Consider the following 144,179-nt stretch of genomic DNA (forward strand, 5'->3'; position numbering starts at 1 on the left):
ATTTAGGTTCTTAGCCAACCATTCACGACTAGTTGGTATGCTCCAAGTAACACACATACATAGCTAGTTATAATGCTAAAGTTTCTTTTCAAATTACAGTTTTCACACATGACATATTGTTATTCAAACTTACATACTATAACTAATAGGGTTCGAGTGATAGGTGGCTTGATTTATAACACCAGCATTAACTGAGTAGTGGCAACCAATTGTCAAAAATGGAGAACGCGAGTGAGTAGTGTATCTTTAACACTCCCTCTCAACGACTATTCTCTCAAACTTAGTTTAGTGATCATATCATATTCTTTCTAGAGCTTTTCAACTCTGTTCCACGACCTTTTTTAAAATATATTAGCAACTTGGTCTTTCGTCTTCACTTCTTCTAACTCAATTTCACGCCATAAAATCTATGTCAAACAAAATGATTATTTACATCTAAATGTTTTGTCTTCACATGAAAATTTTGATTTTCTAGCTAAACATATTGTAGATAGATTAGCGCATGACAAATTAATCTGTACTAAATTTGTACTTGAAAGTGACACAATTAGTTGTCTCTTTCTATACCAAGAAACTGCTCCAGATCTCATATTTAACACATACCTAGTAATTGATTGATTGTGTCAAGATCACCGGCATTGTCCATCAGTATCACAATACCCAACAACTTCGACTTCTTTATCATTGTGGTAGAATATACCACATAATCAATATGATCCATATCACATACCTTAGTATCCTTTGTATTGCCTCCAAGTGAGGTTTGTTTGGTAATGGATCGACTAATCACATCCATCGCCTCCAGCTGAGATAGGCTTACAGTTAAGCATTATGTATTTCTCTAGATTATCAAAGGCATATTTATGTTAATGCAGAAATATCCGATCTTTACTTCAATCTGCTTCAAGATCAAGATCTAAAATATTATTTAAGTCTCCGAGCTCCTTTATTTGAAATCGTCGTGAGAGATTAGCTTCTGTATCTTAGATCTCCTCTTTATAATCTCTTGTAGTGATAAGATAATTCATATATACAAGACCTATTTCTAACTTTCCATATCAAGCTTACACAAATAAGCTTGAATTAGCTGATGCGATAAAATAACCACTCCGTAACAAGAACTTTGTTACCTAACCATACATGATGTGTGATGCTTTCTTCACCGTAAATCATCTTCTCGACTTGCATAGAATATATATAACTCTATCCAACTCACCATGTATAAACCATTTTTGACGTCCATATAGCAGAGTTTTCAAGACTACTAATGCTTGTGCTAGTTAAAGATTACTAGTTGTGCTTTGTACCTTTGCATGGAAGCATTAAGTCTAGTCTTGAATTTGTACATCCATTTGTAGAAAATATATGTTGAACTTTGTTAGGCTTTTCGCACTAACTCCAGAGTCTCATTCTGGTGCAGAGCTTGAATTTATTTTTCCTTGTTGTTTCTCCAATTTTTTTAAGCTACCTCATTACAACTGTTTGACTCGTTTACATCCTCAACCATTTGGTTTTGGATTTCTCTTTCTCTACCTATATGACTCGCGTAATTCTGGATGAGGTTTTTATTCAAAATCTTCAATTTGACTTAGGCTTCCATCTTTAGGATAATTATGGTATTATCTTATCTAACATGGGATTTTTTTTATGGAAGTTGTGATATCTCAATCTCTAGACCACCATATTGACTAGGCTGATGTAATATCTCGCACCAAAATACTTTCTTAAATAAGTACATCTATAATAGCGGAAACTCTAAACTTGGGTGAACTACTACTTGGATCCTCCTTAAGCCTAAGCTTAAGAAAATGAGCATCTTACCACATAAATTATTAAAATTTACTTACAAAAGAACCATCTCAAACTTCATAATTGCAAATATTACAAACCCAAAATACACCATGGTTTTTCAAATATTGTCTACCATGTTGACAACAACAAACAATATAAGTCTTCAAAAGAGCATCTGACATCCGTGCATAAATATTAACAGTCACTTGCAAAACGATAATCAACTACCCCCACTGAGACAAGTTCAAAGAACAAAGCACAAGTCAGCAAAACTGAGTACACAAGTAGAATTTTAGTAAAATATAATACGCAATACATCAAGTACTCGCATCCTCGCTGCTACCTTACTACGTACCGTTATAGTTCTCTCTATTTGTTCAATATTGATATCAATTATTATCATTTTATCCTTATAGAGAAAGTGAGCATGACTAGAGAGGGGTCACCACAACTGACTATCTCTAAACCATCACTACTACAAAAAAAGGCCTAGGAAACCGGTTGAAAATGACCTAGGAAACCGGACTATAACACATCTCCATCTGACAGGTGTCCTAGGCTAAGAGACCGGTTATAATGCCTGGTTTCCTTGTTTATTTAGGAGACCAGTTGACAGGTAAAAACAGTCTCTTAGATAAGTATATATATAATATATAAAGAGGTTAGGAGACCATTTAACATTAAAAACCGGTCTCCTTGCCTTACCCTTTGAAACCATTTATTGACCACAACCGGTTTCTTAGGTTTAGTAAAATATTACAATACATACATTATCCTGTATTTGCGGCTCTTCGTATATACGCTTTTTTTCTTCTAATAAAACAATTTATTTTTTATTTTTTTTTTTTGTCAGGTTTGTATAACAATTTATCAATAGCCACAACAATATTATTAAATATAAATTCTTGCTCGCTTTATTCATCATATCAAAAAAATATTTGCTACATTTAATTTATATACAAAATCAATTTTATTCAAAATATCAATTTCTTCTAATAATGTCTTAAAATAAAATTTCTATAATCTAATGCTAGCTACTAAAACTAAAATTCTAAAATAATTAAATAATATATACAATTCAAACTTGACTGTCGTCTTCAATCTCCATCGTCTTGTGTTTGATTGTTTAAATAATTTAGCATAGCCAGCTAGGATCATCCTCTGACCACAATACACTCTCCATGTTCTCCTGATTTCAGTGCTTTTGGTTCTCCTAATCGTTGATCATGCATCAATGGAGTTCGCAGCTCATCTCCAACATCATCAGTAGCTTCTGCATCCCTTGATCTCACTGAGACACTATCAATATCCAGTTCATCATTCAAGTCAGCCTCAAGAGCAAAATATCTTCGAGGTGTGAATTATCTTCAGCCTCGAGAAACATGACAGGGCCATGGCTTGCTTCGTGACTGAAAAGGTAGCAGATATGATGCCTGACTGGCAATAACAGCAGCGAGTGTAACAATCACAAAGACTGGCCAGAAAAGTCCTTCTACATGGCAAGAAACAATGGAATTGTCAGCAAAAAGCCCATATGATCCAAGAAGATAGTGTAGTAACTTCATCAATTTCAAGGGTTACCTGGTACGTTGCTTGGCCCATGTAAGCTAACACAAGGCAGGGGAACACAACACAAGTGAATTCCATCTGCAAATCATCATATATCAAAGATAAGCAGTAGTAGTAATAGAAATTTGGAAGAGTTTCACTCCATGCAACTGAGGAAGACCTGCCTGAATGAATCATACAGAGAAGTGACCTAGATCAGCAAATATTGCTTCAGCTCCTGCGATCACACAGCTCGAACAAATTACAATGTTAACATAGGTAGTTAACATAACGTCATAAACTTTTTGAAAAGTAATTCAGCATTCTGAAAAAGAAACGGCATTTCTTTAGGCTTTCAAACACAACTTGTTAGAAATTTTTCTCTGAATTAAAACAACTTAATCTGGTTAACAAAGAACCAAGGGGATTACTTGCAGCAGGCAAAACAATAGGAAATGTATCATACTAATTATGCAGCAGTGATCGATTGAAGGAATGATGGTACAAAGAACGACAACAATTTGACTTATTAAAGAAGTCAAGTAGAAATGATATCTGTTGCTAACTTCATGGCAATCACAACCAAAAATACTATTTAAATTACCTGTGATGCACAAAACACAGCCACCAAGACCTGACCATGCTTGGATACCATTCTTCCTAAAGAAAAGGTAGATATAAGATGGATTGAGGGCCCTTAATACTGTAACATCATATCTGTTTTTGACTATACCGCCAGTTCTCAAGGCACCTCGAGTCAAGAACACCAACATTCAGTCCTTTCTCCTGAAATTTCTTTCCTTTCTCTAAATAACTTGGTAAGTGTGACATGTACCTGATAGCCAATCCCTATTTCTACAGGCTTTCAAATCCGTAAGAAGCTCAAGTCTCAGCTTCCAACTGCCCTCTGCAAAAGCAAAATCAATAAACTTAGGAGTAGAAGTAACAATCTATGTTTGATTAAATGGTAATTTTAAGACTGTAATTTAGAATTACACAAAAAAATAGTATAATATAGAAGAGTATAGCCAACACTAAACAATCATTAGTCCTTGGAATCAGCTATACTAAGCGAATTAAGTGGTAAGCACCTTTTCAAGAGTCACAGCATAAAGATGCTTTCAGCACATGTAAACCTTTAAGCCAAACCACAATTACAATTCATCTATCAGCTAAGCCTCTACAGACATCCAGCTAAAAAACTGAAGCAGCTTATGGCAGCGCTTAATTTTATAAAACAACTTGTCAACATTACCTCAACAACATACTCACCAGCCTTCTTTCATTACTCAACTGAAACCAAAATATATCCTCTCTCCTTTCCTAACACTCGAAGCCATAAAATCATCCGTGATTAGTGTAACAACAAGAGTTGGAAATGTACAATTCTAAATTCCAAATCAGGAGCCAATACTCGATAGTACAATTACTCGAAACTTTCCTTGTTACTCATCTCAATCCCTTCATACATCTACAACAGTACAACACCACAGAACCAAAATCTCGCCATGATATAACATTATAAATGCCAAAAATATTACATCTTTAAGATCATTGACCAAATCATAATTATATTACTAAAGACTAACAAAACGTTAAGTGGATTTGGTAATACCATACCTGAAAGTAAACATATCCCCCACCAATACAAATGCAAAGACAAAAACAAAGATGGCCTTAAAGCATAGAAAATGTGTGGTCCATTTTAAACGATAGTAAATAATAGAAAGCAACTTTTATATTTTGAAAAATTAACAGTACTGTTGTTGATTACAACTAGTACAAAATGACAAAGATCTCTCCGCCCCTAACCTCCCCCTACTTCCTAAAATCCACAACAATTTGTAAAGTGCTAGGGATTAATAAATATAAAATTAATAAATAAAGGTGAACGGCTAAAAGAAAAAGATAATCTGAAAAGTGTAGCTAAAAACTACTTACTCGCATATATCCTGCCATTTTTTCAGGAACAAAAAATAACGCCTAAATTTTCCAGTATAATATCATTGTTAGGATATCCTAACAGTAATTCAGCATCAACACTTTGACAATAAACATCGAGAAAAGTGAAAACAGATTCATAGCTAGAGATCTGTTGGTCAGCTTGTTCGCGATTTGGAATCATATTGACATTGGCATACCTGCTTATAAGTGAATATAGTGCCAATGTCCCTCCTGCAGCCAATAATTGCCAATCATTTGTAGACATGAAATAACTATTGACAAAACAAACAAGTCAGAAAGAAAGTTGGAAAATCTCGTACCTTCACCATTGTCATTAGCTTTAAGCACTACAAATACATATTTCGCTAAGGGTACAAGAGTTATTGTATACAGTATAACAGACAATGCCACCAGAACATCGATTTCTGATGTTATAGGCACCTTGCTAAACACGTCAGTGAAGACATATAGAGGGCTCGTACCCACATCACCATACACCACACCAGGAGTTTGGAATGCCAAGGCGAGAGTGTGCCATGTAGAGAACTCCTGTACAATGGATTAAAATGTATTCAATAACACAACCAATAGATTAAAATAGTTGCCAAAAGTTTGCTCACTGGTAAACAAATCCCATATTAGGATTCATCAATCCATGTTTATAACTTCAAAAAAGAAGTGATACTGAATCAAAATTTATAGATCCTCCATTGCAAAATAACAGTTCCCAATTTAAGCTACTAATGGTCAAACATACTGACATATGGCTAGTGTTACCTAATGCGCTAAATCTACAAACTCCAATCAAAGAAATACAAATTAGCACATAAAAGTGGTATAGTTTGGTCTGTAGAACAAAACTCAGTAGCGAATTGTATCCCTCTATCCATTCTTGTACAATGAACTAGGTAAGTCTTGAAATGAAACAAGGATCCAGTTCTAGATTAACTCATTAAAACATGATTTAGGTCCAACTTAACCAAACTAACAAGGGTAATTAAACTTGTGCTTAAACAAACTAACAAGGGAAACAAAGAGGTGCGGGTGTACCTCTGCTCACAAGAGCAGCGAAGAACAGAGCAACGAACACAGACGGCTAAGAAGGGTTTCGAAGCTTCGACGGCGACTGAGCACAGACGTGGATGAAAACAACGCGGGGAGGTGGCGCCGAGCACCGCACCACATCAGCGCGAGTGAAGAGAGAGCAAAGCAGGGACGACGATACTGCAACCATCCACAAAAACCAACAACAGCAGTAGCATCAGGTGGCTACTCAATGACAGAAGAGAAGTAGCTCCGGCGAAAGAAGCGGCGAAAAGCATCAATAACAGCAGCGACGAAACAACAACAGCATCACGAAGGAGAGAGAGACGACGCTGCGCAGTACAACACCGGCGAGGAGAGGCGAGCCTCCGGTGACAAAAACAAAACTCCGGTGAGGGAGGCACAACAAGCGAAGGAGGGAGAATTGGTGGGGTTCCACAGTTTGAGTGTCGGTTTTGGGGTTGTGGTTTTCACGGGGAGAGAGAAAGGTTTAAGGGGGGGTGTTTTTGGTTTATAAAGGGTGGGTTGATTTGGGTTATACAAATATGAAATCTAACTTAAAGAATTAGTTCCCACTTTAGGTAAATTTTGTTCAATTTTTTAAAATTAGAACCCAAAATATATTTTATAATAAAATCATATTAATAAATAATATGAAAAATGATACATAATACTAGTAGTGGTGGTTTTTTTTATTGTATTTGTTATTTCAAAAAGAAAAAAAAATTAAAAGTAAATAAAATTAATATATAAATATACTACACAACTATACTAGTATTAGGTTGAAATATATTAAATTTAAAAATTAAAATATTTTAAAGAAACCGGTTCAAGTTAGAAGTAGTGTATCTTACAACAACAACAATATATACATATCATAGTGTATTATGTTGAAAAAAAATTAAATTAAAAAAATAAAATATTTCAAGGAAACCGGTTTTACTTGAAAGCGGTCTCTTATTTCACAACAACTTTTTTAGTTAGTCAAATAGTTAAACTTAAGAGACTGGTTTTAGATAATCAATGGTTTCCTATATTTAAGAAATGGGTTAGTAACCTCAACCGGTCTCCTATAGGTAGTCTCTTTGGCCATTTTTGTAGTAGTGCATGGGGTGTCGTCACCCTCTTATTTATCATATGCTTGCAAGACTTTCTAGACATATACCTATCAGCTACAAGACACCACCTAGCTATGAGACACCACGCTTGCCTGCAATTGTTGTTCATCGTCGTTCGTGTAACACCCAAACAATTCTCTATATTCCAAAATACCTTTTTCATATAAAACTTATGGAATTATCAAAGTATTATCGCCCGTGTGATAACGTATCGGCTTATTCATAATTTTGCAGCGGAAATAATAAGTAATTTTGAAAACATAAATAACTTAACCAAGTGCTTTAGTGTTCGACACAAACGAGACCAACGACCTTTTCCTCCATAACGGTAAATATATTAGTCACATTCTGGCCTTTATCTTTCTCACTTTTACTATCTTTACGATCCCACTTCAGGTGGGAATATGAGTTCTTGAAATGACCTCCACGACCTCTACCATATCCACTAAATCCACGTCCACGTCCACGACCACGGCCATGCCATGGGCCATGACCACTATTGTTGGCATGGTCTTTATCATTATGAGATGTCAAATTTGCTTCATGGAATGGAGTAGAGCCAGTTGGACGTGATTCATGATTTTTCATTAATAACTCGTTATTTTGTTCAGCCATCAGAAGACAAGATATAAGTTTAGAATATTTCTCAAAACATTTTTCTCGATATTGTGCCTTCAGGACGACATTAGTTGTCTTGTAATCTTAAATGCAACCAATCATAACGAGCTTTTGGTAATATCACAGTTTTCTAATGGGCATACAATTCCTATAAATTGATCCAAAGGATTTGTGGGTCTTTAACAGTCAAATATTCAGTTTTAAGACCTTCACGGAGGTGATGGCGAAGAAATATCATTGCCTTGGTCTTATTGATTAGCTGATTATATTGCATATTTTTACCCCTATATTTTAGTTATTTGAATATATTTTATATCTATATATGGGTTTTTCGGATGACTTTCATCATTGCGTACTTATTCTATTTAGTTATTATTTTAAGTGAAAGTATTGGGTCAGACCGTCTGACGTATTGTTGTCAGACGGGCTGAGCCCAATACATCTTTTCTCTGCTTCACTTTTTAGGTCACCAGTTTAAAGGCACCAAAGGGACACTTTGTGGTGTATGTAGGAAACAAAATGACAAGGTATATTTTGCCTACATACTTCTTACGAAGCGCGATTTTTCAACAGTTGTGTAGAGAATGCTGCAGATGAGTATGGGTTTGATTGCCAAGAGATACTTGTTCTTCCCTGTGATGAGTATATTCGGCTCATCATCTTCATGAAATTCTTAATGAAGATAAGACTTGGAAGATTTTCATGAAATTCTTAAGTTCTTTCATAAATCCTATTTTTCATGAAATTCTTAATCTCAGTCTCCATTCTTTATTGATCTAACAAAGAAGAAAAAAATCAGCTAAGAGGAATGAAGAAGAAGGAGAAAGTGAGAGAAAGCAGAGGTTAGTGTTTTGTTTTTCAGTTGGACTTAGTTTTGTTTCAGTTGGACTTTGTTTTGTTTCAGTTGGACTTTGTTTTCTTTCAGTTGGACTTTGTTTTCTTTCAGTTGGACTTTGTTTTCTTTCAGTTAGACTTTGTTTCGTAATATGTATACCAACTGAAACAAATAATGGACCAACTGAAACAAAAAATGGACCAACTGAAAGAAAATTAAGAGTACCTGAAAAAAAATTAAGACTACCTGAAAAAAATTAAGACTACCTGAAAAAAATTAAGACTAACTGAAAAAAATTGGAACCACCTGAAAATAATGGACTTTGTTTTCTTTCAATTGGACTTTGTTTTCTTTTAGTTGGACTTTGTTTTGTTTCAGTTGGACTTTGTTTCGTAATATGTATACCAACTGAAATAAATAATGGACCAACTGAAACAAAAAATGGACCAACTGAAAGAAATAATGGGCCAACTGAAAGAAATAATGGACTAACTGAAAAAAAATGAAGACTACCTGAAAAAAAATGAAGACTACCTGAAAAAAAATTAAGACTAACTGAAAAAAATTCGAACCACCTGAAAGTCGTCCGACCAAAGATTATGGTCGGATGAGTCCGACAAAATACGTTATGTTATTTTTATCACCTATTGAGCTTAATTAGTCTTTTATCTTATGATAGGTATTCAGTTTGCGAGATAAGAGAGTGCGAACCCAAATAACAAGCAACCTAAGTAAAAGATTATACAAGAAAAGAAGAGAAGCCCATCAAAATGAAAAGAAAAATAAAAGGAAGCCCAATGCTTCCACAATAACGCAACAAACAAAAGAAAGAGAAAAAATGGGAGTAAACTCACCCCAGCTTCCCAGTTTCACGAGCAAAACCAAAGAAAGTGGAATACTTTCTTTTCCAAGTCAACACAATTCAGAGCAAGAATCTCCAATATACGAAGGCAAACAGAGATCATATCTTTTCACTACAAGTAATTTCCAAAAATTTGATAAATGGGGTTTTGTTCAATTGGGTATAAAAATCTCTTAATTTCTACAAGTTGGGGGGGGGATAAGAAATAGTTTAGGTTTAGTTTTTAATTCAGTCTTTGTAGTGAATCAATCCGTCGATGACAGCGACGACTATCGACTACACTTGGTCTGATTTTCTTTTTGTTCTTTGTTACCAATTCAATTTCAAGATATCTGGTAATTTCATTCCGTTCTTCAATTAACCGCAATTTTCTTTACAGTATTAAAAGTCAATCTGTTCAATTTTGTTAGTTCTTTGTTTGCCGACAATTTTATTATTTGATTTAGATATTTTGCCGTCGAATGAATTTTGTCTTTCGTTGATTTAATTAGGCGTTGATGCTCAATCCACCATTCACTTTGTCCATATCAACTCTTCATCATCCACTATGTGTTTGGTCCAGGAAGTTGCTTTCTCATATCTTAATCTAGTATTAGTTAAGGTTGTCTTATTTTGTCACTAGTTGCATATGCACGCGATGCGTGCGTCGATAATGGTATATACAAATGGACATGTTTTTTTTTTTATCTAAAATTCTTTTGGTAGTGATGTAAATTATTGTGGTTTCTTTGTAAATGCTATTTCTTTGTAAATTAAAGGTGAATGATTTTTAACTGTTCAATAATGTCATCCAAAAATTTGGTTGATGATTTAATAATTTCTTTTCAGCGACTTTAGTATAGTTCTTTAACAATTATAAATGTTAGTAAACCATATTGTTTGAACTTTGTAAATATGAAATATTATGTTATCACGATATAATACTAACTTGTTTGGTTGAAGTTTCTAATGATTTCGTGAATTTATTGTGTCAATCTAGTTTGTCAAGCTATTAATGGCATTACATATTCTATTTTTGACCTACTCATATGACAAGTTTCATTGATTTATCATTTTTTCAATTTTTTATAAAAAGAAAAACATTGTTTTAAATTATTAGAGGGTGTCTAGTCACTTCAAAAGAGGACACCACACCTCCTCACTTGGCTTATATAATAGAGATATTTTCATGGGTTCTGTTTTTTTTGTGATGATGTTAGTTATTTTTTTCCATATTATTGCCGCTGCTTCTCATTACAGTGGATTCAAATAATTGTATTGTTAGTTTCCTTAGTCTTTCTTGTAGTTTATTTTTAGTTTTAATCTTAGTTTAATTAATTTGCCTTATTGAACTTTCTTGCTTTATTTTCGATTTCTTGCTGGTAGTAATAATAGTTGAATCTAATTGACTAAGTTCATATAATCCAGTGGGTAATTTAACATAGTATTGACATCCGTGTGGGTTTGACCCGTATTTGTTAGTTGTGCTATATCGTACACCGTGCACTTGCGGTACTAGTTTTTATTCATACACTTATCTTGACTTTTTTTTTTTTTTTGACAATGGGTAAAACAACTAAATAACCGAGAGAACTCAATTAGCTTTTCCTAGCTTTAATAGCTAGGTTATGTGCTAAGTTGACTTCTTCTCTTTTTACTTTCTTACAGCAAACGAAGTTGAAACTATTAGCTAGTCGCCTAATGTCTTTGATGATGTTGTCTATATCCTTATTTGTTTCTCTTGGGTTCTTGAGAGCTTGAATTATCTCTCGATTGTCTGTTTTGATGATTAGTTCTGAGCAACGCCACTGCATGTCCGAAAGAGCTTTCATAACTGCGTAGGCTTCCGTTTGGACTGGAGAGGTAGCAAAAATTTTCCCTACAAATTCTTCTCTTGGGTCATTGTTTAAGTTTTTCCAGGCTATAGCTGCTTGCCACTGATTAGACTTTGCGTTCTTCTTCCAAGCTCCATCAACCACCAGTGATTGAACGTTTATCGATCTTTTTTGGCCCACTTCCCAATCAGGCTCTTTGTTGTTTGCTTCAACGTTTTCCTCTAAACGAGAATCTCTTTGTGACCTTCTGTTCTTCGCTCTCATGATGTTTTCTTTGGTAATCTCCATGATCCTTTTAGGATTTGTGGAGCTATCTTTGAAGATGACTTCATTTCTGTGAAGCCAGATTCCCCAGAGGGTAGAAATGAATTCAATTTCCATAATATCTCTGTTCTCCTTTTTCCTTTTTCTGAAGAGGTTGAGGAAGTTTTTGATCCATTCTGGTATCAAAAGATGAGTACCCTGGTTTGCTGTAATACCCATAGAGGATCTCCAGATTCTTTGGGTTATTTCGCAATCCCTAAAGAGATGGGTCATAGTTTCGTCTTGCATGTTGCACAAGCAGTAGATAGGGTTAACTTCTCTGATCTTCCTTTTGATTAAATTATCTGTTGTTGGCAAAGCATGATTGAGTATCTTCCATAAGAAGAGTTTCCATTTCGGAAAAATATCCATTTTCCAAAATTGCTTCCAGAAGATTGTTTTTTCGCTCGAACTCTAAGCTTTGCTTTGTAAGAACCAATATCCTGTCTTTACTGAAAAGTGGCCTGATTTTATTAGGCTCCAACCTATCCTATCTTCCTCTTCTTCCCTTGGGATATAAGTAGCCAGGATTTCTTTAGCTTCCTTTGCTCGATACAAGGACCAAACTGTTGAAGCCTTCCATGTTCTATCTGTGTTGATCAAGTCAGCAATCATTGTGAAGTTTTCTCTTAGCGGGTGATTGGCTGGAATCTTAGGCTTGATGTTAATACTCGGGTGCCATCTTTCATTATCAATTCTGATTTTTTCCCCATTTCCCGGCCTTTGGAATAGGCCTTCTTTGAAAGAGATGCTAGCTTTGAAAAGGCTACCAAAGGCGTAAGAGCAGCTTTTCGGTTTCATTCCTTCCATTGCCATTTCTACCGGGTCTTTTTTGTATTTCGCGACGTAGATTTGTCTGATGAGGGAATCCTTATTATTGTGTATTCTCCATGCTTGATTGAACAGAAGGGATTTATTTACATACTCTATATTCCTGAAGCTCAACCCTCCGTTGTGTTTGTGATTTTCCAAGAGTTCTCTCTTCCTCCAGTAAATTGGTGTTTTATCGAGAGAAGAGGCCCACCAGTATTTTAAAAGAATGAAAGAGATACTTTTTGAGGTTTTCTTTGGTAGGAGGTAAATTCAGATTATATTTGCAGCAAGAGAGGCTAAGATGGTGTTAATGAGGATTAGTTTACCTGTTTGAGAGAGAGTGGAGAATTTCCAAGTCAGAATCTTGTTTACGATTTTGGTGGTGATACTATTGAACTGAGACGTAGTTCTTCCATCCACTTCCATTGGACATCCCAGATACTCCCCTATCCTCTCTTTGTTCTTAACTCCTAGAGGTTTTCTCATGATCTTTAAAAACTTTCTAGGGGTATTAGGGCTGAAAATAACATGAGATTTGTCGAAGTTTATGGTTTCTCCAGATTTTTCACAGAAAGTAGCCAGAACTCTTTTGATGGCCCAGCAATTCTTAGGGTTGGCTTTGAAGAAGAAAAGGGCATCATCCGCAAAGAAAAGGTGCGAGATTATAGGAGCATTTCTGGCTATCTTAAGACCCTCTAACTCTTTTAAACATTGCATTTGTATGAGATTTCTAGACAAGACTTCCATACAAAGGATGAAGATGTATGAGGAGAGAGGGTCGCCTTGCCTAAGACCTGCATTGGGAGTAAAGAAAGGGGAGGGTTCTCCATTTACTAATACTGAGTATGACACTGTTGTTATCATGTTGCTTTATTTCTAAGGATGAAAATGGGTGATGGATGATCCATCACCCGCTTAACCCGGTATTTTAAATGGATGAAAACCCGAATTTAAATGGATGGAAAGTGGGTGGTGGGTGAGAATTTTTTCATCCGTCACCCGATCCATCACCCGTTTAACATCCAACTCATTACCCAATTATTAAATTTTACGTGTAAATTACTTGTATTGTATGTGTTTGATATAATTTTTTATATTATGTCACTAATTTCTTTTAAAAATATACTAAATATCATCACCGGTTTAGCACCCGACCCACCCGTTTTACCCGATGGATGACGGATGGATGGATGCGGGTGGAGTAAACAATTGTGGGTGTTGGATGCGGGTGATGTTCCACCCGCCCCGAATCCGATCCATTTCCATCCCTATTTATTTCCCTCTTTAATTGTTTCACCAAGTCCTTTGGCATCTAGTTGTAATTCAGCATATAACACTCATAATAAATAGTTCTTTCCAGTAATATCAAGGGCAACAAATTCAATTTTTGCAAGGTTTGACATAATTTACTGTATAATAAAACTCATACATAATAATGCACGGGAGTATTTATTGCTATATAACTTATTTAAAGGAAGTCACATAACAACATTGACTTAACTTCCCGTATAACATAAAATCATAAAGTACGAGTGGTTAAGAACAAAAAGTACAAATGAAGTTTCCAAATCAATTTATATGTTTGCAAACAATTTCTTGTAAACTACATTTGTTGTACTTGTACGCAAATCGTGTTCTTTATCAAACGAAAGGATCTTGAGACCTTTTTTGCTCGTAACTCTGGAAACAACAACATAAAATTGTCCATCGTTGAAAACAGGTCTCTGGAGATACATGCCTACATGAGACAGAGATTGTCCTTGACTTTTATTTCTAGTCATACAACCCAAACCATTAAAGGAAATCGTCGTCTCTGAAATCTAATAGGAAATTTAATGGAATCACAGGGTTAGTGAATTCTTCAGATAAATACTTTTTCTCCAACCTTGCTTCCGGAAATAACAGTAGCTTCAATAACACGATTGCCTAATTGATTGAAAACTAATCTTGTGACATTACATTATCTAGATGTTTGATCAATATTCCTTAGAATCATAACTGGCACACCAAAATTTAATCGTATGCTATGATTCGGGACCTCTCAGCATCTTATTATATTAAGGAATTAAGTGAAGTATCTTTCATGTACTCCGAAATTGCCTTCTTCTTTTCTTATAGCATCCGAACTCAAATATAATTTCTCTTCACCAGGAATGGTAGATATAACATGATCATTGACTATCTGCACTATCTCATTTGTTGGCGCCAAACTAGCTCTTTCTTGGAAGTATTTAGATTCTCAAATATGTGCTTGTGGTTTGGGTATGTGCTATCAATAATTGCTGAAATTGGATCTGCCCCAGGATCCATAAGGATATATTTTGCAACCTCAATTACGGCTTCACCATCATTAGGACCCCCAACTTTTCCATCTCTTATGCTTAGTGTCCAATCTGAGAATTTGCGTAATTCAACAATAGCAAATTTCGAAGAACCTGCTTGTAGTCTCATATTGCGAGTTAGTCTTAAGACCTTACATGAACCCCACAAGTAAGAAGAAATAATGGTCATGAACACGATATCTTGCCTCGTTCCCTTTGTTACAACTGGTAATATCTGCCTGAGATCACCAACAAATACCAGGGCTTTATCACCAAAAGGTCGATGCAAGTTAGCCCTATCAACCGACTCATAATGTCCTTCAAACTACTATCAAGTGCTTCAAAACAATTTTTATGCATCATGGGTGCTTCATCCGAAATGATAAGTTTTGTCTTAAGAAGAAGAGCATCCAAATCAAACCGTGGGCGAATACTAGCGCAAGTTGAATTCTCAGTTACATTCAAAGGGATACCAAATCTCGAATGAGTTGTTCTCCCTCATGGAGAGAGGAAAGAAGCAATTCCACTCGAAACTATCAGCAATACAATTTCTCCCATCTTCCTTATCGTAGCACAAGATGTCTTCCATACATATGTTTTACCCGTCCCTCCATAGCCGTAAATAAAAAGACGCCTCCTTCTTGACTCGACACAGCATCCATTACTTCTCGATAAATCCTCAACTACTCATCAGTTAAACCTTTATACAATTTGTCGTGTTCCAAGGTCATTTCTCTATGTCATACAAAAGCTCATTTGCTATGAGCTGTTTTGTCCTTCAAACATGATTTGTTCATCTGGAAAAAAGCATTTTACTGAATCTACGTAAGCTGCTACCATTACTTTGGAACATGGTTTCAATGTCCGCGAATGTAAAAGCTTCAATTTGATCATCGGTAAGATGATCACTAGTAGAATAAATGCTTATTGTTGCGGTCATTAAGTGGCTTATTGCGGCAGTTCTGGCCGCGCAACAATTAAAGGGGCGGCAATAGGTAATTAATATATTGCTGCGATTTTAAACCGCAATAATATTTGAACATATTGCTGCGATTTCTAGGTAAAACCGCAGCAATATAATTATTCTTTATTAAAAACGTATAACATATTGCTGCGGTTTTTGCTAAAAACCGCAGCAATAGCTTGGCCTATTGCTGCCGTTGTTGCCCAAAACCGCAGCAATAGGTCCAGGTACAGGTAAAAAAAATTTTTTTTTTGCATTTCGCAATTAAATTTGAAAGATTAAAACCATGCAACTAACCTAACAATACAAAAGATCAATTTAATCCAGGAGAATGGGTGGCTGGGTGGAAGGTTCGTGATGCAACAAAGGAAGATTTTCAAAGATTTGCAGATGCACAATTTCAAGTGCATGGTCGCGCATCGTTTGGTTGGGCTTACTGGACTTTCAAGAATGTTAAAAATCACTGAAGTCTCTAGTGGATGATTCAAAATGGTTACATCACACTAAACAAGTAGACCATAAACTATTGACCAGAAATCAGACTGCAGTTTATCAAATTCAATGAAAAATAATTACAAAAAAAATCCTAATACAAAATCTACATACAGATTAAAAAACGAAAAAAAAGACAAAAAAGGAAACGAAAAATAAAAAGGAAAAAAAGATATGTTCTCGTTTCTCGTGAAAACCCGTTGCGAGGATGGAGAACGACAAACGGTGAAGATGGAGCGTCAGTCGAAACCCGTTGATCGAAACATACTGGTCTATTCTCGAAGTGAACGACGAACGGTGGAGAGTGAGCAACTGTCGTCGAGGCGAGTGCCGAGTCGGTGCGAAGATGGAGATTAGCCTTAGGGCACCAGCGAGGTTGAAAATCTAGAATCGAGGATGCCGAATCCGGAACCCTCACAAATCAGAAACGACGACTTAAATTCCACCCCTAAATTCGTGGATTTCATCGGAATACAGAGAGTGGGAGGAGAGAGAAACGACGTCGTGAAGCACGGTTAAGAGTGGGAGAGTGAGAGGAGAGAGAAACGGCGCCGGTGGAGGTTGGGGAGGAGAGGAAAGTTGAGAGAGAGGAAGGGAGATGAGAGAGAAGAGAAGTGGAGAGGAAGGGAGATGAGAGGTTGGGAGTTGGGACTCAACGAAAGTGAAGAGGGAGGAAGGGAGATGTAAAGAGGAAGGAGAGATAGACAACAGCGCCCATTAAGTATTAAGAAAATGCTAATGACCCTAATGATGCGGTTTTGAGAAGGAACCGCAGCAATATGTTCGGTCTAATAGTCAAAAGATTTTCAAAAAAATTCGTTAAAACCATATTGCTGCGGTTTTCGGCCGAAATCGCAGCAATATGGTTATTTTATATATATATATATATATTTTTTTTACGTGATATATTTGCGTATGGGTAAAACCGCATCAATAAGCCATTATTCTACTAGTGATGGAGACTGTGAATACATAAATTAGATGGAGGTAGTAATACATATTTAGTGTACACATTGTTTAAAAATATCTTATTATTTATATAACAATGTTATCAAAGTGGTTTACTGTTATTTTTTGGAAAAATTGTTTTTAATAAGTCAACCTTTGCTTGATCTTCTTAAAATAAGTCAATCTCTTAATCACCATAGAATAAGTTAACCTTGTAGTTACTTATGCTATAAATGAGTTAATGATGTTGAAATCATGATACGTGTCACATTTAATAGGATGACATTGTGATTTAACTCGTTTATAGTAAAAGTAGATACAAGGTTAATTTATTCGTAGTTAATCGAAAAGTTGACTTATTTTAAGAAAAACGTGCAAATTAAAGGTTAACTTATTAAAAATAAATTTTCCTTATTTTTTTGAAAAGCACGCTGCTTGTATAGAATGTCATCAGATAGTAACCGCCAAGTTTTCCACCAAATATCCTTTGGCTTCGACAAACTCCCAGATAACATAAATGGAGAACAAATGTATTAGGTAGCGCCTTGATTCGCTAAAACTTGCTTATGTGATTGCGTAAACGTATTCCTTATCATCTTTAAGTAACCCACTTGTGTAGCAAGCTTCGTTGAATAGATACACTACACCATCAACTGTTCTAATATCTTCGTAGCATGTTACGCCTTTTACAAAATTGAGCAAAGTTCTAAGATTGAAATTTTCTCCAAATCCTGGTGTGATGTGGTATATTTTAGACCCGGTATTTTTTTAGGTGGACCCATGCAAAATGCCCGGGAATTTTTTTGTCCAATAAGAACTTTATATTCCAACATTAATGAATACACAAAATATTTCATATTGCGTCAAAAGTTGATAAACTATAAGATAATAAATTGAATAATTAACCTCCATGCTATTTACCGCCTGTATCTACCATATATTGCCAGAATTTAAATGGTATTTTTTTTATTCTTTCTCCCTCCTCTAGTACTTTTTCCTCCATTATCCCCACCACCATCCCCAGCACCACCACCCCTCCCTTGCAACCCCGCCGCACCCCCACCCCAGCCCTCACCAACAACCCTCACCTTTCAACCCATTCGTCTGCCCCTTTCCCTCTACCTCGCTCCCCACCTCATTTGCCCCTCCTCCCTTTCCTCTCCTTCGTCCTTGTCCCCCCCCCCCACCACACAGCCCCAAGCCCTACTTCGCATCCCCCACACAACTTGCAACCTAGCCCCCTAACCCCCTCCCCGCTTGCGCTTCCCCCGGCAGCCCCTCCCCTCGCCTCCTTCCCTCACGTTTCCCCTTGTAGACACCTCCCCCACACAATCCCCCACCCTTTAATATGTTATGATACTTAATTGCATTAGAACATGATGTGATGATATATATATAACTACTGAAATAAATTAAACAAATACTTCCTCTGCTTCAAAATAGTTGCACCGTTTGCTTTTTTACGTTTGCTAAGACGCTTTTTTGAACGTTAATATCTATAATTGCGTATAAGTCAAAATTATAAAAATTTGATATTTAAAATCCTCGTATTGAGACGAATTTAACAAGATCCCACTTGACTATGTTTTTTTATTATATAATGATAAGAGAAGGCTTGTTGAAGTTGGTTCATGAATAGTGACCAAATGCCAAATGGTGCAACTATTTTGAAACGGAGGAAGTATGAATGAAAGTTAAAAGATTATATGCGTTTATGAATTAGTTGATGTCTTAATGATTTGCTTTAGTGGTTTTAAAGTTTGTTACTGACTTGCGAGGTAATTTCATTTTGGAAATTTACACTCGTACAGGTTGCACGCAAAATTCATTTTTCTTATTTTTTTTAAAAACTATCGAAGATGTACTTAATTATATTGGTTGTTTTAAGTTCTTGATGCTATTAAGTCTAAACTCTAAAATTATAGATATAATTAATGCAGAATAAGGAAACTCATAGACTGCTATATGAAAACGTTGAGGTTTTTCGACACCAGACGACCAAATGAATAGATTTTGGACATCATATGTGAATTTGTACTCTGACAATAGTTTAATTCAAAATTGCCCTTTGGCATAGTAATATTATTGCTTATTTCTAACCATCAATATATTCCATTATTAATTTCAAATGACCATTTTTGAAATTAAAAATGTTAGTTTTTATTTGTACAGACAGTTGTAGCAAAAAAAAAACAAATTAAAGTTAATGAACCATTTTTTCAAGATAAAATAAAACAAACTACCTATTTTTCAGTTAACTAAACCAAATTATCATTCATGTAAAACCTAATTTCAAGATTAAACTAAATACATATTGTAGGCATGTTTTTCTTTCGCCTACGCGGGATGACCGCGTATTAGATTTGACTACCCCATTGTAAATGTTTATTGTATTCAAAACGTTTTCAAATAACCAACAATAGGATGAATTATAAAACTAATTGGATATTGGGAAATTTCAAGGACAAAATAGGGACTTATCCAAGTATATTTTCCTGTATAGACTCTGTAGATGGTCAAAACGAATCATAGATTGATTTTGGGGTGAGGGTACAACACAGTCAGGAACCATGTTGCACATTGCTAGCCTCTACTAAATATCGATTCATGTCAATGTTTATGCAAAAGAATAACCAAATAATGTTTTAAGCACCCTAAAAATAATTAATCTAGTTTGGTTCTAGAAACGCATAAAAGACTATTAGGTTATTATGCAGTCAAATTACAGGGAGCCTAGTAGGTTGTCCAAATTAATCTAATTAATGTTAGAATTATTTTTTAGGTCTTTGATTAGCAAAAATAACATGCGTGTGATGAAAGCCATAAAGCAGGACAATCATATAATATGCATAGAATGACCAGGCAGACATATAATAATAACTAAAAATAAGAAAAAAGTTTAGAATATATGTAGAACGATTTTTATATTAAAGATCTACATCAGGAAAGAAAACAGCTAGTAACTTCAATTTAAAAATAAACAATTTATTTAAAGACCCTCAGGATTATATCGTGGCTTGGTTCTGCGAGATTGACAACCTTCGGGACGAGCAATCCTGAAAAAGATTGACAACCCAGTTAAAAGCTTACATGTGGCACGAGTTTTGAAAAAGATAAAGAAGAAACTCCGCGTCTCATGCAGAATCCTGCGCTTGACGCAAGACTCTAAATGAGTTAGAAATCCACGTGTTAGGTGCAGATTAGTGCACCTTGCACAGGTGGGCAGAGCTGCGCCTCATGCACAGACATGCGCCAGGTAGAAGGCCCTGCTCCCGGCGTAGGTTGGTGCGCTAGACGCACCAGCCTGGCTCCTGACGTGCCTTTGCCAAAAACCCGTTGTCAAACATTTCTTTTATCCTTTAATCTGAAGACCTAATTTTACGGGATAAAACCTTATTTTAACTATAAAAAGTATCTTTTAAAAATATTCATTTATTAAAATAAATCAATTAATTATTGTTAAACAAAAGATTGGAATTTCAAAGTATTGGGCTCAAAATACAATTAATTATCATGAATTAGGGCTTTAAAAAAGGAATTTCTTTTCGAAATGGTTTTGAATGGCTTTTCAGACTGCTCTACCCTTGTGTCAGACCAATTAAGACCATGATATGTTTCATCATCGGATCCTTAAATGGGGAGACACGATTATGTGTCTACACTTACTGCCTTTTTTATAGCTTAAATAAGTTTACATTGTAATTGACAATGTCAAATACAATTTTTTTTAATGTTACTTCGGTCATATAATTAACTTTTAAAAAATATAATAAAGAAATCTATATAAAATAATATGTTCATGTGGAGAATTTTGTATGTAGCATTTATATAATGTTTGCAAATATATTGATTTATATGCAAATATATGGCATAAAATATAATTACAAATACCTTGATTTATATGCTTATAGTTTAAAAAAATTAGCATTCAAGAGTATTTGTGAAGCATATCTAGATTATATTAACCCTAAATTTGAATAACAACACCGTGAATAATTCGGTATAAGTCTAATATTATTCTCCATATGAATAATAATGTTGTTATTAGAAAACGATGTCTAGAGAGAGAATCTCCTCCTTCTCTATGGAATCCTAAAATTTTACTGTTCCATTGATTGTGTCCTCAAAGAAATCTGGAGCTATGGCAAAAGGGCATAAGAAGGGGAATGGTAGACATAAGGCTAAAATTCCGATTCAGGTGGTGAAAAAACATCAAACAATTGATGCAAACAAACAAAAAAATGTGAATGAAATTAAAGATGTTGCTGCGTTGAGTTGGACTTCAGAGGAGGAGAAATTGTATGAAGCTTCTGCTGCATCAGCCGATATTAATGCTTCGACTATGGATCGTGCTGAATTTGAAGCGGTGAAAAGTCAAATTGCGAATTGGATTGAATCAATTAGAACTCCATTGAGAAAATCCATGGTAATATGAATAAGACGAATCCATCCCCCCACCCAATGGAACAATTGGCGAGGAATGCTGGTAATCCCCAAACCTGGAGACAAAATTTATTTGAAAGAATTCTTGAGGAAGGTCTTGATATTTCTAGTGCTGTTAATGGTGAAAATAGTAGTGATAAGGACAATGTTTTGACTATTGCCTCTGATGACATTAAGGAAAAGGTGGAATACTAGGAATCGGCTATGGTGTGTTATGTTCTAGGTATTAAACCTCCTTACAAGATTATTAATGGATTTATTAGGTGTATGTAGGAGAAATATGACATATATAGAATTACAATGGGTGTTAGGGGCATTTTTGTGGTTAGATTTCGAAGTAAGGAGGGAAAACAAAAGGCCATGGATGTTGGACCTTTAATGTTTGATCGGAAACTTGTGATTATGAAAAGTTGGGTAGCTGATATTGATTTACATGTTGAAGAGGTTAAAATTGTTCCTACTTGGGTGAAGCTACCTTGCTTGCCTTTGAAGTATTGGGGCAAGGGCACACTGAATAAGATTGTGAGTTTGATCGGAAAGCCAATAAGAACTGAGAGAGAAACTGCTCAAAAGGATATCATTGAATATGCTCGTGTCTTAGTTGAGGTTTCTATTGAGAAGAAATTTCCTAAGGAAATCTCATTTATGAATGAAAATGGTGTTCTTATAAAGCAACAGGTGATCTTTGAGTGTAAGCCTATTATTTGTGGAGATTGTGGCGGGATAGGGCATACACAAGAAGAATGCAGACGTAACAAGTATGAGGTGGCTATTAGGAAGATCAAACCGAAACAGGTGTGGGTTGCTAAGGAAGTAGCGAAACATGTTGCTTCAGTTCAAATTCCTGCTGTTATAGAGGGTAATATGACTGATTAGGAGACAGAGGTGGTTGTTATTCAAATATCTCATCAGCAGTGTAAGAGTGTGGTATCAGGGTTGGAAAAGGACCCTTTTCAGGGTACCATGGAAGCTGCACCTCCAATATTCAATGTACCTGGAGGTAGAGAGGAGGTCATTCCTCCTAATGGATAAGCTTGGTTTCTGGAATGTTAGGGGTCTAAATAGTCCTTTAAAACATGGAGATATTAAATGGTGTTTTAATCATTATAATATTGCACTATTTAGACTCCCAGAAAGAAGGGTGAAACCTTTGAATTTTCAAAAGGTTTTCCCTAAGATATGCAATGGGTGGTACGTTGTTACTAATTAGTCTCATCATCAAGGGGCTAGGATATGGATTGTCTGGCTGGTTAATGTTTTTTCTATGAAAATATGGGGATCTTCTATGCAACATATACACTGTATTGTGGAGCATAGGCCTACTAGGAAGAGTTTTGCTCTTACAGTGGTCTATGGTTCAAATGAAGTAGATGAAAGAAAGAATCTATGGAAGGATCTATATGATATTAGTGGTAGTATCACAGGTGCTTGGGTGGTGTTAGGAGATTTTAACGATGTACTTAACATTGGTGAATGAATAGGCTCATCTATTACTTTGGAAGAGGTGACAGATTTTAGGCAATGCTTGAGGAATAGTTGCCTGCAAGAGATGGAGACTTATGGTCCAAGATTTACTTGGTCAAACAAACAGGAGGGCAAAAACAGGGTTTTCTCTAAAATGGATAGGGTATTTTGTAATTAGAAATGGTTGGACATGGTTCCAGATTGTTGTGCTTCTTTCCTGCCAGAAGGAATTTATGATCATTGTTCGTGCTTAATCAAGATTGAACAAGATGTGGTGAGACACAACATACCATTCAAGTTCTGCAATATGTGGACTCTCTCTGAAGATTTTATATGATTGTGCAGCAGGCTTGGCAGTGTAATGTAGTGGGTGTGCCTATGTTTAGAGTTATTAAGAGACTGAAAGCTTTGAAAAAGGGGAGTTAAGGAAGTAGAATAAAAACCAATTTTCAGATATTGAAAATGAAGCTAGCTTAGCTTTGACTAGGCCTGTGGCTATTCAGCAGCAGATTTATTTGAATCCTATGGATGTAGATTTGCATATTCAAGAATCTAAAGCTAAAGAAGAGTATTCTAAGCTAAATAAGGCTAGAATGTGTTTTCTGCACCAAAAAGTTAAACAAGGTTGGATAAAAGGAGGGGATGAAATTTCATCATATTTCTATGCCTGGTTAAAGAAGAGGAGGTCCCATAATCATGTCTACAAAATTAAAAATCTTGCTGGTGTTTGGCAAGATACTGCTCATGGAATTGAGACTGCATTCATGGAATTTTATACAGATCTTCTTGGGACTAATTATAATACACATGCTCATGTTAGCAAGAGGGTGGTTGTTGAAGGCCCTTTGGTGTCTGAAAGTCAACAAAGGGAGTTGTGTATTATGTTCACAGGGGAAGATGTAAAAGCTGCTATGTTTGATATAGATGAAAATAAGTCAGGTGGGCCAGATGGATACTCTAGTGCGTTTTTAAAAAAAACATGGGTTTATATTAGAGGTGATATCATTGATGCAGTGTTGAATTTTTTTCAGACAAGGAAGTTGTTAAAACAGATCAATGCTACTACCCTGTGTCTGGTGCCTAAAGTAGATCAGCCTGAAAGTGTCACACGATTCAGGCCCATTGCCTGCTGCAATGTGTTATATAAAATAATTTCTAAGATGCCATGCTCCGGACTTAAGATGGTTTTTACAAGCATCATCAATCCAGTACAAATTGCCTTTGTTTCTAACAGACAGATCATGCACAACATTCTCGTCTGTCAAGATCTTTTAAAGCATTATAAAAGGAAGAACTCCCTCCTAGATGTATAATGAAAATTGACTTAAGGAAAGCGTATGATTCCTTAAGTTGAAAATTTATTAAGGAACTTATGGTGGCTATGTAGTTTCCTGAACAATTCATTAATTGGGTCATGGTGTGCATCTTTTTCCCCTCTTATTCTTTAAGCTTCAATGGAGGTATGTCTGGTTTTTTTCAGGGGAAAAAAGGCCTCAAGCAAGGGGATCCCATTTCCTTTCAGCTGCTTGTGATAGCTATGGATTACTTCTCAAGGATTCCGGCAATTATGAGAAAGAGAGAAGACTTCAACTATCACTATAGATGCAATCACCTAAAGCTAAATCATCTAATTTTTGCAGATGATCTAATGCTTTTCTGTAAAGGTGAAGTGAATTTTGTTGTTCTCATGGTCAAAGCATTGAAAGCTTATTCAGAAGTTTCTAGTTTATTTGCAAACAAAAAGCCAATGGACCTTTATATTATGGCAAAAGATTAAAGGAGTTCGGGCTATTACATCATTTATGTATTTTTGAGTCGTTTCATCATTTATGTATTTTTGGGTCTTTTATATTTATCAATGTTAAAAATATTGTACATGTTTCTTTCCTTTCAAGGTGGATCGAAGGTGTAGATTTGGCGGGTGGTGGGGCGAGAAAATGGGGATTAGGCAGGTATGGATACCCACACAAGTGATGGGACGAGGATGGTTTTATGTCCATACCCGTCGGGGCGGGGATGGGGATAGCCTTTGTACCCGCCATGAGGGTGGGATGGGGATGGAGATGGGGATTATATTAATAGGTGGGGATGGGAAGAAAAAATCCCGCCCCACCCCAGTTGCATCCCTAATCGCGAGATACTCCGGTAGTGGTGTTGGGTTTGGCGGGCATGACGGTTTCAAAGGAGTGCTACTCCTCATATCGGAGGGAGTATTAGTGAAGCTAAAGACGCGTTTTGGTAGAGGATGAGTGTAGGAATCAACTACATTCAATCATGGTTTCGGTATGGGTGTATGTGATTGTGCAACAATGTGGTGATGCTTGTGGTGGTGTATGTTGGTTGGAGGTGCCGGTGGTGGAGTAAATTAGACTATTAGAGGAGAGAGAAGGAGGTTCTTGAGGTTGAGATTAAGGGGGAGAGAGGAGGGGGAAAGAAGCAAATATATTAAAATGAAAATAAATAAGTATTTTAATTTGTTTAATAGGTTTCAGGTCAAAGGACTCATTTTGAGAAGATTGGTGTTAAGGGGGATTATTTTGAAATTATTAAAAGTTGGATCATTTTTAAGCAGATCACCGAAAGGTGAAATTATAAAAATCAAATTTTCCAATTTTCACTTGCATTATAATTTGAAAAAAAAGATTAAGTCTCCTATTATCATATCAATATAAAGATTTCAAAATACTTGCTACGACCCATATGCTCAGGTTCAAATACTAGCATACACATCCATATAAATAGAGACATCCCCTCATTTTGTACATCCTTATTTGTGAGCTCATATGTAAGCAGGCATACAAAACATTATTTCTAAAGTATCTTTCTATTCTATGTTGGGCACTTCCCTAACATGATTTCTAATGTACACATCTATATCAAGCTACAAAAAATATCAAGCTAAAAAAATTAATTAGTCTTGTAAAAAACTAGCTACTTTTAATTTGAAATTAAGCAATCGTCCAAGCCTAATATGATGAAGTGGACGAACCACCTTTCTGAATATAGGAACTATTTTAATCTATTTGGTGGTCAGTTTAATTTATTTAGTATCAGTTTAATTCATTCAGTAATCAAATTGTTTAATCTACTTAGTGACTAACTTAATACATCCTGTAAAAATGCTGGGTTATTTTTTGACATTGTCTACTGTAATTCGAGATTTAAAGGTAAACAAAGAAAGAAGAAGAAAAGGACGATTAGCTTGGTATGAGATGTCTAGAAATAATATTGGATTAGAGTGAGAAGAGATGTACTTGTTAGGAGAATGTAGGCTTAAATTTGTCTAATTTTAACATAAAGTTAGATCGCCTATTTTGATAATTGTTGAAACTGAATTTGCTTTGTCAATATCCATTTGAATTTTTGTATAAGCTGATTATAATATAATAGTGTCCATCAACTAAGACAAAGTAGAGGTTATCATGGGACGGAACGGGCTTTGGCCAAATTCTGTGACCAAAACCCGTCCATTTTCGGGCCGTCCCCATGTAGATCACCTCTAAAACAAAGCAATAATGCTATTGTACAGTGCTCCAACTTATAATTGCTAGTTATGCAATGATCGAGATAACATCATCTTACTCCTCATAAACGATCAAATTTTTAAAATCTGGATATAACATTTACTAAGAACCAAAAACAGCAAAAACTTCAAAAGTTAAAACTTGTTTGAGCTAGTAATTTTCATTTCCAAATTGCTTCTGAAGGTCTCCAAATGATACCGTGGCAGATCCTCTCCTTTTAGCCTTCTGTTGAGATGAGTGTTCTTTCCACCCTGTCATAAAGATCACCTGCAATATTCATCACCCAAAAAAAAGTTTTTACACATCAGGTTTATTATATCTAAATCTAATTCATTGCAGCTTCCTTTGGAATATGATTTGTAGGGAGGGGGTTGATCACATATGAAATTAGCATTGATAAAGTATCTTTAAATCATCTCACTCTCGATCAAATGAATGGCCATGAAATATGTAACATCTAAATCAACTCAAAGTTATATCCAATCTAACAAAATCTTCAAGAGAAAGAAAGCGAAGCACACCGCATCCATATTCCTGAACTGAAAACTCTCGTACTGAAGACGTTCTCATATTAGCATACAGTATTTACAATGAAATCGAAAGATAATATGAAAATCCATATTAAGTTGACATTCATATTAGAGGGTAACTACATGATGGGACATAATTATCTTTTTCCCTTGTTTATTGACATGGAGCCATCAACGATGGTACAGATGACCTCATTCAATATAAGCATCACTTCCTCCACCCAAGGTTCTCGGAAGAAAAGCATTACCTCATGACCAAGATGTCAGCTTCACATGTTTTCCTTAAGGCACATATGCAATGTGCTCCACCAGAAAATTCAAAGCAGAACACGGGAAAGAGATTCAACAGTTCCCCATTCCAGCAGGCTTCATATGATATAAGGTATAATGGGAAAAATGTTGAGCAGGAAAATTATTGTAATCCACCAGATAATTCACAGCAGCAAAGAGGCTAAGAGATTATAAAGTGGTTCACTCCAGGAAGGGGGGATTCATATGCGATATGGTACTTATATGAAAAATATTTCAGCAACAAGAATAACAAGTTAATACAAGCAAGACCTGATCCTAAAAGGTTACACTACCTGCAGAGTGTAGATGAAGGCAACTAGTACACAGAAAATGAAACATGGATTCAGTGTTACCTAATTCCCTAATCCCCCCGTGAATCGCGAATTGAAAAAAGCGAATTATGGTCGGTTTTGGTTCATTTTTGGGTCATTTTGGGCGAATTGGCGAATTAGGTAACACTGCATGCATTCATTGGCAGGAAGCATCCTGGAAGAATATGAAAAGGAGACAGCCACTTGAACAAAGAATCCAATATCACCTGAAATGTCGCAGGTACAGTACCGTCTTCAGCCCCAAACATTGATTGATAGACAGCAGCTGTTGCCAGTGCAGTCTCTTTATTCAAAATCTGCAGTCGTTACATATCATCAGTGCCTCTACAGACATGGAGAAGCATATTTAAAGAAAATACAGTAGAAGAATATCTCACATTGTTCCTCTGCACAAGAGCATTAGTTTCACCCATTGCACGAAGATGTTCAATTAACTGCAAAGCTACATCAGCAGACAATTACCACCACATGTATCATTAAAATAAAAAAACCACATGTAACAGAGACTACACAGAAAAACAACTCATATACACAATTCGATTCATCTAACCCAAAATTACATTCCTTTGAAGCTGACAAACAAATGGAAAATAATTAAACTGGACATGTCAGATCGGGAAGATAAACAAAAAAGCATCTACTAACTAACTTCCATAATTAACTTCCCAACTCTAAGTGGCACGAGAGATTAAGTGAATAGAGAGAGAGAGAGGGTGTAAGAGAGAGTATTGGAATTGTGACAGAAAAAGGTTGCTGTGGTGGAGAGAAGTGACCTCAACCCTAAAAAAGAAAATGGGAAGTTTCTTGGAGCACCCAAAAAGGAAAGTGGGAAATTATTTCAAGACAGGAATACCGTGTTAATTTTACCTTTTTTCAAAAAGTTATTCAGTCTAGTGTCTACGTACTTGTGACTGTTGACAAGAACCAAGAAGTTCCATTAAAATGGCACTTCAGTTTATATATTTCCTTTCCTTTATTTTTTAAAGTCTTTCTATAACAGTCCTATCATATTTGAAGGTAAAAATTGGAGTGAACCACGGAAAAAGTGACAAGGTTCTTTCCAGCTCCCAATATCAGACAAACAAAGTGCAAATTTGTATTTCCAAAATATGAAAATATGCAAGACCTCCACCTATGAGCAGATTTTTCACGCAATGCTATGGTTTCTGGATATGAATGAAAGTAAATGTCACTAACTCATTCTGCTTGTCAGCAGGTCGGCTCTGTCCCCCACCCCTCCTCTACCACACCAAAAGACTACTACTATTTCTATGCTTAACCCATATTGCATTGGGAGACCCCAGATGTACTTAATGCTGTTCAGTTCACCTTCAACAATTTGATTCTTATCAAGAACAATAAAGCTTTCTTTATCACATATAAGCAAGTCTTTTGACTAGCAAAAATTAATTCCGGGTTTTTAACACGAAATTCAGAATTAAAAGAACGCTATTTACATGTAAAGTTTTTACCAACAGAAAAGCAATTGCTCATCACCAACGCAGAGAGACACACAAGTCCTCTGAATGGTACTCGTCAACCTTCCTAAAGGCATTTGGGAATCCTAGGGAACATTGTCTTGCAAAGAAAAGTTTGAAGATTTCCATCTTTAATTCTCCAACCCTCCAACAAATTTCTCTCAAGGGAGGAGCAAATGCATACCTTCACTTCATCACTTTTCTCATTTCCTTTCCATAACAGTAGAGAACTTCCAATTTTCCAAATGCCCTTTAATATTGCTTCGTATTTACTGGTCACAGAATATAATAAGGAAAAACTAGCAAGCACTAAAAAGATCCAAGGCATGCCAGCACAACCTGCTAATCTACTGTAGAGCTTTCACAACACCCTCGGTTCCTCGTGTTATTGATACTAACGATAGTATCACTAATAGATCAGTTTAGGACACCACAAGAAAGGTGGATTTCCCATGATTATATTGTTGTGCATTTATTACTCAAATAAGTCGGTTTTCATAGGATAAGACGCCGAAGATTCTCAGCTGGAATATAAAAGAAAATCCAAAATGCGAACTGCACTTTGCCAATGGCTACAGACATCGCACCCAATCAAAATCTAAACTAAAAGCATATAACTAGAACTGATCGCTTTTTTTAAGGAAAGAGTAAAGGGAATTAGTCCAGATAGATAAGATTTCAAAACTTTTCAGATCATATTATGCAATTTTGATCCTATTCATACAGAATGTAGCACATTTTTTAAGATTTAGCGTACTTAATTTGGGGACCATAAAAGTGGCCATGTGGAACTCACCACTTTCATACTTGACAGTATATTCATCTACATCAACACCTGGAAGAGTGAAGCCTGCCCTTGTCAAAAGATTTCCTGCATCTCGTACCTGAGAGACCAAAGAAGTGGAAATACTAAAAAATCTAGGGAATAATGAAGATTTGGGATTGTAAACACTACTTGGTGATATGCTTGACTACCAATGTTCCTCCAAATTCTCTTCTTCTTCCTCATCTCGATATTCCTAAATTTTTTATATATATTACAGCTGGTATCAGAAATTTAAATCACATTGACATTATAAGCAATGACCATTTTTTCTTCAGCATATATTATTTATCACGGAAACAAGATAGAGAGAAGGATCGGGGGGGCCGGGGGGGGGGGGATATCTAGTATTCGAAAAAAAGGATTTTCCTTCCAACCTAACACAGTTTTTTTCTGGCTGTTGTACAGCCGGCAGCTAAAGTAGAGGCCATAAAAGAGCCAAGAACCAAGTTATTCATCTTCTTTTGACCAAATCATGCAGTAGCTGTAGCTCATACATGAAGTCATAAATTGACTAAACAACTTTACATCGATCAGGCGAAAAAGAAACCAAGAAAATCTGAATATGCATAGTTTACGCAGAAAGAGTTAGTGGTATCAAATTTCTGAGGGGAGCGCTTTGACAACCTTTCTTTCCTCTCCCAGAAATATTTATCAAAAGTATATTTCAAATAAATGATAAAAGAAGTGCATATTTGATGTAACACTTGTTTTTACGAGAACTTGATTTACATTCTTTGTCTCTCTCCCACCACGTGTAGGCTCTCTTATCACCTAAATCCTCTTTCTCAGTTTTGATAGGATAAATTCAGTAAAAAAACACTCTCAAGTTCAACAGGATTTAGATAAGTTCAATTGCAACAAGAATATTGCCGGTGAGAAGAACATTCCCCACTATATGACAAATAGATGACCTTGATATGCTCTACGTCATTTTATATGATAGAACTATAGAAGTGTTCTAAATGTCCAATCTATGCAACTATTATATTGTGTTTTTTTTTAGTATTTAATTATTGATTCAGGAGCTTGATATACAATTGATTCATATCGGTGTATTCGATGAAAAACATGTAATAGTGTGGCCAATTCGATATTGAGCCTGGGATTTTAGGAGGACGATGACCAACTCCAATCCTGTTTTCACTCCAGCATATATTCCACTAAAAGAGTGTTTTGCATTCCAATGACCTAATATGCATGTCTAACTTGAGTGATTAAGGTTTTTTTTAGCATCTTATAGTCTCTATTCTCTAAAGCAGCCGGTGCACCTGTCCTCCATCTTCGTTCGAAAATTCTGACCCCTCGACTATTAGAAGAAACTCCCTTGAAGAGTGTCCCATTAACAATGGATAAGGACTTTCACTCACAACTCACAAGTGGCTATTGACATAATCCTGTACCTTCTCCAATTCCAGCTAATTAGATCATTAAGGAAGTGACGAGTCATGCACTGGATTTCGCAGTTTGCTCATAACCTGCTAATTTTCTTTATTATTTATTGGGATCCCCCATGCCCCACCAGTCACCCTCTTCTTTTCCCTCTTTTAGAAGTTGTTGCAGGATCTGTTAAGTGCAAAGTGAATCATATAGCTAATACTTCAAAAAAGTTTCAGAAGAATGCATCCTAGCTTCTTGGTCACACATCCCAGATGGGCAAAAAACAAATAATTAAATGATAATAGTTCCAGTCAAAAACCATATACTTTGACATTGATCCTGACTTTTGCCAGGAACCAACAACAGCTGATGATTAAAAAGTGCACAAGGCGAGACTGAAGACAGAATACCTGTGCCAGAGGAGATAAACGGGGACTAATGCCACCTTCACGTTCCATTTGTGCAACGGTACATGCTATCCTCAATTCTCTAACCATTCCCAAATATAAAATAATCAGAACTCTCTCAACACCCAAAAGGGTAGATTATCCATAAATAAGAGAGTTGGATAAACAACTTTAATGTTTCTCCACCAAGAATGGCAGCTAAGAAGAGACCATCAGGCTTCAACGCCAATCTGCTCTGCAGTAAACAATAGTTTAAGAAAAATTACACTTAGCAAAAGACAAAGCAAAAGATGTATCAACCCATACTTCTTTGTCCAAAGCGGGAAAATACATACATGAATCTGTTGGCATAGAAGCATATACCTGTATCATGGCACCAGGAAGATCATTTGTCCAGTGCAGTCCTAAACAGCTGATGACCAGATCCAATGAACTAAAAAAAAAGTAGCTATGAGGTCTATGATTATTCAGCATTCATTTATTGAAAACAATTGAGCAGAATCCCAAAGTTGAGTTCATACAAATTACAAGGACCTCGGAATGTTAATGGCATTATTTAAATTCCTCAAACAGATATATAGTCCTTTATAACTCATGTTATTGAGGACATAACTAATCACACCTTTCTTTCACTGGTAGAAACTCTTCATCACCTACGACAAAAGATATTTCAACATTTTGGTCAGGCATATCCTTCTCAGCATCCTTACATAATTTGACCATATCAATTGAAGTATCCATCATAATGAGCTTTTCAACACCGCCTGACATTCACCAAAAATAGAAAAGGGAACACCGTCTGACTTAGGATGGTTTAATCTTATAGTTAATCTGATAAGATCATCTAGAATTTACAAAGTACTGAGAACTTCTCAAGTACTCTTAGTATAATCAGCATAGCAATTAGCTCCTTTATCCAACTCAAATCATGAATCTGGAATTAATTGCATGTAACTAAATGTCAACAGCGTTAGGCACATTAAGTCTTCCCATACAGCTTCAACAGAGTCTTCGGAGACTTGGAACCAGTTCCAACTCAGTTTATTAAAGCAATTTAACTAGCCTACTTAAGTAATCCAGCATATCTACTTCCAAGTGAAGGTCAAATTTCACCTTGAAACCTTCAATTGAACTCCCAAAAGTTGCAAATAAACAGTGTTATGATAGCAGCTATCAGGACGTCCACCAAATTAACCTTAATAAGCTCAAATTCAGTATCTAGAAAAAGTGACCATCAAAAATCAATTTTAACAAGTTGGTTCCTGATAAATACCCCAAAAAGAGCTGATCTAGTTCCAAGTTATACCTGAAAGCAGTAATTCTCTCTTTGATATCCAGTTTCTCAAAACAAACATTGAAACTTAATGAGATGTGTCAGGCTGCTTTGTTGACTTGCACTATATATATCCCGAATTCTTCAGTCAAATTAAAATTCATCTCTTTGTGTTGGAGTCATGTCAGTTCAACCTAATTAGTGAGTAAACAGCTTCTCTCCCATGTTATCGCCACTAAAGTGCATTCTACTCAATTTTCAGCTTCTCACTCGCTGAAAATGACAGCAAGGACTGTTTCTCTTGACCCTTATAGCCTTCCTTGAATCTCTTTGCAAGGAAGGCATAAGAAAGCATGACTTGGGAAACGATACAAACATGACTTTGCACCTATATCTAACAATATAAAACTTGCTAAAGTTTTTACTGATTTCAAGAGAAAAGTTTATGCTATCGCTTACTAGCTCTAGGAGATTTAGGCAATGTCAATCCACCAAGTTACGTCAGAAAACCTTCCAGCATCAATTTCTCAAAATCCAGGATCATGTCTGATGTCTCCCTTTTAGTAAAAGGATATCTCTATTCTCTAAACATGCATATTATTTTATTTTCACTAATTCCTTCCTCTAACAATAAGAGGCCAGTAATTCTATCTAACAATATGATGCCAAAGCAGAAAGATGAAGTTTAAACTCTTACCACGCCCACGCAGCAAATGCCTTATCGCCTTTAGAGAGCCTCCGAGACATAACGCTGTGGGAAATGATTTTTTGCAATCCTACAGGTAAATTGAGAAACTATAAGATACTAGTGGTAATAATCTCAGAGGATAAATTCACTAATAGAGTACTGTATCCTCCTCCTCATAGAAAAATTGTGAAGGATAGTAGAGGAGAAGCATAGGTACTAGGTTAATGGTAGCTACAATGAGATTCTTAAACCAGTTACCACCTCCCTACTGCAGTCGCTAGTAAAAACACAGAAGATGGTTCTCAAACAACTAATCTCCAACAAACATGTTGCCAACAATAGTAATTAACCTTTAAAAATTACAAAAGAACCTGTCTCACATAAATGATAAGGTTGGTTCAGGTACTACCATACTAGCATTAAAATTTCTTAAGGTTTCTAAAAGAAAAATAGATAAAAAGAAAATGAATCATTCAGGAATTGGTGGCGTCCGTCGCATGAAAATCAGATATAACAACCTTTTACAAACGAGTTGGAAAGCTACTACAGATGAACTGGTACACTGGCAGGATATTATTGTGGTCAATCGGTGCCATAAGATATCAAACATAGTTGCTTAATTAATAAAGACCATCTAGCCAAAAGCTTTTACCAATTTGTACAAGGGACAATTACATAATCATAATAAATTACAAACAGTAGATCATACTTATACAAAACTAGAAACGGAAGAATGATTACCCTATGTCACTTAAGGAGCTGATTATAGCATTAACCAAAGACGGTAAACCTTTGCAACACAAGTTAGACTAATATGAAGGCATGACGTTCACAAGTTACATTAATATGAAGGCATGTCATTACAAGCCATAAGATTCCGAACATAAAAACTAAGAAATTATTCTTCCTTTTTTCTTTCTTTGAGGTGATACAATATCCAAGAATCTTACCTCTAGGCGATCTAAAAGATTCTCAGCCACAGAATTCACAAATGAATCATCTGAGCGTGTTAACCACGCTGCTCGATCACGCTGCAAATCCAGAAATCAATTTTCAAAAGCAAATTAATACTAGTACTAACACAAAAACTAATATATAGATAATCTGTCCACATGAAGGCATTAGCTTCGTAAGTTACACTAATATGATAAGAAAAAGGTAGACACCACCGTAGCTATAACAAGATACATAGAAATACACAGTTTCACCAATCACTACTCAGGCCCGGCTATTTTGGACTGAAATTAACTGAAGTGAACTAAACTGAACTCAATTCAACTGAACCGCATTCAATTGAACTGAATGTGTGAGAAGAAACTAACTGAACCGAAAACAAGTACAAGAGAACAGGGCCTCAATGTCTCAATACACAAGCACCATATACAAAAATGACACAAATTTTGCGGAACTAATCAGAATAATAGCAAAGCAACAGTTTGATTTTTGCACTATTCACGTGTTTCACTTTTACCGTACTTTTGAACTCATATGTAGTATATAAACACAATTGTTCATCTATTAGGTACTTCCTCATGGCTCATGGTAGTAGTATAGTAGCCCAGACCTATAAGAATCGCAATTAAAATGTCAGTACAAGAAAGAGTAAAAATAAACCTGTTTACGTTTGAGATCACGATCGAAAATCTTGACTCTTGAAGTAGTGGATCCATCAACACTGTCAGTACAAAATGAGCTTCTCCTCACTTTTAAATTTGCTCTAATCCAGGTTGACAAAGAATTTCTACGGAAAACGGAATTGATTGATGACATTGCTCTCACTTTGTTAATGGAAAACAAAAGCGAGAGAAAAAAGAAGCAGCGTCTCCAATAAAAAAAACAAAAAGTTAAGCGACCTGCGGAAACATGATGGCATGAAATTGAGCAATAAGAGGATATGGAGATGGATTGGTTTGTAGCTGATCCCCGATAACAAACCAAGGATCGAAGCCTGTGTCCTACAAGTCAAGCAGCGAGGGGATTTGGAGAAAGATTAAAAGCGGAAGTTGGCCCATATATGGTCAAATACTTTTTCCGCAACCCTTGTCCCTTGGAAAATGCCTCATAATAAACTTGTTTGATAAAATAAAATAAAAAAAATTTATGTGACCCGTGCATCCAATAAAGTTATGTAGATTATAATAATTACAACTTTTACTATTTTATCTTTCTTATTCATATTTTCTTACCTTTCCAGTTTCTCTCTTATAACTGCTTCGTTTTCTCTTTATCTCTCTTCAAGTTTTTACTCTGTTTTTCGGTTTTCGTGATATAGTTAATTGTAAAATTGGACTTCTAGAAGATTAGGATTATATTGACAGTTTGGTGTGTTTGTGTGTGGTATAGTGTGCTTTTATGTGATATAGTGTGTTCTTTGTACTATATTATGTTTATTTGCGCTATAGTGTGTTTGTGATCTAGTGTATTTCTTTCTTATATAGTGTATTTGTTTGTGATATAGTGTGTTTCTATGAATTATAGTTGAGTATAATTGAAACTGTTATAGAAGATTATGGTAATATTGTCATTTTTAATATAGTGTATTTGTATATGGTATAGTGTGTTTTTGTGTGCTATAGTGTTTTTTGCAAGGGCTATAGTGTTTCTTTGTATTATAATGTATTTATTTGTGATATAGTGTATTTCTATCTTATATAATGTATTTGATTGTGATATAGTGGGTTTTTGTGTATTATAGAAGTGTGTGTCGCAATCCACGTGCGTGAGCCTGGTGCACACTAATTTTACCGTGAACCAGGTCAACACAAGTCGAATTGCTTATTTGACACTCCTACTTTGATAGGAATAGGAGGCTTAGGGCCTCTTCGACAGAAGTACTAAAGCAGTGGTCGCGGACTTTAGCTGTAAAACAAGTTAGGAAAAATGGATCAAAATACCCCCAACTTTGAGTTGATTTTAAATACCCCAAATTATTGGGGAGGTCTGCCAAAAATGCACCATGGCCCAAAAAGAACCGGTTTAGTAGGTTTAAAATATCAGGTGTCGTGCTCTTATTTATCTTACTTAATTTTTTTGTTTTGCTTTTTTTATCATCCCACCTTACCCAGGGCCGGTCCTGACATTTTAGGGGCCCTAGGCGAAATCATATATGAGGCCCCTCCGACTATATGATAAATTAATACTGACATGTACTTCATTTGTTGAGTGTACCGTGGAGACTTTCGCTAGTTCTCAAAGCATGATATATATGACTATCAGAATAGACTAAACTAATTTTGTAGTTTGCGCTATTAAAAATATTTCTTATAAATTTTGTTAGATTGCAACATTCACATTACATCTGATTTTGTATATCCTAATAAATAAATAGTTTAGTTTTCAAAGTATTTAACTAAAAAAAGTGGAGGAAAAATCAAGATTACTGACCTGGTAAAGAAGAGGAATTTTTTGAAAAATATAATAATATGGACTAATGGGAAAAAATAACCCTCTTTATTTTAGTAATGAATATAATTGATACATAGCTTCTTGAAACTCCTATGAAACCTAAGAGAACTCCATCTCTTATACAGAGTAATCATTACTACATATGTTCCTAAATAATAGTTACACTTTGACTTTCAACACTATTCAAAAATATCAATTTGACTATCATTTTTCATTTATAGGTAAGGAAAAATTATATTCATGTGATATCTTGTTTATTCATGTCGATATGTACTTTTACAATATCAACTTTTTATAATTTTTATAAATACGAAATTAGAGATATTAGTATTCAAAGTTACGTATCAACATACGTAGAAAGTGTAAGTGTAACTATTATTTAGAAAAGGAGGTAGTATTTACTAAGAAAAACCGAGGGCTTGATCTCTTCTTTGCATTGTACTTCAATAATTGCCTTGATTTTAAAGGAAAACTATACTACTATGTAGACACATCAAATATAAAAAACAAAGAAAAAGAGATTGACAGGTGAAAATCAAAATTGCACTTTTACCTAATTTTCCAATGCCAAGGACTACAAAATAAGAGAAGAATCAACAGATTAATTGCACCAATAACATTTCAAGTTTTATGTAAGAGTGGAACTTTGTGCTGCATTTACTGCATTTAACACAGCCTTGGACAGTACACTAAAGTGCAGTGGAAATTTTTTTGGGCCCCCTACGCCATGGGCCCTAGGCAACGACACCTCATGCCTACCCTCAGGGCCGGCACTGACCTTACCATTTCCCACTCCCACCCCGCTACCACCCTCCCCTCCCCCCCCCTCCTCAACCACTAGTCCCCCTCCCCTTCCTCTTTCTCCCTCCTCCCCACCCCCTCCCACCGAGAAACCCCTTCCCCTCCCCTTCACATACCAGCCATAAGAGACAAAACTACATATACAAGATCGACCTAAAATCATGTGACTATTATTATGAAGGCTCATCTTGTGATATGCATAACACTAAAAGTTGTATACACTGCATATTTGCATAAGTGTAACAATAATAAATCACCATTAGTCATAGTTACTAAATAGTTATCAATCACGATTAATCATACCAACTAATCACTATTCTCCACACAAAGCACATGTCACATATATTCCTAATCAAACTCCATCAATGATTATTATCCATGGTCATTTTTGAAACATGACCATCTGATATATTTAACACTAGTATTTTGGCCCGGGTGATGCCCCAAGCTAATTGCAATTATCAGATATCTCTTTATTCATAAATTTCATAAATTGATTTTATTAGCTTTTCATAATATTCTATCTCGTGCGGAATTGGAAGATGAACATTATGACATGATAAGTTATTTAAAATTGGGGATAAAAGTAACAATTTCAATGGGATTGGGGTAAGATAATATTATTACTTAATAAAAGTGTTAGAAATCAAAAAGCTTGCCTACATCTTTATAATTATATATATTTATAAGACATTATTATGTTTTACTTTGAAACATTAAGTATTAAAATTGTTGTGGATGAGTGGCTAAACTCTCATATTTCATTTCTAAAGTCATGTGTGCGAATCGTTTATTAGAAGTTTAAGAAAAATGTCATGTGGCACCGTTTGTTTGATATGAACGGCTTTTAATATATTTGTATAGATAGATGTTTAGACCGATTTCTTTTTAGATTATATCCAAGGCACGGCCCATTTTGGCACAAACCACGTACGTGGGCTGCTACGCCTGGCCCAACTCGCCGTCTTCCTATACAATCATCTGAGATCCCTAATTGCAGCTGTTTTTACATTACACACATCATACTTGACCATTTTCGCACTGATCTGAAAAACAAAAGTTACAGGTGCGCATCTTCATCTCTCTCCTTCATCCTTATACTTAAATTTTAATTAATTTAAGCTCCAAATTTAAGCCATCAAATCTATCACCAATTTTATCTTCTATCGTCAATTTTATTTTCCTGTAATTATGTTGGTTTATGTTCTTGTGGAATTAAGGAATTTAGGATTCGCATTTTATGCACTCTTAGATCTTATTATGTAGAAATGGGTCCAAGTTTATATTTATTAATCACATATATGATATTATATGTCTCAGTTTGTTGAATCGAATTTGGTAAATTAGATCGATATAATATTATTTGTGTTCTTAAATTTCTGCTATTGGGTATAAAACGGATTTTTTTTTTCTGCGTTGATCGTTTTGATTATATACTTTTAGTTCTTTTTAACTGAGTCAAATATGTAGTAGATGCTTGATTGTCCTTCATATGGTTCTTTAGCTGTAAATTTTTTATCTAACTATTTAATTAATAGTAGCATCTGAAATTTATAAGATTATGTCCAGCCTTACTAGTGAAATATGTAAATTAGTTGAATTTTTCTGCGTTACGAGTGAGTGTTATTATCTAGTCTGTCTTTGGTCCAAATTATGGTAGCGACAGGTATTGGTGAAATTGAGGTGAAAAATGGTGAGAATAATTGTTAGTCAAATATAGATAAGTATGGGAATGTAAACGATCTGATGTGTTACCATAGGATTGAGGAGGATAATATTTCGTGCCGAAGTAGTGTTCAATTCATATGTCGTATTACGATGCTTTAAATACTTTTCATATTAATCCATTTACGTTCTGGTGCAGAGGAGGATAATCTTTGCGTTACTCACTATTTAAACTTCTTACTGATGTAAGTGTAAACTATCCCTTTACTTACAAACTAATTTGAGTACTATGTGTTACCTTCATGCATGGACCCTCTTATTTCCCTGCTCTTGCAAATTTTTTTGCTTCTTGATTGTTGTTCTGAATTTGCTTTGTTGCTTCTATCTGCCTTTTCTGATTTCTTGCCCTTATTTTTTTTCATGGTAACTAAATTTTTATCTCTATTGATGACAAACCACCCTGTATACATTCCAACTGGGGACAGAGTTTAGGGATATCCAGATGTAGGCTGCCTTACCCCGTATAGTAACCTTAATTATGACACAGGTCTTACTGCAAGAGGACGGGCTAAGTTCAACATCCAAAGCTAGCTTTAGTTAGGAGTTTTCAGTGCCAGATTTCTTACTGTGAATGTACATTGCACAGGATTGTTATTTTCAACTTGGCTTATGTAGAAGAGCTTGTTCACTGGTTTTTGACCCTTTTCCTTGCAAGTTATATAGCATGAAATGCACTAGGAAAATATTTTGTGACAAGAAGCTTCTTGAGTGACAGGTGACACACTTGTTATATCATGCAGATACCAGCTTATAGCAATATGTCAGGGCTGACCAGTAACATTTATATTACGCATGCTGTAAATAGTTTGCCACAACTTTCTTGCCTAACGGCTTCTGAAATTTGATGGTCATAATTAAGCATAAAGCACAGGTCAAAAGTACTAACTGGGAAGCTTTTTGTAAACTAATAGCTGCGTGCTAAACTGCGTCCCGTGCATGTATAGAGGAGGCCAGAAGAGATGATGCTGAGATGCTCTTGGGAAATTCTGATACCTGCTATCATAGACTTATGTGGTTCTGTTTGTCATTTATACTTTGTGGACTAGGTAAGTTATCTTGGAGGTTGTTCCACATTTGATGATAACCAATGGAACTTGCATAAAAGCATGAATCTGTTAGAAACACCTTAATGAGTAGCCATGAACCCATTCAACCCGTAGTTTCTCCTGTTGTATACTTACCACTTGACTGCTTCTACCCGTATAAAATTGTAGCTGTATTTCATGTCTTTGTAACAAACATGTTTAATTGTTGTGCTATAGTTGTTAATTAGTGTTTTTATCCTTTAGCTAAGCATCAGGGTTTATGAGCTCCATATATTTGGTGCTGGCTGATATAATTCAGAAAGGGTTTTTCTTAGTTGCTTTCCCTTCTACCCTCCCCCCTCCGATATTTGCCGGACATATGAAGAAGAGGCTTTATGGAGGTCATATTAGTGGCTTTATGTGTTATAATTCGTTACTTTATAATGTGAGTGATGAAATATTTCCTATCGCTTTTATGCTCTCTACTTTCTAGAGAAGAAATTGATGGCAGGAATGTTTTTGCTCTTTTCTAGCCTCTTAGCCTAGGTGATAGCACTGTTAGGTGACGTCGAAATGGGCAGACTAGTTTGCTGGAAGTTCTAGGTATTTGGGTCAGAGTCAAGGTAGTTTGGACTCTGGACGATGGTCCAATACAACCTCAAACTTGGATTGTTTTTTCCTGTTTTGAATTGAATCTCTTATTTCTGGCGTGGATCTGATAACCTTTGTTTAAATTGGGCTGGACTTTGATCAGATTTATACTGAATTGTCAGCCTGATTCTTGAACTAGTTTTTCTTTGCTTTCTACTGCACAACAATCATGCCCTTGGCAACTCATTGTTTGTCCCACTTCAATGGTTGCTGTTTTGACCTTTTAGAGGCTGTACTGCCGATTAAGATTGTATATTTGAAAACTAGTCGCTCCGGAATTGACCTTTATTATTCACCACTCTCCTGCAGAATGTAGTGAAATGAAGATATAGAAGGGTGAAGGTGCTTTCTTTGTCATTTGAGAGGGATGCTGATGTCTTGATAGCTATGAAAAGCATTTCTTTGAACTAGGTAGCTGTGACTGGGAGTAGGATTTGTTAAAACTTGGGTAATATTTGAAACTAGCCAGATTATGCCATTAGACTGTCCCTAGCCTGTATGTTGGAGCTTCCAGTGCCTAGATGTAGGTCTGCTTCCAATTTTTCATAGGTTAATATGTTGCATTGAGGCATTGAGGTCAAGGGCTTGTTGCTGATAGGGTTTGAGAGTACTTCTGCTTCATCTTTTATTAGATTTATGTTTTGCTTTTGCAAGGTTTGATGGTTATGGTGCCTTTTTTATTATCTTTTACCATTTTATTCGGAAACAAGGGAATATGGAATGACAATTGATGTGGGGATAGCCTTTGCGACGATCCTAACATGCACACAAGGAAGTCACTTAAAAATAACCATGGGGAATACTCCTTTGCTTCTTTATTTTCATTTTGATTCCAAAATGTTTAAAGAATCGACCCATATTTTTGTACTCATCGCGACTTTTCTTGCTCTGATGAATTTGATCATTTCTTGCTGTGCAGAATTAACTCTAAGATTTTATGGTTCTTATGCCTTGTGTCCATGGTTTCTTAAGTACTTGTCTATATATGATGCTTTTCCTTTATGGGTTTGGATATACAACAATGTTTCTGGGGATACTTTTTCTGTTTATGTTGTTGGAATGAAAAGCTAAATTATGCTCAAATCATCCAAAAGAGAATATTGTGGTGAAGGTGTCTAAAATTTCCAGGACAGAATAGAATCTGATGTTAAAATGTATAGATGCTTGCTAATGCAGAGAGAGCTATGTTGAAAATGTCTTCAAGGTAAGTAAATGGAGAGGAAAGGTGGTTTGCCTGGAAGTCAATGTTGGCTGCTTAGGATCTAGGATAAAGAATGTGCATTCTGGCTTGATTTCTGGTGCAGGACCAACTTTTAAGGCTTTCTCTTCCAGACTAATAGGTGGTATCTTTATAAGAAGCTCTTGTGCAAGCAGTGTTGCCAGAATGAAGAAGCAAATTTCATCCAACTTTACTTAGGTTTTCTAATAAGTGATGAGCGGTATCAGTGGTTTGCTGTTTTAGAGTATTGCTTAAGGTTGGTGGATGTTTTGGCGAAATGATGGGTCTGGTATTTATGTTACTTCATGGGTGGTTAGCAATTATTTTGATATCTATCTTGAAGCTATTTGGAAGCATTGAGGATATGTTTAATCTCTTTTTTCCTCCTGTCTAGGGAAGATGCCTAGTGACTTTTTTAAAAGTAAGGTTTAGTTTTTGGCTTTCTGCGGAAGGGTGAAAGATCAGTTTATTGAGTTTAAGTCCTTTGTTCTGAACATTAAAGACTTTTCAATGGTCTTATTGTGGTTTGTTTTGTTCAGCCTTGCATGGCCTTGGAAATTTTTTGGTTCAGTGGAAAAGGCAGAAGATAAAGTGGAATGTAGAAGCTAATTTCTTTTCCAGTTTAGTTGTTCATGTGAATGGGATAACATGTGGATTTAATGGTTCAAGTTTTCCATAAGAGGAGTTGAACTCAATTTGCATAACCTATTGTATAGTCGGGGAGCAATGTAATTCACATCAGATATTGGATGTATGTTTTTAATTTGGGATTCATATTATGTACGATTCGTTTGGCCAAGGGCATGATGGTTTTGGTTCCTAGACCTTCGTCATATATGGGAACACCTGCTATCCCTCTAATAGTAATCTTTTTGATCCAAAAGTACAGTGGCAATGGTTAGTTATACAACTGTCAGGTTTGCAGTTTTGATCCCAATATAGTCCAACCTAAAATTTGGTGGTTAGATTTTCGAGGGATGAACTTTTTAAGAGGAGGCCTATGAAGTATTATTTCTAAGTATCATCAGCGGATGGTGTACCAGACAAGCATGTCGGGACCCTGATTTCTGGAGTGTGCTGCTGGTAAAGTGTCAATAATTGAATAGCATATAAGTAGCATAAGTATGCTCTTTGGTGATTGTATAGTACTCCTATATCCATTGTCTTTCCCTATCTCAACCTTTGTTACATAATTTTGTGTACTATCTTTATATCTCAACCTTTGGGATCTCTCCTTATGTGTACTGTCTTTCCCTATCTTAACCTTTGGGATCTCTCCTCTTTATGGTAGTTCAGTGTCTTTGCTTGATAACTGATGTTGGCAGCAACACCCACTCATGTTCTCATTCTTAAGTTGTGATCACTCGTCAGAAGACATAGAATAACATGTTTGGACCATCAGTTATATAGACATCAAAGGTCCTATTTCAAGTTTCCTTATCTCACTTCGTTTTCGTTCTTCTGTATGTGCTATCCTTTAATAACCATAAAAATACATAAGAGAGATCCCAATAAGTTGTCTGTCATGTACAACTATTTGAAGGAAAGAATTAATATTTTCTAATATATTTTCCACCTTGCTGTTTATTTGTAGGGCGGACGAGGAGCCTGTTGATCCTAAGAGGGAGATTGAAGAAAGCATATGCAAGCCCAAATGCGTGAAACCCTTACTTGACTACCAGGTTAATCATGCTAGATACTGAAATTCTGCATGGCTTTTTTTCTTTTTCATTCCATGAAAGATTTGATCATTTCATGCAACATCTCAAGTTTGTTTAAACGGTTTTTTCACCAAAATTCCCCTGACAAAAAAATTCATTCACGAAATACCCCCGACTTTTAAAAAAATTCACAAAATACCCTTAATGACTAACAACGGTTAACTCTGTTAGTCATTAACGTTAATTACCCCTAGAAAATCTAATTAATCCCTAAAAAACCCTAATTAACCCCAAAACTTCTAAAACCCCTAACTAACCCTAACCCATTCCCAGCCCACCCCTTGCCCCACCAGCCACCTACCCCAGCCCCACCAACCACCCCCTTCCCCTCGATCTCCCTCGCTGCCGCACCTCCCCCTCCCCACCACCCCCGCAGCCCCTCCGATCTGATGAGGGGGAGCAACTGAGTTCGGAAGGGAGGGGGAGGGGGAGGGGACTGGTAGGCGCAGCGGGGGAGGTGGGGATGGGGAGGTGCGGCAGCGAGGGCGATCGAGGGGGAGGGGGTGGCTGGTGGGGTTGGGGGTGGGTGTGGGCTTGGTGGGATGGGAATGGGTTAGGGTTAGTTAGGATTTTAGGATTTTTTAGGAATTTTTAGGGTTAATTAGGATTAATTAACGCTAATGACTAATGGAGTTGACCGCCGTTAGTCATTAAGGGCATTTTGTGTCATTTTTTTAACATTTGGGGTATCTGGTGAATTTTTTTAAAAGTCGGGGGTATTTGGTGAATTTTGAAAAAAGTGGGGGTATTTGGTATATAATTTTTTTTGTCAGGGGTATTTGGTGAAAAAACCGTTGTTTAAAAGTGGAAATAAAAAGTTAGAAGTTGGGCAAGAAAGTACCCAAATTGGTTAGAGTTTCACATGGTTTCATGCTGCTTGATGGTGCTTGGTTCACTTATAATAAACATGTGGTCTTGCTGGTAGTGGGATATTGTGAAGATAATCTCACGATTTATTGGGATTTCAATTGCTTAAAACATTCGTTTATGTAGATTTGATCATTTGTCCGTTTTCTTTTTTCTACTAAGCACATACTAGAAAAATATACTTTTTTTTTTTCATTTTTCCTTATGATGATTGAGTTTGAGCTAATTTGAAAGTAACATTTTAAAACTGTACTCTCAATTACAATGCAGGCTTGTATTAAAAGAATCAAGGATGATGAAAGTGGACATAAGCATTGCACAGGACAGTATTTCGACTACTGGTCTTGTATTGATAAATGTGTAAGTTGTCTTAACTTTTTCCATTGGTTAAGACATAGCTTTCACCTTGTTAATCTTATCCCGTGAAAATGCAATGCAGGTTGCCCCAAGATTATTTGCTAAGCTGAAATAATGATGGCATCCTGGTGGTGTTGCTGCTGTGGTGCAAGCTCTACCTTTTTTCTACTCACCTTGTGGTTCTGTGCTGCACAATGTCGCCTTTGAATTGTATTTTTTTGTTCTCTTTAAAAAGGAAAAAAGAGACTAATTTTTGAGCATACTGAAGACTGTTTCTAGAATAAAAAAAAGTTGTGCTTGTTTTGACAGATTCACTGATCTCACCATATTTTGGAGGCTGGTAGACCGGGATCTCTGCATCCTGTGTTTTTCTTTTGTTGGTTTCTTGAGCATAGTTGGTGTGTAAGAGCAGACAAAGCTTACATTTCATAATATGAAGAGATCCCTGGACTATATCATGAAAATATGATTTATGAAACTAGGAAATGCTGAGGTAGTGCGAATTGCTCGCTGTTCTAAAAAATTGTTTGCAGGACTTATGTTGCCTCTTCATCCATCCCAATCTGGCATAGGTTGTGTTATGGATGTAGGCATGTAGCTATTCATTCCCACGCTTCTCTGGTTGCTACTTCATCTTCTTTCGCATTCGAGCGTTACCCAATTGCAAAGTGTTTTGGGACACAATAACTAGGGCAGAAAGGGTTTTGATAGGAATAATTTCACCTATGTGGTCTTTTCATAATAGTGAATAATTTCACTTATGACCCATGTTTTTCCAAATTAGGGAATTACTTGTTGGTAACTTGTAAATGCTGGTTTAATATCCTAATTTTGCAATTAAGAAGTCATTTAATATATTTTAACTCAATTAAATGTCTAAATCTAGTTATTTGACTATAAATTACTCAAAAGAAAATCTAAATCGCCATGTGCACCATCCCTATCCCAATCACTTTGACGCTCTTCGATTGTTAGTGCTACAAATTCTCTCACCATCACTGATTGTTTTGATATCATCTTGTTCGCACTACGAAGAAACCTTGTTGAGCCATGGGATTGAAACAAATGTTCTCCGGTAGCTGTTGAGAGAAGGACGAACAAAGGAGTTGTGTTGGCGTGCTACCGACATTGATGGTAGATATGGAAGTGTTTGAAAGATAGAAAAACTTTGACTGAAATTGAATTCATCGACGGAAAAAATTGGTTTTTTTGGCGAAAATTCCGAGGAGAGATATAAAGAAATCACAGATGGTGTGGATTGAAGAGAGAGAAATGAAATTATAGGGATTGTGGAGGTGATTGATGATGAAGGAGAAGAAAAATTTGTATTTTCATTGGATGAGGTGAACATGTACAAAGGTGGACTTGACGAGGCAAGACATAGGGGATGGTAATGGGTTCAACGAGATTGAGAGGTGGGGGGCGCAATGCTGGCAGAGGCGAGGGATCATTTTTGAGGGGTGATTTTAGGGGTGAGGGATTGGTAGAAGGGGGGGGGGGGGTTGGTTTTGGGGGTAGGGTCGAGGGTTAGGGTGTTTTTATTTATATTATTTAATTGATAATTGCTTTTGGAAAGGAAACAAGAGTCAACAAGTAATTTTTTAATCGGTCAATCTAGTAACTGGTTAAAATGACCCAATTTAGAAATACATGGGTCATAGATGGGATTGCTCCCATATTATCAAAAGGTAGGACTATTATAGGAAAACCAGCCAAAGGTGGGATTATTCGTATCAATTTTTCCAAAGGGTTATTGTGGGATAATAGAGTTTAAAAGCAAGATCAAACATGAAACAATTTCATGAATGATTAAACATTAACTAACATAACTATATACATAAAAAAAAATTCCCTTGAGAGATAGGGTTTGGCCCCTTGAGAGAGAGACTGCGACTGCACTCCCGGGGAGCCTGATCTCCGGCACTATGGCCAACGATCTGCTTGAAAAATACTCTGATTTATCTATCCTCGATGATGAAAACACTATTGTGGACATAGGCGAATGTGATGATCAAGAAGTCGAGGAGAAAGTTTCGCTTATGCTCATAGGGAAACTATACACTAATCGAACTTTTAATACGGAGGCTTTTAAGCGTACAATCACGCAATCATGGGCGCCCACGAAACATGATGTAATTAAAGCAATTGAAACCAATCTGTTTGCTTTCCAATTCTTTCACTGGAGGGATAAGGAGAAGGTTTTGATGGGTCAGCCGTGGGGTTTTGATCAAAACCTATTGTTATTAAACGAGATCTCAGGCGAGGAACAACAAAATCAGGTAAAACTGACTCATTCACCCTTTTGGGTTCGAATCTATAGTTTACCATTTATTTGTCGTAATGATGTGGCGGTAAAAGCTACAACATCCTCGTTAGGGGACGTAATTGAATTGGAGAATGATGACCTAGGGCTAGAAAAGTACAGGAGAATTAAAGTCATGTTGGACGTTTCTAAACCCCTGCGCAGGTTTCAAAAAGTCAGAACAAAGTCGGGTAATCTGGTTGGGATCGAATTTAAATACGAAGGTTTGCCCTTATTTTGTTTCTTGTGTGGTCGTATGGGTCATAGTGAAAAAGACTGTCCTCATGCGAGTGGAGATGAAGGTGAAAATATGATGGGGTGGGGGCTATGTTTAAAAGCCTCACCTCGCAAGGGTAGGCAAAAGTATTTGGAGAAGGCATCGGCTGCAAGGGTCGGACGAAAGCTTAAGTTTTTTGGTAAGCCAAAGGAGGAGAAGTATCAAAAATCAAAGCTAGGGTTAGGATGTGTACCTGGTAATATACCTAACCTCAACCGTGGATCCTCAGGCGAGGGGGGGGGGGGGGGGGGGGGCTGGAAGACACTATGAATCATGTCAGTGTGGTAGTAACCAATGGAGAGGGGGTGACATGTGCAGATTTCGTCGACGGTTCAGTGGGGGAAAAGGAAGGAGTGCAGGGGTCACAAGAGCAAGTGAGGGAGTATAGGGAGGGGGAGCCACAAAAGGGAGCGAGGGAGATAGTGGGTGAACAAAGTGTTGGGGAGCTGGCCCTTCATTTTGTTATCGGGTATAACAGCCCGTTGGCTCGAAAACTTGTGAAGGCACCTCGCAAAGGGGTTCATGGCCGAACAACCTCGAATCATAAAAAAGGGAATGACATGCGCCAAGGGAAAAGGAAATTTGCAGTAGAAGTTGAAGATGGAATGGATGTGGTGATGGATGACATTGTTACGGTGAAACGGGGTAAACCTGATTCAGATAACTCTAGTGAATCTCTAGTTATAGTAGCGGAGTTTGGTGGTGACCAACCTCACGAAGAGCCATGAAAATCTACTACTGGAAAAATAAGGAACGGCTGCGCTAAAAAAGGCCTGTAGGGCTGCACTTTTTGACATCAGCCCTTTCCATAGCGGCCCTTCACTTTTTAAGTAGGGTTGCGCTTTTCAAGCGCAGCCCTTCACAACGAAGGGCTGCGCTTTTAACAAAAAGCGCAGCCCTTCATGCTTAAAAGGGATGCGCTTTTAACAAAAAGCGCAGCCCTTCTACAAGTGAAGGGCTGCGCTTTTAGAAAAAAACGCAGCCCTTTTGACCCAAAAAAAAAAATATATATTTTTTTTTGCATTTTTTTACTCCTAAATATATGTACTCATGTTGATATTATTTAAACAATCCAAAGCAGAAAAGATTGATCACCCAACTCTAAAGGTGGATGCTAGAATTGCACACCCAAATCAACTAGACAATGCCAGCACAAGAGAAGCAGAAGACATTACAATACCCAGTTCAACAAAGCATATAATATATAGCATAGGAAAGTTTTAATGGATAAACAATAATAAAACCCATAATTTGAGATATTGCCAAAGCTAAAATTTTGCACAGACGAAAGCGACATGATAACCCTCCAGAATTACTGTAGAGCATATAATATATGCATTAATGATTAAAAAAAAAGAACGAAAATAGAAAAAAAAGGAACGGATTTAAAAACAGAAATTAACAAAAATGAACAAAAAATGAAAAAAATAACCCTAAAATTATAGATCTGAAAATGAACTAATCTGAAAATGAACAAATCTGAACATTAACGATGAAAAAAATAACCCTAAAAAAATAAACTAATCTGAAAATGAACAAAAAAAATTGAAAAAAATAAACGAAAATGAAAAAAAACCCTAAAATTATAGATCTGAAGAGTTGATTTCAGTCGAAGATATAACCCCCAACTCTTTCGCCATCTTCCACAAACGGTGATTTTAGAACGCCGACGAACGAATTGAAGCCGGTGTGAGAGAGAAACGAACGGCGACGAGATGGGGGTGATAGAGAAGCCGGAATATTGATGCGGGTTTTTTTGTGAGGAGATTCTTGCAACTGAGTAGCCTTAGCCTACAGAGGAAACGCTCAAATGCTGCTTGCAGAGGAAATCGAAGGGAGGGAGATGCGGGTTTTTTTTTGGGATTTTGAATTTGATTTTCTAGGGTTTTGGAATTGCATCAATTACAGAGGAAATCGAAGGGAGGGAGATGCGGGTTTTTTGTGAGGAGATGAAGAAGAGGAGATGAAATGGGAGGAGCGTGGGGGGTTTAGCTTTCAACAGCGAGATATAATAGAATTGGAGGGAGTTTAGCGGGCTAGGGCAATTACATAAAGAATTTAAGGCCCAGTAGGGCTGCGCTTCATTAAAAAACACAGCCCTTCTAACTAAAAAGGGTTGCGTTTTTTAGTCAAGCGCAACCCTTCACTAAAAAGGGCTGCGCTTAACTAAAAAACGCAGCCCTTCTTACAGTTAGAAGGGCTGCGTTTTTTAGTCAAGCGTAGCCCTTTATCTAAAGGGCTGCGCTCTTCTTAAAAAACGCAGCCCTTCTGTTATGTAGGGCTGCGCTTTTTAAAAAAACGCAGCCCTACAATAAAGAAGGGCTGCGTTTTGAAGAAAGCGCAGCCCTTCCTGCGCAGCCCTTCTTTTTTTTTCCCTACATCTATGTTGGAACTGCCGGGGGGTGGGCAACCCCTGGTCAGTTCGCCGACTCCATAGGTGGCCGGAGTAGTTCTATTGCCCCTGATGTGTTATTTTTATCTGAAATAATGATCACAAAAAATGCAGTTGAGTCCCTTAAAGGGCGGTTGGGTTTTTCTGAAGCTTTGGGTGTAGCTAACAGAGGTAATTCGGGAGGTTTGGGTTTATTTTGGAGGGAGGAGAGAGTGAGTTTCCACCTTATTTCGTTCTCATAAAACCACATTTGTGGGGATTTAGTGCACGGGAATGGCGAGCGGTTCCGGTTTATAGGTGTGTATGGTTGGCCGGATGCGGCTAATAAACACCGTACTTGGGACCTCATGCGAGCTTTGTGTCACGATGTCACGTCTCCAGTGCTTTTTGGTGGCGACTTCAATGAAATACTCAGTTATGATGAGAAGGAGGGGGGGGGGGTCTGTCCACTGTAGGCGCGAAATTTCAAACTTTCGTGCTGCCCTTGAGGAGCTCGAGCTACGTGATTTACCTCATGTGGGACAGTGGTATACGTGGGAACATGGCCAAAGCCCAGAAACGAGAATAAGGGAACGGCTGGATCGCTTTTTGGCATGAAACTCATGAGCGGACAGATTTCCTTCTGCATTTGTAGAACACCTCGTGCGCTACAAGTCTGACCATGCAACTATTGTTCTTCATACGGACGGCCAATATAAGGAGAGGAGGGGGAAGGACCGTAAGTTTAAGTTTGAGACATGTTGGTTGATTGATGGGGGTTGCGAGGAGGTGGTGCAACGTGCAGGAGTGTTGGGCGTCGGCTGCGGGAAGTGGAGTGTTGGGGTAGATTTCAGCGACGGCGGGAGGATTGAGTAGATGGAGCAAGCGAAGTTTTCATAATCTGGATAAGCAGATTAAAGAGACCGAAAAGAAGCTTCATGCAGCGCAAATCAAAGAGTCAACGCCGGCTTACGTACATGAGTGTGCGGCTCTTGAGCAGAAGTTAGATGAGCTTAATGCAAAGCATGAAGCTTATTGGTATCTCCGATCCCGAGTTTCATAGGTTAAAAGATGGGGACCGTAATACCAAGTACTTCCACCATAAGGCGTCTCAACGGAAAGCGAGGAATTGGATTCGAGGTTTATATGACAAAGATGGAGTGTGGAGAGAGGACATGCAGGAGGTGGAGGACGTGACAGTTGATTTCTATAAGAATCTTTTTGACTCTTGTAACCCATCCTCCGATAATATTAGAAAAGTGCTCGATCATGTTCCACATTGTATTACTGAGGATGATAATGCTGCGCTTATGGCCCCTTTCTCAAAGGAGGAAATCTTTTCGGCTTTGCAACAAATGCACCCTTGTAAGGCCCCAGGGCCTGATGGTATGCACGCTATTTTCTATCTCCGATTCTGGCATATAATAGGCGACGACGTTACGCATTATGTGAGTCATGTCTTACATGGCATTTTATCTCCATAAGCTGTAAATTGGACGAATATTGCCCTCATCCCCAAAGTGAAATCCCCTACTGTGATGTCGGAGTTTAGACCCATTAGCCTTTGCAATGTTCTTTATAAATTGATCTCTAAAGCTATAATTGGTCGACTGAAGAATATTCTACCGAAAATAGTTTTTGAGAACCAGAGTGCTTTTGTTCCGGGGAGGCTGATTACGGATAATGCTTTGATTGCCTTGGAAATTTTTCATTCAATGAAAAACAGAAATAAGAGTAAGAAAGGAGTAGTTGCTATGAAGCTGGATATGAGCAAGGCCTATGACAGAGTGGAGTAGGGTTTCTTGCGTAAACTCCTGCTTACTATGGGTTTTGATGGTAGATGGGTGAATATTGTGATGCAATGTGTCTCAACAGTTCGCTACTCTTTTATCATTAATGGGAAGGTGTGTGGTGATGTCTCTCCTTTTAGGGGGCTGAGGGAAGGGGAATAGGGGATCCTTTATCCCCCTACCTGTTTATCCTGGTGGCAGATGCGTTCTCACATATGCTTAACAGTGGTGTGCGGAACAATTGGATTCATGGTGCAAAAGCTAGCCTGCAAGGGCCGTCCATCTCTCACCTTCTTTTTGCGGATGACAGTTTACTCTTTACTAGAGCCACCCGTCAGGAATGCTTATTTATTGTTGATATTCTCAACCAGTATGAAGCAGCATCAGGGCAGAAAATTAACTGTGAAAAATAGGAGGTTTCTTTTAGTAAAGGTGTCGATTCTGTGCGTAAACAGGAGATGATAGATGTTCTGAACATGAGACTAGTGGATAAGCACGACAAATATCTTGGTATACCGTCACTTGCAGGAAGATCGAAAAGAGTTGTGTTTCGGGAATTACTTGACAGAGTTTGGAAAAAGTTACAAGGGTGGAAAGAAAAACTATTATCACGTACGGGAAAGGAGATTCTCTTGAAAGCTGTCATTCAAGCTTCCCCTACTTACCTTATGGGTGTCTACAAGATTCCCAGTTCGGTAATCCAGGAGATACATGCAGCAATGGCGCGGTTCTGGTGGGGCCAAAAAGGTGGAGGTTGGCCGATGTATTGGGTTAGTTGGGCTAAGCTTTGCACTACAAAGTGTGTTGGTGGAATGGGGTTTAAAGACTTGTCGGTATTTAATGATGCACTACTAGGGAGGCAATTTTTGAGAATTATGTAGGCGGGTAATTCTTTGTGTGGGAAGGTGCATAAAGCCAAATATTTTGCTAATGATGAGGTCCTGAATTCTCGGCTTGGGTTTGCAAGTAGCTTCTCATGGGGTAGTATATGGAGCTCGAAATCATTGGTAAAAGAGGGGGTGCTGTGACGAGTTGGCACGGGGGAGAAGATAAACATATGGGATGACCCATGGCTTGTGCATGAAGAGGTTCGTATGATTCAAAGCCCACGAGTCGATCACCTTTCGAAGGTAAGCGACATTATTGATTTATCAAAGATGGAGTGGAAAACGGAAATAATTGCTCGCTACTTTAATGAGAGGGACTCAAAGTGTATTCTCGCGATACCTCTAAGCATTCGAGCCCCTCAAGATTCGTTGCCTTGGGCTTTCACGAAGAATGGAATCTACTCGGTTAAAACCGCGTATATGGTGGGAAAGGGGTGCAACTTAGAAGATTTTCACCAAGCTTAGGTTGCTCTATGGGGTTTTGAGGTTCCCCCGAAGGTGCGACATTTTTTTGTGGCGAATCCGTACCGCCACTCTACCGACGAGAAGTTTGTTAAAATTCCGCCACATTATGGAGGACGACTCATGCCCTCGCTGCTCAAGAGAGGCTAAATCGAGCTTTCACGCTATCTTCTCATGCCCGAAAATCACCTCCCTGTGGCACGGACTGGGTTGCGGGCCAATGATTCAGGACTTGGGTGGGAAACCCATGGTCAAAATCCTTTAAGAGTGGATTAAGCTGGACCCTTTAATGCTGCAAAAAGGTTGTATCCTAGCCTGGTGTATTTGTGGTGATCGAAACAAACTGGTGTTTGAAGGAGCTGGAGTTCCGAGAGAAGTTTTGGCGCAAAGGGTGCTGCGGCTTGCTAATGAGTGCGGGGACTATGCTGGGAAAATTTATGGGGAGCAGAGGAGAGTGGCTTGCCCCAGTTCGAATGTGTGGAAAGCTCCACCGCAAGGAGTGGTCAAGTTGAATGCGGATGCGGCAGTGTATGATGATGGGTGGATAGGACTGGGGGTGGTGGCTAGGGATGCAGTGGGTGCGGTCTTCTTTGCAGCTACGAGACGTATCCAAGCTAGGTGGCCGATCGAAATTGCGGAATGCAAAGCCATTGCTATGGCTGCAAGGTTGGGGAAAAGGTACGGGTGCCAGGATATTATTTTAGAATCTGATTGTCAATCTGTGGTTTCCCGGTTATCCAAGACAGTTTGCTACTGTGCGGATCTCGACAGTATCTTAGAGGATGTTCTATGGCTTTGTTCTTCTTTTAGTGCTGTTGCTTTCTCTCATGTGAAACGAGATGGTAACTCTGTGGCACACAATTTAGCTAAGTTTATTCCGTTTGGGGTTGAACAATGTTGGGTTAACCACTATCCTAGTGAAGTGGCGCCTTATGTACTTATGGACTCTCTTTCTATTTCTTAATATATACTCTGATGTTTGCCCTCAAAAAAGAAAAAAAAAACATTAACTAACATAAGCATATTCCCAGTCATTGTGGGATTATGTCACCTACACGTGGTGAACATGTAATTAGGTACACATGTAATAACCCACCATCTTAACTTTCTTTAAATCAATTAAAAATTATACTTAATAGCATTAGCGGAAGCAAATCATAGTGAAATGGTACGGAGGCTGTCACCTGCTTGAGTCAACCCATTAATATGGCTGAGTTGACTCTACGAATGGAGTTAGGAAAAACATACATCATACAAAATATAGTTTAGTTATTATAGGCCATAGTAATATTATAATGTACATCCAAACATTCTTCACAAAAGAAAAATTTTAAGTTTCAAAAGATGATCATGTTCAAGCTTTGGTCCGCTATGATTGTTGACATATCATTTCTCTAGAGCTTTCCATCTGCCTACCTTAACTTGCTAATTCCTGCACAAGAGTCTGCCCCCACCAGGACAGGTTCATAGAGCAAAATCAGCTTATACTAGGTATACAAATCAATCTAAAACTAATTATGGTGGCTGAAAATAAGTAGTTATAGTCCAACATTTCTTATGCAAATCATTATTTTGGCAAATCGCCTCTATCATAAGGTTACAAACGTCAAGTGTTCAACATGTTTCATTTGCAAACATTTAAATACGAACACAAGTTTAACTGTTTACATTGGTGCGCAGGAAGAAGAGATCACCTATTGAGGTGCACCAAGGTGCAGACCTTCACACAATTTGGAGTTTAGACTCCTACTATTTACTCGCTTGCAAGCTTTAATAGGACATGTCCTTACACACATTACACATACTCCTCTTCGCTACACAAAATGGATTCAAATTAACTAATAACATACACAATTTACTAAAATAGTTCGTAAATATTCCGTTTCAAATCTTAAGTTGTAAGACCTTTCTAAAATTTTGGTAAGCTAAGGATGGTTTTGTGGACTTAGGACATTAGCTATATGATTTTTGAGATGCAAGCTAAGCTTAGGAATCCCACGCACAAATAATGCAACTCAAACAATTAGAAGAAAATTTGGATTCACGTGTGTAAAAAGGAGGTTTCGAACTTTGTAAATCGGATTTCTTTTTGAAGAATTTTTTATCCTAAAATGAACTTTGAATAAGGTGAGTAGGTTCATCTCCAACCTACTATAAATTTCAAATTATTGCAAAAGATTCTCCCCTTGAAAACATTTTAGGAAACCGAGCGTAATTCGTATCTTAAAAACACGTTTTAAATAGTTTTCCCCGCATCTAATGTAATATGAATTGAGGTAACAACTTTTATCAATATACACTATTGAAGTGCAGTATTTGATTATCAAGATTTCATTGCAAAAATTTCCAAACAATCTTCCTACAATTTAAAGAGTCTTCCTTGTAGAAATCACATAGTAAAAAGGCTTCTAAAACCTTCTTTAGTGTAATAATTTTCTTAACCATTAACATACATACATGTAACATTTTAATAATCATCTAACCTACTGCCCAATCATACCAATACCATCCAAAATACAAGTAAACACAAATCTTTACGGAAAACCGATTCCACGCACACTTAACCGTTTCTAGTGTAATAAAGGAACCCAAATTCATTTGCTTTTCAACATTCAAAGGTTTATATATAATTAACATCAATATACAGTAGCTAATAGTCATCCAAACCAAGAATTCATCCTCAAATTAATTCTAAAAAAATACTTCTAATAGTTCTTACAATACTTGTTCTCCAAAATGGGCTTGAATTTGCATACCTTAGTTTGCAATTGGTGCAATTCGCCTTCTCCTTCTCCTTAGGATGAGGTCCTGACTTCTTTGGAATTGTTAAACACCTATTTACATTCACAAGAAAAATCATAAGAAAATACCCAAAGGAAGTATCACAATTTATCCAAAACATTCAACATACTTACTGTTTTCCTAGTTGAAGAAGATGGCTCTATTTCTTGAACTTCTTGGCCTTGAAATGGTGATTTTTTTGCTGCCCAGTATGCTCCTATATGTATAGAGTGAGAATCAGGTCTTGCATGCATAGTTATGAAGGAAAAATTCGAAAAAAACAAGCAGAAGAGAGCCCTGGCAGTAGCGCCAGATTGGCGAGCAGAAGAGGGAAGAGGAGAGAAGTTTTGGGCAGAACAATTTTGTCTAATTTTGGTGATGAAAATTATGTGGAATGAAAAGGTATATATGAGGAAGGTATGGATGTATCCTTTCAGCCTTGGCCGTCCATCTTAGGGTCATTAAGGAGGTCTTTCCTCCACTTGGTGCATTCCAGAAATTTTCAGTTTTTCTTTTTCTCTTAATATGACTCTCAGTTTAGTAATATATCTTAGGTTAGTGGTCTAAAGCCCCACAAGGTGATTGTTCTAATCCAAATACCCTTAACATAGATCTCCTTAATTTACCTGAGTCCATTCATTAAAAGAAACTTCAAAGTCCATTCTATTAGGCGTACCCATTAATGTGCTTAATAGTCCTGACCGTGTTCGTACCATGAATCTCGAATTCAATATTTGGTTCATTTTCACCATCTATGGAGTGTAGACGGGGAAATCTACATTGGATAAGTCCCTAATTTGTCCCTATGATATCCCAAATCCAATTAGGTTTATGAGTCTTGCTTTAAAGATTTGTTAGCGAATTCAAAACGTTTTTAATAAGAACCTTTTTTACAGTGGGGTAATTAAATACAAATACGTGCTGATTCCCCGTATGCGAAATAAAAACACGCCTACACTCTCCTACATCAAAATTAATAGTTCAGAAACAAGTAAAAAATACATACTTAATCAAAATTTATTCTTCATAGCATTATTGTTTTATTATTCATAGCACATTGTGTGACAATCACTTATCCTTCTTCTTTTAAGCGTCCACCTTTCCTAAGATCATTCTCTTATTCAAAATTATATGAACCTATTATTAACCTTACAATGCACTTACATTAACACCGCTGCACATTTCACTATCCACAAGAAGTTTTGCAACTCTATCTTTTTGATCAAATCAATTGAAATCACAAATTTCACTACCATAATAAGTTTATCTGATGCCTTTAGGCTAATTTAATTTCCTTATATAAAAAAAAAATTTACCTGATAAACTTGTGCTTCAACTTCGTTATGTGGACATCGATACTGTAAACCAGGGGCGGACCCACTTGGGGTCCAGGGTGGCACGTGCCCCACCATTATTTTTTTAAAAAAATAGTCAAAAAAAAAAAAAAAAACGTAAAAAAAAACGGCTCTGTCAGCGTTTATTGTTCTGTTCTGTTCCTAAATCCTACTCGGTTTCATAATACCCTCTCCCTTCAAAATATTATTTTAACCTACTCTGAAAAAGTGAACCTAAAGAATTCTGACGGTCCAATAGTCCAATAGACAATAGACAGACTGATTGCGATTTCCGACGCTGACGATTTTCTTAAACACTGAGTCTGACACACTGCCCTCTGCCCGGCCCCACAGTACAAGTTGTCAATTGAATACCTGCAGTTCGTGAACCGTGCCCGATGCCCCACAACTCACAACACACGATTTTCTTAATTCCTCTCCAATTTCACAAGTATGTTCTGTTCCTTACTTCCTTTTAGCCAATTGAATACCTGCAGTTCATGAACTCTTTTCCTTTTTTTTTTTTTCGAATTTTTCCACAAGTAATACTTATTTTGGATTTTGTTTTAGATTCCATCACTTGCTTTCTTGATTGAATTACACAAAATTGTTTAATTTTTTTATTTGAATATCAATGTGTGATTGCTTTTTTTGCAAAATATATATCAAATATTCAATGTTACAAAATTAATTAACTAGATAGGTAGGAATTTCAAATTATAATCATTGATAATTGTCAAATAGTAAATACATATGAACTATATTGATTTAATTGTATGATTTTGATTTTATATTATTGTCTCGTTGTTATTAAAGGTTGTTGATAAATTATAATCTTATTTAAGTTATAAAATAAATTTCAGAATGAAGAGAAAAGATCAAAGAGATATTACTAGATTCTTTTCGAAAAGAAATAACACAAACTCTGGAAATCCATCTACGCCAAATTCCAATCGATCTCAAGCAAATCTTTCTCCATCAATTAATAACCCATCGACTCAAGAAACTAATAATGATCCACAAAATCATGAGACTCAAGCCCCGAACGAACAACAAAGATTGACTGAAGTAGATGCTACCAATCTTCCTCAAGATCCGGGGAAAAGAAGAAGAATTTTTGATTTCCATCCAGATGATCAAGATAACGTTCGGAGGGTTTATGTCGCAAGAAAACTTTGTCAGCCTAAAAATCATGAGTTCCCTTTCAGACCTTTTGGGCAAAAAAATCGTCGATTTAACAAAAAATGGTTTGAGACGTATAAATCATGGCTTGAGTATAGTGTTGAAAAGGATGCAGCTTTTTGTTTTCCTTGCTATTTGTTCAAGGAAGCAAACGCACCTGCCGGAGATGCATTTATTAATGAGGGATTCAGAGCTTGGAACAAAACAGATGCATACGAAAAACATATTGGAGGCATATGAGTGCTCATAATAAGGCTGTGAGATCTCTAAAAGATTTTGAAAATCAAAAGGCTAACCTTCCATCTCTCTTTGCTGACCAATCAGAGGAGAACAAGATTAAATATCGAGAGCGATTACAAGCTTCTATTAAATGTTTGAAGTGGCTTTTACTTCAAGGTTTGCCTGCTCGTGGACATAAGGAAAATGAAACTTCTTCTAATAGAGGTAACTTTGTTGAACTTCTGAAATTTCTTGCCTCAGAAAAAGAAGATGTTGCTAAAGTTGTTTTAGATAATGCACCCGGTAACTGCCAAATGACAGCTCCTTCAATTCAGAAGGATATTATTAATGCTTGTGCAACTGAGACAACTAAAGCAATTATGAAAGAACTTGATGGTGATTTTTTTACTATTCTTGCTGATGAGTCTGCGGATATATCTGATAAAGAACAATTGGCTCTGTGTCTGCGATATGTTAATAAAAGAGGTGAGGTTATGGAGCGCTTTCTCGGTGTCGTACATGTTGCCAATACCACATCTTTGGCATTGAAAGAGGCAATTGAGTCACTTCTAATGGAGCATTCTCTAAGTTTTTCTAGAGTTCGAGGCCAAGGTTACGACGGTGCTAGTAATATGCAAGGTGCAATTAATGGCCTTAAAACTTTAATTCTAAATGAATCTCCATCTGCACATTGTGTTCATTGTTTTGCTCACCAACTTCAACTGACACTTGTTGCTGTCGCAAAGAAAAATGCTGATTGTGGGTGGCTTTTTGTTGATGTGCTTGCACCTTTACTGAATTTTGTGGGTGGTTCACCTAAACGGAAAGAATTTCTTCGAAAAAAACAAGCTGAACGTGTGGTAGCAGCATTATCTTTAGGTGAACTTGAATCTGGAACTGGCTTAAATCAAGAGCTTAGTCTGAGTAGACCTGGTGATACTCGTTGGGGTTCTCATTTTAAAACAATTTTGAATGTGCTTAATTTATACCCAACAATTCTTGAGTCACTTGATGCCATTGGAGACGTTTCTGATAGTGTTGACCGGAATCGAGCTGAGTCACTTACACACTTGCTGATGTCATTTGATTTTATTTTTGTGGCACATTTGATGAAGAGTATATTTGCGATTACAAATGAGTTGAACCTAGCTTTACAAAGAAGTGATCAAGATATAGTGAACACAATGAAAATGGTTGACGTGACTAAGATCAATTTGTAGAACTTGAGAAATGATGGATGGGATATTCACATGAGCAAAGTCACTTTGTTTGCGATTAAATATGGCATTGAGACTCCTGATATGGAGGAAAAGTATGTTCTCCTGGCAGAAGGAAGTTTCGTGGAAATAGATCACAAGTGACAAATCTTCATCATTTTCGAGTTGAAGTTTTTCTAAGTGTCATTGATCTACAGTTACAAGAACTTGAAAATAGGTTCAATGAGGTAAGCAAAGAATTACTTGTTGTATGTCTTCTTTCAATCCCGCGAACCAGTTTTCCGCATTTGACATAGCAAAGTTGACACGACTAGCAGAATTTTATCCTACTGAATTTTCAATTGTTGAACTTTCTTTTATGGAGGATTCACTTCAAAATTTCATTGTTGACATTCGAAGTGATGGGAGATTTTCAATGTTGAAGAACCTTATCGAGCTTTCCATGAAACTTGTTGAGACAGGAAAACATGAAACACATTCAAGAGTATATCTGCTTCTAAAGTTAGTGTTGCTTCTTCCCGTGGCGACAGCAAGTGTCGAAAGGGTATTTTCAGGAATGAACACAATAAAAAGTAAATTGCGTAGTACTATGGGAGATCAATTACTCAATGATTGTTTGGTTACTTATTTAGAGAAAGACTTATTTCTGAAAGTAAAACTCGATGATATTGTAGCTCAATTCCAAAATATGAAGACTCGACGAGAACAATTGTAATAGTTTACATAGAAAAATAATTACATTGTTATTTAAATAAAAATAATTTTTTATGGGCAATTTATGTATTATGAATCTTTTTGAATTTTTGCACAATATTAGGTTAATTATTTTGGTGCCCCACCATTATTGAAATCCTGGATCTGCCCCTACTGTAAACACCTCCCACTTACCTGTAATCTGTAAATAGATATCATTAAAACTGTGCAACACCTACTACAAATTCAACATTTACCCCCTAAATCGACTTTTACCTCTCCTTCCACGACTTCTTTAACATCCTCAATACTTAATTCTTCATTCACATCACTAATATTACATGACCATCCATTTCAACCACCTTCAATTTTATTGTAAAATTGCAAATTTACCATCATTTACAGGGCACATATATTTCATTCTTCAATCATTTATAAACAAATTTATACCTTCTTCTTCAACTTTAGTGGATTTGCGATGCAAAAAATCTCATCCACAAATTGAAATACATTGCATAAAGCTGAATTAAAAAATATTAATTATACAATCTTATTATTTACTCTAATTACAATCGAGTTTAACATATACTCTCTTCGTTTCTTTTTGATCTACACACTTTTCGTTTTGATTTGTTTCTTTTTAATCTACTCAATGTTACTTTTTTCTATTCTTGATAACATATCGCATATTCCCATCTACTTTCCTCTTTTTCCCCATGTCACACATTTTCTTATTTTGACCCACATTTTTGATCATCTGTCTAATTTATCAATTTTTTTTTTCACCTTTCTAGTTTTCGTTTCATAATTCTGTATTTTTTCATTAGATTTCCCCCAAAGTAATATGAATAAAGTAAAAAAAAAAACGAAAGGAGTAATATTTAAAATGTTTGAGATATAAGTATTAGACTCGTTAATATATTATTCTTTTTTCTGTATAGTTCAAGTAGTGCATATAATGTTACGTAGGAATAAAGAGAGACAACTTTATAAATCTACAATACCACTTAGAATTCACGCCATCAAGAACCGTACATATATTAGCTTCCTCTATTCTACGTGCTTATTGTCCATACAAAAACTTTATAGTCCACCCTACTTCTATTCTAGGTGCTTATACAATATATATGAGATGTTAATCATCGAATTTTGGATAGATAATTAAAATAATAAACTAACCAACTTGTAACAGTCATCCTAAACAGGCCACGACTCTTCAAAAGATATATAGGATAAGGGTGGGGAGTTGCAATATAAAGGGTATTCCCACCTAAGAACTTGAATCGGCATAACACCCAACATAGTGGGCTTAATATTTAGTAACCTTACTCACATGCTCATATCAAACTTAATAAAGCAATAGGTTAACAAACTGATACCTAATTACCTATTGCACTGTAATCTAGAAACAAAAGCCAGCTCTAGAAAATACGAAATGATGGTGTTGTCCCATATTAACGTTCATATTCAACTTTTTGCATGGTGCTTAAAGGTCAATCATCAACCATTATCTTATCTAAGTATTAGAACTTCACAAACCAAAAGATCCAATCAACTTGGTTAAGCCAAAGGTAATAGCCATAGCAAGCCAACCACCCAACAAAACTCTTAAAGAAGACCTAACTAGGGATGCTTTTCCTAGAAAAGCACCCAACCATCCAAACATTGCCAAAGCCGCCGTAACTGCCACCACCACCACTGCAAGCCTCACCTTATAATCCTTAATAAACGACGCCGCCAGCAACGGTACTATAGCCCCAATAGAGAAGGCAAGGGCTGAAGCAAATGCTGCTTGCAATGGGTTTGGCAAGTTCTCTTCATCATCCCGGCCTTCCTCTTTTTCTTTGTCTCCTTCCTTGATTTTTTCTCTGTTCATCTGAGCAACCTCAATGTCGAGCTGAGAGTACACGGACACGAACTCGCCAATGGCCATGCTGCAAGCCCCGGCCACGAGGCCTGCAAAACCAGTTAAGATCATAGCCTTCACGTCTTGCTTCACTGCACCAACTCCCATCATGAGCGCTGCTGTCGAGACAAGCCCGTCGTTGGCTCCTAAAACCGCGGCCCTCAGCCACTGAGAGCGTTTCGAGTAGTCCAATTCCTTGTTCTTATTATCATCTTGTATTTGGCTCTCTTCATCAATAGTTGGTCTTATTGTTTCCAACTTGGTAGGAGGGAAAGGTGTTTGTTTTGTTGCCATATTACAAAAAAGAAAAAAGGACTACGATACATGCATGTAAAAGGTATGTTGCAAGAGAAGGGTGCATTGTAAGGATTTATAAGGGTGTGGTAGGGAAAGTATGTGAGTGGAGATTTCCACCATGATAAACCACTTATCTTATGAAAAAGCAAAAGAAATATTGGGATGATTATATGAAAAAACAATATAGCTAGCTTTATCTCGTCAAAATCAACAGTGAAGTACTTTAGGAAAGTTGATTTTATATTGCTTTGGCTTTTTAATATATAGTGAAGACCAGTGTTAGTTAAGAAGTACAAATTTAACATGAAATCTTGCTGGTTATCAAATAATACAAGTGTTTCGTTTTGAAACAGTTAGCGTCCTCGCAAGAGTCCGCCAAGTCTCGAGAGCTCACGTCCTTGCTGGAAAGCTGCACAGGATGCAAACGTAAACTACCCTCGGGGTGGTTTTGAGGAAACCCCCTCCGACGCTCAAGTCAGTAATTTGGACCACTAGGATGTAGAGAAAGAAACTAGAGAGAGAGAGATAAGCTATTTTTAGTGTGTAAGAGAATGTACCTGCAGAATAGTACCATTGGTGTATTTATAGAAGTACTATTCCTCTGACAAGACGTATAATCCTTTGACACGTGTAGGGCTATGACGCACTTGACAGGTGGGAAGATTCCCTTTATTTTGTCTTGTTAGGCGTCCGCCAACACTGTCGGTCTTAGGGGACGAACTGGCTCGAAATGTGCTTTTAATGGTTTTATCGTGCTCGCGTCCATGATCTCATTCGCGGCCACAGATGAGAAGGCCGCTAATAGACTTGGGTTATACCCATACAACTAGCCCCCTAGCATCTTTTGGGGTCGCGACCACTAAAGATGTTGTCGGATGGACGCGGATATTTTTATTTTTCTTTTTTATCTTTGTTTTGATTTTTTGTCTTTTCTTAATGGGGTAGGTTTGTGAAGTGCCACGTGTCGTCGTAGGGAGTTGAAGAATTTCGAAAGGTTAATGATTACCTTTTCTGAAAATCCCGCCCAAATGCTTTACTAGGTTTTAATGTAGCCTTGACACTTGGCGCTTATCCCAGAGGGAGTTGAGGAGTTCGTGAAATCGTGGCCATTCATCTGGGTATAAAGGCAAAAGGCGGTTTTTTTCTGACTTTTTATCTCATTTTTCAAAGAACTTCCTCCTTCTTTACTTTTACTCTCTGACAAGAACCTCCATAGCCGATTCTTACACTGCTCCAAAGCTTGCTTTTTAGTGCTCCATTGTTACCGAAAAGTTCGTCATTCTCTTAGTTTTCTTCTTCCGGTTCCGGTGGTACTGAGGATTTCGTTTTTTCTTGACTTGCATTTTCCGGGTTTTTCCTCGTTCTGGTTTTCGTGGTTTTCCGGTGGTTTTCTGGTCCAAGGTCTCAGTTTTTGGTGTTGTTTTCGCCGTTTCGGAGTTTTACCTGTCTTTTCGGCAATTTCTGTTACTTTGCTCCCTCACTTTTTCCGGCGACCTTACATTTCCAGGTAACTCTACATTTTTTCTTTTCGTTTTCTTAAGTCTTGCTTCGCGTTTTCATCGCCATGTCGGACCTATCTGATAGCCAAAATGCTTCTGGTGAAGCTTTTTTAATTGAAAGTGATCCCTCTTCTCCTTTTGTTGGTCAAAACTCTGAGCCTGAAAATAGCCCTATTGGGAGAACTAGGCTGTTAGCGGACATACCCCCCCACAACTGATAGAGAGAGAGAGCTAAAGTCTAAGTTTCTTAACGACCCATCTACTCCTGAGGAGCAAAATTTGACTTTAAGGTACTTGACCGCTAGCCAAAGTGGCGACAAGCAGACGCTTAGGGAACTTAGACATCAAATTTTAGCTAGGCGTACCCGTAGGCATCCGCCCTCAGATGCCGTCCCTGGTCTCGATGTTCTTCCTCTTAGGGAACCTGCTTGGTTAGATAGTTTAGCGGACGCGGGGGTTAGAGTATCGTCCAACTTTTACGACCGTTTGCAGGAGTATGCGACTCCTAACCCCTCTATTATTGATTTGGGTGACGACAGTGATTCACCTGCCATGGCCCAAGAAGAGAATGCTGAGGTTGTTTACCAGCGTCGTACCGGGGTGGCAGCTTCAAAGGCCCCAATAGTTGAAGGTGATTCTCAATCTGGCCGAGAGGAGGCCGATGAGGTTGGGCCGGGAACGAATGCTCTTTGGCTTCTCGAGGACGCTTGCAATGGTCCTCTTACAGTAGTTATAGATGAGCAATGGCGCCGGGATGCTTTGGAGTTGCACTATCCCCGGTGGCAGATTATACCATATGCCGACCCCTTATCGATTGATCGTACCGTCGGAAGGGTCCATTATAACGGATTGTCCTCCTGGTCACGTAGCCGTCTATACTCATCATTTTGAGTTTGGTCTTCGCTTCCCCCTGGATTCTTTTGTGGTGGAGATCCTAAATGCTTTCAATGTTTGCCAGGCCCAACTGACTCCTCTGGCCATTCGCAACCTCATTGCGTACATCTGGGTGGTACGCTTTCTTGATTTTCCCCAGACCGTCAACCTATTCCGCCACCTTCATTGGTTGAAGAAGAAAGGGTCCTCCCGTTTGGCTGGATGGTGGTCTCTTATGACGGCCGACAAGAAGATGACAGTTCAGCCTAAGATGACCAGCTTGAAAGGCTGGCAGGATGCTTTCTTCTGGGTGCAGGTGCCGAATGATTATCCCGTACATCGTCATTTTACAGAACCTGCTCCTCACATGGAGCAGCTAGCTTTGAAGCCGTTAACTGAGGAAGAGTTAATGGCCTATGATTATTTTGCTTCCGCCGACTATGATACCACCTTTGACGATGGGAAGGTTGTTAGGACCAAGGAGCCTTCTATCTGGCTCCCCCATACCAAGTACATCTTGGGGGATAAGCCTTTGTCAGCTCTCCTACTTTCTCCTGCTCATGAAAATGGTAAGTCGTGTTGTCGGATTGGTCCGTCTGATGGCGGTAGTATACGCATGGTTTTTTTTTTCTTTTTTTTTTTTTTTAATCATTTTGGTTTCTTTGTTTTGCAGGTCTTGACCATCTTGATCTTGGCATCCTTGGCGTCGACAACGATTATCGGCCGCTAACGCATCTGCCTGCTCCTCCTCCTACTGACTACTTGACAATGCATAGTTCTACAAATGGCCGCAGAGGAGGGAACCGTCATGGGCCTCAGACTGTCCGCCGGAGGGGTCGCGGTCCTGCTGTCAGCACTCGTGTCCCAGTAGTTGCATCAACTTCTGCTGCTAACTCTCCTACCGTCCCTCCTAGGCCTTCCATCACTAGGACCGTCACCAGGGGCGGTTCAGTGAGCAGGAGGCGCTCCCGGGAGCAGGCTGTTGAAGATTCTGCTGCCAACAAGAGGCAGGCGGTGGAGGACCTTGGCGCCTCTACTGTGAACGAGGTGCTGGTAGAGGACTTAGATCCTTCTACTGAGGAGGCTCAAGTTGAGGGTGCCACTGTTGTTGGCGTCGGCACGGCTGGCGGTGGCTCTCTGGTGTCCCAGACCACTTCTTCTATCAAGGAGAAGTTGAGGGAGCTGATTGCCACTCCTAGCTTCCTCTCCAACCTTTCTCCTGGGATCTTTTATAGGTTCCGGGAATGGATTGAGAAAAAGGAAGTGCCATTAAGCGACACAGTGGCGGCCGCTTTCGCTCCCCAGACTGTGACTCCTGGCAAGATCTACCAGCCAAACTGGGACGTCAGGGAGGATGAGTCCTTGTACTCTGACATCCCTGAGAACGGTGACATCCTTGCTACCGTATTCTCAAGGGTATGCAACTGCCCTTGGACCGTCCTTCAGGCTCTCTGAAGACTCCTGCTGCTAGGCTGGCTCACGACCAGCTAGTGGTAAGACTTAACTTTTCTTCTTCTCTCCTTTTTTTTTTTTTTTGTTTTAACTTCTTTTGCTTGCTTTCGTAGGCAACAATGCTGCCATTGAGCTGATAGAGCAGTATTTGGAGTATCAAAGGCTGGCGGATTCCTACAAGGCCTCATTGGAGACTTGCCAAGATTTACTCCAGGAAGCTGAGAAGAAGGTGGCGCCTCTGGAGGATGAAGTGGCGACCTTGAGGGACAGAGCGACACTCCTGGAAGAGACTGAAGAAAATGTCAAGGCCCTGACTAAGGCTGTAGAGGCTGCCTTTACTGAGAAGGACATTGCCGTCCTTGAGGCTTCTGCAGCTGAGGCCCGGGGTGCCGCCAAGGCTGTTGCAGACTTCAAAGCCTCGGATGAGTATGTGGCAGAGCTTCAGAAGAGGTACGATGGCGGCTGGGCGGCCGCTATGAGGTGCGTCTGCAAGGGCGTCCCAGGTTTTGACTGGAACATTATTGAAGACGCTCATGCTGCCGGCCAGCATCTGTCGCCTTTCGAGGGGGATCCAAACTTCGCTGACGAAGACGCTATCGCAGATGTGGACCCTCGGGAGCCTCTGACGCCTCCCTCTTGAAGCTTTTGACGGCCATCTATTAGCTCTTCCTGCTCCTCAAACAGCTTTTAGTTTTTGCACTTTGCTTTGTAATATTCTCAAGTTATAACATTGTAATTTTGCCTTTGTTGGCGTTTCTTGACATTTATTGCGTTTAATTTTGTTAAGTACTTTTTATCTTGACTAAAACCCTTTTTTCACATTGGCCGCCACGATATATACTTTTTTGTAATTGGCCGCCAAGCCGGTAGCTTTTATTCTATGGAAAGTACTCTTTGTTCATTTTTGATTATGCGTCTTGCTATCGTTTGTATGCTTGTATAATTTGTCGTAGTCTCTGCTTTTTATTCCTCCCTTTTATTCGCGCTTATGACGTTCGTTACGAGGCACATACCCAACCATCTGCATGTCTTCAATTTGTGTGCAAAGTCTGTCATATGACCACTATTAGACTTAGCCTGTTATATGGCTTTTGGTTTATGTGCTAGGTCTGTTATATGACCGCTAACGCACTTAGCCTGCTATGTGGCTTTTGATTTATGTGCTAGGTCTGTTATATGACCGCTAACGCACTTAGCCTGTTATGTGGCTTTTGATTTATGTGCTAGGTCTGTTATATGACCGCTAATGCACTTAGCCTGTTATGTGGCTTTTGATTTATGTGCTAGGTCTGTTATATGACCGCTAATGCACTTAGCCTGTTATGTGGCTTTTAATTTATGTGCTAGGTCTGTTATATGACCGCTAATGCACTTAGCCTGTTATGTGGCTTTTGATTTATGTGCTAGGTCTGTTATATGACCGCTAATGCACTTATCTTGTCGAGATAATGCGAATGTTTTCAACTATATACAGAAACTTATGGATGCTAATAAAAACATGGTAAGGTAATAAACAAGAAAGTTTATCCGAACATCAGCATAGGCTATATTATTTACGTAATTCGATCAAAGGCTCTTGGCCCATTACAAACATTGCCTACACATAATATTTTTTGAGAACATCAGCGTTCCAGCAATTCTTAAGCTCTTTCCCTATCTTTAAGGATAAAAGACCGGGCCTATCTTCTGTGCATGACATACGGGTTCCCAGTTCGCAGTTAGCTTCCCTTCAGCATGCGCTTTACCAGTGGCGGCTGTTCTCATGAGGACGAGATCATTGACATCCAACTGCCTTTCCCAAACTCTCTTGTTGTAGGCTCTACTGATTCTGTCTTTATAAGCAGCTGCTCTTAGTTCCGCCATGAGCCTTACTTCGGGTAGGAAATCCAGACTTTCCTTGAGAGCCTGTTCATTCGCGTTCAGATCCTGATATTTCACTCGGTATGAGGGGACCCACTCGACCGGCAACACTGCTTCTGCTCCAAAAGCCAGTTTGAAAGGATTTTCTTCAGTCGCTTCTTTCTCTGTTGTTCTGTTCGACCAGAGAACGGCAGGCACCATATCTGCCCACTTTCCCTTAAACTCATCCAGCTTCTTCTGTAAGGCGTTCAGAATTTGCTTGTTCGCGGCCTCTGCTTGGCCATTGCTTTGAGGATGACACACAGCTGAATATGCGAACTTGACCCTATATTCTGCCAGGAAAGCTTGTATTGGACGGCAATCGAACTGGACGCCATGGTCGAAAACAATAGCCATGGGGATCCCAAACCTTGTCATTATATTCTGCCAGATGAATCTCTTGACTTGGTGGGCTTTAATTTGAACTGTCGGTTATGCTTCTATCCACTTTGTGAAGTAGTCTATACCTACTATTAGGAACTTCCTTCCTCCCGTTGCTTTTGTGAAAGGTCCCAGGATATCCATCCCCCATTGCGCGAACGGGATGGGACATAATATGGGTTGCAAATCATTAGCTGGCCTATTAATGACGGGGGCGTACCTCTGGCACTTATCACATTTCTTTACATAACTCTGAGCATCCGCTAACATAGTTGGCCAGTAGAACCCAGCCCTTAGCGCCTTCAATGCTAGAGCTTTTCCGCCAATATGATTTCCACATATGCTCTCGTGTATTTCTTCCAGTATTTTCTTTGACTCCCATGCTGTTGCGCACTTTAGTAGAGGCAGACTAAATGACTTTCTGTACAGTTCATCTCGGTATATGATGTACCAATTGGCTTGCCGTCTTAATTTCTTTGCGGCGAAAGGATTATTTGGGAGTGCCCCTGTCAGCTTGTACGCCACCAACTCACTGAACCATTCCCCTTGCTGATTTACTACGTTGACGGTCACAATTTCCTCTGAAATGCTCTTATCTTTTTGCATATCTATAGTGACTGTCCTTTCAACGTTAAACGAATCGGAGCTGGCAAGTTTAGAGAGAGCATCCGTTTTCGCGTTTTCTGCTCGCGGTATGGCTTGTACTTCGAAATGTCGGAGCTGAGCTATCAACTCTTTAGCCTTCTCCACGTACTTCGCCATGTTTACTCCTCTAACTTCAAAATCCCCTTTCAGCTGGCCGCTAACCAACTGTGAGTCTGTCTTTAGGAGTACTTGCTTGGCACCAGCCGCCAAACACATTCTCAGACCAGCTATGGCTGCTTCATATTCCGCTTCATTGTTTGATGTTGGGAAACCGAACCTGATAGCGTATTGGAAACTGTTACCTTCCGGACTTGTCATTACTATACCGGCTCCTGAGCCGCTATCAGCAGCGGATCCATCTACTTCCAATAGCCAGCTTTCTTTCTGCTCTACCTTTTCTTCTTCATACGAGGCCTCTACCATGAAATCCGCCAAGGCCTGAGCTTTGATGGCGGTTCTGGGCTTGTATTGAATATCATACTCAGATAGCTCTACGGCCCATTTCAGCAGACGACCCGAACTATCCATCTTCTGAAGAGCTTTTTCCAGTGGTTGATTTGTGAGCACCTGAATGGGATGACAATCGAAGTATGGCCTGAGCTTCCTGGCTGCTATGATGACTGCCAAGGCCATCTTCTCCACCAACTGGTAACGGCTTTCAGGGCCGTTAAGAATGTGACTTATAAAGTATATGGGGCACTGCCTTTTCTCCTTTTCCACCAATAGTACGGCCGCGACCGTCTTTGGTGATGCTGAGACATATAACTGCAGTACATCCCCTGTCTCAGGTCTTGTGATGGTTGGTAATTTTTTCAAATGCTCTTTTACGGCCGAGAAGGCCTTGCTCTGCTCTTCCCCCCACTCGAACTTGTTGTTTCCCCTAACAAAGTAAAGAAAGGTAGGCTTGTCGCTGACTTGGAGATAAACGAGTGGGACGCCATTCTTCCAGTTAATCTCTGGATTATCTTCACCCCTTTGGTTCTGGCAAGCTCCATATTGCCTGAACCTTTTCTGGTTTGCATCTATTCCTCTTTTGCTGACAAGGAAACTAAGAATTTCCTGCTTTACTCCAAACACACATTTTTTGGATTAGCTTCATTGGTACTTTCTCTAACGTTCTGAATGTTTCGGCAAGATCTTCTAGTGCTCACGGTCAGTTTTGCTTTTGACAATGGAGTCGTCAACATAAGCTTCTATGTTTCTGCCCCGTTGATCCGCAAACACTTTATCACCAACTTTGGTAAGTGGCTCCGGCATTACGAAGCCCGAAAGGCATCGCCTTATAATTGTAAACTCCACAGTTTGTTATAAATGCCGTCTTCTTTCTATCTGCTTCGAGTAGACTGATTTGATGATATCCTGAGAATGCATCCATAAAACTGAGTAGAGCATGACCGCTAGTAGAGTCTACTAACTGGTCTATCCTAGGCAAGGGATAGCAGTCTTTTGGGCAGCCCTATTGAGATCCGTGAAGTCCACACACATTCTCCATTGGCCGTTAGCTTTCTTTACCATAACGACATTAGCCAACCATTCTGGGTAGTCACATGGCTCGATAATCCTGCCGCCAACAATTTATCTACCTCCTCTTTTATGGCTTTATTCTTGTCGGCCGAAAAATTTCTCTTCTTCTGCTTGATGGGACGGACGGCACTATCCACATTTAAGCGATGGACAATCACATAAGGGTCTATCCCTGGCATCTCATCAGCGGAGAACGCGAAGACGTCTGCATTCTCTCTTAAGAGAGCCACCAAATTGATCCTAACCTCTGGATCTATATCTGTCCCTACAGCCACCGTCCTTGCCGGATCTTCCGCCAGCATTTCTTGCTGAGTTTCCCCGTCAGGCTTTGGCCTTGGCGTATCCTCTGGCCTGGCCTCTAACTCCTCCATTGATATTTCCATCATCTCTTCCTTATCTTTCTCCGATTCTTTCTCTTCTTGCTCATTCATCGCGGCCCTTCTCTGCTTTCTTCCTGGTGGATTTGCTTCTTCCACTGGCATCCTCCTAGCTGGCTGCTTTAGGGTTGTCAAATAGCATGACTTTGCTCCTCTGGTTCCCCCTCAGCTTAGCTGTCGTCCCTTCATTGGTGACGTACAACATTGTCAATGATAAGTGGAAACGATACCTTGGACATCATGTATCAGAGGACCCCCACTATGGCGTTGTAGGCTCCAGGAACGTCGACCACCAGAAATTCAGTCATGACATCTCGGACTTCACTGCCGTCTCCTATCCGAACCGGAAGGCTCACCATTCGGAGTTACAGACGCCCCGGTGAACCCAATTACAGGATATCGGACAGGCTTCAAGTATTCTCGTCCTATCATCAATTTTTCGAAGTTGAGAGATACAGGATGTTAGCTGAGCTTCCACCGTCTACCAGGATCCTATGGACCAACAGTTCGAAATTTTTAAGGTGACCACCAATGGGTCGTCATGAGGGAAAACCACATGCTCCGCATCTTTCAGTGATAAAGTCATTGCCGGCATGGCTGGCGGGTGCCTCCATTTCATGCTTTCATTGAAATTGACTTGGTGCCTGAATTCTTTCAGGCTGGCTTTGGCCCCATTCACACTACCTCCATGAATAGGTCCGCCACTGATGACGTGAATTTCAGTGATCCTTGATTGAACGTTCTTGTTGACTGGCTTTACAAGATCTCCTTCTTTCGTCTGTGCTTTATATTGGCTGAAATAGCCTCTTCTTATCAAATCTTCTAGATTATCTTTCAAGTGACGACAATCTTTCGTGACATGGCCGTGATCCCCATGGAAATCACACCATTGGCTTTTATCACGATTTTTGTGAAACATAGGCTTAGGACGCTGCCATTTGTCGCTATCCTTGTTCTTCAAAAAGATCTGACTTCTTGAGGTAGTCAGTTGGGTGTACGCGTCAAATCTGTCTTTGCGCTCACCCCCTTCCCGAACATTTCTTTCACGATCCCTACGATCGCGGTCATACCTCTCACCATCCCTTTCTCGTTCATCCTCTTTTTACCATATGCGACTCTTGTCGTCTATCATCTCGGGCGCGATCAGATTCACGGCCCTTATCTTTCTTTTGCTTATCCTCTTTCTTCTCAGATTCACGGTTACCCACAGCTTTGTCAAACTCCTCCCCTGATATAATCATTGGCTTTACCCAGGATGGGACCCAGAGTGGTGTAAGATTTACGACCCAGATAATTTCGAAATGGTGACCCCTCCTTGAGGCCAGTCATCAAAGCTAGCACCGCTACATCTTGCTGTAAGCGCGGAATTGAAACGGCCTCAACATTAAAGCGACCGATATAGTCCCTTAAACTTTCGTTGGCCCCCTGCTTGACAGATAGCAGTTCTCCCGTAGTACGCTCGCAGCGTCTATTACTGACAAAGTGAGTACTGAATGTGGACGACAACTGGGAGAAGCTAGAGATGCTACCTGGTTTTAGACTCTTGAACCAAGTCTGGGCTATGCCTGTCAATGTGGACGGGAAGACCTTGCACCATATGGCATCCACGTCAGTGTAAAGAAACATGTGGCCCTCGTAAGCAGCCACATGGTCATCTGGATCCGAAGTGCCATCATACTTGGAGGTTGGCATCTTGATTCTTGTCATTGGATGATTCAATATATCCATGGTGAAAGGGGAGAGCTTAGGCTTGATGAGTAGGTGACCCCCCATCGAATAGTTACTAGCGCATGAGGCACTGTACTCACGACGGGAGCCACCCTGGGCCTCTTCCTCCGAATGGTATAATTCTTCTGTCTCCAAAATGTCTTCTTCATAGTCTGACTGATCAATCCTTTTCTCCATCTCTCGTCCGCTAGGGTTCAAGGATCGCATCTTTCGGAGAGGGGTGCCGTCCGCGTTCCTACCGGCCGTGGCCAGTGGTCGCTTACGTGCACCGCCAGCAGGTTGATTGGGTGTGCTTTGTTGGGGGTTGGCAGTCAACATTTGAATGAAAGAAGCTACAGTTTGCAGCTGTTCAGGTGAGAATTGACTTAGCTGAGCTAAATTGAGAGGTACGTTACTATTTGGAGTTTGTCCCTCGGGAGATTGGTAGTTGAATTGTGGGTTTCTCATCGCTCCAGTGATGACTGGCTGCGATGAGGTCTGGCCGACATCCTTATCCTTGGATCCTTGATTAGTGTTGTTTACGTCACCCATGGTTGTTTCTTTGCTAAGGTTGGGAGGCCCCTCCTTCAAGCGCCAAATTGTTTCGGTTTGAAACAGTTAGCGTCCTCGCAAGAGTCCGCCAAGTCTCGAGAGCTCACGTCCTTGCTGGAAAGCTGCACAGGATGCAAACGTTAACTACCCTCGGGGTGGTTTTGAGGAAACCCCCTCCGACGCTCAAGTCAGTAATTTGGACCACTAGGATGTAGAGAAAGACACTAGAGAGAGAGAGATAAGCTATTTTTAGTGTGTAAGAGAATGTACCTGCAGAATAGTACCATTGGGGTATTTATGGAAGTACTATTCCTCTGACAAGACGTATAATCCTTTGACACGTGTAGGGCTATGACGCACTTGACAGGTGGGAAGATTCCCTTTATTTTGTCTTGTTAGGCGTCCGCCAACACTGTCGGTCTTAGGGGACGAACTGGCTCGAACGGTGCTTTTAATGGTTTTATCGTGCTCGCGTCCATGATCTCATTCGCGACCACAGATAAGAAGGCCGCTAATAGACTTGGGTTATACCCATATAACAAGCTTTTCTTTCTTTTTCCTCATTCATCAGTTACCATCTTGACTGTTAGTTGACTATTATTGCAGTGATAAAGCATGCAACAATCGCACGTATCAGAATCCTTGTGTATGGGTAGTACCCAAGTTCTCTATCAGATACACTTCATGTGCCCGACATGAATCTCATAGCACGCAATCTCACCGTGAAGAATAAAGCCACTATTGATTATAGTCCGAGATGGTACTCGCGGCCACCAAAAAGGACAAAATAAGGAAATCTTCCCTCCAGTCAGACTCATCTGAGTCGTACACGTGTTAAAGGATTACACATCATGTCAGATGAACAATACTCCAATAAATATTCAAATGGTACTATTCTGCAGGTATATTTGCTCACACCTAAAAATAGCTTATCTCTTGTGCTAAATCCTTCACGATCACATACTGACTTAAGCGTCGGTGAGGATTTCCTCGCATCCCCCCGAGGCTAGTTTACGTTTGTCCTCTTGCCGCTTTCCAGTCTCGGACGCCCCATGATCGTTGAAGGACATTACAAAGGTCTGCCACCATTTCAACACCAAAACAACTTGGTGCTAGGAGGGGCCTCCCACCTTTGGAAGCAGTCATCGACAAGGCGGACACCACAGGTTACAGTCCATTAGGATTTGATGTCGGTTAGGGGTCTTCCCAACCCCTTGTTACACGACCCGTAGGGGCACCTAAGTTCCACTTCAGGACTCCCGAGAATAATGTTGAGCCAAATCCCAGACAACAATATTCCTCAAGAAACTTTGGTGGCGTTCCATTCAATTTGGCTCACTTGAGTGAAATTTCTCTTGAGCAGCTGAAAACTGTAGCATCCTTCATCCAAATGTTGGCGGGCTCTCCTCAACCTAACAACACTCCCTCCTTGAATACTAATATCGAAAACCGTAAGCAACCACTAGTTTTAACTAGTATGAACGCTGACAAAAGTCCATTAAGTAAGATGCATACCTTCGCTAGAGAGGGACGTCAGCTCGAGAAGCAACTCAACCAATCTGGATACGAGGAGCCATTGCTAGTAGGAATGGCAACGGGTCGGACTTGGACCGGATTATGCATAATCCGACTCCGACCCAACAGAAAGTCGGATTTTAAATCTGAGTCCGACTCCGACATCCGACTTTGAGAATCCGAACACCCGACTCCGAGATCCGACCCGACTTAAAATACGGACATCCGACTTAAAATCCGAACATCTGACTCCGAACCTGATCGGACTTATTTTTCTTCCAATTTTTTTATAATAGAATAGTCTTCTATAATACAATAATTTAATCATTACAATTTATTCTAATCACCATATGGAAATCATATATAGTATAAATAATCTAATTATTACTATTATTACTATTAATCGAATAGCCCCCCTCACCACCCTCGTGATGCCCCCTCCCCCACGCCCACCCCCGCGACCCTCCCTCCCCCACCCCCGCGCCGCCCAGCAGCCCCCCCACCCATTCGATTTTTAGGGAAGGGGGAGAACTGAGCTCCGATAATGGTGTCGGACCGTAGACTGACAGCATCACGGCGCGAGCAGCAAACAGGAGAGGGAGAAGCAGAACATAACGTCTCGAAGCCGAAAAGAGAGCGAAGGAAAGAGGCGTGCGTTGGTGTAGGTTCTTAGTGTTCGAAGGGCGGCGGTGCGCTGGAGGTTGTGCGCACAATTGTGGTGGTGTGGAAGCGCTGTGGTGGTGGTGTGGAGGCGTAGTGGTAGGGGGCGAGAAATCGAATGGGTGGGGGAGGGGGCTGGCGAGGTTGCGGGGGTGGGGGAGGAAGGGTGGGGGCTGCGGTAGGGGTGGTGGTTGTGGTACGGTAGGGGTTGTGGTTGCGGTACGATGGGGCTGGTGGTTGCGGTGGGGGTTAGGGCTGCAGGGGTAGGGTGGGGTGGGTGGAGGGGAGGGGGTGGTGGTTGGGTGGTAGTGGGGTTATGGTTAGGGTTTGAAATTAGGGATTAGGGTTAGAGTTTGAAATTAAGGGTTAGGGTTAGATTTAGTTAGGTTAATTAGGGCTAATTAGATGTAATTAGGGTTAATGACTAACGGCGATTAACACCGTTAGTCATTAAGGGCATTTAAGGGTACCCAGTGTATTAGTTTGAAAGTTAAGGGTACCCCATGCATTTTGAAAACTTGGAGGGTACCAGGTGAATTTTTCGAAAACTCGGGGGTACTTGGTGAAAAAACCGTTATTTCTAACAATCATTTTTTCTATGGGAAAATCCTATATAATACAATTGGCTGAAAATCGAAGTCAGATTATACATAAATAATACATTACATAAATATAAAAAAATGATTGATTGACTCAAAGTCGGAGTCGGATTCGGATGTCGGATTATTTTATGAGATCCGACTCCGACCCTCCTCCGACTCAGAGTCGGATTTTTTAAACGGAGTCGGATTACTTTTTTGTCGGAGTCAACTCAGATTTTTTCCTTCGGATCGGAGATGACTAGGGTCAGATTCGGATTGGATTGCCATCCCTAATTGCTAGACACTAAAGAGCTCTATAATTCTGAGGAAGAGGAAAATCAGGGTCACTCCAACCTTAGTACAAATTCACCAGTGCTAGTAACTAATCGGTTGGTGGACACATACTGATCCAACCAAAACTTTATCCCTTTGTTTCGAAAATCCTCAATCACCCTATGATGCCAAGGATCAAGATGCTATCCTACAAGTAGCATTTGTGTTCCAGATGATCATATCGCAGCATAGGAAGGTCACAACATGCATGTTTTTATACACTTAGTGGAGGCCATCTAGGGCAAGGTATTTCCATCTACATTGACCGGGATTGCTCAAACTTGGTTTAAGAGTTTGAAACTGGTTATTATCTCTAGTTTCTCTCAATTGTCATCCACGTCCAGTACTGATTTTGTAAGTAATAGGCGCCGCGAGCACAATACTGGAGAACTGCTCTCTATTAAGTAAGGTGAAACGGAAAGTCTCAGAGACTTCATTGGTCGTTTCAATGTGGAAGCGATCTCTATTCGGCGTCTCCAGCGAGACGTGGCTGTCTTGACTTTAATGACTGGGCTGAGAGAGGGGAACGCATTCAGGAGCAATCTAGGCCGCAAGAGTTTCACATAACTGGGTTTGGTGCTGGGGAAGGCCAATGATTTCATAAGAGCAGAAGAATTCGATAAAGCTGTCAGCAGCCAGTATTGAGAGTCCGAGAAGAGTACGAATGCGAAGTCACGGAAGTATAAGGGTCATGACAATGATCATGCCCGAGATGAAAGAAAAGAATCTAACATGGTTAAGAAAGAAAACGACCGAGAACATGGTGACCGGGAGAGAAGTGAACGCAAAGATAGGTTTAATGCATACACTCAACTCACGACCTCCAGGGCACCAATATACACCATGAACAAGGAAAGTGACAAATGGCATCAACCAAAAAAGATGTTCCAGAAGAATCATGACAAGACTAAGTGGTGTGATTTCCATGGGGATCACGACCATATGAAAGAGGATTGTAGGCATTTGAAGGATAATTTGGAAGATCTTATTCGCAGAGGCTATTTCACTCAATATAAAGTTTAGACAAAAAAGGGCGATTTGGTGAAAACTAGAGACCATAATGTTCAGTCTCGAATAGGGGAAATACATGTGATCAGTGGCGGTCCAATTCATGGCAGGAGCGTTAATGGGGCAAAGGCCAACCTAAAGCAATTCAAACATCAGGTGAACTTCAATGAAAGTTGCCTTTGGAAGAGGCCACCAGCCATGCCAGCCATGTCCTTCTCGGTCGAAGATGTCAAACATGTGATATACCCCCATGATAACCCTCTAGTGGTCACTTTAAAAGTTGCAAACTGTTTGATTCACAAAATCATGGTGGAAGGAGGGAGTTCTGCCAATATCTTATTTCTGTCAACATTTGAAAAGTTGATGATTGGCCGAGAACATTTACAACCAGTTCGTTATCTGGTGATAGGATTCATGGGAGCATCGGCCATATCGGAAGGATCATAAAATTATCCGTAAGGATGGGCGAGAAGAATGATGCTCAGGATGTGATGGCATAATTTCTAGTACTAGATGTTCTGGAAGCATATATAGCCATAGTTGGCAAGCCTTTTATTCATGACGTCTAGGGAGTGTGGTATCCACTTATCATCAGACTATGTTGTATGTATCCAACCAGTGTACGACATCAAAGATAAGGGAAAGCTAGGAGACTGCAAAATCGTGTTACTTAACAGGTTTGAAATAGCCGGCATGACGAAATCCTGTAGAGTATTCAAGTCCGCAAACAAGAAAAGAAAAAAGAGTTAAAAAGAAAGCAATGACAGAAGAGGAACGCTTAAAGAAGAGAAATGAAAGCGCCATGGAAATAACCATGGAGGATTTGGAAACTAGGCCGGAGGGTACACCAAGACCTAAGCCTGACGGAAAATGTAAGCAAGAGATGCTAGCAGATGATCCAACAAGGACGGTCGCTGTCTGAACAGACATGGACCCAAAGTTTAGAATAAACCTGACAACTCTCCTATGAGAAAATGCTAACGTTTTTGCGTTCTGATCGGATGAAATGTCGGGAATAGATCCGGCCATGATTGTTCATTGTCTGATTGTTGACAGTGCAACCGTCCCTTCAAGTAGAATAAAGAAACTTTCAGTAGAAAAGAATAAGGCTACCAAAGAAGAACTTGATAAGTTACTGACAACTGATTTCATTGAAGTTTGTAACTACCCAAAGAGTTGGCAAATGTCGTGATGGTAAATAAAGTAAATGACCAGTGGCGGATGTGTTGATTTTACAGAACTCCACAGAGTGTGTCCAAAAAATTGTTATCCGTTGCCAAAGATAAACCAGCCGGTGGACTCCACTAGCAGGAATGCTTTATTGAGTTTTATGGGTGTATTCTCGAGCTATCACCAGATTAGTCTTTTAGAGGCTAATAAGAAAAAGCTCTTTCATCATGAATTGCAGAGTTTACAACTATAAAACAATGCCCTTTGTCTTAAGAAATGCTGTGGCCACATACCAAAAACTGGTCGATAAAGTATTCGCGAACCATAAGGGGAGGAACATTGAAGTTTATGTTGACGATTCAATCGTTAAAAGTAAGATTGACTGCGAACACATTGACGACCTAAAAGAAACTTTCAGCACTCTAAAAAGATACAAGATGAAGGTCCACCAAAAGAAACGTGTCTTTCAAATAAGAGAAGGGAAGTTTATGGGATTCATGGTTAGTAAAGAGTAATTGATGCTAGTCCAGACAAGGTTCAGGGAATCGTCGATTTGCCGGAACCAAAAGGCGACAAAGATATCTAGAGGTTCACAGGAAGGATGGCTGCTTTGACTCGGTTCATTTCCATGTCGGCCGATAAAACCTTACCTTTCTTTTCGCTGTTGAGAGGAAATTAAAAGTTTGAATGGGGAGAAGCGTAGAGCAAAGCTTTCATTGCAGTCAAGGAACATTTGAAAACCCACCCTGCTATCTCTCAACCATAGACAGGTGATGCTCTACAATTGTATATGGCGCCCTCGGAAAAAAATTATTGCAGCCGTTTTGCTTGGTGGAGAAGGAGAAGAGACAACAACCACTATATTTTCTTAGTCATATTCTGAATGGACCGGAAAGACGATATGAGTTGATCGAAAAGATGGCACTGGCAGTGATAATCGCTGCCAGAAAGCTCAGACCATATTTTGACTGTCGTCCTTTCCATGTTCTAACAGATCAACCTCTAGAAAAAGCATTGTAGAAAATGGATAGTTCATGCCGCCTTCTGAAGAGGGCAGTCAAATTACATAAGAACGACATCCAATACAAGTCCAGAACCGCGACAAAGGCGCAAGCATTAGCAAACTTTATCGTAGAAGCATCCTACCAAGAAAAAGAGCAAGTTGAAAAAGAAATATGGATGTTAGAGGTAGATGGCTCTTATGCCTTGAGTAGATCTATGGGTGGGATTGTAATGACCAGTCCAGATGGAAATATTTTTAAGCACGGCATAAAATTCACCTTCCCGGCATTAAATAATGTGGCAGAATATGAGGCTGCAATTGCTGGATTGAGAATGTGTATAGCGGATGGCATAAAAAGCTTATCATTGGAAACAGACTCACAGCTTGTCAATGGACAACTAAAAGGAGATTTTTGAGGTCCGAGAGACGAACACGCAGAAGTATGTGGTAAAGGCCAAAGAAATGATAGCCCAACTGGATCATTTTGAAGTTCAAGCCATTTCTAGTGCCCAAAACACCAAGGCAAACATATTATCCAAGTTAGCAAGCTCTAACTCTTTGAATATACAAAGATCGGTCATGGTAGAGGTTTTGAAAGAAAAAAGCATTACTGATAAAATTATGACCGTGAACAACATCAACCACCAAGGTGAATGGTTCAATGAGCTGGTGGCGTACAAGTTAACGAGTCCACTTCTTCAAAAAGGTATGGAAGCCAGGAAATTGAAGCGGCAGTCCAACTGTTATATGATTTTCCAAAATCAATTGTACAAGAAATCCTTTAGTTTGCCACTATTAAAGTGTGCAACGACATGGGAGTATGGTAGAATACTGGAAGCAATTAACGAAGGAATTTGCGAGAACCACATCGGCGGAAAGGCACTGGCATTGAAAGCTCTCAGAGCCATTTTTTATTGGCCGAGTATGTTGATACATGCGCAGAGTTATGTGAAAAAATGTAAAAAATGTCATACTTTTTCTCCCATAAATAGGCCCGCAAATTATCTCTAGTAAATATCGGCCAACAGAACAACTGAAAAGGAAGAGACTACGGAAAGTCCTTTCAAACTAGCCTTCGGATTGGAAGCAGTCTTGCTGGTAGAAGTTAGCCTATCGTCCTATCGGATCAAGCACAAGGATCTAGTAAACAATGACCAAGCTTTGAGGGAAAACTTGGATTTCCTACCAGAGTTAAGGTTGGTGGTGAAATTCCAGGCTGCAACTTATGAAGATCGTATTAACAAAGCGTATGATAAAAGGATTTTGAAAAGGTTGTTAATGCTTGGGGACTTAATGCTGCGAAGAACGACCGCTATTGGCACATCTCACACAGAAGGGAAGCTTACAACTAATTTGGAGGGACCATATCAGATAGCCAAACAAATTGGTCATGGCTCGTTTGATTCGACAACAACGAACGACATTAAGCTAAAGAATTGTTGGAATGCCAACAGTCTAAAGAAGTATTATGTTTAGATATTTGATGCAATTGGCCGAGAGCCATGCTTTTTTCTCGTAAAAATAATATAATCTTCTGCTACAATTCATTGATTATCTGTGTACTTTGTTGTACGAGATGAAGGACATCATATAACATGCCCAACAGTCATATTACAGGTAAAAGGTTAAGGCTCTTGACGGTCAACCATCACGGACATCATGAAAATGTAATAAAAATCATACAATAGATTAAAAGGAAAGATAATCAAAAAAACATGTGAAAATACTTAAATGCAACATTTCATCCTGAATTACTGGTGTAACGACCATCTACATGCAAAAATGTATGCAGATATCAAAAAAGGCATTTGAAAAATTCGTCATAGTATTTGCAATTGAAGTGTATTGAAGTTACATGCCATAATGGGCCAAAATTCAAAGTTAGAATAATATTTTGATTACAAAAAAGTAGCAGCTATTTAAAGCAACTGAAGATCCCGGAGATACCACTAAAACATTCAAGAGGGAGGCACTTCTTCGTCCGGGATGAAGGGAAGGACGTTGGTAATCACTTCCTCCGCACAAATGACGGGTTCACCTTCAAGAGGACATGTATGAGGGCCATCTGCAAACGAAGTCCCAATCGAAGGTTGGATGGGTATGGGAAACATATCTCATCGCATCCACCCAATCTCCGTCATACCTCACCCCTAGAAGACCCACAAACTCCTCGATTTTGAAATCTGCTACAACAAGTTGGCTCCGGCATCAGACTTTGCTTTCCTAACAGCAGCATCGACTTTATTCTTAGAAGACTCCAGGGCCAATTCCAAGCTAGTTGTTCTCTTTTCGGCCTCCTCTAGTTTCTTTCCTTCGAGGCGGAGATCCCCTAACTCTACGTCAAACACGATCCTTGCCACCTTCTCAGCATCCAAGTGCAATTGTAGTATGTTGGCACGAACCTCGACAACATCAATCTTTTCCTGATAATTATTGTTGGACTTCTCATATCTGTTGGCCAAGGTTTGATGATGGACATATTTCTCTATAAGCTTGACAAAAGAGTTGTTTGGCCTACACCCAAGAAACGAGATTTTTTTTAGAAAAGAGATTAAGAGGTCATTACCACCGCCAGGTCGTGCGCAAGCTGAGCCGCTGGAGCCACCAATTTATCGGTTGGGCAATGAATAGGCAGTTGCATGCTCTTCAAAAGGCGGTATCCCAGAATACCGCCGTTAGCCGGGATGTCGGCATAAAGAAACTCGTCCTCCCTCATGCCCATTGAGGTTGGTATATCTTTGCCGGTGTAGTAGGGGGACGAGAGAAGGAAGCTTTTACGGCAGCACTAAGGATCACCTCCTTGTGCTCTATCCATTCATGAATCCGGGAAAGAAATTCTCGGACCCAGACCCCGAGAGAAAACATGGAGAGCTCAGAATTTCATAAATCTTCTAGCGCATGGAGGCGCCAGACCCCAGAGCTGTCCCAATGCAATTAATTGCAGCATGAAGGGGAGAATACCACTAGGCCATAGGAGCATATTCCCATATAAGAGAATTCGGGATGTTGAGGGTGGACCTCTTATTTTAAACTATAGATAAAGTCTGCCTCTTTTGGGGATTCTCTTTCACTTGAGTAAACCCACGAGGATGTCTATGGTTCGTATTCCCCCCACCCCGGTTGACCGGAACTTGCATAACAGGTCGGGAAACATATAACACAAAAATTAGCAGTAACCCCGACATTACGAATTTCGCGACCGCAATCAGCACCTCACAGGCCACAAGTAAGGTCGTGAACAGTGTCATAGTAAAAGAGAAGATCTTTAGAAGCTTTCGACATTGGTATAAGTTTAGGGTCGAGACTTGATTCCTCAAGATTTAGGCTACCGACACCTATAAAATGAAAAATAATAACAATGGTTAGCATTACATTTGAAGAAAAATACAATGCAAAGTGCTATGTTGGACCAAGGGAAAAAATAAACACACCTTCAAGGTAGCTCTGACAGAGAAACAAGGCGGATAATGACTCATTCCCCAGTATATACTTGACATTGGGAAGCAACGTACTAGGGATCCTCTCCTCAGCCTCTTCACCATCCACAACCATAATCCCAAGCTCGGAGTGAAAATAAGCAACAGATTTTTCCTCAGCCACAAATAGTCCATAGGTGGGTATATCCTCCATATGAGTGATCGGCTTGGTGAAATGGCGACTAATGGAAAAATTGTCAGAAACCCTCACCAAGTAAAAAGCAGGTTGCCAACCTTTCAAGTCGGTTAGCTTAGGATATACAATGAGCTTGTTCTTGGCGGACATAAGCGACCACCATCCTTTATCGGTTGACCCATTCCTTTGTAGCCAGTGCAGCCGTCAAAAAAAGGTTGAACGTTTTAGGGAAATCAAAATAACAGTATACCTTGACATATGCAATCAGATTCCGAACGGCCAAAGGAGTTAGTTGGGCCAGACAGACGTTAAAATCCTTTAGTATCTTCAATAAAGTTAGGTCCAAGGGAAAGCGTAGCCCAAACTCCAGATGATGGGAACAAACAACAACGTGCCTTGCCAGACAATCAGTCAGATTGACTCCCTTATCTAGAACAACCAACTTATATTCAACAAGGAAGGCATACAATTCTTCTACAACCCGACAATAATCGAGATTTATGGTATCCTGTCGCCATTTATTGCAAATACCCCCCTTTTAGGACCATTGCTATAGTCTGGTGGCAGCCAGATCCCAGAAAATTCATCATTATCCAGGTGAGAAATTGATTCTGGCCGGGAATCAGGAACCATGGCTGAACTTTTTCCCACGACAATCTCGATAGAAGGGCGAGTATATCGCTCTCATCCTGTTGTGGTGGGGATGGGATTTTGCTCGCGGCGTTACTTGACGAGATCCTCAGTATCATTTATAGAATCAATAGAATCGTCGTAAAAACTAAATCCATAATAGGTGGACGAGATGAGCCGACATCGCGTAAAAATCTTCTGCCACTACCCTCACATTCTCCAGACTATCTAGCCAGCATGTTCCCTTAATGACTGGACTTCAAGTCCCGGAACAACATCAGGTGGAATTCTATTGAGAGGTCGAATTCTATTGTTGCGTGGTAGAATGATCAATAAGAAACTTAGATCCAAGCTCCTTGTCCATATTAGCAGTAACGGGTAGGTCAGCTAATAAACGAGTTCTTCCCTCCTTAGGGCTTGAAGTAGACAAACTATGTCCGCCTTGAAGGAAAGAGGGAGAAGAAGGTCGCTCTCAGACATAAAGTTATCACATAGGGTTTTTTTGGCTCCTTTAACAGTCCGACATAGTTCTAAACAAGAAAAGAAACAAAAAACAAAAAAGGGGGGATGAAGTAGGTACCTGAGTGGGAAAACTTCGCTGAAAAATGGACCGGAGAAATGAACGAGCTTTTGAAAGTTACAGAGAAATGGTCCAAGAGTGCAGGAGGGATTCCTAGTCAACAACATCAGAAAATCAAGAGTTCGCTGGAAAAAGTTGAAGTAGACGAAGTTGGAACCCTCGAATAAACCCAAGAAAAGAAAAAGAGCTTAAAAGGGCGAAATTCTTCGAATGCAGCGAGCAAAAACTAGTTTAGAACACTTTTAGTAAACTTTGGAGATAAAAGGTAAATATCCAGGGGAAAAAAATAAGATCTGCAATTTTCAGAGAACTCAAAAACTAGAGGAAACTCAAGAAGGTTGAAGATGAAGAGTAAAAAAGGGAAGAAAAAGTGATTTTTTTTTTATAAATGCGAGGATGGACGACTAGGATGAAAGAGGCTTTTCAACCACTTTCTTCGATGCACGCCAAGTGTCATCGCTGGGCTTAACCTAATAAAAAGAAAGATGGAAAATGAGCAGGATTTCAGAAAAAAGGTAACGATTACACTTTTCAAAATTCGTACTTCTCCCCGAGCCAACACGTGGGAACAACGGTAGAAAAAGAAAATTCACCAACACGCAACGTCAAGTCGCGTCCACACTATACCATCAACGATGGTCACAACCCCCCAATGATGCTGGAGGGGGGGGGTAGTTTTATAGGTAGTACCCAAGTTTGCTATCAGTCACACTTCAAGTCTCCGACATGAATCTTCGAGGACGCGATCTCAATGTGAAGAATCAAGCCACTTCTGATTATGGTTTGAGATGGTACTTGCGGCCACTGAAAAGGACAAAATAACGGAATCTTCCCTCCAATTCGACTGATTTCACTCCTACACGTGTCAAAGGATTGCACATCCTGTCTAGTAAGTAATACTTCTATAAATAGCCAAATGGTGCTACTCTGTAGGTGCATCTTCTCACACCTAAAAATAGCTTATCTCTCTCTCTACTTTCTCTCTTTAAATCTTTCACGGACACATACTGACTCGAGCATCAGAGGGGGTTTCCTCGCATCCCCCTCGAGGGTAATTTACATTTTCCCTCTTGCAACTTTCCATTCTCGGACTCCCCACAATCATTGACGGGCAGTAAAAAGGTCCGCCCCCGTTTCAACAAAGGAACACCTTACACCGAATCTTCTAGCTCACTGTGATCATTGTTAATGTTTTGATTAGTTGTTACAATAGAAAAGGCACCTCTAAGTTACTCCTAATATTATGAAAAAATGTAAATGGTTTAGGATCACATGTGTCAATGATTAAAATTGACAATTACCGAGAGTGTGATTTTACAAAACTCTAAATATGTATAAGATGATAAGACAAGCTTCGAGATTGTTAGTAAATTAAATCATTGTACATACGTATAATGCATTTCCCTTTAGACAAGAAATCATCCCCAACGGAAAATAAACAATCGAATGGAATATTTATTTGGGTTTTTAGTCAGGAAGTACAAACTAAAATGGGTTTATGTGTGGGAAACACCACTCAAATGTTTTTGGAGCGTAGGACCAATTAAAATACTTTCGTTGGCAACTTAACACTAGATTATGATTTTCAGGCAAAATTGTGAACTTTATGGCATTCAAAAAATTTTCCCTACAAAACCTCTTTTTTTTTTTTGTCTTATTTTCCCCTTTTGTACTATTTAGAACCCCAAATTTTCCCAAATTTCCCTAATTTTCCCAGATTTCTCCAATTATCCTCATTTTATTGAAGCTAAAGCTCTCATCCTCAACCTCGTAGCATGTGGTAGTAAGGGGTGTTCATGGCTGGTAAACCGACTAAAAGAACATTTCGCTTCGTTAACCAGATGTTTCGGTTCACTCTTTTTGCAAACCATAACCATAACCGTTTAGACCAGTTACCGTTTAAGCGGTTAACCGTTTTTTCGGTACAGTTTTTCGGTTAACCATTAACCTTCTTTAATCAATAGTATTATGTTTTACTTAGTGTACTAGTATATTTAGTTTCTGCAATTATAAGAACATATTTTATTAAGTTTGTTTGAGTAGACTCATTTAGATTGTTTGAGTTCTAAGTACTTATTCATTTGGTTGTTTATTTATTTATAATAAAGTTTAAAGATTAGTTAATTGTTTTCCGCTGCAAAATTCTGAATAAGCCGATACGTTATTACATGGGAGATAACACTTGGGTAATTCTCTAAGTTTTATATTATAAAGGTATTTCCGAAAAGAGATAATTATCGGGGTGTTACATTCATATTTCTGAAATAAGTAATAAACTGATCACCGAGTTTTAATAAACTGCGTGAATGATTATCACCAAAGAACTAAATCGTAATACACGATTCGCTGAAACTCAATTACTTCCACCATTAATTGGCCAAAACACACATTTAACTCCATCATTATTGCATAAACAATCAAAATAGGCAATTGTTAGGGTGCACATCAAGGGGTTCATGAATCGCATGAGAGAGAGAGGAGTGCGAGTGAGGGAGGTGTTAATGTTTAGTGGGGCTAGGGATACCGGAAAACTTAACTAAGAACTATCAGCATCAGATGGTCAACGGGGTCCGACGCACATCCATGTATACGAAGCTTTTGCGTCGCTTACTTGAGGGTGCAACGCATATGTGCGGATCCAAAAACTAAATGCTTGCCACATGTGGATTGATTATCAAATACCATGTGATGCGAATCCTTATCCCGTTCATTTGCTTAGGATATTTGCATCAGACCTTCAATAGTATCCGCTGCAAATTGGCAATTTGTGTCAGTTTTTCAAGGGTGCGACACAAACAAGCCGACGCAAATTGACAATTATTTACTAGTGCCCCTCCCCCCTCCCCTGTCGCCCCTCCCCACCCAGCAACCTCCCTCGCGAGCCCCCTCCTGATCTGCACATCGCCACACCGTGCCTCACCCTCCTCCTCACAGCACCCCTGCCACGCCCATCACATCTTCGCTCCCCTCGCCCTCACTCCTCGCAGCCGCCCAGTAGAAGTGCTAAATCAATCAATTACGATCATTTGGATATGTATCTATGAGATCGAGTATGGAATTTTGTTTACTCACTTTAAATTGAGTATCCGTTTCCCTTCTTTTCCTGCTAGGATCGAAAATCTTGTATTTTCCATATCCATAAGATGGAGTTGGCCAGAAAATCAAAAATCGACGGGAGTGGAGGAGGGAGCGAAATTTGACGGAGACGCGGGGAGAGGAGCGAAATTAAAGTGGGGGGGGGGGGCTACGAGGGGATGGGGGGAGGGGCTGCGGGGGAAAGGGGAGGGGTGGGAGTATGGGTTAGGGTTAGGATTTGGTTTGGGGTTTGGCTTAGGTTTAGATTAGTTAATTAGGGTTAGAAGGAGAGATTAGGAGTTAATGACTAACGGATGTAAACGTCGTTAGTCATGAACGACAAGTGGGTGTATTTTTTTGAAAAGTGAATGATATATGGTGAATTTAAAAAAGTTGAAAGGATATATGGTGCCAAAAAAACAATTGTCAAGAGTATATGGTGAAAAAAACGAAAAAAAAAAATGTTAAAGGTAAATTTGGAAGGTGGGAGTCATAAAAAGATTCCTAGAAACTTAACAATCATTATACAATATAAGAATTTAATTTATAATGAACACTTTAAGTAATAATTAAGCATTAATAACATTATCGATTGATTCATAGCTTTGTCCTAAAGTTCAAAATTAATATTAATTAAGAAAATGTTTTTAATTTATAAGCTCTTAAAATTGCATATAGCAAAAACGATTTTACTTTTATTGCCCAATTTGTTTGAGCAATATGGATCAAATTTATTTTCCTTAAATGCTTTTTGGGGGTATAAACATCGATCTAACTTGATTATATGTTGGGACAACAAAAATAAGCACTCAAGAAACCAAATGGGATAAATGGATTGCTGAATGGGAAAGCACATTGGACTGAATAAGCGCGCAAATGTCGAATAATAAAATGATAAGAGTGTGCTCTTCGCATGAATACCACCACCTTCGGTTGTATTATAAGTAGCATCTAATAAAATTATATGGACAGACGCAAGCAACACACGGGACAACATCACGACATCTGCAGAAGTGAAGAATGAAGATACTGTTACGTGCACTCAATTATGAAGTGTCCTGTCCTATCTAAGTATGCATGAGCTTTTAACGATTGTTTTCTCTAAAAATTAAAGTGCTGATATGCTTGGAAAATCATGTGATTTGTCGGATATATACACATTGATTCTCATTTGGAAATAATTGTTAAATCTTGGATTCATGGGCGGATTCATGATGTTGAGTGAAGGGTAAGTAGCTCGACGACATCGATTAAAAAACCCTATAAATTATAATGATTAAGTATTTGTTTAATATACGAAGCTGCTTTTGCTAGTAAGTTAGTTTTCACAAGAAGTTGTATTTTCTTAGAAAATGTATATGTTTAAATATTAACTTATCACTAGTATTAAGACCCATGTATAATGCACGGGAGTATTTACTCCTTTATTACACATTTAAAGGAAGTCACATAATAACATTGACTTAATTTCCAATATTAGACAAAATCATAAAACATAAAGTATGAGTGATGATGCACAAAAATACAAATGAAATTTCCAAATCAATTTATATCTTTGCGGACACTTCCTTGAAAACTACATTTGGTGTATTTGCACTTTGTTCCGGTATGGGACAAGTTTTTAGGGTGTGAACCGGTATGCCTCGTAGCCAGTTAAATCGGTTCAAGTTCCTGCAAGAAAGAACACGTAAACTAGCCTAGGGGATTGATCCGAGGAACCCCCCTCCGATGCCTAAGTCGGTATTTGGTAAAGCCGATAGCTCTCAAGTACAATGTATTGGGATTCGTGAACGTACCTTATGACTCAGATCAACGGGTTTATTTATAGGGACCCGAGTAAGCCCATATCTGGGTTGGGCTCGATATTTGCTGGAGATATCCCTAAGAATATTCCCTTAGGATATATTCTTATCTTGTATCAAAAGTATATCTTTTGGGCCCATAGGCGCTGGTGAGTAGGATTGGATCACACCCAAGCCCATGGCCATAGGCCCGTCGAATGTTGACTGTGATTGGACGGGCATGACCGTGTCATCGGTTCCGTATAAAGTGCATAGACCACAGAGGTCTAATTAAACCGGTATGGAACTTAGTCAGCCCCCATACAACTAGCCCCCAAGCCGGTATGTCCATTAGTCAGCCCCCATATAACTGCTTAGTAGGTTTTAAACCGACATGGGTGATGCTGACTTGATTTTGGTGAGGGAATGTGAAACGTTGGCCAGAGAATTTCAATCGTTGCCTCGGTCTGCGCACTTGTCCTCAGAGCTCATTATTGAGTGATTGCTTCACAGCTGGGCGCTACTTAACAACACGTGGCATGATCGGGACGGGAAGCCGAAGAGTCGCTCAATCTCGACCGTGATTTACTCTATAAATACTCTTTCTGCGCCCTTCGCTCTTCATTTCCCACATTCTCTCACTTGCGATTATATTCATAACGATATTTCTATATCTACACTGCCCTTTTGTGCTCTTGACGGTTATGCTCGATTTCTTCTTCCGGCCTCACGCTAATCGCTGATTCCGGTGCGTTTACTCCTTACATCCATACTTCCAGGTATTTCATCGAAACGCTAATCGCTGATTCCGGTGCGTTCAGAACATGTAGACAGTGTGGTTCGCTCCATGGACGAGTCTGATGAGGAGTCGACCACACTTGAGGCTGGGGAGGATTATGACCAGGAGGATCTTGAGGAAATTATTCCCGAGGAATCTGACGAAGAGGGCCTAGCTGACTTATACATGCCACCTAGCGATGCCGGCAGTGCCGCTCGCGTTCAGTTAGATAGTGGTTGGGCCAACACCTGCCGGAAGAGTAAATTTCTGATAAAAGGGCCAAAATACTTTGCCTTTCCCGAGGGGTACCGGCTAGTACTCCCGGCCAAAGGGAGCCGTGTGACTGATTGCCCTGCCGGTCACGTTGCCATTTACGCCCATATGCTGGATTTCGGGATGCGATTCCCCTTAGACCCTTTTTTCAAAGCCTGGAACATATGTCCGGCCCAACTGACCCCCCTTGGATGGCGGAACTTGATGGCCTATCCTTGGGTGGTTCGCTATAAAGGCTTTCCGGAAACATTAAACCTCTTCCGCAAATTACACTGGATTAAAGAAGATGGTTCTGCAAAGGGAAAAGGGGCCGGGAAAAAGAAAAGATCCCGGGATGATGAACTTGAAGGCCGCGGTGGCTGGATGTCTTTGTATACAAAGGCTGGCAAGTTGACAGTATACCCTAAATCGAGTTCTCTCAAGCTTTGGATAGGCCGATTTTTCTGGGTGCACGTACCCGACGACTTTCCACTGAGGCGCCAATGGACTAAGCCTCGCTCCCGGATGGAACACATTCGGGACAGGGGTTTGACTCACCGGGAAAGAGAGGCGTATAATTACTTTGCTTCTGACTCTATTCCGGCCTTAAGAGGCGCGAAAAGGATAGCGGTCCCCAAGTATTGGCTTCCTCACGCCAACTACATTTTTACCAACCCGGCCTTGCTGGCCTTAGGCTTTTGCCAGTCTGACCCCTATGGTGTCTATATGTGTCTGCTCTGATTTATTATTTTCTTGGAAAGACACTAACTGTGATATCCTCCTTTGTTTTTCCTGTCTTCAGGCCGGGATTTTCTAATCCGCGAAGCTCTTCACGTCGATCGCAAATACCGGCCACTAAGCAATATGCCTCCCAAGCCTGCTCGCCGATTTATTCCCATCCCGATACAAGCTGGTGGCCGAGGAGGCCGAGGAGGTCGCGGAGCTGGCCGGAATTCTAGTCCTGAAGAGGACGTCAGGGATTCGATGCCCCTGGTGCAGCGTCAGGCTGGGATTTCTTCTCATAAGAGGAAATCTGAGCCGACAAAGGAACAACCACCGGCGAAGAAGGCGGCTCCTAAGGCCGCCACCAACATCACGACATCTGCTTCCGCCAACTTAATTACCGGCCGAGTTGCCGAGGCTGGTAGCTCCTCGTTGCGGCCGAAAATTTACAAGCAACTGACCCTACCGGAAATGGTGCCAGGGTTGGAGACTTTTGCCAAGCCTAGGAAGGTGGGCTTTCTGGAGCGAAACCGGATTGAGATGCCTAACATTTTGAAGAAACGTTGGTCTCGCTCTCCAGTAAAGGACGGTGAGAAGTTCGATCCGAAGCTTAATGTTTTGGACGACGAATTGCTGCTCCTGGACCATCCATTGGAGGGCAGGAATCTGGGATACCGTATTTTAAAAGCTATGCAACTTAAATACGATATACCGGTAGATGAGGTTTATACTCTTGCCGCGATGCACGCGCATAACTTGGCCTTGGTAAGCTTTTAGCTTTTGCCTCTCTTTCTGGTATTGACCTCTCTGCTGTTTTGCTGGTATTGACCTCTCTGCTGTTTTGCTCCCTGCAGTCTGCCCAGTCCGGTAAAGACCTTTGTGATTTCTACCGGTACTTCCAAACTTCATACTTCAATGAAGTGAAGGACCACAAGGAGCTGAAGGGCCGGATGGTCGTTAAAGAGCAAGAACTTCTTGTGGCCAAGACCGAGATGAATGATGCCCTTGCGGCCGAGGGCAAGGCTGAGGCCACCCAAACTAAGGTTGTGATGGATCACTCCTTGGTCTTGGCCAACAAAGACCAAGAGATCCGGTTGCTCCGGGAGCAAATTGCCAAGGCTAAGACGCATGAGCGCGAGGCTGTCAAGGAGTACCAAAAAGGGATGGACTTTATTTCTCGCCTGCGGAACCGGTACAATGGCGGTTGGTCTGCGGCTATGAGGTGTGTCAAGCACACCTTCCCGGACTTTGACTGGTCCCAAGTTGAAGATGCCCATGTCCTCCTTGTCAACGGGCTACCAGTCGAGGGCGAAGTCTTGGACCATGGTGTTACCGAGGCGGACATCGCCTATGCGGATCCCAGGGCCGAGCTAGAAGAGGATCAAGAGACCGCCAATGCTTCTGCTGAAATTTCCAACCCTGCTACCGGTGACAACAAACTGGAAGAGCAAGTGGTAGTGGTTGACGGCTCCGAGGAAGAAGAGCATGTTAAATAGAGTTTCAGCTTCCTTCCTAACCCTTCTTGTACTGGGCCACTTTGTGGGTGGTGTGCTTTTTGCGATCATAACGTCTTTTCCTTAGGGTAGCTAAATTATTTACCGTTTTCCCCCTGTTTAAGATTTGCTAAGAATTGAGAGATCTCCTTCTTAGTCTCTAATTGTCTCCTTTGGACGTATGCATCAGCATCACTTGAGACCTCCCGAAGCTTTCTTTCACAGTAAGAAGGGTCTGTTAGTCTGGTCGTCTATAACCGATATTTTTTGGCGGTTGGCCTTATGTGGCCAGCTGCTTTATGGCTGTAATGTTTTCTTTGATTAATGAAGTATCTTTTTTCCAACTATGATGTCGTTCTTATTATGTTTTAATTGCTTAATCAATTATGCCGCTAATTCATCGCGGGTCAGTGACCGTTATCTCATTAGTTATAACAAGATAATTTAATATTGTGTAATTAACTCTATCCGGCAGATCCACGAAGGTCATTGACTGGTTTCGCACTATAATCCACTCATCAGATCCACTAAGGTCATTGACTGAGTGATAATGCTTTATAGTTTTAACTGGTAGATCCACGAAGGTCATTGACCGGTTTGGCATTTCGACTAATTCAACAGATCCACTAAGGTCATTGACTGATTAATCATAAACAATAATTTATTTTAACTGGCAGATCCACGAAGGTCATTGACCGGTTTGGCATTCTGACTAATTCAGCAGATCCACTAAGGTCATTGACTGATTAATCATGAACAATAATTTATTTTAACCGGCAGATCCACTAAGGTCATTGACTGATTAATCATGAACGATAATTTATTTTAACCGGCAGATCCACGAAGGTCATTGACCGGTTTCGCACTTTAATCTATTCAGCATATCCACGAAGGTCATTGACTGAACGATTAATAATGCTTATCAGCTTTTAGTTGGTAGATCCACGAAGGTCATTGACCGGCAAGGTTAGATAGTTAAAGAGTTGGTGCACAAGATGCTCATTTTATTAAAATAAAAACGGCTCTTCCCGGCTGTGCCGGATTTATGGCCTACAATGATAAAAACAAGAATGCTAAGAAAAATTAAATCCTACTGGCAACAATGCCCATTTTATTGACTATGCGTAGTATCTTTTGAGGACACTAGCATTCCAGCTATCAGCAGCTTGCCCGACATGTCTTCCAACCGATAAGATCCGACACGATCTCTTCCTTTACCAAGTATGGTCCTTCCCAATTGGCGGTAAGTTTATCAAACAGAAGAATCTTGAGACCTTTTTTGCTCGTAATCTGGAAACGACAACATAAAATTTTCCACGGCTGAAAACATGTCTCGAAAGAGACAGAGTTTGTTCTTGACTTTTATTTATAGTCATGGCAAAACAAATAATTAATTAAAGAAAATTGTCGTCTCTGAAATCTGATAGGAAATTTAGTGAATTCAGACGAGATTAATATCATTTTTGGGATAAATATTTTTTCTCCGACATTGATTCCGGAAATAACAGTAACTTCCCGTGCATCGTGCATACCGCACTGGAAATGTTTTGTCTTATAAATTGAAGATTTTAAGAAGTTTTTTGTAAAATCATGGTGTTGAATATTAACTTGTGATTTAAGATTACATAATCATATATTGAGATTTTTTTAACCCGTGTGTTCAGTAGTTGAAGTAGTTAATATCATGGTGATCACATGACCCACCTCTATTTTTTAATAAGTTGATAGAAATAATTAATATTTTCTATGTCTATTGCTTCCCATAATGTCTCAAATAAAATCACAATTCTGCCACTAATAACACTCAGCCATACGCCAGCTTCAACAAACATAGTGACGCAAAACAAACGAGAAGAAAAAAAACCAAAAAAAAAAAAGCTAAGACTAAGGCAGGGGAGGCGGCATTTTAGGGAGCAGGTATTGAATAAAAAGACAAAAAAACAAGTGAAGAATAATGAGAGCATTGAGCACGCAGAAGACTAGAGAGAGAAAACACATCAGCAAAAAGGACAAAGAAATAGAGAGGGAAGGAGTACGGCGGCACTACAAGCAGAATATCAGTAGCGCAACAGAGGAGACGGCGACGCCAGCACCGCTGCGGTGGCTATTGACTTTTAATTATTCGATTGTTGATTTTTTTTAATTACAATGTTAAGTTTTAATTCTTCATTGTTATTCAATTGGATTGATTTAGTTTCAATGTCTTGCTAAATTTATTCGTTGTAGGTTAGGGATGTAGTCTTTTATATTTCTATCGATGAATTGAATTTGTTGTTTGGGTTTGATTTATTATAATTGCAATTTGAGAATATTGGTTTGTTTTCATATAGCTGATTTGGCCAGTTGATTATATGTTTAACATATTGGAGTATTAGCAGAACGAAAAGTTTAATATTAGTTCATGGGATTATTAAACTTCAAGTAGTATAATTTTAGGAATAGTTATACACTTGGGGTGGTCTTTAATATGAATTTCTTGTTCGTAATGGGTTTATATTAATTGTTATGACCACAAAAGTAGGCGTAAAATTAGTATAATTACACGTTTTCTACCTTGGAAGAGGAGATAATATATCATACGAAGTTCGCTCATTGCAACCCAATATTATTTCAACCCAATTAACAACTGGTTTAATCTCATTATAGGAAGTAAAAGATGAAACCCGAGCCCTAGAACCATCTCTCTCATATTTGATTCTTACCTATTTTCCTTTAGGGCTATAATTAGTTTAGTTCTTATTTTTAATAGTTTAGTTTATCACCATCATTCACTATTTCCGGATCGTCTCGATAATATTAGTATCTCTTAATTTGGTTGTTGATCATATATCCTTATGGAAAACGATACCTTGCTCACCTATACTATTATACTTGACCCGTACACTTGCGGTATTTTAAGGTACATTTAGGAGCGATCAAGTTTTTGGCGCCATTGCCGGGGAGGCAATAGTTCAATATCATACTAGAGGGATTTTTAATATAGTTTTGACTTTATTTTCTTGTTAGCACTTGTTTTGTTTTCCTTTATAATTCTTCCCCCTTTCACAAATGTTTTGTTAGTGATATCTTTGTGTTCTGAGTTATTAGTATTAGAATTTCTAAATAATTAGATTTTTTTTCTTGATCACTAGTAGTTGTGCTTCTTAATTATTTAACGTAGAAGTTGATGCACTTTCGGTGATTTTTCCTTTTGCTCACAAAATTATTAATTTGAGTTCTAACTTTCTTATATTTATTAGTGTATGCCACGTGCTAATCGTTCTTTGGTTTAATTTGATCCAGAGATTGAAAGAACAACTCGTACACTAAGGAAACATAAAAGGTTGGAGCAAATACAAAACCTGTTAGATTTTGACTTAGAGTACATCTTCTCAGAAGCACCTGACAATAAACCATTAGAGATGGAGGATAACAACAACGAAAAGCCACTACGTGACTACGCAATGCAGAATGCTAGTGGAGCTCCTTCAAGTATTGTAAGACCAACTATTACTGCAAATAATTTTGAAACTAGTCCTGCCTTAATTCGTATAATTCAACTATAACAATTTAGTGGACTAGATAATGAAGATCCTAATGACCATATAGGTAATTTACTAGAAAAATGTGATACTCTTAAGCTGAATGGAGTCACCAATGATGCCATTAGATTAGGACTTTTCCTCTTCTCGCTAAAAGATAAAGCAAAAATATGGTTAAAATCTAATCCTGCTAATTCTTTTACTACTTGGGAAGATTTATCTAGAACTTTTCTTAGAAAGTACTTTCCCCTTGGTAAGACTAGAAATGATATAACCATTTTCATACAAAATGGTGGGGAGTCTTTATATAAGGCTTGGCAAAGGTTTAAACATTTACAACGTCAATGTCCTCACCATGGTGTCCCACATTGGTTGCTTGTGCAAACTTTTTATAATGGTCTGAATGAATTTGTTAGAATAACTACAGATGCTGTTGTAGGAGGTGCTATAATGGGTAAAACTACTGAGGTAGTCAATAAATTATTAGAAGAAATGGCTTCAAATAATTATCACTAGTCTAATGATCGAAATAAACCAAGGAGAACTGGTGGTAAGTATGAAGTAGAAGGAATAAATATGTTAAATGCAAAAAGTGGACAACTTAGTAAATTTGTTTACTAAAATGAATAATGTCAATTCCTCTTCTAATGTGCCATGTAATATTTATGGTGGTCGCCATTAACCTACAAAATGTGCTAATATGGAACACGCTCAATATATTTCTAATTTTAATAGATCACTCTAAAATGATCCTTACTCTAATACTTATAGCTAAGGTTGGATAAATCACCCTAATTTCTCTTGGAGAGACCAAGGACACCAAACTGCCAACCTTAGACCACCAAACCCACCTGACTTTCACCCAAGACAAAATCAACAAGAAATTAGACCATCATGGGAACTAGCTATTGAAAAATTAGCTAATGCTACTTCTGAAAGAATTGAAAAGTTGGAAACTAAAATTGATCAGATTGCTATTTCTAATAGAAATGTAGAACTTCAACTTGGACAATGAGCTAATGCCATCAATTCTAGAAGTCAAGGAGCTTTGCCTAGTAAAACTGAAGTTAATCCTAAACAACACTGCAACGCTGTCACTCTTAGAAATGGTAAGGAGTTAAGTACCATAAAAAGTACGATTAAAGAAAATGAGGTCGCCAATGAAAGTGAAAAAGAGAAGGAGAATTATGAAGTTGAAAAAGAACCTGAATTATCACCTCCTCCACAGTGAGACCTTATGTTCCCCCTATTCCTTTTCCACAAAGACTTCAACAAACTAATTTAGATAGTGAATTTCAGAAATTCTTGAAATTGTTTTAACAATTACACATTAACGTTTCTTTTATTGATGCTTTAATGCAAATTCCTTCTTATTCTAAGTTTCTTAAGGAAATTATGTCTAAAAAAAGAAGTTGTAAAATATGAAACCATTGCTTTGAGTGAGGAATGTAGTGCTGTGATTCAGAAAAAGGTTCCCCCTAAACTGGAAGACCCGGGAAGTTTTTCCATTCCTTGCACTATAGGTGATATTAAATTTTCTAAAGCCTTGTGTGATTTAGGTGCAAGTGTCTCTCTTATGCCTTTATCTATTTGCAAGAAGTTAGGATTGCATAATATAAAATCTACTACTGTATCTTTGCAACTTGCCGATAGATCTATCAAATATCCAATAGGAATATTAGAAAATGTGCTAATTAAAGTCGATAAATTTATTATTCCTGTTGATTTCATTATTCTTGATATGGATGAGGATATAGAAGTACCTATTATTTTAGGTAGACCTTTCTTGGATACTGCTGGAGCTATTATAGATGTTAAAAATGGTATTTTAACATTTGAAATTGATGAAGAGAAAGTTCATTTCAATATATTCAATTCTTCTAAAAACAATTCACAAAGTGCTCTTGTTTGTCAAGTTGATATAATTGAAGACATGACTAAGAAAAAACATGTAACTGATGCTACTAATGATCTAGTTGAAGTGTTTTTGAGTAAAACAGGTACTCTTAAGCTTAAGAACGAAAAGGTAAGAAAAGTTTTTCCTCCAATCAAGGAATGTTTTTCATGGATGAAAAAGGGTGAATTCAAAACTAAAGGTAAGTATCCCTTGATTATTAGTAAGACGACCATTAAAGGAGTGACTAACTCCTCAATTGATATTGGTTAAATAGAACTTGATAGAAGTCAAGCTATAGACTCTAAACAAGCGCTACTTGGGAGGCAACCCAAGCTCGTTTATTTTTTGTTTCCTTTTCTTTTCCTATTATTAGTATTGTTATATTTTTTTTTCTGTCTTTTACCTTTCTCTTCCCAATTGCAGGTAGTTAAAATTATATAATTACATCGAGTAAGTTAGATTTCAGCAACTGCAGGTGTCTTCTATGTTCTGTTGCATATAGTCATGCACCAGACAACACTTACATGGCGGAGAACATCTTTGCAATCTAAATACACCAGGTTGTATTTCTCTTTTTCTTACTTATTTTGTTTTCCGTTTCTGTTGGCTGCATTTTTTTTTACAACTTTTTCCCCCTATCCCCAGGATGGACGTTGAGTAGTACATTGAGGACAATGTTTATAATAAGTGTGGGGGAGAGGCTTCAGCCTTGAATTACTGGATTTGGTGTATTGTTGTGATGCTGGAATTAATTTGTTTGAAGGAAGAGGTCTAGAAAATGAGGAAATGTAATTGGATATGCCATATTTTAGGGGAGGTGCTGTCAAATTTGTGTAGAAATTTATAATTCCAATGTCTATTATTGACTTGAAGGCAAATTCCATTAGCTTAATTTGACTGAAAAGAAAAAAAAAATTAGTTTTTAAAATTGAATAAAAAAAGTTTTTCTAATTTTGTTGCAAGCTAATGGGTTTTTTTATGTTGACTGATTCGGAGAATAGCATAATATCATTATTCAAGTGTTTGAAAAGTGGTAAGAATGGTTATTTAGGATTTGATTTGTGATTGACTTGGTCATCATCTATAACCATTGTGAGACTTTTGAGCCTTTTAGTAGACTAAAACATCTATATTAGTCCCTTTTTTTTTAGAGTGTGTGTTAGTTCGTGGTGAAGTATAAACTCTTGAATTTGCATTGGTTTCTTCGAGGCATATTGAAACATGAGCATGTATTAAAATGATAAAGGTATTTGTTTTTGTTAAACCATATTTAGCCCAAGCCACCTACATTATCGTATCTCCTCTTCTAAAGCCCCTTGAGCCTTAAGCTTTTTTTTTAAAACCACATTACAAGCTTATTTCCTAAACACATGAATTTTACCTAATCTTTGAGCTAGGGGAATATATGACATGATTTGAATGGGGTTGTAAAATACTTCTATGTGTAGGTGATCCTTTTAGTTTCCATTTATGTTCTTATCAAAAGAAAATATCAAAATGAAATGAACAATATGAAGGAACAAAGAAATTACAAAATATGAAAAAAGAAAGAAGAAAAAGAAAGAAGAGGTTGATATTGAGAATAAAAATGAGTTCGAAGAAGTTTAATATTAGATATATATTTAGTAACATTCTATTAGAGTTAGAGTTTTGATTATGGTCGTTACCTTTGGCCTTGTTACAAATTGTGTACTCCACTAGTCTTAAAAGTTTCGAGCACCAAATACTAAATACTTCCTACCCCTTACCCGAGCCTTACATTACAACCTTACTAAAACCCTTTTGATTTTTGTATGCTCTATGTCTTCTTAGTGGTGGAGAATTGAACGATATGCAAATTTAAAGAAGAAATATTTTATTTCGAGTCGACTTCTTAGGTTTTGAGTGATAATTGTTAGACCCTAAACACATGAGTGATTATCATATTTTATTTTTATTTGCACAACTAAAGTGAGGGTTTACAAAGTTAATTACTCAATTATTCAATTATTGAATACGGTTGTGGTAAGACTAAATGGAAACACTAATACATGAAGTACTATGTTTTTTTTTTGAAGAGTTGGTTGGTCTTTGGCTCAATGCTTGTGATGTCTAAATAGTGTTTTTGAACTAAAATTGTTTCTATAAATCTTATTGTGGTCTTTGTGAAAACTTTCAGTTGAGTTATGGCCATTTATACTAGAATTCGCCTGAAAAGTTAGTCGTTTGGGAAGTTAAAATTTATATTGACAGATAGATGATTCTATTATATAGTTTTAGGTAGCTCGAGGACTAGCGAACTTTAAGTGTGGCGGAGTGGATAAGTGCCCATTTTACATACATTTTACCCTCTTTTACTACTTGTTTTGAGCCCACATTGTACGAGTTTTCATTGTTTATTAGCAAAACGTATAATTTGCTAGGGAGTGGGTATTTATTATAAAATTTGGACATTGCATATTATTTCCTATTTTTATTTATCTAACGAAATTGTTAAAGCCTAATCACTTTTATTCTTGTTGCTTATATAGGTACAACTACAAAGTATCAAAGCTTAAGTAGTACAAAGTATACAAGGAAAAGAAAAAGAAGAAGAAAAGAAAGAAACTCTTATCTAAGACTCATGTGAAGTCAACCAAAATGAGAAAAAGAAAATGGGCCAAAACTCATCATCAAGCATAGTGACGCAAAACAAACGAGAAGAAAAAAAACCAAAAAAAACCTAAGACTAAGGCAGGGGAGGCGGTATTTTGAGGGAGCAAGTATTGAATCAAAAGACAAAAAAAAAAAGTGAAGACAAATGAGAGCATTGAGCACGCTGAAGACTAGAGAGAGGAAACACGGCAGCGAAAAGGACGAAGAAACAAAGAGGGAAGAATATCAGTAGCGCAATGGAGGCGATGGCGACGCCAGCACGACTGCGGTGGCTATTGACGGAAGTCAAAAGTTCATCTGATTGGAGTTCTTCTACTTCTTTAACTTTAAATTATTCAATTGTTGATTTTGTTTAATTACAATTTTAAGTTTTAATTCTTCATTGTTATTGAAGAAATCAATAGTAATCAAACTGATTTTGGAGAGAAGGAAGAAATCAGAAGGTGTATCATTCACACATTACCACAAATGAGCTGAAAACCAGCTTATATATAAGATGTAAGAAAGAGAAAAACAACTTGTAACTAACTCCTACTTTCTTTATTACAAGATATATAATTTATATTTAAATAAATCCTATATTCCCCCTTCAAGCTGGACCTTAGATATGAGTCCAAGCTTGGCAAATAAAACATGATGATGAGAAGAATTGAGAGACTTAGTCAGAATGTCAGCAAGTTGATTTGCAGTTGATACATGAGCTGTTTGAATAAAGCCAGCAGCAACTTGTTCAAGAATATAATGCATATCTCTCTTTAGGTGTTTAGTCTTCTCATGGAACATTGGATTTTCAGGCAAGTGTTCTGCTGAAGTGTTGTCACAATAAAGAGTAATAGGCAAGGAAACTGGAATTTGAAGATCAGCAAGTAAACCTTGAATCCATACTAGTTCACTGGTTGTAGCTGACATACTTCTGTATTTAGCTTCAGCAGATGACTTGCTTACACTTTGCTGTTTCTTAGTCTTCCAAGAGACTAGATTAGAACCAATAAATACTGCATAAGAGCTAAGAGAACGATTAGTAAACTGACAAGAGCTCCAATCAGCATCACTGTAAGCAGTGACTTTAAGATCTGAAGTAGCAGAATACCATAAACCAGTATCTAATGTACCTTTCAGATATTTGAGGACATGTAGGGCAGCCTTCAAATGAGGAACTCTTGGTGAATGCATAAACTGGCTTAGGTGCTGGACTGAGTAAGACAAATCTGGTCTAGTGATTCCCAAGTATAAAAGTCTCCCAACAAGTCTCCTATAAACATCAGGAGTACTATCAAGTAAATCTCCAACTTCAGGAGATAATTTCAAACCAGTAGACAAAGGAGCAGGAGCAACAAAGCATTCTTCCATACCAGCATCAACCAGAATGTCTTTGATATATTTTCTTTGAGAAAGAAAGATCCCTTTGTCATTTCTATGAACTTCTATCCCAAGAAAATAAGTTAAGTCACCAAGATCCTTGATAGTGAATGCCTCGTCTAAAGCAAGTTTGACAGCTGCAATTTGAGATGTAGAAGTGCCAGTAACCAGAATATCATCCACATAGACTAAAACAACCAAAAACTCACCATCTTGTGTTCTGGTATACAAAGAGTAGTCTTGAGTAGATTGTTTAAACTTCAAACTATGTAACAAAGCATAAAGCTCTTTATTCCATTGGCGAGAGGCTTGTTTAAGGCCATATAAAGACCTTTTAAGCCTGAAAACTTCACCTGGCTTAGCCTTAGTATACCCAGCAGGTGGGGTCATATAAACCTCTTCATTAATGAAACCATGTAAAAACGCATTGTTAACGTCTAATTAACATAAATGCCATCCCCTTACAGCAACAAGAGCTATCACAATTCTTACTGTTGCTAATTTAGCAACTGGAGAAAAAGTCTGAGTGAAGTCTTGGCCCTCAATCTGTTGGTATCCAATAGCCACCAACCTAGCTTTGTGCCTCTCTATAGAGCCATTAGGATTTAGTTTGGTTTTGTAAACCCATTTAGAGCCTATAGCCATTTCATGTTTAGGCAAACAAGTAAGCTCCCAAGTATCATTGCTCTCAAGAGCATTTAATTCCTTCTCCATAGCTAAAACCCAATTAAGATTAGAAGAGTTAACAGTAAAGGATAAAGATTGAGTATTGTCTGAAATGGATGGATTTTTATGAGGAATATAACCTCCAATGAAATCCTGAAAGACATGAGAAGGAGTAATAATTCTTGATGATGTTCTGAGAGGAACAAAAGAATTAATTATATCATGAACAACAGAAGGAACTGTAGTTTATTGTCTGGTATTTTCAGAAATGTGAGTAGAAGAAGAAGTATGAGAAGAAAAAATAGGTGAAGAAATAGGAGTAGGATCATTATGTGAAGGATCTGAAGTGGTTGTATTTAGAGAAATTTGGATAGAAGAAGAATTTTGGTCAGCATCAGAATGATCATAAGCAAACTGAACCATTTGTGAAGGAGTATTTTGTGAACTAACAGCATGATGAGAGAGTTTATATGGAAGAACATTCTCAAAGAAAATAACATCTCTAGAGATGAAGATATGACGAGTATCAAGATCAAATAATTTAAAAGCTTTATAACCAGCAGGATATCCAAGGAACAAACATCTTTTAGTTCTGGAATCAAACTTATCTCTTTTCAAGGAATTATTATAAGCAAACAAAGAGATCCAAAAACTCTCAGATTATTATAATCAGGAACAATATTGAACATTACCTCAAATGGTGTTTTCCAGTTCAAGACAGATGAAGGAATTTTGTTCAAAAGATGAGTGGCTGTGAGCAAACATTCTCCCCAGAACTTCTATGGAAGACCAGCATGAAACCTCAATGCTCTTGCAATTTCTAGCAAACTCCTGTGTTTCCTCTCAACTCTACCATTTTGTTGAGGAAAATAAGGAGCACTCTTTTCATGCAATATACCCTTATCAGCAAACAGTCTTTTGCAAGATTCTTTCACTACCTCAGTCCCATTATCAGATCTAACTCTTTTAATTGTCTTCTGAAATTGTGTTTCTATCATGCTTAAGAAATCTCTTATAACCTTTTCAACTTGCAACTTATTATGCAATAGAAAGGTCCATGTAACTCTGCTATTATCATTCAAGATAGTCAAAAAATATGAAGCACTATCTAATGATTTCATCTTGTAAGGACCCCATAAATCCAGGTGAATCAAATCAAAGCAACCGGAAGCTCTACTACTACTTACTGAAAAAGGAAATTTATGCTGTTTAGAGCTAAAACATACACCACAATTATATTCTGTAAGCCCTTTACAATGATCAACATCAATGTGTTTCATTTTGGACAAAGAAGGATGTCCCAGTCTAGCATGAAGTAACTAATTGAGCTCTAGAATTACTTTTATGCTGATTCACACTAGTTGCAGTTTTATTTGGTAAACTAAGCATATTTACACCATTTATATCATCAACTATATTGTCTACTGTGTTACAACCAGCAGCATCATAAGCACCAACATTGCTTCTTGAACTATTGAAGTCAGAAGAGCTCAAATAGTACAAATCATTTGTTCTGGTACCAACACCAATCTGCTCAGACCAAGAAAGGTCCTGGAAATAACATCCATGTCTTGTAAAATTTACTTGAACACCATTTTGTTTCAATTAATCTACCAACAGATAATAGATTGTGTTTAAATTCTTTCACTAAAAGAACATCAGATAACACCAGCTTGTCATTTAACACCACATCACCTATCATATCAACATGTTTATTACTCCCATCTGGTAAACCAACCTTAATTGGTTTATGCAAGTTTATTTTATTTATCAACACACTTTCATTATATGTCATATGATCATAAGCACCAGAATCAACAATCCATAAATCACTCACATGACAATTAAAGGAATGGGATGTAATACCTGCATAGTTTGCACAAGATATACCACTGGAATCTCCAACTTGAACCTGCTTACCCTTCATAGCTTTCATAACTTCCTGACAAATAGCATTTAACATATCAGAATTAACTCCATTAACTTCAATTGTGCTATCAAGAGGATCAATTCCAGCCATCTCTTGTGTAGAATACACATTTGCAGGAAGTCTGGCACCATGAGGCTGATTGCCTTTGGAGGCTTTGATGGCATTATACCATTCAGGGTAGCCTATGATTTTAAAACATTGATCTGTTGTGTGTCCTTTTCCTTTACAATGACTACATTTCTTGTTCATCTTTTCTTTCTTTAACTCTCTCCAGTCTTTCTTTCCTTGCACATGACAGCTATTTCCTTTGTAAGCTTGAGCCACCATGGCACTACTAATCATGGCACGACTAATCATGGCACTACTATCAGCTACCATGCTGCTCACTTCTTTCTACTTCTCTATCTGCTGAGTGATAGAAAACACCCTATTTATCCCAGTCAGAGGGTGCAATGACAATACATTAGTCACAGTATTGACAAATCCTTCATTGAGACCAAGAAGGAATTTCATCATTCTGTCTTCATCCTCAAATTCAGCCAGTTTCTTTAAGAAATAACAACTGCAAGTACTTAATGCACCACAAATGCAAGAAGGAAAGGCTCTGAGGCTGTTCATTTCATCCCATAGCTTCTTTAATTTCCCATAGTAAGTAACTATAGTCATGTTTTCTTGTCTGAGATTATCTATTTCTTTCTTTAGCTGATAGATTAATGGTCCATTTGACTGTCCAAATCTTTCAGCTAATTCTTTCCACAAATCAACAACACTATCTATATATCCAAAATCATCAGCTAATTCAGCATTCATGGAACTTAAAATCCAACTTACTACTATGAAATCAGCACACTTCCATTTATGATAATCCTTGTTAGTTACAGAAGGTTTCAAGATTTCACCATTAATGAAACCTTCTTTATTTTTCGTAGTTAAGGCATGTCTAACATTTCTGCTCCAGCGAATGTAATTGACACCATTGAATACAGTAGCAACTAACGAAGAAGTAGGATTATCTGAAGATGCAATGAAATAAGGATCAAGATTACCTCCATTGTTGCCTCCTCTCAGATTACCTCCATTATTACCTTCATTGTTCGAACCTTCAGTATTCATAGATCCTTCTTCTAATGCCATAGTGATTATTTAACACTCACACAAATTTCAACAAGATTTATGCAAGAAAATTTCACAATTATAATCGCAAGAAAGTTTCGCAACAATTTTAGGTGAAAGCTCACCAATTTTAGAAAAACCTCAATCTCAGCTTGAGATTATTGCTCTGATACCATGAAGAAATCAATAGTAATCAAACTTATTTTAGAGAGAAGGAAGAAATCAGAAGGTGTATTATTCACACTTTACCACAAATGAGCTGAAAACCAGCTTATATACAAGATGTAAGAAAGAGAAAAACAACTTGTAACTAACTTGTAACTAACTCCTACTTTCTTTATTACAAGATATATAATTTATATTTAAATAAATCCTATAGTTATTCAATTGGATTGATTTAGTTTCAATGTCATGCTAAATTTATTCGCTGTAGGTTAGGGATGTAGTCTTTTATATTTCTATCGATGAATTTAATTTGTTGTTTGGGTTTGATTTATTATAATTGCAATTTGAGAATCTTGGTTTGTTTTCATATAATTGATTTGGCCAGTTCATTATATGTTTAAGATATTGGATTATTAGCGAAAGTGAAAGTTTAATATTAATTCGTGGGATTATTAAACTTCAAGTAGTATAATTCACTATTAAAATAAATGCTTATTGTTGCGGTCACTAAATGGCATATTGCGGTGATTTTGGCCGCGCAACAATTAAGGGGGCAGCAATAGATAATTAATATATTGCTGCAGTTTTATATATCTGAACATATTGCTGCGGTTTTTAGGTAAAACCACATCAATATAATTGTTTTATATCAGATTTATAATACACCTATTGCTGCGGTTCCTAGTCAAAACCGCAGCAATAGGTATTGGTGCAGGTAAAAAAAATTAATTTTTTTTTTTTGCATTTTGCCATCAAATTTGAAAGACAGAACAACTAAAAGAAAATAAAACATTACTTATTGAAATTAACGACAAAAAATTATTACTCAAAATTCAACAGCATAAAAAAAATACAAAAAGATAGATTAAAATATAGTATTATAATATATTTAAGACAGATTATAATAAAAGTTAAAATTATAGTACCAAAAAAAAAAGATCTGAATAAAAATTATAACAACTATCATAAAAAACACCCAACATAAGAATAAGAATGTAACTCCAAAAAAAATGTAAGAGAAAATTTATACTACAACTATAATATACTAATATCATAAAACACTAGATCTTAAAGTAAATTCGTACACAAATATTTACAAAAATATTATAATAACAACAATTACAAAATAACATCTCTTAAAAAAAAAATAATAAAAATTCTAAAAGAACAACTGTCAACTGCGACTAGAACGAAGTGGAATGACCGCGAGTAGAACGAAGAATGATGTGTCGACGGCGAGTAGAACGACTAAACGGGCGACCGCCGCACGAACGACGAACTGGAATGACGAAGGACTCGAACGACGAACTGGAACGACGGACTGGGACGACGAACGAACTGGAACGCCGGAACGGAACAACGACTGAGTGAAACTAATCTGATTGGGTGGTTAAAGCTAAGAGGAGAAAGAGAGATGCGTGAGAGGAGAGAGAGATGCGTGAGACTGAGAGGAGAGAGAGAGGCGTAAGAGAAGAGTGACTGAGTGAAAGATGCGAGGGAGGCGTGGTTATTTTAGGGTTTGGTGAGTGAGTGCGATCTTAAGTATTATTATATAATATTGGGCTTTAATATTGTTACGGTTTTTTATAGAAACCACAGCAATACAATAAAATATTAATATTTTAATGTATTGTTGTGGTTTCTAACCAAAACCGCAGCAATATAGGTGGTCAAAGTAGTCAATTAAATTTAAAAAACTGTCCCGTTAATATATATTGCTGCGGTTTTGGTTAGGAACCGCAGCAATAAGTTTATTTTCAATTTATTATTTTTTTTGACGTGGTTTATTGCTGCGTATAGGTAAAACCGCAGCGACATAGTCGCAGCAATAAGCAATTATTCTATTAGTGATTTTAGGAATAGTTATACACTTGGGGTGGTATTTTATTTATATGAGTTTCTTGTTCGTAATGGAATTATATTAATTGTTATGACCACGGAATTAGGCGTAAGATAAGTATAAATACACGTTTTCTACCTTGGAAGAGGAGATAATATATTATAGGACGTTCGATCATTGCAACCCTATATTATTTCAACCCAACAATTGGTTTAATCTCATTATAGGCAGTAAAAGATGAAACCCGAACCCTAGAACTATCTCTCTCATATTTGATTCTTTCCTATTTCCCTTTAGGGCTATAAGTAGTTTAGTTCTTATTTTTAATAGTTTAGTTTATCACCATCATTCACTATTTCCGGACCATCTAAATAATATTAGCATCTCTTAATTTGGTAGTTGATCATACCTCCTTGTGGTAAACGATACCTTGCTCACCTATACTATTATACTTGACCCGTACACTTGGGTTATTTTAAGGTACATTTAGGACCGTCCAGAGGAAAAAGTCGTCCTTCGGACAAGCCTTTTTCAGGTCAGTAAAGTCGACGCACATCCTCTAGGCCCTAGACGATTTGCGGACCAGGACGACATTGGCCAACTATTCGGTGCTCCATATTTATAGGCGTTGAAATGTGTGAAAATGTCCCTGCCAGGTTGGCACAAAATCCGAAGTAGGTGGAACCCACTAAGTGCTTGCCATGCTGGCGAAGAGCTTTGGAACATGTGGGGCCCACTAAGGGTTTAATGGGCCCAAACAGAACTAATTATTTCCTACAGTATAGAAACAAATTTATTATGATTGTTGTATTCATGTTGATGTACAATTTATTCTAACCTCTTTTAATTATCTACCTTGCAAAGAAATCCTTGAGTATTGTTATCTTGTTAAGGTTTGGTTAGAAAAATTATTTCTTGTGTATCGACGCACATCGAAACCATGAAGAGTGAATTTGATGTTGTGGAAATCTCGACGAAACTCGCAAACCCAACTTTTTGACTGTACGGGATTTTTGGAGGCAAATGGAAATTACCGTGATACTGAGATGCGGAAATTTTGCTGCAATATATAAGATCCATTTAATTTCTCTTGGATATCAACAAATCCAAAAGGTGGAGTTTGTCGTATATTAAATTTGCTTAATCCTAGTGCTGCTAAGTGTTAGTGGATCCTATTGCTAAGTGTACTAATCGTTAGGTGGTATGAATTTCGATGAAAGTCCAAAATTATAATGAAAGGGGTTTAGATTTGATCTTACAATGAACTGTTATGTTATGTATACATGTTTATGAACTAGTTTTAGAAAGTGATTTTCTAAATGATTATGCGTATATATGTTGACATATTATTATTGACTTGTTGCATTGTTGAGGAGATACATAGTAAGATGTGTTCCAGATCTTCCGCTTTTAAAACTTCCCACATGATGGGTCTAGGTGAGAGATCTTCAGTTGAACTTGCTAACCTTGATAGCACATCTGCTTGTGATTCTCATATAGAGGGATATGGGTAATGCGGAAGGGAGTTAGATCAGTGGTTTCTTCTTTTATTTTCCTCAAATACATCTTCATGCTATCTTCCTTAGCTTCTAACTCCCTGTCACCTGCCGAACAATAAGCTGAGAGTCAGAGTGAGCTTTGAGCCCTCGGGCGCCAGCTGTTTTGCATACCTGGATCTCGAGGAGTAGTGCTTTGTACTCGGCCTCATTATTCGAGTCAGCAAAGTCGAACTTGATTACATACTCTGTTCTTTTCTTTTATGGGTCTATAATGAGGAGCCTGGCACAATAACCAACCTTTGATGATGATCCGTCGACAAACAGATCCCAGAAGCCTTGCTCTGTTGGCTCGGGCCGGGATGTGCATTCTGCTATGAAGTCTGCCAAAGCCTGTGCTTTGATACCACGTCGTGGTTCGTATTCGGTACCAAAATATGAGAGTTGGTTAAAAGAGTCGGTTACCCTGCTAGATTGGTTCTTTCCCTCGATCACCTTTCGGATGGGCTGACTAGTGAGAATCTTGATGTGATGAGCTTGAAAATAAGTTTTGAGTTTTCAAGTGGCGAGGGCTGGGCAAAGATCATCTTCTCAATGGGAGGATACTTGGCCTCTACGCCTCGAAAGGTATGACTAATAAAATATACCGGATGTTGATTTTTCTCGCGCTCGGCCACAAGGACTATGCTAAGGGCATGTTCTAATACAACCAAGTAGACGAAGAGTGTCTCTCCTGGTAAGGGATAGACTAGCTTAAGGAGGGTGGCCAAATGGGATTTAAGCTGCTGAAAAGCTTCTTCCATGGCTTTACCCCAGTCGAATGTCGGCTGCTTCAATGCTCGAATGAAGTATAGGCTTTTGTCGGCGGATCGAAAAAGGAAGCCTCCCAGGGCCGCAATACCGCCGGTTAGGCGTTAGACCTCTTTAAGAGTTTAGGACTCTTCATTTCAATGATAGCCTGAATTTTATCAGGGTTGCCCTCAATTCCTCTTTCGTCAACAAGAAAACCAAGGCACCTTCCTCCTTTTACGCCAAAGACACACTTTTTCGGATTCAGCTTCATATTGTAGGTGCTCAGGGTGGAAAGTGTTTCCCTTAAGTCCAGAACATGGTCTTCTTCCTTTTTTCTTTTGACGATCATGTCGATGACATAAACTTCGACAGTTCGCCATACATGTTTCTCGAACATTTTGTTCACAAACCGCTGGTAGGTGGCCTATGCGTTCTTGAGACCGAAGCGCATCACCTTGTAACATTAGACGCCGGAACTGGTAGTGAAATCAGTGTGCACTTGATCTTCTTCGGTCATGGGGATTTGACGGTATCCCGCATTTTCATCCATAAATCTAAACAGCACATTCCCCGCCGTCGAGTCGACTAGTCTGTCGATCTTAGTGAGGGAAAAGTCGTCCCTCGGACAAGCCTTGTTTAGGTTAGTAAAGTCGACGCACATCCTCTACGCCCCAGACGACTTGCGGACTAGGACGACGTTGGCCAACTATTCGGTGTATTGACACTCTCGAATGAAGCCTGCAGCCAGCAACTTATGGACTTCCTCGGAGGCAGCGATGCACCTCTCAGCTCCTTGGTGCCTGAGCTTCTATTTGATCGGCCAATATCCTTCTCGAATGTTAAGTCGATGGACCATAAGCTGGGGATCAATGCCGGGCATTTCGTCGACGGTATAAGCAAACACGTCTTGAAATTCCCGAATGACCTCGATAATATGAGCCCTTATGCTACAGGATATTTGCTTGCCGATTTGAACTATCTGACCCTTCTTCTCATCAATGCATACCTCTTCATCTCTGTCTGCTGATTGAGGCCTCTCATATCGCTTAGGATTCTCGGCCATATAGAACCCCGTGACGGGGAGAGGATCTTTGTGGTCAGGATGCTTTCTCTTCCGGGTGACCTCTTCCTTATCCTTGCTCCTGAGACTGTTGAAATAACATTCTCGGCCAGACTTCTTGTCCCCGAATAATCGAGCGACCTTTCCATCATCCCCCTCAAATTGCAGGAGTATTTGGTATGTTGAAATGGCTGCTTTGACCTTGTTGAGGGTTGGATGCCCTAGCATAACGTTGTAGGGGAGGCTGGTGTCGATGACCAGGTAATCGACAACCACATTTTTTTCCTTACCCTTCGTTCCCATTCTAGTGGGAAGCTTGACTGAACCAAGTGGGAGAACTTATTATCCGCCAAATCCTAGTAAAGATTGATCGATGGGAGTGAGATCTGCCTCGCGATATTTCGATTTACTCAGGCAATCCATAGTGATGATGTCCGCGAAGCTTCCGTTGTCGATCAACACTTGAGCTACCCGCAGGTTTGCAATTCTCATCTCGACGACCAAGGAATCGTCCTGCGGTGTCTGAATTGGTCGAGGGTTGTCTTTGAATGTCATTGTTGGGCAGGTAACCGTGGTAGTGACGTATGTCCCATTCTTCAGGGTATAGAGGTATTTCTTTCGAGAATGGCGGGTTAAGCCGCCGGAAGCGTACCCTCTTGCAATGACGTTCACATACCCGACCTTCTCGAGGCTCACTCTTCTTCTCTTTCGGATCTTTTAAGTATCGGTTTAGCTTCCCTTCATCGGCTAGTGCTCTCTTCAGCTCTCGACAGTCATGGGTCGTGTGACCGCAGTCGTGGTGATACTCGCACCTGAGCCTTTTGTCCCACTTATTGACAGAGGTCCTGATGGGATTAGGCTTTGGTTGGTGTACTTCTCCTTGATATCAAGGTAGATTTCTCTCCTGTTTAGGTTGTATCGGGGATCATTCCCGTTATCCTCCAGCTGGGGCTTCTTGTCTCTTTCTTTTCGAGGGACATCCTTTGGGGTGTCCACTCGAGGAGTGTATTAATGCTTTCTTTTGTTGGAACAGGGCCTCATGCGTCTTACAGACATCGGAAGCTAGGATGGACATTTGAGCAAGGTTCACGGATTCCGAGAATGTCAAAGCTTCACTTCCTACGAGCTTCAGCTTGAACCTACTTTAGGGGTAGAACCCGAACATGAGTGCGGTGAATGCGACGCTATCCTGGAGGTCGGAGACCTTCAGGGACTCTTCATTGTATGTCTTGATATAATCTCCCAAGTCTTCCTCTCTTCGTTGCCGAATGGACACGAGATGGATACTCGTCTTGCGATGCCTTCGACCAGCTATGAAGTGTTTCTTGAAGGCCATATCGAGAGCTGCGAAATTCGAGATGCTTCCAGGGAGAAGCTCCGTAAACCAAGTGAGAGCAAGTCCCTTCAAGGTGGTAGGGAAGAATTTACACCATGCAGCTTCCATGCCTGTCTGCACGCTCATTTGTGCTGTTGACCCTTGAGTTTTGAAGATGACTTAACCACAAAAGACATAGTGTATTTTATTTATGTTGTTGCTAGGTAATTCATTCTCGAGCAAAGAGAATACTTGATTGAAGATTAAAACGGAGAATTAAGCAAAGATCGAAGTGAAGATGTTTGAGGGAAGAAGTATCAAGCATGGAATGAAGATTAGAATACATTAGGGTGTATCTTCATGTTAAGGTTGAGTAAAAGCTCAATTAAGTTCGTGGTGAATTCTCAAAGGAACTTGGTTCTGTTCCCATGAATGGAACAGACCTGGCACAGTTAGGAACAAGGTTAGGGAACAAGACTTAAAACTGGTTTAGGAACACCTAAATAACTTAAAAGTAGTGCGCCTAACTCTAGGTGTGCGCCTAATTAGTTTGTTAGAGTTTTTAGGGTTGTTTTACTTAAGATCCACTATTTTAGGAAATTTGGTTTTAGTTTGTAAGGAAAAAATTTTAAAATGATTTTCAGATTTTATTTAGAAAAATATCTAACCGTTATCTTTTATATTTTATTTAAAAGATTTTGTTATAAAAATAAAATATCTTTCTGGTGTTTAGAAAACATTTTCGTTTGAAATATTAAACTGATTTTCGGTTTATTCAAGTTATTTTCTAAAAGATATTTTCCTAAAATCTAGCTAAAGTAAATATTTTATTTACTCCCTAAAAATACGTTTACACGCCTAAAACTACTACTACACGTTTTGTAGTTAGTGGATTAATTGGCTTGTTTAATTATCTCCCAAGTTTCAATTAATTTAAAAGAGTTTAATTATTCCTCAAGTTTGTAAAACCACGTAATACATTACTGCTTCTCTTATTTAGTTAAGTAGTGGGTTAGTGGATTAATTACTTATCAAGGAATATTTAATTTAAATTGCTTAATTAATTAAAGTCATGGACATCATCGGATAGTGGATTAATTAGTGGATAAAAATTGTCTTTTCTTAATTGTCTATAAATAGGCGCCTAAAACTTTAGAACAATAATTTGTGTTTGACTTAGCTAATTTGTCTTAGTTGTCTAAAAGAGTAAGTGCCTTTCCTAAAGAGAATTCATACTTACATTATTCGAGTTTATAACTCTTCCATTATTTTACAAATTGTATTTTTGAGAAAAGGGTTTGAGTGAACTCTTGTAAGTGTGAGAAAAGGGTTTGAGTGAACTCTTGTAAGGAATTTCGAGTGAAGTTTGAGAGGAACGACAATGCTCATATTATACAACAATTGGTATCAGAGTGGGAACTCTAAAAATCAGGAAACCCTGTTGAGTTCAAGATCTTGGAAAATATGAATACTAGAGAGAAACTGGAAGAAGGGTACTCTACGCAGAGGCCACCAATGTTCAATGGTAAGTTCTACACCTACTGGAAGAACAAAATGGACATCTTCATCAAAGCCGACAATTATCAGGTATGGAGTGTCATATAGGTAGGTGATTTTGAAGTCACTACCACAAATGACAAGAATGAGGTAATTCCTAAATCCATGTAAGGTCCTTGAAGAGAAACAACATCCTTAGATTCTACTGAATCAACTAACAATAAAGTTAAGTTCTTTTGTGACTTATGACCTGCTGTGAAGGTATCCGGAATTTAGTCTTACTAGATTTAAACTCGAAATACTGGAGGTCGAAACATGTTCCAAATCAAATTGATAGCCCACGAGAACTTGGGGTGAGTTAGATTGCTGAACTTCGCCCCACTTATGGGTTTGAAGATCAACTGCCTCACAATCCCGAACCAAGAAGATTGACGCACAACAAATTTGAATTGAGAACCCCCTCATAGCTTAACCAACACTTAATTCCTAAAGCGGCATAAACCCCATGCCTAAGTGCCAAACTCTAGGATCATTGGTGTTATTCACCAGGTTTCCTAAATCATTCTTTGTCATAAGAAACCAAGAATCTTGCACTGTCCACCGATCACCACTAACAAACACCCAATCATAACCATACACAAAAAGGCAAGGGATATTGGATATGGATGAAACAAACATTAAACAAACTAAAAAAACCATAACTGAATTTTTAACACCACACCTTAAACTAGAAACTCGAACAAAAATCGAGGAGGGGAAAGGGGAGACACAGACTGTAATAGCCTATTTTAAATGCGCTTAATTAAATATTAATTATATTTATTAAGTTAATTGTGTGTCGTATTTCTTATTTTATTTATGTTGGAATATGATTTTTTTTATTTGTCGCGTTTGTAATATATTTATATATTTAATTTTGAGAAGTTATTAATTTTGTTATTCAATGGATATTTTGGTTTTCAGTTATATAAAATTTATTTAAGTAGTATTTATTCAAAATATGAAACTGAATGGTCGCGTTTTATTAACTTGGGTCAGTTTTTGTTTCATTTATCTCCCTGTGTCGGTTTGGGAGATACGACCCAAAACCCACCCCAATTACTTCTTTCTCTCTCTCAAATCATCTATTCACTCACAACCCAAACAAAATCCCAACCCATTTGTTTTCTCTCTACCCGTGGTACTTTCTAAACCCAAAACCCCCAAAATTGAAACCCCAACCCCCGTGAAATTTCAAAACCCGAATTCCCTGTTTCTCTCTTCTCTCGTTCTCCCCCTGCTTCCCTTTCACGGTGTTTTGTTGCTGCTCGTCGGAGCTTCGATGTCGGCCACCGCCATGTCTCTCTCCTCCGTTCTCTTTCGTCCTCTTCATGCCCTATTGTTATTCGTCGGTGTGTCGGTTTGCCAGTGCTTTGCTTGCTCGCGGTTGGTCGGTGATGTCGCGACTGTTGTTATTGATTGCCGAAGGTTGGTCGCACAACCCTCGTTGGTGGTGCGACTGTGAAAGGGGCCCTGCTCGTGTTTCCCTCTCCTTTCATTGTTGTTGCTGCTGCAGTTGTGTTATCTCCCTACCCCGTCGATTTGTTGGTGCTGCCACCTACAGTGGTAGCGGCGTGTCGGTGGTCGGCGAAGTACCAAAGGTACTACACCGTGTTCTCCTTTCTTTGATACTAATTCTGTTTTTTCTTTAATTCTAATTGAAGATTAGTGAATTGATCATGAGTTGTTGATGTTTGATGTAGTTGATAATCTTGAATTATTGTTGATATGATGATGAATTATTGTGAATTGGTTATGAATCAATATATCAAAATTGATTTGTGTTTGTGCTAGTTGATTTCATAAATGGGGTTCTAATGTCTTTTCGTGAATTGTTGGTGGTAAATTGAGATTGAGGAAGCTCTTTTACTTAAGTAATAAATTAAATTGGTGTAATGTTGATTTCTGAGAGGATTTGTAATTATAAGTTCCTAAATCAGTTTACTTAGAAGGGTTGGTTTAGTTTGACTGTTTGAGTGACTGAAGTTTTACTCTCGCCACGTTGGATAGTAAGTAATCTATTGAATTGTTTATTTTACTAGAGTTTGTAATTTAAATTCGTAGGATCGTTTACAGTGGAGTGACAAGATATGATTACTGATATTACTTGGATTGGTTTATTTGATTCGTTAATTAGTGAGAAAGGATAATTGATATTACTTAATAGTATTAAAGTGAAATCATGAATTGAGTTATGAAGCGAAGAGTTATTTGAAGAGCCATGATTGTTCTTAGAAGGTTATTAGCATAAGGGTGAACATGTCAGTTTAGTTGTCTGCTAATCAATGAGTTGTAATTAGATTATTCATGAGGGATGATTTCTTTATTTAAGAAAAGTGATTTGAGTTAGTTTTATATAATGAACTAGATGAGAAATACTTTGTTAATAGTTAAAGAATTGGAATGTTGTGAGCTATCAAGAGTTAATCTATATTGCTTGGTTCTAATGATAATAGAAAGTTGTTAATCCTTAAATAATATTCATGTTATTAATTAGAATAATACGTTGTTCGAGTTCATTGTTAATTATGATATAGAAGTCTTGGTTTTGGCTTAAATGGTCTTTATTAGCGTTTGAAGCCGACTTGAGTAACAGATTGATATAGTAATGGAATTATGTTATTGATTTTGTTTATGCGATACATGACAGTTGTTTCTACGTTGTTGATGGAAGTTCACTGAATTGTGGAAGGTGGCACACCTAATATATAATTAGAATTCTAATTGTACTTTATCATTTTGTTAAAGTATATACTATATTAATAAGTGGACTGATGTGGTAAGTTTGTGATAAGTTTTCTACCTGTAACTAGAATGATGTTCTAGAATGGTTGGGTGTAATTCTATAAATAAAAGATTAGTTATATGAAAATCTTACTAGAGTTATCAATGATACTATGGGGAAGAATAATTTGAGTAGACTGCTCAAATGGATCAACCTAATTGATAATGTCACATGAAGTGAAAGAAAGGATTAACTAATTACTATAATAATATGAAGAGTATGAAAGTTAGATTACTTAACTATGGATTAGATTAGTGAAGATGTGTTTGATAAAGTATTTTAGTTGGATAACTATAAATAGAATAATATAATAAAGTGATGTTGATTGATTAGAATTGAGAGGACTAATAAGTTGGTTTAGAAAATTACTTAAGTGCAAGTTTGTGCATTACTTTAAAATAGTTTGAGTTACATAATTAAATGACTTCTAATTAGAAGGGAGGTTGACTCGCTATACTAAGTAAGAATATGATCCATTAATTGTTGGCATTTATAAGGGTATTGGAATCGAACTTACGAGATAACATGGCCCATAATTGATTAGGTCTAATCGACCTTTGTTTCATTAATCTCGAGTTGTGAAGTTTGAGTTAACTCTCCTCAGTTAATTCGAAGAGAGAGACATAGGTATGGTAAGTGTTGTCAAGACTTAGATAACGAATACTATTATCAAGATGAATATAGATTGATAAGTAGGAAAAGAGAAGTAGTACGAACTATCTATATGCAAAGGCATGTGTGGAATTGGCTTGATAACTCTCGTTAGTTAATTCTAACTGAGAGACCTAGTGATATTGTTGTGGCTATTTTATCAACATGATTAATTACTACCAGTTGTGGTTCACAAGTACTATAATGGTAATTGGAAATGAACAGCATAGATGTATCAATTTGAAATACGTATTTATAAGAGTTATATGTTAAATGATTATGGTCATCTGCGAGGGAAATCACTTGGTTTGATTCTTTATTAAGGATTACTAAATTATTGGACGAGTTATATGAATGATCTGATTGATTTATGAACGATAATCGAAAGGAATTTGAAAGGGGAAAGTAGTCTCGTCTGAGTCGACGGATGAGGTGACATGAACAGTGCCCCATGGACTGTGAACCTTGGGGGCTCCACAGGGAAACCTGCCCATTGCTCTGTGGGGCGATAATCGGGTGATATATCAGGTAATGTGAAACCTGTGGATGGCTGATGAAATCAGCGGAAAAATGTACTCCGGACTAGTCGCGGTTATTGGCCAAAAGTAAAGTGAATGGTTGGGTGACGACCCCCACTGTCGGAGTGCAAGCTTTGTCTCCTCCGCCGCGTTCTCTTTCCCCCTGGTTAAAAGGAATGTTATCTCAGAGTATGAAAGTTATATCGATAATGGATTCCCGATAAGGAATCGTATCGTGGTAAGTTGTTTCGATATTGGATTCCGGATAAGGAATCATATCAGGTAAGTAGTGAATGTTTATTCAGTATATGAATATGAATATCGATATTGGTTTCCTGATAAGGAGGCATATCATGGTAAGTGATACTAACGTTAGATTCCTGATAAGGAATCGTATCTTGTTATGTGGATTCCCGATAAGGAATCATATCTCGTTATTGAATTCCCGATAAGGAATCGTTATGATAGGGAAAGTTATTATGTTATTTGTTGCCTCATAAAGGTTTGTGTAGGACAGCTTAAAGGATTGATTAATAGAGTATGAAAGCATAAGGTTGGATTCTGATAAGAAATCAATTAAAGGAAGTAAAGTATATTACTTATATCAAAGTTGGTAAACTCAGATTCCTTATAAGGGATCGTGATATGTTGAAAGGTTGATTAATTAGTTTCTATTTGAGATATGTATCTGTAGATTGTTTGAAGTCACGTTGTTGGGTTTGCTGTTATGTGAACGACGATGTAGTAGGAAAGGAACAATTAGATAAAGATGTATAAGTATGTTGTCAACATGAGTTGATGTGATGCATGTTATGACAAAGTGTTTATGTTGACTGCTGAGTCGCTTTCAAGTAAAACCACCAAAGCATGTGTTACTCTTATTTACGGGTTTAGTACTCAGCTTTGCTGATGTGTGTACATTGTTTTGTCATTTCTGTGGCTTGTCACTTGGTGGGTGGCAGTATTTTATATGTTTCAGGTTGAAGCCGTGAGTTATTCTTTTGCAAGTTGAAGGGGATACGAGATGGTGCAGTATTATATTTGTTATTGAAGTGAGGACGCTCCACTTGTAATAGTTAATCGTTTGTTTTCTATAATCTATTTCTTCATTTAAGAATCGTTAGCTAGTGCTCCTGATTCTCTGTTGGTTGTTACTCCGCGAAAGCGTTGAGGTTGTTCAGCTTTGGGATTTGGAAATATTTTATAAATTGAAATTGTAACAGGTTCATATTATTTTTCGCTTTAGCGTTGTCCTATTTTCAACCAAAGTCTGAGAATAGAGTCTGAGAATCAGAGCGTAGTTGCAATAGTTAATTAATTTGAATAGAATTGGGAATTGAGTTCCATACTCTCCGATGTAGTTTGGTGAGTGTGATGGTAATAGTTCGGGTTATCTCGACCAAAGTCTCTTTCGCTGTGCTTAATCCTCTGTAAGCTGGTCGGGAGAATTCGGGCTGTTACACAGACACTCAAAAAAACAAAAAAAAAAAAAATAGGGGACGCGGAAAGGGGAGACATCACAACCAAGGGAAGGGGAAGGGAAGAAATAATACAATTAGGGGAAGGGGAGGGGAGACACGACACAACCAGTGGAGGGGGAAAGACCTGCCAAGCGAAACGAAAAATCCAAACACAGGGCTTGACGCGCTAACTGATAACAACCAAGGGACACGGGGGACGGGCCTAGGGAATAGAGGAAGGGGGAGGAGACCTAACAAACTAGAAGACTAGGGACAGAGTACGCGATGCGATGAACAGGGGAGATGCAAGGAAGAGGGGCGATAGAGGAGAGGGACTTGAAGGAAGGCGACACAAAAGAGATGCTTTAATAAAATTTGGGTTGTTTGAAATAAAGTTGGCCTAGACATTGACACTAAAATATTATGTAGGCCGGCCAACTTCAGACTAAATAAATTATAAGCAAAATTAATTAGCATGACCATTGCAATGTCTACCTAACACTTGTAAATTGATGAATAAGGGAGTATTACATAAGTTTACTTATTAAAATTTTGATATTTCTCGCTTAACAAGGGTACTTAACTAGTCTAGTTAAAGAATATGAAAAGATTGCCAATTTTTGCAATCATCCACATGCATAGAAGAACTTATTAAATGAATCAAATTCGCTATTCAATCTGCAATATTGGCTTCCTGTAAATATATCGATCCCTCGAATCTTCAAATAGTTATAGTCTAGTAGCTATGTAGCTTAGAATCCTCAATAAGATAAACATTCTCCAAGATGGAAGACAACGTCCAAGAACTTCATTGACATGTCCTTCCATAATTAACTAATACAAAACGACATGATGGTGGAGTTCTTAAAAAATTGAAACCCAAAAATAGAGTTGGCTGTATATGATTATTATACAGTGGTGTCTCGAGGCCTTCGTGTGTATAGCACACTCCTTTTGTAAAATAATATCCGCTTAGTATCCGTTGCCAACTTTACGTGCTTTCCCACTCATCAATCCATCCTTGGTTTCTTAGGTTATGTGTTAATGATCTTTCAGTGAGAACAATTTTGTTTGAACGTGAATATGCATCATGGCATCATGCATGGCGTAACTTTGTATTTGTTCCTGGTTCCTACTTTATAATCAAGGCCACACTAAGCCCTTTGTTTAATGTGACCCACTAATGGTCTGTTTGGCAATCGTTTATAAATTACGGTCATAAGAATGAATTTTAAGTGTAATTTTATTAGGAAAGCACCCTTAAAATCTTCGTGGAGATGCATTTTTTATCAATGGGTAAGCAATCTCACCCTTAAACTTGTGTTTTTGTCTTCAAGGGGAAGCAATTTTCATTACCACTCATTACCAACTACTAGGTCACTAGGGGAAAAAACATAAAGGGCTGCGCAGGAAGGGCTGCGCTTTTCGTAAAAGCGCAGCCCTACTAGTGAAGGGCTGCGCTTTTTTAAAAAAGCGCAGCCCTTCACTGAAAAAATTTGAAATTTCGGAATCGCGGGCTTTGAAATATTGAGCGGGGATTCGTCAAATATATTATCCCTCATTCTCTCTCCTCTTACGTCCCTCATTATTCCTTTCCTCCTTCTCTCTCATCCTCTTCTTCTCTTCAAAAACTCCATAAACATTTGCGACAAAAACCTTGAAATGATTTGCACTAAACATGGCGACGGAGTCCGATTGCCTATTGTGATACCTTTTCGGAAGCGGAACGAGCCAACGAGTCAAAATCACGGCTATGCCATGACGTTTAGGCTTTTTAAGCCATCCGAGTTCGTTTAAGCCTCCAAATACCCATTTTAAGTTTTTCCGAATTTTTTTTTTCCCTTAAATTATGTATTTGGGTTTTGTTTTATGTATTTAAACATTATTAGGTTGTAGTTCTTGTATTTTCAGATCTATAATCTTCTTGTATACTTCTCTTTGTTTATATATTTTGATTAATGTTCTTGTATACTTCTCTTTGTTTTGTTTTGATTAATGTTCTTGTATACTTCTCTTTGTTTTGATTAATAATGTTCTTGTATACTTCTCTTTGTTTTGATTAATGTTCTTGTATACTTCTCTTTGTTTTGATTTAATGTTCTTGTATACTTCTCTTTGTTTTGATTAATGTTCTTGTATACTTCTCTTTGTTTATTTTGATTAATGTTATTCTTGTATACTTCTCTTTGTTTATTTTGATTAATGTTCTTGTATACTTCTCTTTGTATATAATTTCTTGTATTTTCATCTTTGTTTTGATTAATGTTCTTGTATACTTCTCTTTGTATATTAGTTTTTGTTCCTTTTTTTCATTTTCGTTTCATTCTTTTTATTGTTTTGGGTTTAGTATTTTCGTTTCGTTTCTCTTCTCTTCTGTTTAATTTCAGAAAATGTGAGATTATGAGTAAAAAAATGACGAAAATTTTTTTTTTTTTTTTATTTTTTTTTTGGTAGGAAGGGCTGCGCTAGTTAGGAAAAAGCGCAGCCCTTCTAGCCCTTCTAGCGCTTTTTCCTAACTAGCGCAGCCCTTCTAGCTTAAGGGCTGCGCTTTTCTAGCGCAACCCTACTTTAAAAGTGAAGGGCTGCTACTGAAAGGGCTGCTGTCAAAAAGCGCAGCCCTACATGCCTTTTTTAGCGCAGCCCTTCTTCATTTTTCCACTAGTGGTGGTAATGGGTGGGAATGAAAATTCAAGAAGGAAAGTTGACACTTTAGGATAAATTAGCATTACCGAGTGAATGAACAATTATATTCTTCTCAAATTTAGACTCAAATTCATTCCCAGGCCATTACAACCTTTCTGATGCATGACTAGGGAGTTTTGTCCTTGATTACATTAAATGGGGAACTTGCTAGAAAGATAGCAACCACTTGAAATAATAAAATGATGCTAACCTACAATTCTTTTGTAGATATGTTTGACAACACTAGCTGAAAAGAAAATGATAAGTTACTTGAAACTATTTAGGGAGTTTAAGGTACCCAAGAGCATCTCCAATGATAGGCTAAATTACAATTCTTTATAATGGCTTATTTGACAACACTAACTGAAATGAAAATGATAAATTAGTTGAAACTATTCAAGGAGTTTAAGGTGCCTATAAAAAGACCTCCAATGGTAAGCAACAACCGTATGTTTGCTTGTCATGTCATATCAGCTTTTCAAGATATAATAAATTTAAGCTACATATACTCCAATGACAAGAAACATTTAGTTCTAGCTTGAATGTTCGCCCCTTCGCCAGCTAATTACCTCTTATTCTTGACTATCATTGGTAATTGAACAAAATGGGTCCAATCACTGCAATGGCTGGGCTACAAGCTAGAAAATAACGTTTATAAAATACAAACAAGTACCATTTTGCAATCATTGTATATGCTCTAAGATGCTTTTCCAAACATAGCTAATATGAATACCATATTTTTTTTTATTTAACTCATTTCATTAAAACTCATAAAATAGTTCAAGGCATACATCGAAATACCAATTCTACAACACCTTGACCAATAAGACGAACACATAAGGCCCAAACTAAACACTCCAAACATAACAAGAACCCGTCAACAATATATATAACTACTAGAAAAAGCTAGAACATCGCACAACTTCCAAATTAAAGAACCTAGAAACCACACCCAAGCTTATTCGCCGAAAAACACCAAACTAAGGCAAGAAGATAAAATAAAGCAACAAAGAGCACATGAACTCCTTAAGCATTGAAGTAATAAAACCATTTATCCATTGGGTTACTGCTCACTACACCATCTCTTTGATACTTGAACCCCCTTTTTCTTCACTAAGTTCTGGCGGAACCCTTGATTCTAAAGAACTTGAAATTGATTATTCTTCTTCATATTACGATGGAACCCAAGATGATTAAGCAAATGATATTGATTTTTCTTAATTGGCCTTTGAAAATTAACGTGACACAACATTGCTCATATTAGAATCAGGCGACAACAATGAATCAACACTAAGACACCAATTGAATCTACATTTCTACCATTTCATTTAGCACAAGTAGAGACCTCATCTCCGTAAACATAGACTGAACTTTCCTTGATACACACCTCATTTGCAAATGAAAGGGCACTTCCATTGCCACTTAAACCAGCTCTTTTCAATTTTCTTAACATAATGAACCATGCTCTCTAGCTTAGGATGCTTAGAGTTAATCTGTAAATTTTCTAAGTTTAGCAAAGCACCAACTTCTAACTTGAGCGCACTATCGTGAGAGAGGGGCAAACTTTCTTGTCGTGGAAATGTAAAAGAATCCAAACATACATTTCAGCATTCACTATCAATAGTAGCAACCAGTTTTGATCCCTCTAAAGCAACATGTAAAAAGTTATGGATAAAAAATTCCTCCAAGGATTAATACTACTTAACACAGGGACAAAAATTGAATACCATAAACCCTTAATATTCACACTTAACACTAAAACCACCGCCATAGATTGCAACCAGATTGAATTTTCCACCAAAGGCAACCAAATCGTCTAGAGTGTTTGATAGAATCAACTTTGAGCAACCATTAAGGACATTGGAAACCCATTCAATCAACTTAACCGAAAAAATAATTCACCGTTTTCAGTTGTTATATATCAAATCAACAATTCTAAGAAACCATTACTCAGCACCAATTGAGAAACTTTACCTTCTATTTGAATTCTCATCTTCAAACTTCACTTGAGAAGCCAACCAAAAAACAATACCGACAATCCGACAGAAGCAAACCAAAGCATAACAACAGCTTGAAGAAGAGGACAAACTGAGATAAACACCTAGAAAGCATCAATTGGGAAAAAACTAATTAGGAGAGGATTTATGGAAATTAAAAGAAATATAAAACTAGGGGAGGGAGTGCAAGAAGTGAAGGAAAAGCATCGGAGCGGCTGGATGACTTTGCGACGACGCACATAGGAGATAGAAACGCGAACTACACTGTCGTAAGGCAAGCTAGCCGGGAAGTGCTAGTTAGGGTTCGACGTGGGTTGTAAAAGTAACAAAGGAGATAAAGTTCTAGTCTTATGTGAATACTATTGTTCTACTATATTTGTCTTTAAAAATGCTCCCTCCATTCTGAATTACTTGTGGACTTCAAAATATTCTCATGTGTCTCAGGCTTTCCTAGAGTAGTGTAAATGGCAGCTTGGTTCTAAAATTAGTTCTAGAACCTCAGTCAAGCAAGATGTTGTTAACAAAGGATCACTAGTGATTGATGACAGGAGAACTCTACTTACAACTATATTTACAAGAGATGAAATCAAGGCAGTCGGGTGGGATATAAATGTGAGAAGGCACCAGGCCCTAATGGGTTTTGTAGTTTCTTCTATATAGGAGCCTGAGAGATCATAGGTGATGACATATACACTACTTTCTTGAACTTTCTCAACATAGGATGCTTTTGAGAGAGATAAATGCTACTAGTACTACTCTTATTCCCAAAGGTAAATTACTTGAGAGTGTTAAAGAGTTCAAGCCTATCTTATGCTGAAGTGCAGTTTACAAGTGCATCTTTAAAGTGATGTGTGCTAGATTAAGAGATGTGTTACCTGAAATTATAGTTAAGAACCAGGGAGCTTTTGTTCATAGCAGGTTTATAGTTCACAACACTATGGTGTGTCAAGATTTAGCAAAGGGGTATGAAAGGAAGAATTATTTGACAGGTTGTATTATTAAGCTTGGTTTACAAAAAGCTTATGATACTATTGAGTAGGATTTTGTGGAGGAGATGCTTGTGGGACACAAGTTTCCTATTCAGCTTATTGGCCTCATTATGACCTGTGTAAGATCTCCCAAATTCTCTCTTTCTATGAATGGTATCCTTCATAGTTTCTTTGAACGAAAGAGAGCGAGGCTTGAGACAAGGGGGGGCGCTTGTCTCCTCTATTTTTATTCTATGTGTTTAATAACCTTTAAAGGGTCTTGAAGCTGGTAGGGGAGAGAGAAGGGTTGAAGTTTCATCCAAAGTCTAAAGATACATATGTTTTGCAGATGACATAATCTTATATTGCAAAGGCGAATGCAAGTCTGTTCAACTCATGATGCAAATATTCAATTTGTTTTCAGACACAACCTGTTTACATGATAGGCCTTCAAAAAAATTATGTATTGCATTGGAATGAACAATACAGAGTGCATTGGGTCCTTGATATGACAAGTTTTATTAAAGGTTCTTTCCCTTTCAGACACTTTTTTTTTTGCTAATTAAGTAAGATTTTCATTCCATCAAACTGTTAATACACCTAAGCTAACCAAAGTCAACGAACCAACTAGGTTGGACCCTTAACAAACCTAGCAAACACCAATACAACAGTTTTACTTCATTATAATTGCAAAAACCAATCAAAATCTTCTTGGGCATTATAGCTCCAATTCTAGCTCTCAGGCTCTGTTTGATTTGCTTAATACTCCACACTATACTTGGACTACTTTGATACCAGTACACCTTATATCTCCCTTGCTAGACTTGGTGTACAACTGCAGCAACTCCTACATACATCACCTCTTTTCCGAACTTCGAATTTCTACTATTCTTCACCCAGTTGAGGAGTCTTTCAAAATCAGTGGTGATTGCTTGAATGTTTAACCATAGTTTCACACCCTTCAAGCATGCCTCACTATATATGCATTAAAAAAACAGATGACCATGATTCTCCTCTAAATCTGCACATAGTACGTAAACATTGATATGAGTTTCTTATGCCCATTCTAGCTAATCTTGCAGTAGTTTGCAATATCTTCTGTATGGCCACCCATTCAATAAACTTGTGCTTAGGAATAGGCAACCTATTACATATAGCTTTAGCCCATTCCACCGTGGTATGCCCCCTCTAATCTTATCATACATATCTTGTATATAGTGTGTCCCCTTTAAGACACTTGATAAGAGGTTTTTAGTGTGTCGTTAAGGCACCAAAAATCGCTTTACAAATAATATTTATAACCCCTAACCAGCAATTACTAAGAACGTAGTAAACGCAAGTCAAGGGTCTATCTAAAAAAAATTTGAATTAATCAAAGTCTAACAAGTCTAGGTTACCTAATTGAAGGATTTTTGGGGGTTTTAATGTTTTTGGACTATTATCAAAGAATTAGCAAATAATATTAGATTAACTGCCAATAAAGAAAGACAATTGATTTAAGAATACTATTATGAATCAAAGCATAACATCGATCATTAATGCAATTGTGATTCAAAGGTGACAATTATGCAGGGTTTAGTTTTCCTTTACAACACTCGAGTCGTGTCTCGAATGGTCCTCAAGAATGATTGCTGAATCAATCAACTAAATCCTCTCTCGAATAGTCTTTACTCAATTGATTAAGAAGCCCAAAGAATACGGAAAACCTTTAATAATAGGATCCCCTTAATTTCTACCCAATGGCTTGGCCTAGAAAGTAAGTTTGATTCATGGGGGTGATAAAAGAGTTTAAAATTCAATTAAGAACATTCGAAATCAAAATACAAAATCATCAATGTGATCAATATCTATCATAAGGCCTTAAAACACCAAGGTCCATGCATAATCATATTTAGATCATCACAATCACATTAACAATACATGAAAACCTTAATTCATACCTTCACCCTAACCCTAGATAGGAGACTACTCACTAATCATGATAACTAAACACAAAAACATGAAATTTATAATTAATTTAGGGCTAAAAAAATCGAACAAAAATAAAATTAAAAACGCCATTGAAATCAAATAAAAAAAATCATACAAAAATTTGCAAGAATATCAAATTAAATTTTTTTGAATAATACCTGGTTAATTCTGGAAAGAATGGTGTGGAATCCACAAAAAATTGAACTAAAACTTTGAAGAATTACTCCATGAACAATGCTATAGATGAGAGAGAAAGCTATGCAAAACTTAGAGAGAGAGAGAGAAAAAAGTGACGTGAAAGTGGTGGGGAAGAAGGGGGTAAGGGTGACCATAAATTACAAAAATGCCATTATGCATAAGTGTATTTAGAATGGTTAGATTAGATTAGATCCAAAGGTCCAAATTTATTCTCACATAGAGGAGGTGTTCTCACAAGAACCCTCCTCTCCCCCTCCCCCTCCCCCCCCCCCCCCCCCTCCCTCTCTCTCTCTCTCTCTCTCTCTCTCTCTCTCTCTCTCTCTCTCTCTCTTAGTTGCATTAGCATATTTCATCTCTTATTAGATTTCATCTCATTTTAGTTGCATCTATGGGACTACTGCTAAAACTTGTTGAGAACCTTGTTGATATTTTACTACATTTGTTAAATTCATCCATCTTGTTCATGATACTTCATAGCACGATTGTTTCGCAACTGATTGTTTGTGGTAAGATTGGTTGATCTCTCTCTGGCTCGATTTAACATTACTATGCAGACGCCTTAACCTAAGTGAGCTTTTGTGCCTATAAACTGACGTATCTGTGTCAGTTCTGTTCTTTCATGTGTGATTAGTTCCTCGTTGTTGCATTGATCTTGACTTTGACTTGGTACTCCTTGATATTTGATAGTGCATACATTTTGATATGATTGAGGCGTTTCATTTGATGATCTTAGCTCCAGAGTTATTCTTTTTTCATATTATCCTTCCTCTAGCCCCGCTGAGCCTTTTCTGACTTTGTTTGATTATCCTACATTACAAGCCATTGCCTCATTTGATTCTTGTCCCAAGCCTAGCTTGGGGGAGCGAGTATTAGTTTTGGTTTGTTTATTGAATTGAAGTGCTCTATTTGTGTTAGAAGATGAAAAATATGTTTAGTGAGCTTGGAAATTAAATGAAAGTTTGTAAAAAAGAAACACAAAAAAAAAGGTGAAAAATGAAATGAAAAAGAAGTGAAAAAGAGTTTGAAAAAAAAATAAAAAGGGTTATGATTGAATTTCTTAGTGAAAAAGGTGTTGATTAGATTTGGAGATTTGGTTGTTGCATGGAGTTGTTGACTTTTATGGTCATGTTTTCAGTTATATGATGCTCCCCCTTCTTGGTTTTTCCACCACAATTCCCAAATTATTTCCATACCTTTAACCTCACCCCATTACAACCCTTAAAAGTCCTCTTGATCATTATGTATTGATTGTTGAGTATTAAGTGAGTCAAAAAGTCAAAGTTAAAGATATTTGCTTCATCTGAGTCACTGATTTAGGTTGAGAGTCATTATTCATCCCTTAAACACATGAGAGATTTGAGTGCACATAACTATAGTGAGGTCTGACAGGTTTGGTTAAATCCAGTTTGGGAGAGATGGTTTGTGGTTTGATTGGAGAGTCGATTGCGATACATACATGCTATGCGGCTTTGTTCGAGCTTGTTTCGATGCTTGGCTTATGTAGTGATTATATCTCTTGTGTTTTCAATTGAGTGTTTACCCTGTTGTATCCTATATTGTAGGTTGTCTAACTTTTCCGATTTCTATGTCTTATTGCTTGAGGACAATCAATGGTTTAGCTTGGGGAGTTTGATAAGTCATATTTATATATAGTTTTTAGTTGCATTTAGGTTGCATTTTAGATGATTTAGTTTCATATTTAGGTTCATTATTGCATTATATTCTTAAGTTATATTTTTCTACTCCTATTCGGTATGTTTTCTTGTTTTTGATGAATTTCAGGCATTGAGGACATATTTGGAGTATGATTAATTAAGCTTGAGGATTAGGAGCACTTGGAAGGAAGCTACAATGCATAAGGATCGTCATAGATTTTTATAGTACGAATTTGAGCGAAAACGAAGCGGAAAATCATTAGAAGAAATGTGAAAAAGAGTTATGTCTACTCTTCTGATCATAAATTTTTATGTGATTCTTAGAATCGAGTAATTCCATAATATATGGAAACTATACTTGAAGAGATTTCCAATGATAGGTGGAACGCCCGAGGAGACTTTAGTCAAGGAGTTATGCCTTTCGGAAGATTGCACTGATTCTGCTGGAAATGCCACGCGTACGCCGGATCACTAATCCGCGTATTAATGATTTATTTAAGATTTTCCTTATCTTGTAAATTACTTTCCAAGTCATATTAGGTTATTGAATATTTATTTAGATAGGTTTTCATTCTTTCTCTTCCTCTCCCCCTCTCACGTTATTTCTTAGGTTTTAGGTTTTAGTTTCTCTCTCCTCTCTTTCTCTCTAGTTTTAGTGTAAACCCTAGTTTTATTCTTTTTCATTAATTCATGATTCTATTAGTTTCTTTCTTGATTTCTTTTATTATGTTTTCTTTTAGATTTTAATTTCATTATTTATTTCATGATAGAGTAGTTTCTTTATTTATGGTTAAGTTAACCCTAGTATGATTTAATTCATGATTGTTTCTTTAAATTCTCATATTAATTGTTAATTGTTCTTGCTTAATTGATTGTGCATATTCCAATACTAGATTAGGGATAACTAGTATTGTTATATTCCATTGTCTTGATCACAACGGGAGTTGGATTTTGACGGATTTGAGTATTTCAATTAAGGACATGAATTCTCCACGGAGTAGGTAGAATGGATTGTTAGGAAGTTAAAGTCGTGTTTAATGTCTTTAATTTGCATGATTCCACGGGAGTAGGCTTGAATGCATATTAGAGAAGCCATAGATACTCGGGAGAGGTTTATGGTACTTTATAGGGTGTACTTTTCCTTGTGAACATTTAATTTATTAGTTTGGGGTAGAAATTATTTTGTATTATTTCGTGCTAGTGGGGATACTTAACTGTAGAGTCTTTTATTTTATATTGATTAGTATAGTTTAATTCACCATTATTCTTGATATTAATCTCCTTAGTCTTACCATTATTTAAGGCTAATCATAGAACAACTTTCTCTCTGTGGGATCGACTCTGACTTACCCTACTACATAGTTAGGAGGATTAGTTAGTTATTTATTTTTGTTAGGTGCGCGACACGCCTATCAAATTTTGGCGCCGTTGCCGGGAGACGGTTTTGTTCTATTTAGTTTTTTTATTGTTGGTGAGACTAAATTGTAATATTTTTTTTTTCTCTCTTTTTGTGAAATTTTTTTTTATAATTTCTGTATCATGGAGTCATGTTATTTTCATGATGGGAATAATTCTTTTGCTAGAAACATAGTCGAAATTCTTGGGATTCTCATGTTTACAGTTTTGATGCATCATATCAAAATCCTCCCAATTTTTGCATGAGTTCTCCTGAATTACCTCATATGTGAATCCCATGTATATGCTAGTAATTCTAGAGCAATTTTTTCTTTTCCTCAATATGAGAATGAATTGTTTTGGAAATACTATCACAGACTTGGTGATTTTATAGGTCCTAATCATGGAATTGAATTATGGGATATGTGCCTAGTGATTTATGAGGGGTTAAATGAAGAAACTAGGATGGTGGTAGAATCTATGTGTGATGGAGGATTTCTATTCCAATCGCCTGATTATTGTTGGGATTTAATTGAGTGGTTGGCTAGAGATACTTATGAGTGGGAGATGTCTTCATCTGCTCTTTCACCCCAAACTTACATGTCACCACCCCCTTATTGTTCTAATTGTCAGTCTACTTCTCATGATTTTTCTTCTTGTGATGTGACATTAATAGATGGTTTCGACCCCTCTTCCCAATTTGAATGTCAATCTGCTCAGAATTCTAGCCCCGATCCGTTTATTTATAATGATAATAGGGGTGGATAATAAATGAGAGCTATTGGGATGATGAAAAGATTGAAAGAACGACTAATGTGATGGATGTTTTGCAGGAGGAAGAACCATGGTTGAAATTTCCTCTTTGGAGGAAATCAAGTTGAGTGTGAGGTGATTTATGAGTCTTTATCGGTATCACCTATTGTTTTTGAGTCTCATGTTCCATTTCTGAGAAACTTGATATTATATCTTCTTCCCCTATATTATATCCTCCATCGTTCCTTCTTTCTCCCCTTTTGAATGACTTTCATGATAATGTAAATAATGTACATTCGTTTCTTTCTTTCTTTTGAGTCATGTAAAAAGACTAACGATTTTTCTTTTTCTTCTTGTAATTTGTAAATATAACTTTTCGTTTGATTTTTCTTTTTGTAGTTTTAGTAATTTTTTAGTACTAACTTTTTCATTTTTCCTTTTCACTCTTATATAATATGCTTTGAGATGTCTGCATGAACATATGATATGCTTCTTAGAACGTTGAATTATTATGACTGATCTACTAATCTTCAGCGTTCATGCAAGACTTGAAATTAGCGCTTCTCGGGAGGCAACCCGAGTTTTGACTTATTTTCTCTTCTCTTTTCTTTACTTTTTTTATTTTGATTTTTGACTTTGTTTCATCTTTGTTTCTAGTGTTTTTAACCACTTTGATGTGTTATTTTAGGTGGAGCGAGTTTTAGAAAAAAAAAAAAAAATTCTCAGCAGATTGCCCAGCACGCAATTCTTGTTTCTCAGGCACCCCGCCATCACCGTCACCTTTACCGCGCACTACCACCGGACTTATCGCGGCGTCCATACCACACACGACCCTTCTCTTTTCGAGCCCCCTTCCCCTGTTTTACTCCGTCTCCTCCCTGCTTCAGTCAACACCAACCTTCATCTTCTCCACCATCCCGACCACCACTGCCAGACCACGGCCTTTCTCCTATCCGCGTATCGCCACCACCAATGAGTCTCCCTCCTTTCTCGTCTTCTCCATACCAACCCCTGCGTCCTCTGTTCCTCTTCACAACCCACCACGGCCCTACAACCGACCACCACATCCAACGACAGTCCTACCGCCCTTCTCTACCACCGGCCGACACCCCCCAGCTCCCACCTCCTCGCATCTCCTGCCCGCACAGCCGCACCCTATCTCCGCGCAGCATCGCCGTCGGCCTACCACCCTCCATACGGCCTGTCTTCTCATGGCACTGCCGACCTTCTTATTTCTCTTTCTTTCTTTCTTTCATCTTCTTTTTCTGTTCTTTTGTAAATCATTTAATCTGTTACTTTTTTTTTCTTTCTTCCTTTTCTTTTCTTTTCAATTTTCTTTTAATTATTACTTTTCTCCATGAGTTCTAATTTTTTGTTTTTATCAATGTTGTTACAGGATTCTATTCAAACGGCTCCAAATTGATTCAAGTTCACCTTCGTGAAGCATTACGACATAATTTTTGAGAATATTTGAGTCTTCTCCCAATTAATTGGGTCGTACGCATCTTTTCTCACCTATAATTATTGTTAATGTTCATCTCAGATTTTTGCTTGGATTTTTGTTTTGATGCCATCTTGTTGAGAATCTTGTACTTTAATTGATTTTTAGTTTGCCAGATTTTCGGGACTTGTGTGTGATCTTGGTGGTGTGTTGTGGCTTTTGGTGGGCAACTTTGGTGATTTGGTGATCCCGGGGTTGGTTTCCGTTCCTTTTCTGAACTGGTTTATGCAGTGAGGACACTGCAAATTCTAGCTTGGGGGAGAAATATTCTATCTTTTACTGCTTTTTAGTGTAGATTTTATTGCTTTCGTAGGATGTTGCACGGTTTGTACTACTTATTAGGAGTGGGAGTTTACGTGTAACCAAAAAAATTGTACAGCTTTCTTAGTTGCATTAGCATATTTCATCTCTTATTAGATTTCATCTCATTTTAGTTGCATCTATGGGACTACTGCTAAAACTTGTTGAGAACCTTGTTGATATTTTACTACATTTGTTAAATGTCATTCATCTTGTTCATGATACTTCATAGCACGATTGTTTCGCAACTGATTGTTTGTGGTAAGATTGGTTGATCTCTCTCTGGCTCGATTTAACATTACTATGCAGACACTTTAACCTAAGTGAGCTTTTGTGCTTATAAACTGACGTATCTGTGTCAGTTCTGTTCTTTCATGTGTGATTAGTTCCTCGTTGTTGCATTGATCTTGACTTTGACTTGGTACTCCTTGATATTTGATAGTGCATACATTTTGATATGATTGAGGCGTTTCATTTTGATGATCTTAGCTCCAGAGTTATTCTTATTTTCATATTATCCTTCCTCTATCCCCGCTGAGTCTTTTCTGACTTTGTTTGATTAATACCTACATTACAAGCCATTGCCTCATTTGATTCTTGTCCCAAGCCTATCTTGGGGGAGCGAGTATTAGTTTTGGTTTGGTTTATATTGAATTGAAGTGATCTATTTGTTGTTAGAAGAGTGAAAAATATGTTTAGTGAGCTTGGAAATTGAAATGAAAGTTTGTAAAAAAGAAACACAAAAAAAAAGGTGAAAAATGAAATGAAAAAGAAGTGAAAAAGAGTTTTGAATACAACAAAATAAAAAAGGGTTATGATTGAATTTCATAAGTGAAAAAGGTTGTTGATTAGATTTGGAGATTATTGGTTGTTGCATGGAGTTGTTGTGATCTTTTATGGTCATGTTTTCAGTTATATGATGCTCCCCCTTCTTGGTTTTTCCACCACAATTCCCAAATTATTTCCATACCTTTAACCCCAACCCCATTACAACCCTTAAAAGTCCTCTTGATCATTATGTATTGCATTGTTGAGTATTAAGTGAGTCAAAAAGTCAAAGTTAAAGAATATTTGCTTCATCTGAGTCAACTGATTTAGGTTGAGAGCATTATTCATCCCTTAAACACATGAGAGATTTGAGTGCACATAACTATAGTGAGGTCTGACAGTTTGTTAAATCCAGTTGGGAGAGATGGTTTGTGGTTTGATTGGAGAGTCGATTGCGATACATGACATGCTATGCGGCTTTGTTCGAGCTTGTTTCGATGCTTGCTTATGTAGTGATTATATCTCTGTTTTCAATTGAGTGTTTAGCCCTGTTTATCATATATTGTAGGTTGTCTAACTTTTCCGATTTCTATGTCTTATTGCTTGAGGACAATCAATGGTTTAGCTTGGGGAGTTTGATAATCATATTATATATAGTTTTAGTTTCATTTAGGTTGCATTTTAGATGATTTAGTTTCATATTTAGGTTCATTGATGCATTATATTCTTAAGTTATATTTTCTACTCCTATTCGGTATGTTTTCTTGTTTTTGATGAATTTCAGGCATTGAGGACATATTTGGAGTATGATTAATTAAGCTTGAGGATTAGGAGCACTTGGAAGGAAGCTACAATGCATAAGGATCGTCATAGATATTTTATAGTACGAATTTGAGCGAAAACGAAGCGGAAAATCATTAGAAGAAATGTGAAAAAAGAGTCATGTCTACTCTTCTGATCATAACATTTGATGTGATTCTTAGAATCGAGTAATTCCAGCATATTTGGAAACTAGACTTGAAGAGCTTTCCAACGATAGGTGGCACGCCCCGAGGAGACTTTTAGTCAAGGAGTTATGCCTTTCGGAAGATTGCACTTATTCTGCTGGAATATGCCACGCGTACGCGCGGATCACTAATCCGCGTATTAATAATTTATTTAAGATTTTCCTTATCTTGTAAATTACTTTCCAAGTCATATTAGGTTATTGAATATTTATTTAGATAGGTTTTCATTCTTTCTCTGTCCTCTCGCCCTCTCACGTTATTTTCTTAGGTTTTAGGTTTTAGTTCTCTCTCCTCTCTTTTCTCTCTAGTTTGGAGTGTAAACCCTAGTTTTCATTCTTTTTCATTAATTCATGAATTCTATTAGTTTCTTTTCTTGATTTCTTTTATTATGTTTTTCTTTGTAGATTTATATTTCATTATTTATTTCATGGTAGAGTAGTTTCTTTTATTTATGGTTAAGTTAAACCCTAGTATGATTTTATTCATGATTGTTTCTTTAAATTCTCATATTAATTGTTAATTGTTCTTGCTTAATTGATTGTGCATATTCCAATACTAGATTAGGGATAACTAGTATTGTTATTATTCCATTGTCTTGATCACAACGGGAGTTGGATTTTGACGGATTTGAGTATTTCAATTAAGGACATGAAGTTTTCCACGAGAGTAGGTAGAATGGATTGTTAGGAAGTTAAAGTGTCGTGTTTAATGTCTTTAATTTGCATGATTCCACGGAGTAGGCTTGAATGCATATTAGAGAAGTCATAGATACTCGGGAGAGGTTTATGGTACTTTATAGGGTGTACTTTTCCTTGTGAACATTTAATTTATTAGTTTGGGGTAGAAATTATTTTGTATTATTTCATGCTAGTGGGGATACTTAACTGTAGAGTCTTTTATTTTTATATTGATTAGTATAGTTTAATTCCACTATTATTCTTGATATTAATCTCCCTTAGTCTTACCATTATTTAAGGGCTAATCATAGAACAACTTTCTCTCTGTGGGATCGACTCTGACTTACCCTACTACATAGTTAGGAGGATTAGTTAGATTATTTATTTTTGTTAGGTGCGCGACACGCCTATCATTTATGTTCTAAAAATCATAACAAATGTTTTACAAGTTACTATTCTCAAAACAGCAGCATATTTCCGAAAAAGTGTTGAATATGTTTTAATAATAAAATGTTAACTTTGTTCTAAAAAATGTTGGATATGTTTTAGAAAAGTGTTGTGTATATTCTAAACATAAATTTGTTCTCACGTATGATATATGTTTTCACATAAGGACCAATTGTCATTGAATCTGACCTTCTATATATACACGTAAAATAGGTTCCAAACGTCAACTTCATTTGTTTGCACTAGTGGAAAAAGGTTGATTTGCGTCGGACCCGAGACCCCTATTTGCGTCGGACTTGTATCCGACGGCACAGGTCTCGACGCAGATGAACTATCAATGATCTGCGCCGGATGCTGAAACGACGCAAATCTTCAGCTATTTGCGTCACACGTTGTATACGGTGTGACGCAGATGGCTCTCCCCAGCCCAATACATAGCTTCAGAGGGTAATGTCCGTCGCACATGGCCTAGGGTGCGACGCAGATGAGTCATCGCACCATGGGCTACGTGCGACGCAAATTGCTATTTTTTAATTTTAAATTTTTTTTTTATGAACTAGGCTACACTGCATTCAAAATTTCATAATTTCAGTAGAAGAAGAAGAAGCGAACAAAAAAGCAACAAAAAATGATTCTTGAATCAGTAGAAGAAGCGAACACAAAAGAATAAACCAACAAAATTCCATAATTTCACAATTTACAACTCGAACACAAAACAGTAAACCAACAAAAATCAAGTATTGCAGTATGTATTGCAAACAAAATGAAAAACTTAAATTTACAGTATGTATTGCAAACAAAATGAAAAACTAATGGCATGAATCACTCGCATCTGTCGCCGGTACTGTTGCTGCTCTGTGTGGCTGCTGCCGCCAGTATCGCTTGCGATGTATCAATCTTCCTCCTCACCTGCTGCTTGTGTTTTATTAAACATGAAGATTTTAGTTTTCAGATCTAAATTGAAAAAAATAAACTTTCAGATCTGAAAATTAAAATCGAAAATCAAATCTAAAAAATGAAAAAGAAAACCTAAACTAATTAGATCGAAAAAGGAAAATAAATCAAACCAGTGTAGTCACAAATTGCGAGTTTAGTGGCGATGGCGATTTCTTCAATTATCAATTGTGTTCTCGCCAAAAAACTTCGTATTCTACACGAATTTATCGACGATGGATGAATTATCGAGGCCCACTTCATCGTCGGAACTTAATTCGAAAATTAGGGCTTGATCCATTGAAAGTATTGCTTAATGATGGAGATCGAATTTAGGGATTTGTCCGGATTTGTGAGGATTGAAAAACCCATGAAGTAGAAAGAAGAAAGAGGGGACTGAGAGAGGGGGGGGGGGGGGGGGGAGAGAGGGGAGATGAGTGACAGCGTGCGTGGAGAGTTTTTTTAGGGTTGGCTTGGAAATAAAAAGGCAATTGGGCCTTATGGAAGATTTAAGGTGCGATATGCGTCGCACGTTGAGTAAGGTGCATTGCAAATTATGTCCCCCTCAACGTGTGTGTATATGCGTGGCCGAATTGATTTGCATCGGATGGGCCAAGGGGTCCGACGCAAATCAGCCTTTTGCGACGCACCATAAAGACGTGCGACGCAGATAGTGTAAATTTTTTTTTAAAGAATGAGACGATTTACGTCGGATGGGTCAGGGGATCTGACGCAAATTGGGCTTTTGCAACACACCTTAGGCACGTGCGACGCATATAGCTCGTATCTGTTGCTTATTTACCCATGTTGTGCGTCGCACTCCTCTTTACGTGCGACGCAAATTACGCTTTTGCGTCGTTTTCCCTTTCGTGCGACGCAAATGAGGAGACGATCGTCCTTTTTGTACTAGTGTTGGTTTCCTTAAACTCCCATGTCCCAATTGTCATTTGCATTTTACCTATTTTAATTATTCGTGGTCAAATTTAGAAAAGTTTTGATTCTTAACTTTCAATAATATAATGCTAAAACATTAATGTATGACGATCATGCTAAATTGGTCTCAATATGCACATTCTAATTATCTTATTTCTATAACTTTTATTCATATATAATTAGATGTATAGGTTGTAATGAAAAAAAGAAGAGAAGGGATGTCAGAACAATATATTTTTTTATTAAGATTAATCATACATGAAATTGAAGTTCGATATGCACTAATTGCATAGGATATGTATTCGTATCCATCAGATAAGATGGTTTTTCCGTTCCAAATAAATTGTCACACATGGATTTTTAGGTTGTCCCAATTGATTAGCCACATATTCTTTCTGGTCAATTATTTTCTCTACCTATTAGGCCTAAATCAATTAGGCATAGAGGTCCGTCTTGGGGGGTGGGGGGTTCCACTAGAAATAGTGTATATGTGCTAAAGAGTTATTATATGATCTAGAAATAGGGTAGCATTGAATTATTAACGAGTCATGTGGTTGCATAACATATGCGCTACTTATGGAAATGACACAATGTGTTGCTAAATCTCCAAAGGTTCTATTGCAACGACAATACTTTGTTGCAAAAGATGGAGAAAGAAAAGTAAAAAAAAGAGAGGCAAAACACAGAAGGTCGTATATGAAATATGCATAACCTAAAGTGGAACCCCCACCCCCCAAATTCCTTCTCCCTCTATGGAAATTGGGGGAAACCCTTAAAATGTTCTAGCACAACCTTCGGCCATCACACTCTCGACAACAATATGCCGCACTTCTTGCCTTCATCTATTAACCTTTGTAACAGCTTATATCTATCTCCACTTCTCCATTTCCTAGAGATTTACCTTAATTTTTCTGCCTTCTTCTAGCGACTCGTCGAAGCTTTGTCGGTCAATTTTCAATTCCTCTTTCTCTCTCCTCTATGTCCTAGTAAACCAACATGGTGCGAGTTCTTCCTCCACTTGTTTTCACTACAAGGAGATAGGTTTTGGGCAACAAAAATATTTGTCGCCCAATGGGACAATTTCGTTGCACAAAAGTTTGGGCAACGAGATTTTTGCGCGCCAATTTCGTCATCTAAGGTTCGACGCCCACTACTACATAAATGAGCTATTGCAACCCCTGAAAACTTTTGCAATAGAGCCCAAAACTGTTGCAATACAACTATTGCAACGGTCCAACAACCGTTGTTGTTGCTACCGTTGCATTATACCTAATGCAACGGTTTTTAGGTTTATTGCAATGGCTGCCATAGAACCGTTGCAATAGGTGTGAATAGTCGTTGCATCAGCTATAGAGCCTATTACAACACCTTTATACCTACTGCAACACCATCTAATTGCTATTGCAACACCCATATTACTCAAATTGTGTCCCATTTTAGCATCTACTGCAACACCACCATATATATTGTAACATAATCATATATCTATTACAACCCCTTATTACTAATATAATGCCTCATTCGGGTACCTATTACAACGCCTCTATAGCTAATACAACTGCAATACCATAGTAGTCTAGTAGTTATATCTTGATATAAATAAATTATATATTTATAAATTTATTTTGAGGATTCATACACAAGAAAAATTAAGCATAGAATATTCATGCGCCTATGGACAAATTTCAAGTTTATTAAATAACAAACTATATAAGATCTATGGTTTCTGAACTTTCTTCAAGAGATCTTCTACATGTAAAATGCTCCAATAAATCACGCTACATCTAAAGTGCTTCGATTCATGCCTTCCTACAAATAATCAGTTTATTGAATGTGACGATCCATTTATTCATTCATGACAACCTGGAAATTCAAACATATTTAATCAAATAGTAAAAGGTAGACATTTTTAATTACTATTTTTAAACATAATTGTCCTATTATGCAACCAAAATAAATGAACTTTTCAAGCAATAAGAAAAATATAAGCATAATGGTCAACGTAAAAGGAATGTATTATATTCATTATATTCCAAGTAAGCAAGAGACTGGTTCCCGTTGACCCAATACATGGGTTTTAATCAGAGAGAATGTTCAAAAGAAATACTACCAAAATTTGAAGCTTTATGATAATTAGGTTGGTACTTACAAGTATTGAATGGATTATATTGGGCAACAGAATGAGAGATGCCATACCAATTCTACGTACAGTTCGTACAACATATTATATATTATTTCACCCCTGAAGTTCCAACAATGCATAGATATCCCATTAAAATTCACGTTTCACTATGAAACTCCAACCACATTAAACCACATTCTCGGGAAAAACATGGCAGTTGCTATTATTATCTAACGAAATGTATTTCATATAAATTTTATAGGAATTCTAGAAAATTATTTAACAGTATTTGTCACATCAGACGGACATTGTCTCACATAACAAGTTCTTTAACAATAATAAGGTGCCAAAATTCAAGTATAACCATAAATCCTATATATCGTTTATTTGTTTTTTTAATCAAAACTGCTATAGAGCATATAATTAACTAACATAGGCAAAATCTTTGAAAGATGAGGGGGTTGTTCTTAAAAGCTGCTTAAAGTTATGTACTTGTACATATCTATATTCAAGGACCGTAACTTGTTTATGAACAAGCAAGCAAAATTTTGTTTTTTTTGGAATATAATCATTAATCATAGCAGATAATTTTCACATCATATCACCTGTAAATTCGTTCTTGTTGGTATATTATGATGGGCTCTGGTAGCTAGTTGGGTTTGAGGCTGGAAGGTTAGACTCAAATTCATCAAATGTCTGCAGCGAAGTAAAACAAACAGTTTTAAATAATTAGTACAATAACATACTTGAACAACTTCTTGCAACACCTTGTACATTTCATTGGCACACTTTCATTTCTTCATAACCTCTGAGATTTGTTACAATATAACTCTTCCAATAGACCTCCTTGCATAGAAAGTAGCCTAAGGGCGTAAAACCACTTGCTTAGGTTGTCATTAAAGACAGGAGTGAGGCGAGATCAACTAGAGTCATTCTTAGCAACTAGTCCAACTTAACATCGCAAAAGAGTAAGAGTTTATCAAACGCACCTCCACATACTAATATGGCTTCTTATAGTTGTACCAAATATGTACCACCTCCACATACTAATATGGATCTTTTTTATTGTAGTCAAGAGGGAATTAGTGAGTTAGGCAACACTTATTACGATTTAGAGAAAAAAAGCATGGATTCCTCGTTTCTTGACATAAACCCAGTGAAGGGCCTAACAATATCATATGGCTCAACAGTCAAACATACTAGAGGAAATGACTTGTTCAAATTTATCCATACTCCCGCACTAACTATAGTACACACTACCTATAAATTATTTGAATAAAAGTGGAGTGAAGTTCTCCTTTTAGATGATTGACCTGAGAAGATCAAACTGAATTCCAAACTCATAGATGAAAAGCATTGCATATGCAATCAGATAAATTTACTAGTAATCAAGCTCACAAACAAGACATTCTTATCTATATCTGGTTGATGTGCATTGACCCCTTAGGTGAACATAAGTATCTGCAGCTGGTAATATGATATTGCCTAAATATTAACATAAGTATAAAACTAAATTTGATGGAACAAATTAATATCTTCATTCACTTGTTTTAGAAAAAACTTCATAATTTTTCCAGAAAAAAGAATAAACTCCTATCAACCGATGATGCAACCAGATGCTTAGTTTTAGTTGACCAAACATGATTCTATTGTTCATTTCAAGGGAGAGGGACTATTTTGTTGTAATAATTTTGACAAGTTTCTCATTAATTTGATATTTCTTAGTTTGCTTGTTGGAATGTGACTACAATTAAGCTCATAATATTTTGTATGTAGTGTAACTAACATAGTAGCATGACCAAATTCCCAAGCATATTAGGATACAAGAAAATTAGTATATGGGTTACGCATCTATTGTAACTCTTTAGCTTATCTAAAATAAAGCATTATTTTTCACTTCGGGTTACAAAATAATCTATATTATTGGCTGCCATGAGGTTTGTAGTATTAATAATCAGGTGCCATCCTTCATGTTCTAATTAAGACACATCAAAGTGAATGCTAGCTAATTGGAAATGTACACCAATTGCCACCTGAATATCCATATGAATTTGACAGATAAGAACGAAGACAAGGTAGTCCACACTAGAGCCATATGTATTTAGAATACACAACCAATTTTAAAAGCAAATCATTAGAATTGACACAATTTAGTGTATGTACAAGTTCAATTCCTAAAAGACTTACATCAACCCTAAATTTTGAATTTCATGTAAACCCAAAATTTGAAACCTAAAAACCTATTGTAATCGTAATTATATTATAAAAAGAAAGAAAGTGAAGAAACTAGACATACCAAAGCAATTTCATCTTAGTGAAGAATCGATAGTAGATCTACGCAGTTGTTTCATAACTCAAGGGGTAGTGAATTTTGGCGTCAGCGATAAATTTCGGCGAGAATCGAGAGGTTCTCGTGTAACTGTATGACTATGCATGTGGTTGCATCGAAGATGGGAGTTAAAATGTATTAGGGAGTCTATGGATATAGCTAGGGTTTTAGAATTATGGGGGAAATAGGGGATAAAAAATTGCTATTCTTGTATCATCTGTATGTGTGTGTTGCTATGTCGTCTATGGATGTGTCAAAGAGGGAAATGAACAAGTGTGAGGGATTTCAGAATTTTTGGGGAAATAAAGAGGGAAAGCTGTAGAATTTTTAGAGAGGGAAAGCAAATCTACGCAGTTGCATTAGCTATTAGAATAATGCAACAATATAAACATTATTGCAATGGTTATTGGACTAATCGTTGCAATAGGTATAAATGGCATTGCATAGAGTCTTAGCTAATCATAAATGGCTAGGGTCTATTCTGAATTGGATAGAGTCTTAGCAATAAGGAATGGCTAGGGTCTATTCTGATTTGGATAGAGTGTTAGCTAATTAGAAATGTTATGGATGTTATGAATCTGTAGAAATGAATTTTATGAATGAAGGTGATTTTGACTATAGTCCTTATTTGCTCACTATGTATCCAAAAGCGCCAGAGTGGGACGCAACCATTCAAATATTTCACAATGTGTAGAATGGCCCCTAAGTTTGAGAACATAATAATAGGTCAATGTTGTCATGTTGCTATATAAGGAACAAAGATGTATAACATTGTGTCTAAGCTGAAGCTTATTAAACTGGAGTTAAAGATTTTGGATAGGACAAGTTCAATGATGTTCAGGCTGCAGACTTGAATGCTTTTCATGATATGGAAAATGCCCAAAATCTAATCCATCAAAATCGAGTTTATTACTCTTCCATTATTTTATAAAGTGTATTTTTGAGAAAAAGGGTTTGAGTGAACTCTTGTAAGTGTGAGAAAGCTTTGAGTGAAGCAAGAGAAAGAGAAAGAGAAAGAGAAAGGAACTTCGAGTGAAGTTTGAGAGAAAACGTCAGTTGTTGGGAACTGTCGTTGGGAACTTGAGTTGAGTGACTTAAGTTGAGAATCGAGAGAAAAGTAATAGGTTGTAATCAGAGTTGTTTTGGCCTATTATAGTGGAAATTG

At 37.9% G+C, this 144,179-nt stretch overlaps 10 protein-coding genes, 4 long non-coding RNA genes and 1 other non-coding gene across 16 annotated transcripts; 5 read left to right on the forward strand and 10 right to left on the reverse strand.

The window, feature by feature from the left end:
* Positions 1-2,616: 2,616 nt before the first annotated feature.
* LOC130592173 (uncharacterized) lies at positions 2,617-3,518 on the reverse strand. The gene is made up of 2 exons (XR_008970387.1): positions 3,373-3,518; positions 2,617-3,283 (listed from the first exon to the last, which is right to left on the reverse strand). It is a non-coding gene; the product is annotated as an uncharacterized LOC130592173 (long non-coding RNA).
* A 278-nt stretch (positions 3,519-3,796) lies between these two features.
* LOC125492813 (uncharacterized) lies at positions 3,797-5,820 on the reverse strand. The gene is made up of 3 exons (XR_008970389.1): positions 5,604-5,820; positions 5,481-5,514; positions 3,797-4,246 (listed from the first exon to the last, which is right to left on the reverse strand). It is a non-coding gene; the product is annotated as an uncharacterized LOC125492813 (long non-coding RNA).
* Positions 5,821-9,438: 3,618 nt separating this feature from the next.
* LOC125497360 (uncharacterized) lies at positions 9,439-10,577 on the forward strand. The gene is made up of 2 exons (XR_007273985.2): positions 9,439-10,095; positions 10,252-10,577. It is a non-coding gene; the product is annotated as an uncharacterized LOC125497360 (long non-coding RNA).
* Positions 10,578-11,337: 760 nt separating this feature from the next.
* Positions 11,338-12,249, reverse strand: LOC125492811 (uncharacterized). Its single transcript, XM_048635534.1, has one exon. It carries the CDS (start codon positions 12,247-12,249, stop codon positions 11,338-11,340), a length of 912 nt encoding a protein of 303 aa, XP_048491491.1.
* A 14,589-nt stretch (positions 12,250-26,838) lies between these two features.
* LOC104895720 (putative methyltransferase At1g22800, mitochondrial) lies at positions 26,839-36,081 on the reverse strand. Of its 2 annotated transcripts, XR_008968596.1 has the most exons (12): positions 35,663-36,081; positions 34,999-35,079; positions 34,058-34,136; positions 32,710-32,851; positions 32,451-32,520; positions 32,258-32,322; positions 32,091-32,169; positions 30,274-30,361; positions 28,377-28,441; positions 28,206-28,295; positions 27,625-27,742; positions 26,839-27,113 (listed from the first exon to the last, which is right to left on the reverse strand). XR_008968596.1 is itself a non-coding variant. In XM_010682297.4 (11 exons), exons 1-11 carry the CDS (start codon positions 35,816-35,818, stop codon positions 26,997-26,999), a joined length of 1,032 nt encoding a protein of 343 aa, XP_010680599.2. In that variant the 5' UTR covers positions 35,819-36,078; the 3' UTR covers positions 26,839-26,996. The 2 variants fall into 2 exon arrangements, 1 of the variants encoding a protein (XP_010680599.2); XM_010682297.4 differs by lacking the exon at positions 27,625-27,742 and having other exon boundaries at positions 35,663-36,078.
* Positions 36,082-39,205: 3,124 nt separating this feature from the next.
* Positions 39,206-46,127, forward strand: LOC104895711 (cytochrome b-c1 complex subunit 6-1, mitochondrial). The gene is made up of 5 exons (XM_010682285.4): positions 39,206-39,320; positions 40,119-40,164; positions 44,469-44,556; positions 45,733-45,822; positions 45,902-46,127. Coding segments are annotated over exons 2-5 (213 nt in total). The 5' UTR covers positions 39,206-39,320; positions 40,119-40,162; the 3' UTR covers positions 45,935-46,127.
* A 12,760-nt stretch (positions 46,128-58,887) lies between these two features.
* On the forward strand, positions 58,888-59,445 carry LOC130590032 (uncharacterized). The gene has a single exon (XM_057391905.1). The coding sequence runs from the start codon at positions 58,888-58,890 to the stop codon at positions 59,443-59,445; it is 558 nt and encodes a 185-aa protein (XP_057247888.1).
* LOC125492808 (uncharacterized) lies at positions 59,442-60,644 on the forward strand. Its single transcript, XM_048635530.2, has one exon. The coding sequence runs from the start codon at positions 59,442-59,444 to the stop codon at positions 60,642-60,644; it is 1,203 nt and encodes a 400-aa protein (XP_048491487.2).
* A 1,594-nt stretch (positions 60,645-62,238) lies between these two features.
* Positions 62,239-63,638, reverse strand: LOC104895701 (vacuolar iron transporter homolog 2). Its single transcript, XM_010682273.4, has one exon. The coding sequence runs from the start codon at positions 63,532-63,534 to the stop codon at positions 62,866-62,868; it is 669 nt and encodes a 222-aa protein (XP_010680575.2). The 5' UTR covers positions 63,535-63,638; the 3' UTR covers positions 62,239-62,865.
* Positions 63,639-69,692: 6,054 nt separating this feature from the next.
* LOC130590033 (uncharacterized) lies at positions 69,693-72,292 on the reverse strand. Its single transcript, XM_057391906.1, has 2 exons — positions 71,799-72,292; positions 69,693-71,322 (listed from the first exon to the last, which is right to left on the reverse strand). The coding sequence occupies exons 1-2, from the start codon at positions 72,290-72,292 to the stop codon at positions 69,693-69,695; spliced, it is 2,124 nt and encodes a 707-aa protein (XP_057247889.1).
* Positions 72,293-73,402: 1,110 nt separating this feature from the next.
* On the reverse strand, positions 73,403-74,446 carry LOC104884090 (uncharacterized). The gene has a single exon (XM_010668684.3). The coding sequence runs from the start codon at positions 74,444-74,446 to the stop codon at positions 73,403-73,405; it is 1,044 nt and encodes a 347-aa protein (XP_010666986.3).
* Positions 74,447-97,417: 22,971 nt separating this feature from the next.
* Positions 97,418-97,523, reverse strand: LOC125494598 (small nucleolar RNA R71). The gene has a single exon (XR_007270837.1). It is a non-coding gene; the product is annotated as a small nucleolar RNA R71 (small nucleolar RNA).
* Positions 97,524-102,268: 4,745 nt separating this feature from the next.
* Positions 102,269-103,441, reverse strand: LOC125492796 (uncharacterized mitochondrial protein AtMg00810-like). The gene has a single exon (XM_048635518.1). The coding sequence runs from the start codon at positions 103,439-103,441 to the stop codon at positions 102,269-102,271; it is 1,173 nt and encodes a 390-aa protein (XP_048491475.1).
* A 9,816-nt stretch (positions 103,442-113,257) lies between these two features.
* LOC125492794 (uncharacterized) lies at positions 113,258-113,575 on the reverse strand. The gene has a single exon (XM_048635516.1). It carries the CDS (start codon positions 113,573-113,575, stop codon positions 113,258-113,260), a length of 318 nt encoding a protein of 105 aa, XP_048491473.1.
* A 2,422-nt stretch (positions 113,576-115,997) lies between these two features.
* LOC130590768 (uncharacterized) lies at positions 115,998-120,163 on the forward strand. Its single transcript, XR_008968597.1, has 2 exons — positions 115,998-116,565; positions 119,881-120,163. It is a non-coding gene; the product is annotated as an uncharacterized LOC130590768 (long non-coding RNA).
* Positions 120,164-144,179: the final 24,016 nt, after the last annotated feature.

Source organism: Beta vulgaris, chromosome 1, assembly GCF_026745355.1.
Source record: "Beta vulgaris subsp. vulgaris cultivar EL10 chromosome 1, EL10.2, whole genome shotgun sequence".
Classification (NCBI taxonomy): Eukaryota; Viridiplantae; Streptophyta; class Magnoliopsida; order Caryophyllales; family Amaranthaceae; genus Beta; species Beta vulgaris.

Bases quoted from the DNA above. Each gene is read 5' to 3' on its own strand.
- LOC125492811 (XM_048635534.1), bottom strand. From the start codon at position 12,249: ATGGATATTTTTCCGAAATGGAAACTCTTCTTATGGAAGATACTCAAT.
- LOC104895720 (XM_010682297.4), bottom strand. From the start codon at position 35,818: ATGTCATCAATCAATTCCGTTTTCCGTAGAAATTCTTTGTCAACCTGG. The intron at 32,323-32,450 runs GTATATGCTTCT...TGTTTACTGCAG, and splicing joins TTCCTGGTGCCATGATACAG to AGCAGATTGGCGTTGAAGCC. The intron at 28,296-28,376 runs GTGAGATATTCT...TAACGACTGCAG, and splicing joins CTCTTGTGCAGAGGAACAAT to ATTTTGAATAAAGAGACTGC.
- LOC104895711 (XM_010682285.4), top strand. The intron at 44,557-45,732 runs GTTAATCATGCT...ATTACAATGCAG, and splicing joins AACCCTTACTTGACTACCAG to GCTTGTATTAAAAGAATCAA. The intron at 45,823-45,901 runs GTAAGTTGTCTT...AATGCAATGCAG, and splicing joins GGTCTTGTATTGATAAATGT to GTTGCCCCAAGATTATTTGC.
- LOC130590032 (XM_057391905.1), top strand. From the start codon at position 58,888: ATGAAGAGAAAAGATCAAAGAGATATTACTAGATTCTTTTCGAAAAGA.
- LOC125492808 (XM_048635530.2), top strand. From the start codon at position 59,442: ATGAGTGCTCATAATAAGGCTGTGAGATCTCTAAAAGATTTTGAAAAT.
- LOC104895701 (XM_010682273.4), bottom strand. From the start codon at position 63,534: ATGGCAACAAAACAAACACCTTTCCCTCCTACCAAGTTGGAAACAATA.
- LOC130590033 (XM_057391906.1), bottom strand. From the start codon at position 72,292: ATGCCAGTGGAAGAAGCAAATCCACCAGGAAGAAAGCAGAGAAGGGCC. The intron at 71,323-71,798 runs GTAAAGAAAGCT...TTTCCTTGTCAG, and splicing joins GGTTGGCTAATGTCGTTATG to CAAAAGAGGAATAGATGCAA.
- LOC104884090 (XM_010668684.3), bottom strand. From the start codon at position 74,446: ATGGGTGACGTAAACAACACTAATCAAGGATCCAAGGATAAGGATGTC.
- LOC125492796 (XM_048635518.1), bottom strand. From the start codon at position 103,441: ATGACCCCACCTGCTGGGTATACTAAGGCTAAGCCAGGTGAAGTTTTC.
- LOC125492794 (XM_048635516.1), bottom strand. From the start codon at position 113,575: ATGAGCGTGCAGACAGGCATGGAAGCTGCATGGTGTAAATTCTTCCCT.